The sequence below is a fragment of the Pollachius pollachius genome, assembly GCF_949987615.1.
Source record: "Pollachius pollachius genome assembly, chromosome: 4".
NCBI classification, from domain to species: Eukaryota; Metazoa; Chordata; class Actinopteri; order Gadiformes; family Gadidae; genus Pollachius; species Pollachius pollachius.
Window position 1 is genome coordinate 15,227,439 of NC_136937.1, and position 144,179 is coordinate 15,371,617.

At 45.3% G+C, this 144,179-nt stretch overlaps 4 protein-coding genes across 9 annotated transcripts in view; 1 reads left to right on the top strand and 3 right to left on the bottom strand.

The window, feature by feature from the left end:
* Positions 1 to 10,867: 10,867 nt before the first annotated feature.
* mast4 (microtubule associated serine/threonine kinase family member 4) lies at positions 10,868 to 76,544 on the bottom strand. Of its 2 annotated transcripts, none has more exons than XM_079734945.1 (29): positions 76,051 to 76,544; positions 63,402 to 63,555; positions 61,520 to 61,638; positions 51,869 to 51,900; positions 37,147 to 37,235; positions 36,390 to 36,459; positions 35,262 to 35,340; positions 34,565 to 34,704; positions 34,336 to 34,411; positions 33,216 to 33,425; positions 32,487 to 32,588; positions 31,964 to 32,096; positions 30,154 to 30,218; positions 29,467 to 29,558; positions 28,749 to 28,957; positions 28,340 to 28,478; positions 27,849 to 27,981; positions 27,490 to 27,655; positions 25,746 to 25,847; positions 23,658 to 23,780; positions 23,411 to 23,520; positions 21,574 to 21,713; positions 20,578 to 20,801; positions 20,078 to 20,308; positions 19,084 to 19,313; positions 18,344 to 18,466; positions 18,055 to 18,191; positions 17,323 to 17,507; positions 10,868 to 17,189 (listed from the first exon to the last, which is right to left on the bottom strand). In XM_079734945.1, exons 1-29 carry the CDS (start codon positions 76,261 to 76,263, stop codon positions 13,369 to 13,371), a joined length of 7,647 nt encoding a protein of 2,548 aa, XP_079591071.1. In that variant the 5' UTR covers positions 76,264 to 76,544; the 3' UTR covers positions 10,868 to 13,368. The 2 variants fall into 2 exon arrangements, with proteins under 2 accessions (XP_079591071.1, XP_079591070.1); XM_079734944.1 differs by having other exon boundaries at positions 34,565 to 34,722.
* Positions 76,545 to 83,450: 6,906 nt separating this feature from the next.
* On the top strand, positions 83,451 to 93,672 carry LOC307074552 (protein sidekick-2). Of its 2 annotated transcripts, none has more exons than XM_079734738.1 (15): positions 83,451 to 83,550; positions 83,854 to 83,886; positions 84,126 to 84,182; positions 84,276 to 84,405; positions 84,543 to 84,691; positions 84,808 to 85,441; positions 85,795 to 85,883; positions 85,964 to 86,168; positions 86,457 to 86,648; positions 86,753 to 86,884; positions 87,322 to 87,483; positions 87,830 to 87,988; positions 88,125 to 88,218; positions 92,598 to 92,679; positions 92,976 to 93,672. In XM_079734738.1, the coding sequence occupies exons 9-15, from the start codon at positions 86,603 to 86,605 to the stop codon at positions 93,297 to 93,299; spliced, it is 999 nt and encodes a 332-aa protein (XP_079590864.1). In that variant the 5' UTR covers positions 83,451 to 83,550; positions 83,854 to 83,886; positions 84,126 to 84,182; positions 84,276 to 84,405; positions 84,543 to 84,691; positions 84,808 to 85,441; positions 85,795 to 85,883; positions 85,964 to 86,168; positions 86,457 to 86,602; the 3' UTR covers positions 93,300 to 93,672. The 2 variants fall into 2 exon arrangements, with proteins under 2 accessions (XP_079590864.1, XP_079590865.1); XM_079734739.1 differs by having other exon boundaries at positions 87,830 to 87,973.
* A 191-nt stretch (positions 93,673 to 93,863) lies between these two features.
* Positions 93,864 to 103,819, bottom strand: srek1 (splicing regulatory glutamine/lysine-rich protein 1). 2 transcript variants are annotated; one of them, XM_079734736.1, is made up of 12 exons: positions 103,592 to 103,819; positions 103,301 to 103,434; positions 100,429 to 100,553; positions 99,635 to 99,778; positions 99,123 to 99,301; positions 98,655 to 98,785; positions 98,426 to 98,543; positions 97,869 to 97,970; positions 97,603 to 97,674; positions 97,143 to 97,202; positions 96,392 to 96,518; positions 93,864 to 96,150 (listed from the first exon to the last, which is right to left on the bottom strand). In XM_079734736.1, the coding sequence occupies exons 1-12, from the start codon at positions 103,717 to 103,719 to the stop codon at positions 96,037 to 96,039; spliced, it is 1,434 nt and encodes a 477-aa protein (XP_079590862.1). In that variant the 5' UTR covers positions 103,720 to 103,819; the 3' UTR covers positions 93,864 to 96,036. The 2 variants fall into 2 exon arrangements, with proteins under 2 accessions (XP_079590862.1, XP_079590863.1); XM_079734737.1 differs by having other exon boundaries at positions 93,867 to 96,150; positions 96,401 to 96,518.
* A 3,849-nt stretch (positions 103,820 to 107,668) lies between these two features.
* The window catches only part of erbin (erbb2 interacting protein), a 41,666-nt gene continuing 5,155 nt past the window's right edge, over positions 107,669 to 144,179 (bottom strand). The window contains exons 2-27 of one of the 3 annotated variants that reach the window (XM_079735361.1): positions 143,502 to 143,564; positions 132,041 to 132,300; positions 131,171 to 131,288; positions 129,744 to 129,822; positions 129,167 to 129,256; positions 127,981 to 128,037; positions 126,178 to 126,241; positions 125,839 to 125,913; positions 124,245 to 124,389; positions 123,614 to 123,686; positions 121,203 to 121,332; positions 120,542 to 120,657; positions 120,276 to 120,345; positions 119,552 to 119,651; positions 117,892 to 118,013; positions 117,029 to 117,202; positions 116,424 to 116,588; positions 115,960 to 116,077; positions 115,179 to 115,362; positions 112,994 to 114,545; positions 112,480 to 112,638; positions 111,187 to 111,243; positions 110,653 to 110,829; positions 108,781 to 108,873; positions 108,457 to 108,531; positions 107,669 to 108,013 (exon numbers count right to left, since the gene is read on the bottom strand). In XM_079735361.1, coding sequence (XP_079591487.1) covers positions 107,906 to 108,013; positions 108,457 to 108,531; positions 108,781 to 108,873; positions 110,653 to 110,829; positions 111,187 to 111,243; positions 112,480 to 112,638; positions 112,994 to 114,545; positions 115,179 to 115,362; positions 115,960 to 116,077; positions 116,424 to 116,588; positions 117,029 to 117,202; positions 117,892 to 118,013; positions 119,552 to 119,651; positions 120,276 to 120,345; positions 120,542 to 120,657; positions 121,203 to 121,332; positions 123,614 to 123,686; positions 124,245 to 124,389; positions 125,839 to 125,913; positions 126,178 to 126,241; positions 127,981 to 128,037; positions 129,167 to 129,256; positions 129,744 to 129,822; positions 131,171 to 131,288; positions 132,041 to 132,226 — 4,287 coding nt within the window. In that variant the 5' untranslated portion in view covers positions 132,227 to 132,300; positions 143,502 to 143,564 and the 3' untranslated portion in view covers positions 107,669 to 107,905. The remainder of the gene's footprint in view (positions 108,014 to 108,456; positions 108,532 to 108,780; positions 108,874 to 110,652; positions 110,830 to 111,186; positions 111,244 to 112,479; positions 112,639 to 112,993; positions 114,546 to 115,178; positions 115,363 to 115,959; positions 116,078 to 116,423; positions 116,589 to 117,028; positions 117,203 to 117,891; positions 118,014 to 119,551; positions 119,652 to 120,275; positions 120,346 to 120,541; positions 120,658 to 121,202; positions 121,333 to 123,613; positions 123,687 to 124,244; positions 124,390 to 125,838; positions 125,914 to 126,177; positions 126,242 to 127,980; positions 128,038 to 129,166; positions 129,257 to 129,743; positions 129,823 to 131,170; positions 131,289 to 132,040; positions 132,301 to 143,501; positions 143,565 to 144,179) is intronic. The other 2 variants (XM_079735362.1, XM_079735363.1) reach the window with 2 other exon arrangements.

A 144,179-nucleotide genomic window follows, 5' to 3' on the forward strand; every position in this document is an offset into this window, starting at 1 on the left:
GAAGGAGATACAGTGATGTTCTCAACAGTGACCAGTAAGTCCATGTGTGGGCAATCTTTCCCTGGTATTAGGAGGAGTTCAGTCTTGTTGAGGTTAAGCCTCAGGTGATGGGCAGTTGTCCAGGTGCTGACTTCTGCCAGACATTCAGATATGCGTGTTGCAATCAGGGCTTTGTCAGATGAGGGAAAGGAGAGAAATAGCTGAGTGTCGTCAGCATAGTAGTGATAGGAAAAGCCGTGGGATGTAATTACAGAGCCCAGAGATCTGGTGTAGAGGGAGAACAGAAGAGGCCCCAGTACCGAGCCATGAGGGACACCTGTATCAAGCGTGCAAGGTTTGAACAGGGAGCCATTCCATGTTACCTGATAAGTGCGATTCATCAGGTAGGACGTGAACCAGGAAATGGCAGATTCAGCTATGCCAAGCTCGGCGAGAGTGGCGAGGAGGATCTGGTGGTTCAGTGTCAAATGCTGCAGACAAGTCAAGGAGAATGAGAACCGATGAGAGGGACGAGGCTCTGGCCGCAAGGAGGGACTCAGTCACCGCGAGGAGAGCCGTCTCAGTGGAGTGTGCTTTTTTGAAGCCTGACGAGGCCTGGTGAGGGTCAAGCAGGTTGTTAGATGAGAGATAGGAGGACAGTTGGTTAGCGACGGCACGTTCCAATGTTTTAGAGAGGAATGAAAGAAGAGATACCGGTCTGTAATTCTGGATGTCAGTGGTATCAAGCGTTGGTTTTTTGAGGAGAGGCTTTATTCTGGCAGTCTTGAAAGACGTTGGAACAATGCCAGAAGTGAGGGAGGAGTTAATAAGTGCGGTTAGAAATGGTAGGATGTCGTTTGACACAGCCTGGAGGAGGGAGGAAGGGATAGTGTCAAGGGGGCAGGTGGTGGCATGGTTAGATGTTATAATTCTGTTGACCTCGTCTGAGGTGAGAGGGATGAATTGGGTAAAGACAGAGGTGGAGGTGGGGGGAGGGAGGATGGTGGCAGTGATAAAAGAGGAGCTAATGTCCTTTACTTTCTGGGTAAAGTAGGTAACAAAGTCATCAGCAGTGAGGCAGGAAGGAGGAGTAGGGTAGGGAGGGTTGAGGAGGGAAGAGAACAAGGAAAACAGTTTCCTGGGGTTTGAGGCGGAGGAGTTAATTTTGGTCCGGTAGAAGGCAGATTTGGCTGTTGACACAGTGGAGGTGAAACCTGAGAGAAGAAAGAGATAGTGAGATAGATCATTAGGACAGTCTGATCTCTTCCATTTCCTCTCAGCTGCCCGCAACTCTGCTCTATGGGTCCGCAGAGATTCAGACAGCCAAGGAGGGGGGTGGTGAAGATCGTGCCGGTCTGGAGTGGAAGGGACAGAGGGAGTCCAAAGAGGAGGAGAGGGAGGATAGCAGAGTGTCAGAGGATTCCTCTGTGGATAGTTGAGAGAATTGTTCAATAGAAGGTAGTGAAGACAGAACAGTTGAGGCAAACGTAGAGGGAGAGAGAGTTTTGAGGTTGCGGCGGGTGGTGACAATGTGGGGACTAGAAAGGAGGGGGGGAGAGGACTTTAAGGGGAGAGAAAAAGCAACAAAGTGATGGTCAGACACGGGGAGTGGGGTAACAGAGAGAGCAGAGGTGCCACAGGACCTTGTGAATATCAGGTCAAGCTGGTTCCCTGCCCTGTGTGTGGGAGGAGAAGGGGATAGTGTTAAGTCAAAGGTGGCAAAAAAGTTGGTTAATTCAGGTCATCCAGTTTTTTGGAATAAGAAGCGGTGACAAGACGCTGTGTTGCACTTTCAAAATAAAATAAAATATTTTTCTCCCCCTGGTATAATATTTAGGTGGGACAAATGCGCCTGTCTCCAATATTGGAGGGGACACGTCCCCTCCGTCCCCCCCGGTTCCTACGCCCTTGTGTCCAACCATAACAGATATGCCTAACCCATAACCCTCGCCCTATATCCCATATGTTCATCCCTAACCTGTAGTTCCCCATAGTTCTCAGCGTGACTCAATCATCAATAACCACCAAGCTGATCACGGGAGGAACAACACCATGGAAACCACACCCGGTGATCCTCTTGACCAAGACCCGAGGGGCCGTTGTGTAACCAGGATGGACCTGAGCCTCATGAGCTGGACCACAATGCAGCTCCACCCCATATGGTTGACATCAAGGGACGCCCGGTCACACCCGGGAAGAGCGGCAGACGGTGAGGTCATCGGTGATTTCATCGACCTCATGATCCTCTCTTTGCATTAGGTCCCTTTTTAACATAAGATTACTAGGCTAAAGATATAGACTTTGACCCCGGGTGGGGGGACAAAATGGGATGGTGATTAAAAAGATAAGGTGGTCCCATCTGCAAAATATAATACTGAACCTTGTTGTATATGAACCATAGCTCAAAGATGGGCTATATAGTGTGGATTCTCGCCATGGATGCTCTCGCTGCCAGATATGTGTAATTTTGGTTTAGGACGCAAGAAGGACAATGCGTCATCATCCTGTTTTTAACGTGTTCCCTCTGTATGAGTCAGAGTCATTTCATCCACAATATATATATATATTTTTATAAAATAAATGTTCCATTGGCATAGAGTAGCCAACATTTGGAAAGATCCTATCAAACCTAATATTGTTAGGCAGACTATTTGGCTGGAGACAAGACAAGGTGTGCTGGGAAATGGTGTGGGTTTGATACACACACACCTAACATATGGTTACGAATATATAACGACATTGTTATTTGTCAAATAGTTGACAAATAACAATTGCCTGTCTGTTGTCTATGGAACAGTGTCCATGAGATGCTTTTATGACAGTTTGCTGTGTGTGAAATGTTCCAAAAATTGCCAATAACCCAACCTGCCAAATTAACATCCTGGCCATAATGTGTGTGCCCTTCCCATAATTCTGCCCTACGACTTGCGATGGTTCTGTGAAAGGCTGGGAACCACCGAAGAAGAGAAGTGTTTTTATTAGGCGTATGCACCGTGTGAACGCGTATCACTAAATGTAATTAGCCACACAATCAAATAAGCATCGGCCTTTCCAACGGTTTGCCATCACTGGTCTTTACAATCTGATAAACATTGTACTTAATCTCCCTGGCTGTGTTTACTTTGCTGTTGTTCCAGATAGCCCTGGCCGCCGCCGCCGCCGCCGCGGTGTTTCCCTTAATCCAGGGCCAATGTCCTACAGATCCTAAACAGATACTAAAAAGGGACACATGCACAGGGACAGATAAGTGATGTTCAATTGATGTTCCGTGCATTGTATATAACCTTGGCGTTTGTAATGGCAGTGGGGTGGGGGTGGGGGGTAATTTAAACACAGTCCCTTGGGAACATTGGCCCCCATGTTCTTGTGCAGTAAGAGGTTGTGTGTCATCCATTACAGAGATGGAACACGCCGTGCCGTCGATAGAGAAAGACGCTGAAAAACAGGCTTTTGTTATTCAAAGTGGTTCCGATGTAATTTCCTGATTCAACAGGGGAAATGGCCATGCATGCATGTGTGTGAATATATTATTTTTGAAAGCAAACATAAATATTATTAGATTATCGTGCACAGGATGCAGCTAAGGATCTTTAATAAATATTTCTAATTGTATATGAATGTTGAAACTAATTATGTTTGTGTTTCAAACTAAGTTATACCCTGCCATTTCTAAAACCTGTTATAAAGTGAAATCAGAGACCTGGAGTAAGTTATGTTGAGTTGTGTCATTAATTTCCACACAGAACATTCACCGTTAAACAAAAGACACCGAAGCGTTTGAAGTCTGAGCTCCCGTGTGATAAAATCAGCTCTATGATTGGCACGGTTCCATCGGCTGTGGTTGCCCAACATATTGTTTTGCAGCTGCATGATTGAAAGCCACCTGGAACGATCTCTCCCAAGACTCGGCCACGTTATGCTTCTAAATATCGGTGACAAGTGCTCCTCTGTAGGGCTGGGCCTGGCGAGAAGGGAACATATCAGACCTATATCAAATGGTGAACCGGCTATGATAAATTTAGCAGCCGTGGACGACCTTATCAGATGGAAATCTGGCTCTCCACGATCACAGAGAAAAGACATCCATCAAAGACTTTGAACCAGCTATTGCCTGTCAGCCCCACACCTCTGTGATGGAGAGTGTGCAGGGAGCCACAACACCGCCCCTTAAAAAAAACTAAAAATGAGGACGGCTCCATTTTCTTGGGACTGGGGTTCTTTTAAAACAACTTGCGGCTGCAATCGCCGTGGACCAAAATAGGTTTTTAGTGTCCCCAGGTGAGTGTCTGAACACACTCATAACCTCATCGTCAGGACACGACTACATGAGGGTGAACTATATATAGGCTGTAAAATAACAGAGATAGAGAGATAGCTTTCACATGCCTACTATAGATGTCATCAGACGCAGCATGCATAGCTTTTAGAGTACATTGTATCATATTCAATGTATATTGTTTAGACCTGTTGGCTGTTCATATTTTGAAGCTTGTTCCAGGGCCAAATTCCAGCAGTTTTGCCAACGATCCAATCAAGTGTTGTGCTTGAGGTGCTGAGAGAGAATGAACTAAGAGGCCTCCTCAGGACAGGCTCACAGAATGAGTGAAGGATTGAGCTGGCATTGTGGGAACCAACCCAACCCACCCAGAACCTCTCGGTTCCCTGTCCATTCCCATGGAGCCTGAAGAGAGAGCCCGATGGAGCAGTACCACATTCCCCCAGCCAGGTCCCCCAAAGTCATTAACAAGCCCCGGTCAGGATCACCCAGCGACCGGCCGTTCCTCTTCTACCACAGATGTATGGCCAGAGTTAAAGGTGCTGTAGGTAATGTTCAAGAGTCGTAAAGAAGGATAGCCGGAACAGACATTCCCACAGCGCATTTCTAACAACTAAAGGATGGCTAGGCCATTGTTTTCTTTTACAAATAACACTCAAATAATCATTCTTGAACATTACCTATTGCACTTTTAAGTTTTGTCCTGTAACCTACGTCCTTGCAGAGAACCCACTGCAGATGGGAGAGTGAGAGGGGTCCAACACAAAGCTAGTCATGTGTCAGTCTGTCCTGCCATACAGTCCCTACAGCACAAGTTTTAATGATAACTCTCTTCAAGAGGGCTCTGGGCAGCTCTGTAGCGGGGAGACCAACGTACGGCATGTATTGACTCTAAAGTCACGGGTAACATTTCAGAAGTAGAGATTTCTTTACTTTGGCGAGACGAGCCGCTACACATTCCTGCCCTTTGATGGCCGCCGCCTCAGAGGTCCAGAGGAGGCGGGGCATCCCGGTTCTTCCTCTGCCCATCAGATCCGCCAGACCCATACCAGGGAGATGGCTTCACTTTCATACCCCTTGGCCGGACCTCAACAAGCCCCTATATAGACTGGACCTCAGCCTTGGATAGAGGGAGCCACCTGTTCCACCTCCATTGTCCTGAATGGACGCCGTCCCCCCCTATCCAGCCATCAGTAAAACATCAACGTTAGGGTTGGCTGAGCCGGCGTTGACCTTTACCACGCAAATAGGATGAATTTCAGGAGAGGAAAATATCTCATTATGCTGGCTTGGGGGTGCCTTGGGAGTCGTACGGAGAGCAGACGTGTCGACAAGGAGATAACACCGCTTATTTTAATCTAAATGCTAACAAGAATTGGGACAACAGCCAATGAGCGTACCTTTGTGCCAAGGATGGTGCTGGTTGTAATTTGGACCCAATGAGTTTTATCATTTGCATGATCATTATTACATGCATTAGCATATAACATATTAGCATATGTATATGCTTTGAATAATCAATATGGTTTCTCAACTATATTATTTCATCTACAGGGCATATATAACCTTTTAATGCACCACGCCCTTTTTCAGAGAATTCCCGCCCTCATTACATGTCTAAATATATAATGAATGCGCTGGTGATGACAGAGGTGTCACTATAAAGTTTATACCTTGATGTTCTATGTGGATATTCTAATCAATGAATCCACATACTTCACCGTTCAATAAAGAGCCGTGAATACAGAATATAACAACAGCCCTTACGGCTGACCACGCAGCCAGTGGTCCTTAGCGGAAGCAGACGCATGAACCTGGTTTCAATCATCTCGTGTGGAGGGGGAGAAGACGGATAGAGACCAGATCTCCTAACGTCTGCGGTTTGCATTCAGAGAATAAAACTGGTAAAAATAATTCAAACACATCTAAGCTCTCATTTGTGTCACTTCAAATGATTAATAATGTAATCTTCTGGATATGCCAGAGGGGGAATATGATGTGAAATGTGATCAAGTGGATATGTATATGCTTTGATTTAGTAAAGGGCAAGTGGGGATTACATTGGAAAAGCAAATTTCATGTTAAAGGTCTTAGTTACACCTGGCAGTACGAAGCTTTGGTTGAGTAAAATTAGAAATAATGAAACAGGGAAATCCGACACTACAGCTGAAGAAAAAGGGGGAATCATGATATTGCAAAATAATGTATGTAAATATAAATGCATTTAATATAACTTTCTATATATATTTACATAAGCTCACAAGAGCTGTAGTTTGACCTGCCAGTTAGCTTAAATTTACCTATAGATCATATAGATGAATCTACTTTACTAGCTTTAATTTGATCACCTCAATTCCATCACCACACAATGCAATGTTTGCCAAATAGCACATTTGTTAGCATCATTCTGCTGTGTTTCTATGAGATGAAGACATGAAGGATGTATCTGGAGTGTCTTTATCTATTGGAACATGGCAAGGGGTTAGGGAAGAAAGAACAAGGAACGGGAACTATTTGCACTCAACACGCAACATAATTCTGATCCTGAACAATAACTTCACTATCATTAATTATTTAGTACAAGTATTTCTATACGATCAACAAACCTTAACATGGAATACGTTTCTATGTTTCAAGTAAAATATAAACAAACAAATCCTCTGTAGGCCCTGGAGAGAGAAGCTTAATGCGTGTTCTCGGAGGCAGCGAGGTTCAGACATTCCAGGAGGTAAATCCACTGGATCCCAATTACAGCGCAGAGCCCTTTACCCCACTTAGTGACCTAACTCCATTACTCACTAATCAGCGGCCAGCTGCACTGGGCAGGCCGCGACCCTTGGCATTCAGGGTCAGCGCGCCCTGTTATCAAATACACACTCATACGCGTTTACCCCTAGACGTATTCTACTGAACAACAAACTCATCACGCTCTTGATAGTGGCTCTGAAAAAGTAAATGAAACAATGGTCTGTGTTTAAGGGAAATACTTTGAGCAATCAAAGTTGGCCTGGCATATCTGCAACGCAAACCCACAATGAGAAGGTCGATACACATTGAGATGGGTAGACTAATGGAACTGCTGAAAAACAAGTATTGTATAATATATACATATATATATATATATACATATATATTTAACCTCTCCAGCACACGGGCTCCCATTGGTGAAGAGGATCAGGAGCTTTGGTACTAGCCTATAACCTCTGGTTGAGTCTGCTGCTTGTCTCCAGCTGTACTTGTGGGAGAAACTATATGCAGCCTCTATTGTTGGAAGAAGTCTTCTTTTGTGCAATTCATGGAAAATTAAGTAAGTTTGAAACATGTAGTTTCACAATGAGCAAGGAAGGAAGCTTCTGCAACTATCAGTAGTGAATCATATTTCTATGTCGGTAATCCATACTCAGCATTCTTTGGTATTGTCCTGCTATCGGCTACTACTTGATAGTAGCCGTGTTGACATGTTGATGCTGCTTACTATGTGGGTTCTGGGTATCAGTGATGGCCATTCACTATTATAATCATTAACACACAAGTCAGGTCCCAGCAAACATACATATATGTATGTATGTACTGTATATACTGTTTGTATGTTTATGTATATGTATATGTCATGCAATAGCATGATGCTTTGTAAACTGTATATAAGTAAGTACAAGGTATCAAGGTATCAAGTTCCCAACCCAACTCAGTACTGATATAGCTCAACAAAGACAACATACTACTTTTGCCACTGCTATTCTGTATGTTGCGGAAGGGTGGGAGGGACACTTGGCAAAACTCTGTCTCTCTCCCTCCCTCTTACGAAAGCTGAGGTATCTGCAACAACCACCATAAAACAGCCCTAGCATTTGTGTTGATCATTCATTTACTGTTGAAATATTATTGAATGCCTGTGTGTGTGTGTAAACGTGTGTGTGTGTCTATACGTGTGTGTGTACGTGTGTTTGTGGTTACACAGGTCCTGATAATGACAATCCTTCATGAGCTGCTTGGAACTGGGTTAGACCACCACAGAAGAAGGAACCAAATATGTTCTCCGGTTAAACCTACTTTGTTTTGGATCCTTTTTAATGTACGCAGACGGGGATATTTAAACCATATAAACTTCCAAAAACAGAAACAGTCCAAATCTACCTCATGCTTTCCCATCAATGGCTCAATACTAACAGATAGCTGTGCTCCGGCCTCTGCTTAGATGCGGCCTCCTTTGAGGGACTCTGCAGTCACCCTGCTGCCGTTCTCCAGTGACTTTGCATTAGTCGGCGGGGGCCTACCTTAATGCTGCGCTAAGCCTCACTGGAAACAGTAGCTGGTCTGGGCTCAGGACCAGCACTAAACCCTTCTCAGACAGGGCATTAAGGCCCTCTGTCGGACCACAAGCCATTGTGTCACGGCCGCTTAGCCGTGACCCCGGCTCCTGAGGACAAGAGGGGATCCCCTCCTCAGTGGGACTAGATCGGTACTCTTCTTTTTCTCTTGGTTTGAGAGGTAGATGAAACATTACCGGTGGCCATTGTTCCAACACATTCCTTACAGTTGGGAAATCATTAGAGTGAGAGTGAAAGCAAGAACTGCAGCTTCTGGATACAGTTCGTCTACAGGTGGTGTTTCAACTGTGCCAAATAATCCCTCAAGTCCTAAATCCCAAGTTACCAGGCAGGTATCTGCACCACGTGTGCATTTTCTGTATCAATTTTGGTAACACTTTATAATAAGGTGCCATATTAAATAGCAAACTAGTCATTACCTAACCCTTTGTTAATATTTGTTAATTGTTACTAAAATATCTTTTTGGCACAAGTTAACAGTTTTTTCATCATTAATTATTAGTTGTTTGCATAACCCTAACCCAGGGTTATGTAAGGGTTTGTAACTGGGGAACCAGGACGCGTCTGAAGAAACAGAACTAGATCTTTGAGGAACTTGAAGGATCTGTGTGCTGAAAGGCGTTGTCAAATGATGCACATTCCCATCACGTTCTTACCCACCGTGACACCGGTCATCACATACTGGTCACCCTCATGGTTCAATACCTAAATGTTCATCCGGTAAAGCGATACGGTAGGGGGGCCTGGCCTTACTCAGCTTGTGGAAAAGAGGAAATAGGACTTGTTGACTTTTCGGTTGAGAGAGGGGACAAAGAGTGCTATGAGCTCAAAAGGGGCGGAGCCGCGTGCCGAATGTTCTAGAATCCAACCTCAGCCTCACTCGACCACATCTCAGAGCCAAAACGAGCCTGTGCCAGTAAATGGGTCATGGTTTTGAAAAGTAGCTTAACTCTGGGCTTGAGATGCACAAACATCAGGTGTTCCCATGTAAACGACTGACTATACGTTGGCTATAGACTCTGGTGAAGGTTGTTGAAAAGATAACATCGATGTGAAGTGTTTATACGTTGGATCCACTTCGAAGTAAGGTTTCTATAAATCATAAGGGGGAGAAAGCATATTTCTGCTGACGTCGTAATCTCATGATTAATGGGTCCCAATTACAGTGGATTATTTAATGTTATTAATAATTTGGCTTGCATTGATAACACTTCACAAAATAAGTATTGCCGTCAACTGCAATGAGCATATAAAAGTTGAACTTTTCAGTTTTTTTACACTTAAAATAGAAACCACATTCAGACACCAATAGGTCTTAACCTTAACAAAATATCTTCCTTTTATAGACATTCTAAATCCAACTTTTGACATGACAACAATGAAATCAACCACCAGCAAAACAGTGCTAGTCCACAGCTTGTGTTGCTGTGCTGCGATGGCACAGCTCACCAGCTCTGGCCGAGGCCCATTAAAACGCATTTGAACTCAAACCACGAGAAATCATATTATTTGACCATTTCCACGTAAAAAAGGGAGGGCTTTTTCCCCTTAGCCTTTCCCTGGTTGCATGAATGGCCGCCCTCTGTGGACTTGGAGCGTTCTGGCAGAAAGCTGCCATTGCAACATGAGATGTGAGGGCTGGAATGGGACTTGGCGGGTTCCCAAGTCACAGAATGTACTTGTACCGCGTCCAAGCAGCCAAGGTTCAGCCACAGAGAGCTCTTCTCTCCGGTTCCACAGAGCCCAGAGTTGAGAGCTGTGGCAAAAGACTGTGTGGGGAGGAAGCTATGTTTTCACACCAATGTTTTACTGTTGCTCGTTGTTTATAGAGGTCTAGGATAGGGGACTTTTTTTTATGAAGAGTTTTGAACTCGATGTTAACAACTTTTATCTTAGGCCTGCTTGTGGCGGTGTGGCGTGATCATGTTTATATCTGTATCCCATATGTTTGGGTTATGGTTTCTTGTTGTCAGGGTGTGGCTAAAGTATTGTCTCAAACTTAAACAAAAGAGGATGATTATCTTTAAAAAAGCGAGGACACCCCATGTCATAGTGATGGTTTGTGTGATGCATAGGAATAACCTATAGCTTGTACCTATTCAGAAAAGCAATGAGACAACTGTAGGCCTACATATTTGATAGTGATCGCTACGGTGAGCCCAATACATGCACCTTTATGAAGATTGTTATAAAGAACAGAACTACCTTGAGCTTTGGAATCTACAAGTGGACATGGAGAAAAAATTAAAGGTATTCATTATTGATCATTGCAATTTATTTGCATTATTACGCAACATTAGAAGTATAAATATCGTTTTTTTACTATACAACATCTATGACATCCATAGAGCTTTCCTTGGGCAAAATACAAAACTCAAACACTTTATTGCACAGATCCTAAAAGAAAAGAAACACACTAAGCATTTTCATCTAATACTTTATCATCACAGAAAACAAGATAACAAAACAAATACAAAGCAAAAGGACAAACGCGTCAAAAGAACAACCTGACAACATTTCTCTGTGACACGGAACATAGATTTGGCAAATGAACAATATACAAAATATACATACATGACTCTTTTGTAAACAAACATTGAATGTGCTTTGAGGATTTCGAAAGTCCAATTTGAGAGAGAACGGTGATGGTTGGGGAAGGGAGATTGCATTAAAAACTAACTTTTGAATCAATTTGAATTCATTAGGGTTTTGAAAGTGAGTGAAATTGTTTTGACAGAGGAACCTGTGATCATGTTTCTCAAACCACCTCTCATGACGTTCCCCTCTAAGACTACCGGGGGAATGCCATTAATAACATTAAGGTGCATGTGTTCTCCCAGAAGACATTAGTATACGTGTACGATACCTTACCCGAGTCAATGTCAGATTCTGACAAACCGCTCCTCTCTAAGGACACGTTTTGTGTGGTTTGAGTTTGCATTAGTGGTTATATAGTCCTTTACATAAACTCTATATTCATTCGTCAAGGATAAGGTTGTTTTTCTCATCCCCAACATATAGGTAGACAAAACTATTGGTTTTATATAGCCAGCACAACAGAGCAAATACTGCATAACATAGAGACCTAGGCTACCTTCTGGGGGACATTTAGGGTTGGTAATTTAAAGGCATCTACCGTGTATCGGATGTGTGCATGTGACTGAGTGTTGAAAGAGCTGAGAGCGGGAGATGTGGCTGCACCCCAATCGGTATAGTACCAAGCATCATGAAAGTAAGATGGCCTTTTGCTATACACCGTCTATGTTAGTTTCTAATATTTGCCTTGATGAAGCTGTAAGCCAACTGTTGCACAGTGATATACTTTTTATTAGAAACACTTAACCGATCCAGAATCCATTTTTATTAAACTGCAGCTCAAAATGTTAATCTTTTGCAAACTGGACTCTGTGTCCGTGTCTACTTTACCATGATTTCCAACACACCACACCCAAACGTGCTCGCACATAAACACCCAGTCGTAGGGAGCCACCCTGAACACTTCAAAGTATGGCAGGTTCTCCTTGCAAAGCTACTCTGCTCAGTGTCTCTGTGTTTGTTCAGCTTTGCTTCACACCTCGTGTGACGTTTTTCTACGCCACACACAAACACACACCGCTCCCTAGAAACACAGTAAGTCAGTTCACCAACATTATGGCATCATTAATAAAACACTCTTCGTTAATGTCGACCCTCACAGTTTTGCTAATTTATGCTACGTTAAGAAAAGCCCAGATGCCCGACCGCGTCACATTTCCTCACTTTTCAAGTAAAATTTTTTAAAACAAGTTCTACGTGAGGATGTCTTACGGACGGGATACGCGTTACGCTAGCTTAAGTTAGAACACCAACATGTGATCGCAAATATCTACACATCATAATAGAAACACCCACGTCCCGGTTCTTACTGTATATTTACAACATATTGCATAAAAATCAATCCCTTTCTTTACATGTACACGTGTGGGTGAGTGGAATGTAGCTAGCGCTCAACCTGCTGAGAACGCCACCGTTTTAACGTCCGTACGCCTTTGTCACAAACCGCTGTTTCTAGAAACAAAAGGAGGGCTGTTTTTTAAAAGTTCCACGCAGAAGGACGGGACATAGTGCATTTTCTTTTTTGAGTACGAACGGCCGGAAACTAACTGCCAACAGTCCGACTAGGAACTCTAAAAATAAACACTGATATACTGAGTACATTTCTCGAGTGATAATAGTGGAGTCGGTTCTGACTAACACCTCGGTTATTGTAGTGCCTTATTAGTGTCCCATCACCATTCCGGTGCCCAGAGCTGTGACATAAGAATGCAATTCAAAAATCAAATATGGCACTGATCTTACAGTACCAGCTTCATCAAGCTCCCCTGTCGTCCCTGACTTGCGGATTGCACAATGCATTCGGCTATCAAAAATAATACATCTCAAAACATTGACTGAACACATTTGTTTTTTTACTAATTCTCCCAAAAATGTGTTAGCAATCCATTGCCTACATTCAGTCTTATGGACATTTTCAGTGTTTTCATAGGTTTTCGTATCAAGTACACACTTTCTGAGCAATGCAATTGTTGTGCTCATGTTTAATCACACACACGCGCACACAATGACACACACACACACACACACACACACACACACACACACACACACACACACACACACACACAGCAACAGCTTCTCCGGTCTTCAAAACAAGAATAAAAGGCATGATAATGTAGTGGCAAAATCTTTGAAACTTTTTTTTTGTTCCTCACCAAAATTCTGCATGATGTGCTGCCAAGTAACGATTCACTTCTTCCTCGGTGAGTCTTTTCGCTGCTTGCACCTACCAGTGTCTTTATCAGCCCCCGAACCACCCTCTTCCACGACAACCGCCCCCCCTCTGGACGCCTCTTTCCTCTGCGCAGCCACACCCTCCTGACCCATCTCCTTCTTCTTCCTCTCCGCCTGCTCCTTGCGGTGATGAGAGGACGTCAGTTTGTCAGAGGGTGTGGCCCTGGAGTCCAGTGCTGCACCGGGCCTGATCCCCAGGACCGCTGTACCCTGCCGCTCCTTGTGAGCGTCCGTTTTGAGCCCACTCGTTCCTGGACCCTCCATGGAGGCCTTCTGTGCAGGCTCCGGATCGCGGCAAACCCTGCCCAAGCAGACCCCACCGTTGGGCGTCTCTTTCTTCGATGCAGGCCCTTGAGGTGATGGTGGTGGTGCTGGTTGTGGAGGAGTGGGGGATGGGGAGATGTTTGGCTGAGGCATGAGATCCTCCTTGAGATGCTGTGGAATCTTTTGTGGCACAGAAAGAGCAGGCCTGATGTCCTTTAAGCTTGCGTCCTTATCTTTGCTGACCGCAACTGGAGGTCTGATTGAGGCGTCTTTACGCCTGGCTTCTTGGCCTTGTTTGGTGGTGGTAGTCGTTGTGGTCGTGGTGGTTTGTTTCATGGTCGTGGTGGTTTGTTTCGTGATGGGACTTACAGGGGTCTTCATGGGGAAGGAGGAGCTTCCAGGTTTGGAAGGAGGAGGGCTTTTTTGTTTTGAGTCTGTGTTTTCTTTGACGTTATGACCAGAGGTTATCGGAACACTTTTGGGCGGGCTTTCTTGTAATTTCGTATACATGCTTGTTTTTGTGACAACAGAAGACGTTCTTCCGTTCATACCGGCGGTTTGTCGGACCACATCTTTGTTTCTCGAATCCGCGGAAGGTCCTGTTGACAGCCGGGAGGTTTCCTTCTTAGAAACATTGCTCGCATTAGTCGGGGAAACAGGGTGTGGGGTTTCCAGACAGCCCTTTGAGCTGCTAGTGTTGATACCATCCCTCTCGGATGTCTTTTTCTCCCTCTCCACCTTCTGGACGGTCTGAGCCAGAGGCTGACGGTCAGCTCCTTGCTTACCTCTCCGGCACAGAACCTTTTCATCTCCTGTTGCAACGTCTGTTGGTTGTCTTTGTTTCCCTGTAGTGGATATGCATGTTTCCTTGCAGTCTACCTCTGCCTTTTGTTCTTTCAGAGGGGTGCTTTCCTCGGGTGCTTTGGGTGGTGTATTTACCAGGGCAGCTTTCGAGGACGGTGTCCTCTCAGGAGCTACCTTCTCCCCATCAGAACTCCTCATACCCTTTGGTGTTGTTGGAGGATCTTTGTTCTGCTTACCTTTGCCAACCCCTACTGCACTTGATGTGCTTGGCTGGACAAAGGCCCCCTTCTTTTGATCAGTGCCTGGTGTGGATTTTGTGAGTTCAGTGAGTGATGCTAAGGAGTCGACTGCACCTTTAGGAACCACCTCTTTTAACGCAGGACGTGAGTTTGCCTCTTTGGGAGATTGAATCCTTTCCACTGGGGCTATAGGTGCGCTAGTTGTAGGCCTACCCACTTCTAGTGGTTGCCTTTGAAGCTGTAATTTCTCTTTGCTCACTCCTGACAAATTGCTGTGCTCCTCCTGGGACCTTGAACAACAGGTTTTGTCGTCTTTTTCGGAAGGGGTCGATAGCTTATGAAGGGAATCTTGCTCTTGTTTGTCTTTAGTGGGACTATGGAACAGAAGTTGCTGCAGGGAAAGGTGTTGGGAATCCTCAAGGATGTATTGAACGGTCACACGGGTGTCTTGCAGACTTCCTTGACAAACGGAAACGGTGGAGTTCTGTGGCGTGGGTCGCTTTTTGTGGCTAAGAGGCTGAGGTGTCTTCAGAACAGCACGGGCTAAAGTCGGAGCTCCGTCATCTACCTTGGAGGTGTTTTTTGTACCAGTCGATGTTGTCAGGTTCTGCTGTTCCACTTCGTCCTCTTGGTCTTCGTTGCTGACCTCTCGTATGGACGGGGATTTTCCACAGGCAGAGAAGTGTGAGCTGTGACGAGAGCTTCTGTGTTCATGGGCCAGTGATGAACTTGGCTTCGTGCCTGTTCGGCTCTCTTGTTTACAACCAACGAGCACGGCCTCCACTTTGCATGTAGGACTCTTCAAAGATTCACTGTTTAATTCCTGTGGTTGCTCTCCACAACCGCTGTATTCCGACTCTGTGGTAGTTGTTGTTGTACATGGCGGCTGCTCCACAGAGAAAGCAGGTCTATCTAGAGACAAAACAGGCCCAGGGCTGCTGGCACAAGCAAGCGGGCTCTTCGGCTTCTCTGCAAGTAGTTTCAGCTGGGGGCTGGATAGTGGCCTTTGGGAGGAGATTGTGAGACTTGAAAATTGACTTCCATTCTCGGTCAGTTTGGACAGACAGGTCTCTGTTTTGGAGAGTCTAGGGCCCGAGAGCAAGCCGATGTCCAGGGTGCCCTCCAGGGGTTTGAGGGAAGAAACAAGACGCCCTTCCAGTTTGTATTCTGAGGAGGTCTTTCTGAGCGGACCTTCTGACGAGGAGATGAGCTGGAGCTTCTCCACGGCACTTTCCCCTCGTCCACAGAAGAGCTTAGGGGCCAGGCCTTCAGGGTTGGAGTGACCCAGTCCACCCTTCAGGTGGTCATGACACATGGCAGAGTCCAGCTGAAGACTTTTGGACCGGGTCGTGGCAAAGTGTAGGCCCTCGTGCATGCCAGGGGACAGTCGACACATGCAGTCCTCACGCTCCTCAAAAGACAACCTCTTCCTGGTGAAATCTATGTTGGGCACTTTGAAGTCCAGCCTGTCTGGCTTCATCGTGTCCTTACCCTGTCGAGACGAGAGCTGCCAATCTGGGTGAATGGAGCACAGGGGTGAACGGAGGACCCCATCGTTCTCAAAACCTACCCCACCGGATGCATCTGAATTTCCCTCGCAGACGCGCGGCGTGTTGAGCTTCTTATACAGGACGTCTTTGGTGGTGCTGGCGGCTTTGGGTTCTAGCAAGCCACCGTCGGCACCTCTCTGAGACCTGATTGGACCTTTGTCACAGTCATCTCCACAAGGGGATGAGGAAGAGTCGTACTCTCGCAGGGCGTCCTGCTTTTGTAAGGACTCTCTCCTCTCCGACCAGTCCTGTCTCTTCATCACCACCTTGGCCTTGAGCTTATCTTTGTCCAGCTCCTCCACGGACTCCTGCCGGCCCACCTTTCGTCCGACGGCCCTCTTCAGGCACCCCTGCTCGGCGGGGCGGACGCGGTTGACAGCCATGGGTTCGCAGGGCGTCTCCTCGACGCTGTGCAAGCTCAGGTAATCCCTGTCACCGCAACTCAACTCCTCATCCTGCACCTCCTCCTGGGTCACCTCCAGGCTGAGCTTACGAGTGCAGAGGTGTTTCTTATCCCCCGTGTAGGACGGGGACAGCTTCTCCTCCGACTGCACCCGCTTCAGGAGTGGAGACCGCGGCGGCTCGGCACTCTTTGGGCGCACGATGTGGCGCACGATAGTCGGCGGGGAGTGGATCTTGGCGGGGTAGGCCTGGTTAGACTTGGAGATGGCCACAGGGTGCCCCCCCAGGAGGGGAGAGGTGGATCGCTGAGGGGACGTGGGCTGAGGCGTGGGCGACGGCGTTCGCGCCAGAGGAGAGAGAGGGATGCTGCCGGCTGACTTGCGGCGCCCCTGGCGGAGCCGCTGCCCAGTGATCTTGGGGGCGAGGCCGTGAAGGGAGCTGGGCCGGATGTGGCCGGAGCCTGCAGGGGAGTTGGGAGCGCTGGAGCTCGGGGAGCTACTCTGGGAGGAGTTACCAGCTGGAACACAGAAGACAACAAACCCATCAAGGGAGGGACACCTAATCCTAAGGAATCCCGTGAGGAACACATCATCATTACTGTCATCCACGGTGGTTAGATCGTGCACTAGAGTCTGACTTATGGTCTCCACCTGATTGGTTGAAATCTGGTTTGGGGTGGAGGGCCCCAGTAGGGGAGTGAGGGGACAGGCTGTGCGAGGGAGACCCCGGGAGACTCTCACCGGAGGATAGAGAGTGGTTGAGAGACGAGAAGCTGCGGCTGGTGTGCAGCAGAGGGGAGGGCTGCATGGCGAAGCGCCTGAACAGCGAACGCCGACTAGAGTCAATAAGGGAAGGGCGGACAACACAGCAGAGAAAACAGAACATTTCGTTTCGGGACAAAGAACACATGGGCAGAACCTATACCATTATACTCTTATCTACAATGCAAGCATGGGTAGTTGTATTAGAGAAACTGCTACACACTTTTTCAAGTTTGTGGTAGAATGCATTTGAAAAAGTGAGATAAATAATAAATATTTATTACACATTTTCATTAGGCAACTGAAGTTAGGTAATATGTACTAAGAAATTATTAATTAGTATAGTAGGAACCCAAAAAGCTTGGCCTTTAAAATGCTAATGTTCTTTGTTCTAAGGATTGGAAAATATATACCAAAGAATACTTACAAACAAAAGCTAAAGTTATACTAAAGTTGCACATAATATTGTTATTCAGTATTGACACATAACATAATAACACTTAGCAACACAGGGCTGAGATGGATTCATCAGCAGCTACCCCTGCTGGTTGGTATATGGCAAAACAATGGGGGAAAACACCCAGGTCTACTTTATTGATACGACTATACACTTAGACTTGCCTTTCTTGGGTCCTCTCCTTCTTGGGTTTCTTGGTGCATCGGACCATCTTGCTCTTGTAGCTGTTGCGTCTGGCAGGCCCCATTTTAATGGAGGTATTCTCAAAGGGTGTCGTGGTGATGGTTACCTTACTGCCACTCTGAAAATGTTGAACAAATAGAATAAGATATAAAGCATACAAATCTATAACGATGAACTATATATGAAATGTTTCGTCGCAAGTCTTTTAACTGAGCGTATCTATATGAATATACCATAAACATCATGTGTACAGTACAGGCTCTCTCTAACCTTCAGGAGCAGTTCCACCACGTCTGTGTGGACCAGGCCGTGGACGGCCTCTCCGTTCACATGGGTGATGAGGTCTCCAGCCTTCAGGCCGGCCTTCTGAGCAGCCCCACCGTCCTCCACGTTCTGGAGGAACAGAGATGCAGAAATAAGCTCAACATTCAATGAAGACATTATTTTGAGTTCTGCCTGAGTTTAACGTTAACGGGAGCAGGATATTAATGTGTTCAACTCAAACCCAGGTTCAATCCCTTCTGTTGGCGGGCCACAAGCAGGCATCCCTTGAGAGAGATACCTATCCTCCGACCTGGTCCAGTCCTTCATCTTACCTCTATCTGAATTCACCCTGATACGGATAAAAGCATAGGCTGAACAAGGTCTTAAGAATAGGTGAGAGAGAGAGGTCAGAGCGAGAGAGCGAGGTCAGAGCGAGAGAGAGAGAGAGAGAGAGAGGTCAGAGCGAGAGAGAGAGAGAGAGAGAGAGAGGCCAGAGCGAGAGAGAGAGAGAGAGAGGTCAGAGCGAGAGAGAGAGAGAGAGAGAGAGAGAGGTCAGAGTGGGAGATTACAGAGGTCAGAGCAAGAGATCAGAGGTCAGATCGAGAGCAAGAAAGATCAGAGAGGTCAGCTCGAGAGCGAGAGAGATCAGAGAGATCAGAGCGAGAGATCAAAGAGAGGTCAGAGCATGCGAGAGAGAAAACCTGACTAAAGACCAGGTAAAGAGGCGGTTCTAGAGGCGTCCGTACCCAGACCATGTGGTAGACGGTGTAGACGTCTCCGTCGCAGGCGTACACCCGGATGGCCCGCAGCGTGAAGCCAAACTTCTTCCCGCGGCTGTGGATGATGACGGGCTGGCGAGCGCCCAGCCCCCCCTGGAGAGAGGAGTCGCGGCTAGGGGAGGAGTCCCGGGACGAGGGGTCCGAGGACAGGGAGTAGGGGGACAGGGGGCTGGCCAGCGGAGACATCCCGAAGATGTCTGGGAGGGGGAGAGGGAGAGACAAGATGGCTGCTTAACATTCATCCCTGGAGGGGGGACTGGGACCACTGGTATTGATGAACACAACGTGTTTTAAGATCCAGCAGAGAAATATGGAACAAACAAAAAAGGTTTTTAGGGCCAAAATGATCCGTTGTTACAATATATGATACTTCTTTGGATTGTATTTGATTGTATTTTATCTGGAAAGCGCTTTGTGCCTAAGTTTGAATAGTGCTTCATAAATAAAGATCATTATTTTATTATTATAAAATTATTATCATTATATATTATTATTAATCTATTATTCTTATTATAGTTATGACAAGGAAGGATAGTAATATCTTTCGACACACGTCCCATTTCACATGAAGAGCTTTATGACCATCTGAAATACTTGAAGGTGGATGCCAGGTCCTAGATTCATGGTCCCCGTGTTCCCCCGCCCCACCTAACCAGAACGCCGTCTTTGATTTAGTGTGTGGCTCTCATCGTGACTGGAAACCAGGCCAACCCACCTGACACCACCCTCTCACCAGCCAGCACCCCATCACCCTGGGCAACACTGTTTTTAAAATAATATTTGAAATGATCGGCTGATTTATGTAAACGGTAGCCCCTGTTGCACTCATTATCATCGTGGAAGGGGGGATCCCCCCCTCTATTTTCTTGCCCTTTGGGGGTGCTAGGGTTATGGGGTGGCCTGTATATCTTCTAGGCTGGGACTGGGGTTCAGGTAGTAATGAGCTACAAGGCTGTGTTACCTCCAGGGATCAGCAGGGACAGGCCGCTGGCCGAGAGGGACTTGGTGATCTTGGGCAGCAGGGACCTCTCCCCGGAGCCGGCCGGACCCTCGGGGCGCAGGCTGGAGCCCTGCGTCTTCTGGTGGGAGGGGGTGGAGGAGGAGGAGGAGGAGGAGGTGCAGAGGTCTGAGCTGGGGCCCAGCGCCTCCCCCCTGGAGGTCGGCCGGGGGTCCAAATGCTCCGAGAAACTCCCTGAGGATGACCCCCCACACACACACACACACACACACACACAAACTTAGAAAAACGACCAAAAACGAACACATACCAAAGTATTGCAAAGAATTCCATTCCCCCCCCCCCCCACCCCCACATACCTGATATACCAGAAAACACCACTATAGAGACACCACCCTGTACAGACCCCCCCTGTAGACCCCCCCTGTAGACCCACCCTATACAGACCCCCCCCTGTAGACCCCCCCTGTAGACCCCCCCCTGTAGGTGGTCCTGATCCTCACCAGAGAGCGTGGCCCCGCTGTGGGTGCTGCCGGGCGTGGTGGCGTCGGGCCCGTCCCGGGGCAGCTCCCCTATGGAGAAGGAGGCCTTGCTGCACCCCCCCAGCCCCGAGCTCTCCTCCCCCCCACTCTCCGCCGAGATGGAGAACTTGGGCAGCGAGGTGGAGCAGCGCTTGGGGCCCGGGGTCAGGGCCTCCGCGGGGTCCATGGAGTGGGACAGGGAGGGCCTGGCAGAGGAGCGGGGAGGGGGGGTTAGTATATAAGCCAAAAGGAGGACAGGGACCTGAAGTTGAAACAATGGTAGATTAGCTAGATATGCTGGTAAAGTACCATATATATATATATATAAACGTATAACTTATTCAGAAACTTAGTGGGTGAGTCTCTATATACATGATATACACAAGATATATATACATATGACTGTACCAGATTTTTTTTTCCTGATAATAATATTACAAATGATATAGCCTTCTTAATTGCTAGTTAATTACCAGATAAGCTTTAGTATCAATTGCACGTAGAGAACACTCCCTTCGTCTTTCCAGGTGAAAGGCGTTACGTGCAATAAGCGGTCGTGGAGCCAGAGCGATTGTAATTGTACGTTTGCGGTTTAGTTATTATTTTGAGTGATGGATGGCGAAACGCCATGGAGAAAGAGTCCCATGTTTGGTTTCATTGTTGAACTTGTATAAAATGCGACTGCGCTCCAGCTCAGTGGTTCCCACCCTTTATAAACAGGGCTGGCTGCACAGCGTGAGAGGACATGACATCACCTCCTGGGGCTGCGATAATTGAGTCATTTAGCGGGCCTGGTATCAAGCCCTGCAGTATCCAGCCCTGCAGCATCCAGCCCTGCAGTATCCAGCCCTGCAGCATCCAGCCCTGCAGCATCCAGCCCTGCAGTATCCAGCCCTGCAGCATCCAGCCCTGCAGCATCCAGCCCTGCGGTGAGTTTGCGAGTGGGGGCCTTAAGGAGGGAGTGGAGGAGGGGCCTACATCTCAGTGAAGTCTGGGGTCCAGCTGAGGGAGTCCAGGGTCAGGGGGCTGTCACTCTTCTTCTCCTCCTCCTCTTCCTCGTCCCCCTCCTCGCCCTTCTCCTCCAGCTGGCCCCGGGACAGGTCCAGGCTGCTGTACACCTGGTCACCAAACACACACACACACACACACACACACACACAGACACAGACACACACACACACACACACACACACACACACACACAGACACACACACACGTTAATATACACTTTCTGGGACTATTTGATAAATAAAACAATACATAAAACTGGCTGATCATGTTCGGAAAAACCGAATGGGTATAATGCAGCAAGTATGACATACAGGTTTATGTCAATGTTTATGAACGTAGTATTGCCGTAGACAACTACTGTGTTTACTCATTCACGTATTAAGTATGATTAAGTATGATCGCTAACGCTGATTATATGTATAGTTTTGTTTTTATTTGATGAAAAAATGTACCATAATACTACAATATGCACAATAGGTTATGCATATTGTTCAGTCGGCCAAGACATTTCTTTTTGGTACAGCCATGGATTTTACCCTGGGGCTTTGACCAGCATGTATGTTAATTGCAGATGCACGAAAACTAATAAAGAAAGAACACAGTCCAGCATGTTTGATTCCTAATACCGATGTGATGCGTTCTCCTCTAGAAACAGCTAGCCGTTAATGGAGTCTCCATCTGCATACTAATCCCTCCATTAAGAATATCAAACCAATATTAATCCAATACATGTCAACCAAATGAAACTCCTATTAGTATTCATCCCATGTTGCAATACACACCAAATCTACAGGGTGGCAATAGTAATGTTTACTTTATGCATTTTAGATTTTTACAAATGAACTTCAATCATCATGTATCATGTAACATCAAGTAAACTAATGTCTCAAGTTGTCCTTGCTCTTTGGCGGGCTAGGGTCAGGGGGTGTCATGAGACGTTGGCCTGTGAAGCTGTTTGAGGCTTTGATGGGGTGCCAAACTCATAAAACGGACCTCCTTTGGGGTCGCTGCGTAACTTGCGATGGTAGAAATGGGAGCGGGGGCTACTGAGAAATGTTAGTATGCTGCTCTGCGAGTCTGTCATCGCCGTCTTCATAGAAAGCAGCGTCGAGGATTTCCTGGAAGAAGGGGGCACTGCAGTAAACAGGCATGCCCTTGTTTGGACTGTTTCTTTGCAAGCCTTATAAATATACAAAATTATTTTTGCAGAGTATCGGGGTATTTAATCATTTTGTGTCGATTGTTTGTTATTCAATGGGAGCCAGGAGAAAATGTATGCAGGGCCAAAGCCCTCCAACTGTAGGGGGGAATGAAACTTGTGAAGGGTTTGTTCATCTTTTAACCCCCATGGGGAAAGGAAGAGGACAGATGAGGTCATGATATTTGCATTAGGAAGAGCTGTTGGTGACGCACTCCTCAGGGGTGTGCGTGTGCATGTGTGTGTGAGTAATAGAGCGAGAGATTATTATTTACTCACCTATATTCCGACCATTACCTCATTATCTAATATTATAGTCCTCAGTTTTCTTTCTAAATACATACATTGAATTAAATGGATTTTAAACACATTAAAATGTGTTTTTGACGGTTCTTATTAATAATCCTTTTTATCTCGTATCTTATAATACATTTTGGCAACGTATATAAGTTCCCCATGACACTGAAGCCATTTGAAACTTGAGTGGGTGAGAGAGTGTGTGGGAGAGCGAGAGTGAGAGAGAGAGAGAAGGAGAGGGAGCGGGAGAGTGAGCGAGAGAACTAGAGAGAGTGAAGGTGGGGTGAAGGGTGATACCCTGGACAAACCTTGGAGAACCTGTGGGAACAGGAGGAAAACTGCTGAAGCTCGACATTGAAGTCTTCCTCATTGGCATCCTCCTCCTCCGTCTCCAGGTGGTGGTAGCGTTCCGAGCGGGCTGCAAACCGACACATTTTAATTCACACCAGAACGCCCCAAAGAACACACTTCTAGCTGAAAACGAGGCAAGGAACCGGAACAACATGCCATGTGTAAATGAGATGACGTGTAGATGTGGAATGAGATGACACTCACTGTCGAAGTAGCTGGTGTCGTCCTCGGACTCAAGCTGCGGGATGAACTCAGCCTTCTGCCTCAGAAGGCTGTTCCAGTCCAGGTGGTGGAAGAACTGGTGATTCTTCACCTCACTGGCACCACCTACAGGTAGAGCAGGAGCACATACACAAGGCCGTGAGGACAGGGCTTACAGACGCTGCATACACAGACAAATACATGACAATTAAACACACTAGCAATCTCTTCTTAGTCTGTTCAACCAGGACTCATAAACCGGCGCAGTATTTTATTGAAGGCTCATTTTATGTTCTTGTTGTGTTGTTCGGATTGTGGTGATTGTGGTTTTTGATTTGATTGTTTGGAAGAATAAAAGCATAACCTTGATGACGTAAAATACTTAGTTGGGCATCGACAACATAGAAGGAATAATATGGTAACATTCTAATTTCTTATCTACTGCAGTGTTCATGCTGTACATTGTGTGAAGTGCCTGCAATGAAAAAATGTATTCTGGTTGTAGGAGGGAGGCCACTAGCGTGAAAACCATGTGTGTATCCACTTACTGAATGACAGATTTTTCTCAGTAGGAATGTTGCATATATTTGGAATGAGTTGTTAACAATAATTATCAGATCGTCTGGTTGATGAAACACTCTCTGCGTGACGCAGTACTGCCCAACAGAGTTAGAGTTTAGCCACGGCAAAGTTGGACTACGACACTAAAAAGGTAACAGGTGTGCATTGTAGCCTACATTACCCATAATCCAATCGTCAAGGGCAACGTGATTTATCCAGTATTCCATCCAGTAAATAGGAGGATTAAAATTTGGCACGTTTTATTTATAGTCAAACGCCGACAGCATCGACAACGGCCAAGAAGTTGTCCGGACGAACGGACAAAAAATTCCACGGCTTCTTAAACGCGGCTAATTGGTAATTCATGGCTTTGCCTCAGAAAGTCTCACTAAAGTGTGGACGGTGTCAAACCCTCTCACTTCAATTTCCCAGGCTGATGCGTGGGGGGTCAGGGGGGGCTAATAGACCCGGGGGGGGGGGGGGGGGGGGGGACGCCCGGCATCGGACCGGTGGTGTCTCACCGTGTCGGGGACGGACGGCACTCTGTCTCTCCCCTTGGTTTACCAACACGGCCGGAGGTCAGCACCGCCGTCGTCAGGTCAAACTAAATATGCAACGCAATTTCCTGCGAGGGACCTTTATGGATAAGTAGGGCAGTCGGCTGTGAATGTCAACCCCTGGAACGCTTAAAAGAGGCGGTTCATGGCCGCTGCTGCCGCGGTGACGCCCACTGGGTGACGGAGGTGGAGTGAAGGTGGAGGAGGAAGGCGATGGGGGGGCAAGGTCAGAGCCATGGGCAGGGGTGTTAATATAATGGGAATGCAATTGCTTAAGGTGTAAAGAAAGGTGAGCAGTGTGTTGAGGTTCGTGCTGACCCTGGCCCGCCCGTTCTCTGGGACACAGCGCTATGAACGCCGACCGTCCCTCGCCGAGTGGAGGAACCCAACCACTGCTCGCTCAGCTGGAGCTCGTGTCACGTGTCGTTTGTATATGCTTTAATGTGCATCATCGTGTGTGTGTGTGTGTGTGTGTGTGTGTGTGTGTGTGTGTGTGTGTGTGTGTGTGTGCACGAATGTGTGAGTCCGAGAGTGCAAGTGGTTTTGTGTGCGTGTGGTTACACGTACTTGTGTACGTGTGTGTATATATGTGTGTGCATGTGTGTTTGTATGCGTATAGCCCAGTGGAAATGTTGAGTTTGTTTTCATGTTGTATTAACAATGCTATGATTTTTCTATTGTTCATTCTTAATAGACTTGTGAACGATATGGTTAACTTTACAAATGATACTTTTCATAACATTACCGGAAATTTTTTGAATGTTAAAATGTTCTTAAGCTTCCTATTTATGTACTCTTCTGTTGTTATTGGACATATTACATTTATTTTATGTGTGTGTATGAGGCGGCTCAGAGCTCGGTCAGGAAACCACTGCAGCAGTTACGCCTGGTTTCCCAGATTTGAGCCTGACTGCCATCGGTGAGACTAGTATGTATAGGTACATGTGTGCATGTATGTATGGAGTGTCTGTACCTGTGCCCATCCTCTCCATGGGGTTCTGCCTAAGCAGCAGGGTGATGAGTTCCTGGGAGTCGGCTGGGGGGGTGTCCTCTCCAGTGGGCCAGTTGATCTCATCTGTTAGACCAACACACAAAACACACACAGACACACACACTTTAACAACATTGATCAATATTCAACTGAATAATTCATATCCTATTAAGACAACCAACTACCTTGATGCGATTCGTTTTTGCATTATTCAGTGTTTTATCTTCTAAAGTCTATTGTTAGTTTCCAGATTTGCATTTGAAATTCGATGTCGCACCAGGGTCCATCTTAAGACCGGAGCGATTCATTAGGGGCTGGGAAATAAGAGAAATCCAGAGATCCATGCAATAAGTATTGGTGCATTTGCATTAAGGTTGTTTGTCTATGATAATAAAACGTAGAAGGTGTTGGACAATCAACAGATTGTCAGGAGGAATTCATTATGCAGCCCATCTAATCATGTTTACCGGTTTCCAAACTACCTGGCTCCCTCATTTAAATACAATTTGTGTTTCGCCGGTAGGCCTAGCAGAATGTGTGTGGTGCGCGTGTTCAATGTGTTTCATTAGTTAGTCCCAGTCCCACTGGTTTGCAGAAGCCTCTTTCACACATAGTTCCCGGTAAATCACTGAAATAACCTCCCAGGCAACGCTAGTGATTTTCACTATCCACACATGCAGCTACGTCCTGGATCATTTCCATCTTGCGCTCTTTATTTTTTTATTTGAAGGTTTTATCCTTTTTATTGTAGAGTAAGACAGGAAGGCATGGGAGAGAGGGGAAGACATGCAGCAAAAAAGGACCACGGGCAGGAATCAAACCCGGTCGCTGCGGTAAGCACTGGGTCTAATGGTACGCACTCTTCCCGGTGAACCACCGGGGGGACCCCCTTCTTGCGCTGTTTCACACACTGCATAGCAATGCCAGACTAGCTTGGCCAATGGACAGCCCAGCAGAGGGCGGTAATGCAACACTTGTGGATGCCGACCGCCTTACAAATCGCTGACTGAGAGGACCCTTATTTCGGAATCCTTCCAGTTTCCACACATTCGTGAAAACAGGAGCTTGTTTGCGAACAAAAGAAGCTGTTTTGATATTGTTATCGAATCACAGGAAAAACATTGTCACGTTGAGTCTTGTGATTGGTTCCCTCGCTCCACATGAAAGAGTCTTCCTGGAGACGATGCAACCCTAAATGTGTCTCTTTCGTCCATGTCCCTTTATGTGTCTCTGTGATGTCCCTGCTTCCATCCACAACACAGCCCTACCCCCAGAGATCTGGAAATGTTACTCTGTCTTGAGCTGACATATTGATGGTGCAGATTCACCTGGAACATTAATTGCTGTTCCATCACACATGACCCCGGGCAGGAAATGTTGCTGAAAATTGCAGGAAAAGACTGCATGTGTGGCGGGGGCTTTAGAGAGCAGGAATACTGGTTTGTTCTGTTGTGAGGACATTTCTAAAAGACTGATATGGATCATATGCATATGAAATCTCTTGCACATGTTATTATATTTTATAGCTAAAGCGTTTACAGGTAAGAAAATGCATTCCTTTTTTTGGAATTACAGGACCAGTCCTGTAGTTTTTGACTACAGCACAGTAACTCATTTGCTAATAATAGCCTCTATGATATTTCTAAATATGACGTACCACCCTATTTTGTCATTTTGATTGAGAAACCAAATAACCAAAGTTTAGCAGACAAACTGTTGAACCCACCGCTGATGACCTGTCCGAAGAGCTCCTCGGGGGTGTCCCCGAAGAAGGGCACGCAGCCCACCAGGAACTCGTACAGAATGATGCCCATGGCCCACCAGTCCACCGGCTTCCCATAGCCCTGTCTCAGGATCACCTCTGGGGCGATGTACTCTGGGGTCCCACACACCTGACGCACGCACACACAGAGACACACGCACACACAGACACACACACACACACAAAGACACGCGTATGCACGCAGACACACAACGAAACGTCAACAGAATGCAAGCTTAAAGCTATGAACAACAATAACAAAGTGGGTCGACAAGGTACAGATTTCGCCGACATCCCATATCCCGAGAGAACATAAAGGTTACCTGCTTGTCTGAGAATTCCCTGGCGTCCTTCTCGATGTGTCCTTCGTACAGGTTGGTGGTCATGTTCATCAGGCCCACCTTAGACAGGCCAAAGTCGGTCAGCTTGATGTGGCCCATCGAGGTCACCAGCAGGCTGTGGGTCAGGAGATGTACCAGGGGAAACGCAGGTGAGGAAATTATGAACGAAAAAAAACAGAAAATGGCAAACCGCTATTTCTAATTTACCATTCACAAATTCATCGGCATCATGCAGATTATTTGATCAAACTTCAAATTATTATTTTTCTCTCATAAATAAGCAGGTCAGGTGGAGGCATCTGGTATCTTGGGTCAAGGGTGCCTACAGGTAGACTGCAGACATTCAGGGTTTGAACCTGGGAGCCAAACATCACAATCTGTGTGTGTAGGTGTGTGTGTAGGGATGTGTGTGTGTGTGTGTGTGTGTGTGTAGGATGTGTGTGTGTGTGTGTGCGTGTGTGTGTGTTCCTCACTTGTCTGGTTTGAGGTCTCGGTGCACGATGCCGTAGTTGTGAAGGTACTCCAGGGCGAGCACCGTCTCGGCAAAGTACATCCTTGCCATGTCCACCGGCAGGGGCCCCATGTTCTTCAGCAGCGTGGCGCAGTCGCCTCCTGTTAGCACCACACACACACACACACACACACACACACACACACACACACACACACACACACACACACACACACACACACACACACACACACAGACATAACGGCACGCGCACACATGCAAAAAAGACACACAGGCAAAAGGACAAACACACACAGAACATGTAAATGCCAGCAGCATAATGTCACAAACAAGAGGTCCTTGGTGGTTGGGGGCAGTAGAATTAAAACAGGAAGTAGAACCATCCAGAGGCAGCGTGGAGCGGGACTGACCTTCCACGTACTCCATCACCATGCAGAGGTGGCGGCGGGTCTGAAAGGAGCAGAACATGGACACAACGAAGGGGTTCTCGGCGAAGGTCAGGATGTCCCGCTCCACGAAAGCCTGCTGGATCTGGTTCCTCAGGATCAGGTTCTGCTTGTTTATCTTCTTCATGGCGAAGCGCTGCTTGGTCTCCTTGTGGCGGACCAGGTAGACGGCGCTGAGGGGGAAGACGGCAGCGCTTAGAGACAAGCGGCCATCTTGACCTTTGTCTCTAACCTTACTGATGCATCAATTTATGCTAACGTCTAAAAAAAACGTTTTCCTCAAAGTGAATGCTACAGTTATTTACAATGCAGCTGAAATCAGAGTTTAGGCCTACTAAGAGTTTAGGCCTACTAAGATCTCACTTAATCAAATTATTAGTCTTTCAATAACTAAACCCAAATTAGGAAATTCAAGTTGTCACCTATTCTTTTGGCCTTACAGATTAGGGGAGGTCAGGGGAACTATAGTTTTTCCAATGGTGCATTCTTTTTTGGAGATATGTTCACATTTGAAATATAATTTGAAATGGCAATTGGCCTTAATAAGTTAACAAAGATAAGGGTAATAAGTGAATGACCCTTCACTCGTTAACATTTCCAACGATCTCCTGAACCCCAGCTTAGTTTGGGACAGTGAGCGAGCGCCACTGGGGTCACATGACCCAAAGAGAGCGGTTCTCACCCATAGGCCCCGTTGCTGATCAGCTTCATCATCTCAAAGTCCACCTCGCAGGGCTTACGCCTCGACCGCAGTGCCGCACTGATGCTCTGGGACTGTGAGCGAGACGTCATGGAAACACTCCAGTCATCCACCACACACATAGCGGACACACATAACATCGAATGGAAGAGAGGACTGCTTCACATCGAGCTGTTAAAAAAAGGCCTGCAACATGAACTCTGTTAACCGGCCTGATTTACACTAACGTAAGTCAATGAACCAAAGTTTCCGCAGTTTAGAGTTGTTGACGCAGGCCGCATATAAAGCCATACTCTCTTAGATCAGACAGTAAAGCGCAGAGTGGGCAGTTCCACTTTAATGTTGACTTATTATACCACCAAGTGTGACTGATTAGCCATTACAAGCCGTTTTGAAAATCCGCCTCTTCTGACATCACAAGTGGACGTGTCAACCTAGATGTACGCTGGATAGATCAGTCCACCGGCCTACCCAGTGGACTGTACGTGGACAAACGTTTCTCATCTATCTGTCATATATCTAGGTGGACATGCCCACTTATGATGTCAGAAGAGGCAGATTTTCCAAACGGCTTGTAATTGCTAACCCCACTCACAACTGGTGGTATAATATGTCACCTTTAAATTGTCACTGGACTCATCAACCTCATCCACAGTTCAGTGGACTCACCTGGGACTCGTCGGACTCCGGCGTGTCTGCAATGCCGCTGTCGCAGCCTGTCATCTGAGCGATCTCTACAGCAGAACCAGAACAAAACCCCTGTCAGAGCATTACCAAGGGGGGGGGGGGGGGGGGGTCTCACTGGAAGCCCCTCTGAGCAGCGGTGTCTGAGGGCAGAGCGACCTGCTGCCAGACGCCTTGCTAACATTTCTCTCCTCGCAGAGTCTTTAAGACGTTTATAGAACACGCTGCCACACGGGTCAGACACGCTCCTCTGTTTCTCTGAGCACGTTTTGAAATTATTATTTTTTATAATTATTATATATCTATTTTTGACGATATTGGATCATTTGATGATAGGGTGAGTCCAAAAAGATTGAACACTTGGCACATGCTCTCCACCAAGATGGCAAGATATGTTCATTGAAGAAAAAAAAGAATAAAGGATGAATTAAGGCCTGGGGACTTTGAACGATGCCGTTCACCAGATGACTCCATTGTGCTGACTCCAAACCTCACTCGGAATTGAGAGTAAATGGAGTGGAAACGGGGAAATGGAAACATTAACACATGTTCAGTGGCCATTAAGAAAACCTCCCAGTCCAGAACAAATAACTCATTATGAAATGTCAAGACGCACGCACGCACGCACGCACGCACGCACGCACGCACGCACGCACGCACGCACGCACGCACGCACGCACGCACGCACGCACACGCACACGCACACGCACACACACACACACACACACACGTGAGTGGGTGTGTGTGACCGCTAAAGTCTCCACGCCGACGTAAACCGGCGGTAGCGTTAGGGGTTTATCTGGTCCCCTGATGGATGTTAAAGCTATTTTCTAATGGTGCCTAACATCTGTTCCTCTCCGTCTACGTCTGCTTCAGACCCTTTGAGACATCAGGCCGATGAGCCACGGGACGGCTTCTGGGGGGGGGGACACGCAGAGGAACGGGCTGATATTGTGGATCGGGTCTACAGGGACGCCATCTTCCTTCTAATTAGTCATAACGATGCTTGGCCCCTGGGTCTAGGTAGATGGTGGGACGATTAGACAGTCTGTTCAGTACAAGACATTAGTCAAAGATTTGCTTAGTTAACACCTCATTCGATTTACTTGTTGCAGTTGTGTTATTTTTCTCCTACAGTTGCAGGAATTTAATTAAGACGTTTGGGTTTCCTTGGTTTACTTCAAGAACAGTTACTTATGGGACAAATCGAATTTCCTTTATAACAGCCAGGCCGAAACATCTTCGCCAGCAATTAACTAACGGTTAAAATGAGTATGTTTTTACACTTCTCATCCTATAAAATAAAATAAAATAATGAAAATTATTTTTTTTATTCGGAAATACACCCACCGAATAAAGCACACACATATTAAAGCACTAGCTCTCGTTGGAGGGCTGACAGCCCCTAGCCAACTATCGTAGTTTGCCAGGCTAATGGCTTCTATCTCCGACGTGGAGTGATACTGAATTGAGAAAAGGAATTAAATTTCATAACTTACTGTTCCACAGATATTAACCAATCAGATTGCTTGATTTGAGCTACCCGTTTTATAAAAAGAGGTAAAGAGATACAGTATATATACATATATATTCTCACACACACACACACACACACACACACACACACACACACACACACACACACACACACACACACACACACACACACACACACACACACACACAGACACACACAGACACACACACACACACACACTTTATTGCAGCTTTGTGACTTTATATTAGTTTGGACCAAGTGGAGATGGTTCCACTGATTATGACTCCAGCGTCATACCTTCCAGGGGGTCTCGCGTGAGGCCCAGCTGGCTGATGATGTAGCGGGGGATGTCGGTCTTGATGCCCTGGCCCTCCTTGGCGTGGCCCTCGGCCGCCTCCAGCAGGTGGTAGAACTCCTCCGGGTCGAACTCCTGCAGAAACAAGCGCACCCAAACATGGTCAGCGGTACCATGGTGACACGTACATGGAGAGGCTGTGGCATTGTGTCATTGGTTGAGGGGCACATATACGATGGAATGACCAGAGGGGACTTTAATTAGCTGTACACGTCCGAAAACTGCTTTATTATAATTGAACATGAAAATGTATTTATTGTGAGCGATTCTGTTGAATGTTATGAATTACTGTTAAATACATGTCACTGCACTTTTCCTATTTCAAATAACTTTAGGAATGTGATTCTGGATATCATCTGATGAACCACTGAAAGAGGCGGACTCTTTGCATAGCAGACGATCACAGAGAAACACCGTCTCATTCTCCCGGGCGTGGCGGGAGACAGGAGTCACGTAGTAACGTACCAGGCATTCCAGGAGTCGCGCAGGCCGGGCGATGATGATGAGGAGCTTCTTCACCAGCTCTTTGATGAAGTTCACCTCCTCGCTGTCAGAGCGCTCCGTGGACTGCATAGAGGGAGACGAAACATGGACATGCTCGGTTCAAACATGAGCGAGCCGGTCTGACTGGACTGCGAAACAGACAATAGAGAACCCAGGCACACTCTTCATCTTACTTCAATCCAACCAGAAAATAACATCACACCCAATTATCTGGTGCTTCTCTAGTACTGGAGACCAACATTGTGAGTAAAAGCCGTCTTGCAGAAATGCAGGCGTTGGCCTGCATTTTAGATTCCTAAGAGTAATGTTTTTCTCTTTCTGGTCTTCGCTTTTCTAATGTTGGTATGGTTCTGCCCTCATTGTTGAAAAGAGATGGTTTGCCCTAGTAAAAATGTGAAAGCACTTCCTAAAACGTGAGACCCTTACACAAGGCATTGGAGTGAATAACCTTCCCATTCTAACATAATTATATCCATTATAAGCCGTGGTGCCGTCTGCTTATGGCTGCACATTCAAATAGGGCAACTTATAACAACACCAACCGCAACAGATTTCACTGCAAAACAAACCCACTCAATACGTCCAGACTGTGCCTGTGAAGACGAATACAACCCATGATGCCAAGAGCCCACGGATGAAAGCCCTCAATGATCAATACCTAAACGGTGAGCATCCAGACGGGCGCCTCACCTCCTGGAAGAGCCGCTCCAGCTTGTCGGTGAGCTCGCAGAAGTAGCTGGAGGTGATGTGGCCCAGCCGGCTCTTCTCCAGGCAGTCCCGGGCCAACTCTATGATCTGGTGGTGGGCGAACCCCAGCACCCCGTCCGCCAGGGGGAGCACGCTCTCCGGGGAGCTGCTGCGGATCACCTCCAGGATGCGCTCCTCCATCTGGGCCGTGGCCTGGGGAGGGAGGAGGAGAGGGGGAGACGGGGGTTAGGTGATTGAAGGGCAGCAGTGCTATGCTTTTCGAAACAAACGTTAGCCACGAATGCATAGAAGATGTACAGATGGCCAGAACCCCCTCGATCAAATTGGCTTCTGTTTTAATAATACGTTCTCACGATCAATGTTGAATTTTTACAGTGTGTTCCGTTTTCCGATTGATTTTCCCTTTTAGGTGAGTAGCATTGTAAGGGGAACGAGGTACACTTCAGCTGGAAATGATAAATGAGGTCCCACTGCAGTGATTCCAAAATCCAAAGAAGCCTCTTCAGATAGTTCTCTGTTGGGTTTGGCTTATTTTAAAACAGATAAAAAACAGTCCCGGCCCTTGATTCTGATTGGCTCGAAGCTGTTAATATACTCTGTAAATACTCTGTAAACATCCATTTTAAGTATTAATGCGCTGCCATCTCAAAGTTTGCTCGCCTATTCAGCAACCATTTTGCTGTCTTGATGAACAATATTGCTTGGCGGAAGAATGATGATTTGTCATCAATAAATAATGGCATTTTTTGTTGCTGTGTGTTTATTTTGTGAAACCGCACTAGGCAGTCTATAGAAACCATTGCAGTGACGGTTTCAAAAAAATCAATAAGCTACTTGAGGCGTCATGATATCATGATGGGATGTCGGTGATTCTTCAGTGATTTAAGAACAGCTAGGAGGCAGGTTGAACACAGGTTGATTTTTACTTTATGAAGGGGTCCATTTCATTCGTTCCACATGGTATATGGCCATGAAACCTTTCAACAACCTGCTCGCCCCATCTGTAGTGTACTGCTGGATGTTTGTTTTTGGTCCGGGCTCCTACTGAATGACATCGTTACGCTTTACGCTTCATGGAGGACAATAAACAGTGTGTGCTCACCTTAGGGAAGCGTTCCTTGTACACATGATTCATCATTACGATCTCATGGTCGTAGCAAGACGGGGACCTTCCAGGGCTGCCAAACAGAATGACACTAATTAATATCGACAACATTTTGCCACTTAAATCACACATCTATATACTTTGCGGTCATGCATACTTTCATCCGGAGCGTCTTCAGCGCAGACACACGATATCATGGTGTTATTATGGGATGTCGGCGGCGTACCTGAGGCTGCGGGAGCGCGGCCGCATGGGCGCGGCGCGGCGGCACTCGTCCGCCCCCCCGATGCTCTCGGTGCAGAAGTGCTTGGACAGGAAGTGCAGCTCGTCGGGGGTGGGCTGGAAGGGCAGCTGGTGCAGCTTCTCCTGTGATGAACAGGACGACTGCAAATGAAATGAGCATACATTGGACCGGACCAGAGGGACACAGAACCCCGGGGCTTTCACCGCAAACTCGTCGGTTGCCGGGTCGTTCTTGGGAAACTGCCGGTCGGAGCACTAGCCGTCGCCAGGGGTGACGTAGGCCGGGCAGAGCGGGGACTTTGATATCCGTTCCGCAGGGCTCCATCTTTGTATTGTGTTGTTGCGTGCATTACCAGTAGGTTTGCACGACGATGAGGTGCTTCCCTGTGTCCGTAGTGAGTTTCGTCGAGTGATGGTGAGGTCGGTTGTGTGGGGTGGGGAAGTGCAGGCTGTGTTTTACTCTCCCTGAATTAATTAAGCAGATCGTTTTAACTACAGGACGGTGGATACAGCTCTTTCTGATGGATTTCTCCTAGTGTTTGCTGTAAAAACACCCGTGAGGTCTCTCTCTCCATCGACGCCTCTGCTAACATGAGGAATTGACTTCAGTCGTCCTATAAAACGGTTTCTACTCTGCTCCCCGGTTCTCTTGGAGGGGGGGGGGGGGGGAGGCGTCTCACCGAGACCGTGGAGCTGGGGGTGTTGGTTCCATAGCCCGACGAGGGCAGGGAGGCCAGGGACCAGCGGCGCCCGTCGGACCTGGTAGGCGACGACATCATCATATCGGTTACTCAACTCAAATAAATCAAACGAACGCTGCCTCAATGAATGGCATGGAGACGCTCCAACAATAATAGACCTTCTTCAGAGCGGTTCATCTCAGGACAGCCCCAGCTGTCGCTCATCATACTAATTAAGGGTCTGCTCCTTTGATGTTCCAGGGCACTGGTGGCAGACTTTTTAATTAGTGTTATGAGGGACAGCTGTGTTGGTCCTATGACGACGACACTGGGAAAACGGTCTGCCACAGCGCCAGGTATGGACGTCCCCATTAAAGACGCTTCCATTCCATGTAGGCGTAGCCGTCTACAATCCTAGAACTAGAGTTATGATAACTTACTATCGTTCTTTCTTTAAAGATCCAGCACTCCCCAAATATAATGGGTAACACATAACTTGGAGAATAACGTGATGTACTTGATGAAAAAAAAAACATCCATCAATCACTTATACTGTAGCTCAGGACTAATTAAATCCTGGCCAATGAAATCGGAGGTACAGTGATCAACACATTGATTGGATGACATGGTAGAACAGTTAAACATGTTGTAGATCACCACGACAATGGGGTTCAAAATGAGTGCCATCACGGGGGGAGAAGATGCGATGTACGGGGGGTTTATGGATGATAACCTAGCGTGGGTTTACCTGTCTGCTCTGTGGAAATGACTGTAGTTCGTCATGAAGATAAAGGAAACAGAAAAGTAAATAGAGCATAAAGACTATGTAGGAAATAAAGAGGTTTTAATTTGTAAAGAACAGATAGTATTTCTTTGTTGGGGAGTGGGGAGCTCTTTATCAGTCACACACTGGAGTGTTTGTAGCTATGTTGTAGCATCATGATTTTATTGGAATTTGACCGCCGCAGAAACTTTAGAGGTTTATTTTAAACACACACAGAGCGGTGTGGAACGACGGATGAAACATAAGCCAATTCCAGAACATTCAAAGTTTTAAGATTTGTATATATATATTTTTACTTTATCTGTTGCACTTTTCCAGACCATAATATGCAGGAGAGTTCTTACCTTCGGGCGAAGGAAAAGTGAGCAGAGGCACTGGGAGAGAAGTTCCTCGGACTGTCTTGAGGGCTCGACCCTAAGAGGAGGGATGATATTTCATGCAAACATATTACCACCCAATACAGTACGGTTCATACGCAAGTCCACCAACTCAGTTATATTAATCAGGGCCAACTTGTGAAAATGAATAAATCCCTATATAATATACTTCAATTTGTCATTGTCATTCATAAAAACACATAACAAAAAGTTAATTAATAACGGTTGGTTGATTAAATAAATAATTTCAATTACAAGGTACAAATTATTAAAAAAAATGTTTTTTTAATCATGAATCTCTTTTATTCAAAGCAGCTTAAAGTGAAATGAGATACATTTCATCAAGGAGCAGTTAGCTAATCTTCTTGAAGCTCTTTTAGAATGTCTAAAAGGTTGATTGCAGATACTGGGCATCAAACACGCAACCTTTCGTCTGCCAATCGAACAGGACAAGCCACACTAGCCACCGGAACCTCAATGTGATATAACATGAAGATAATGGGAATAAATACGTTTATCCATGGGGAGCATTGTTGGAGTGTGCATGGGTGTGTGAGTGTATGTGTCCTTGTGCTTATATGTTTGGTATTATGTTTAGCATTCACTTTTTATTATGTTTGCATTGTTTGTAAGAACGCCCTCGAAAATGAGATGGTACGTCTCAAGGGGCTATCCTTGAAATAAAGAGTAAGCCAGTCAGTCAGTCAGTGTGTGTGGTTCCTACCTGTGAGTGATGAGAGAGGGGAGTGTGGTCGGGGTAACGCTGACGACTGCCCACTTCCTATCAGGCTCTTCCTGTTGCTGGTTCGGCAGCTGTCCACACCAAACACAGACGTAAACAAATCAGACGCAGTGCTCCACCTCAAGTACTCTTCTGTCCAGATACATATTATCCTCCCTCCCCTATCAGCACAAAATGGACAAAGCCTGGTTTCCAGAGAGACACAGAGAACCAGGAATAATAATAAAGTTCCTGTAGAGGCTAAAAACTCAAAGCCCAGAGAGTACGAATTTTCGCCTCATATTTGTAGTGCCACCCAAAAAACAAATACAATCATATTGTTGTTCTGGGAGAAACGCGTAGGGAACATAGAATGTAAAGCAGGGCTGTTTTCAAACTGTCCCGACGTGGCCGTGTGCTTTGGGCTGGAAGGAAACAACATCTTCTACACCGAGCCAGAGGAATCCAACACAACGCCATTAATGATTATAGTAAAACCAACACCCACAGTACGTTGGTCTCAAACATATCATATTATTATCCATGTGGTTCAAAGCAATCAAAATAAAACTCACATGGTTAGCATGGTTGGTGCTTTTAAGTGTACCACCAAGCCATGAATGATTCTTGAGTCATCTCATTAAAGATGAGGGAAGTGGCTCAGAGAGAGACAGAGACACTTTACCTCTGTCTTGTTTCATTTATGTCTACATTTCATAGTGTGTGTGTGTGTGTGTGTGTGTGTGTCTTGACATTTCATAATGAGTTATTTGTTGGGTGTGTGTACTGAGCATCACAGCAGATGAGGTTTGGATGCAAACCAAGAGATCTGATGTCTGGATCCTAGATGTCTTTATATTGAACGGCTCCATACCGTCATAGGAGAGGTTCCAGTCCCTCTGTGTCTTTATATTGAACGGCTCCATACCGTCATAGGAGAGGTTCCAGTCCCTCTGTGTCTTTATATTGAAAGGCTCCATACCGTCATAGGAGAGGTTCCAGTCCCTCTGTGTCTTTATATTGAACGGCTCCATACCGTCATAGGAGAGGTTCCAGTCCCTCTGTGTCTTTATATTGAACGGCTCCATACCGTCATAGGAGAGGTTCCAGTCCCTCGATGTCTTCATAATGGATGGCTCCCTACCATTCGTTCCCGGTTCATATTGCACACACCAATGAGCGTTTTGTTTCTTTTGTTCTTCGGCGAACCAAAGAGAGAAACAGTACGTTTGCGTCACGCTGGATTTGGCAATAGAGAAACACCCAGCTGGTCTGACGATCAAACCAAGTTGAAATCGGTGTGAAAGTCACTGGCACCGCCGTGGTGTGAAACAGCGTTTCAGAATCAGAGTACAGCGCGAGACGTTCAGCAAACTCACAGTTTTTTTTTAATTAGGTGACCTCTCAAAAATGGTGTGCGCCCCACTTTGTTATTTGCGTTTGACCTTAAGCGAGATTTCCCAGGTTTGCTCTAGATCCAAGGTGGTACAGACCGAGCAACAGCAGGGTAAGCAGTAATAGGTCAACTACAAGGTCAAATATAGATCATGAATCACCAGAGTGAGGGAGGATATTTTTTGTGGTTAATCTTGTTTTTTTTGCCTCTGAAATATAGCAGAATGGTTGTTTGCTCGCAATATGCCACAGGAAAAATGCTTAAGACTTAAATAGGGCTTCAGACTTAAGCCATTAGTATGGTGGGAAGATGCATGGTATCACGGTGCAGAGAGCTAGAGGTAGAGAAATAGAGAGAAAGAGAAAGCCTATGTTCAGGTGACAAACTGTGCTCAGATTCTCTCATACATTGCTAAAAGACAAGTATGCACACATATGCATCCCAACAATTCACACTCAAATGACATATGCCTTCATCTTTCTAAGGCAAAGCTGAACAACCACAAGACAAAAAGAATGGTAACACTTTACAATAAGGGTACATTAAGAAACCATGAATCAACATTAATTCATTTTTATATTGCTTTAGGGCTATGGAGAGTCATCAAAGCATTTATAAATGAATACCTTACATAAAGACCACTACCCTAGGTAACATGAACACCATTTGTCAATTATTACTAGACCCTTAGTTCACTGTCAATTAACCGTTAGTTAATACTTATTACCGCATTAACTAGTGTTATTTAACCTCTACTGAATGCACCCCTATTGTAAAGTGAAATCATGTGAGGACTGCGGAGCCTTTCCAGGATTACCTCAGACATGACGAGCAGCCAGGGAGCGATGCCCCCACCGGATGTACACAGAGCCCCATTGACTATTCATTAGAGGTGATCAGGCGGATTTTGCGACAAGGTCGACTTTATATACCTTCAGTGACTTGTGACGCCTCACTGCCTCATGATACAGAGAAGAGGAGCAGCAGAGAACATAACGTTTTGAAGATGGATTCAGGAGGATATTTGACTTTTTTTGCATTGCCACAAATTTTGTAAAAGTAATAAATAAATGACATAAGTGTACTGTTCTGTTCAGTCACTTTTTAACATAAAGTAGTTGCATTGCTAATCAAAGTTCCACTTGACTTCCAGCCAAAGTTGGAAGTCCAATCCCTGTCCAAAAGACAAAAATGCCAAGAGCCTTACGCAACCCAGTTGATCGGTTTACCATCGATGCAACGTAGCAACAGAGCTAATCTCATACCACAGGTACTTAGATTTCACAAAACATACACCTTGAAAAGCAGCCAGCAAATAACACCAAGGGTAGACAGGTGTCCAGTCAAACAGGATCAGATTTAATATACTCTATTTATACCTCCTCACTGGATTACATCCAGACCCCCCGAAACACACACACACACGCACGCACGCACGCACGCACGCACACACACACACTTGGGATTGGTCATCACAACGTCACATTGCAATGACGCCTCCATTTTGGAAGCAAAGGAGCATTCAAATCTCTGTTATTATTATTTTTGTTTTAATGTCGTTTTTCGTAATTGGTTATTTATCTTGCAAGTATTTGTCGATAAGGGAAGACAGTTGTTTTTTAAACTTCCACAGCGTTTGTCATGCAAGACGTGGCAAAACAATGTTTTAATTTGCCTAGCTTACAGTATTTTTATGTTGGCTAAAGACTACAACTCTCTTGAGACCTCTCAATATGGCGGAGCATCGCCAACAAACAACAAAATCCATGCGGCATTCTCATGGATTCAAAACACTGTGGCTTTGACTTGAATACAAAAACACCTTTCATTACAGAGCGCTTAAAGGCCACTTCCAAAGGAACCACATTCCATAGGAAAGACACCAAGCAGAGACTTTTGGAACAGAACTTAAACACAAAAGACACAAATACTGGATAATGCACCGCTTCAGATGACAACTGTGGAGTGTGTTTGGATGATGGCTGTTGTACATTTTGCACAGGTTAAACCACACATCACCCCACACCCCCACAGAGATCTCCTACCCTGCTCTGTATTGTTATCATCTCACCCTGTGTCCATGGGCTATAGGAACCCAATAAAAGCCCCCTAGGTGACGTGTAGCAACTGACAGTGTTGTTACACTGACCAATCAACAGCTTATGATGTGCTATATGGCTTGTACGTGCATTTTCAAATGAATCATTGGATTTTTGGTTGCCACATTGGACTCAATGGTTGTGGTACTGAAAATCACAAATCAACACATAAATACAGCAACCTAGGGTAACAAAAAGGTTGTTTGGCCAAATCTCAAATGAGAATCACAGTGGCACTTTCAAACACACCAACGTCTCCCCATAATGACGAACCATTTCACTATGAATCACTGAACAATAACCACAGAACCATTTGCTCATTGTTCATTATGATGGGACGTGTTCCCGCGCTATAGGCTGAGCTCTGAGCAGACAGCAGCTCAGCCAGTGTAGGTGCTGATGTGAGGGAAGGGATCGTCTCACACAGCTTAAGGCCGATGAAGGAGCCGCGGGCGGAGATGATAAGGCAGAGGAAAGTAGGCCATGTTCTACTGCGGACATGTGAGACTCCTGCTTTAAATAATCTTTTAGAAAAGGACTGTTTTAAACCAGACAACACAATAGCACAGGTGATTAAGGACTGTCGTGTTCTGTCAGTGCATTATTTAGCAAAACAAAGCCAAACTAATTCATTCATTTATTCATTAATTTCCCGCTATTTAGAGACTGAAGATTTTGAAGAGTGACTATGTTAAATTAAAATGTGTGAAAGTTAAAGTGAAAGGGCTTTGCATTGATTCTGTTCTGAATTCATCAACCTTTCTTGTGTCCTCCCTGTGGGAAAGCGAGGCGAGCATTTCTTCATCATTGCTTAACCTTCCAGAGTATTGCTTTGAGAGGTTTAAGGTCACATGACAAGGAACGACATAGCATTACTAAGCGTATTATGAAAATGGTCCCACACCCCATTAAGTTAATCTTCTTCCTTTAAATCTATTCTAGATTCTCTCACTCATTAGGTTTGGAAGGAAAATATTTAAATGTTATTTTTTTATATTTAACTGAGACCCATTATGTTTATACAATTATTGCATTACATTTATTATATATTAAAGTGCTTCACCTGAAAGCAGATTTCTTTTAACAACTCATCCTTCATAGACATCTTTTCAATGTCTTAAGAAAATGAATCACTTCATAACTGTGGGTTACCAAACAGATCCAGTAATGGTACATAATGTCCTAAAAAGACTCAATGTATGCTAAGCTCTTTTGTACTAAAAAATAGGTCAGGCCATGGATTAAAATAATGTGCAGTGAGCAGCACTGTAAACAGTATCCACTGATCATGAAAGTATTTAATAAACCGGTTCAGCAACACTACTCTTCAATCCAATAACACTCATCATTTCTGGAACACGGTCCCCGGTAAAAAAACAAATCATCACGTATCGTCTGATATCAGAAATGTGACGATATAAACATCCATTACTGCTGCAGACTTAGTGTTCATCTTGTAGAAACTGGATAGAAACAACCGTTTTTCCTCCCGTCTTAAACACACAAATTTGAACCGTCTGCATGGAGTGCGCCCCAGCCCCTCCGACCCAGCCGTCCCAGCCGAGGAGCGGACCGGAGACCACCTCCCCCGAGGAGATCGACCCTCCTCCAGGTTACCTCTTGGAGCGCCGCAGCCTCGCGCCGCTGAAGAACTGGGGCATGTTGAAGTTGGACAGCAGCGTCCACAAACCGGGGTCGGACATCGCCTGGTCTGCGTCGTCACGGTGACCGCGGGACGACAGAGCCAGACTCCCAGGAGGTCCTGACAGACCGGGTGAGGGGAAGTCCGCCGCGGGGCTCCTTGGGGGGCTGGTCAGGTCCCGCCAGAAACGGGGAGGAGGACGACGCCTCTGCTCGGGATGGGACGGGGTCGGCGCTGGGGGGGTCTACGGCCAGATGGACCCATTCAAAAATGAAACCAGCAGGGAAGAGGGCGCTCCGTCCTCTGCTCTCCCGTCCTCCTCGCTTCAGAGGGAAAAAGTAAATCCGTGGGGGAGGAGGGGTCTCAGAGAAGCGCGCGGCCGACGTGAGCGAGCCGTCTCCGGTGTTGCTGAGGATAGGACCCCCTCCTCTAGCTTCTCACGTTGTGTTGCCGTCCCGCGCCGTGGGACTGAAGCCCCAAACTCTTTTGACATCGCGGCTACCTCTGCTGCCCCACATGCTCTGTATCATGTAACAGGCATCTTCCATTTCACATCCAGGGAGGGGGGGGGACGGTGAGTCAGAATGCTGCTGCATCATCAGCAGACACAGCCTTCCTACAGTCTGGCACCCCTGCATACAACGCTTAGGTCTGGAGTATTAAGCAGCTCTTATATTTGAAATGGGCTTTTCCATGAGTGTGTGAGTGAGTGTGTGTGTTTGTGAATAAGCTATGACACAGAATCGCAGATGTATTGCAAAATAAAACAACTGTAATAGCTTGGATGTGTGTGTGTGTGTGTGTGTGTGAGAATAAGTTATGACACAGAAGTATTGCAAAATAATCCAAGAGTAATAGCTTAGACATGTGTGTGTGTGTGTGAATAAGTTATGAGACAGAATCACAGATGTATTGCAAAATAAATCCATTTAATATCTTAGAGTGAGTGAGTGTGAGTGTGTGTGTGTACAATTCACACCAAACAATGTATTGAAAACCCAACAAACCTCGACTGATGAGCCTAACAAGGCACTATACTCCCCCTGTGAAACGGTGACAATAGTTGAAACCCCACAAAGTGGGCCATCGATCGCGTGAGTTGAATACGCCAAACAGAAGAAGGAGAGACAACATGTTCATTGTTGTTTAAGCTGGCGTCTGGGGAGCCAGAGGAGCACTGTGATGATAAAACAGGATGGGTCGTAACTAGATAAGTGGTCAACTTGTAAAGTTTTTACAATGGCCATGTTGGGGCTGGGGGGCAAAGCCAGTCCACACCATCAGGGAAGAGAAGGAGTCATACATGTACGGTAAATAAAACTATTCTATTGCAGACTGTCTCAGCAACAACTCTTCAAACTGAATTTTTGGAATACATTTTGTGCGGTCTGTACTTACACTACACACGCTACCAATACATGAAGAAATCAATTGCTCGCATTCAGGATTTAGGATCACATCATATGATCCTCAACGTTGTGTCAATGTTTCAGACAATTGGTGCAATGTTACAATTTTAATCTTAGAATAGGACTGATTAAAACAATTGCGATAAGTTAACCAGCTGCTCCTGATGCAGCAGGTTAACTGATGCACCAGACCTCCTGAAACGGTACACCAGCAAAACAACCCTGACACCAACATGTTCCACTACCACCTCAGCCAAGACTATAAAATATAATTAACAAGCATGTCAGGGCACAAGGCCTGCTACCATATCAGGGTGTCCACCAAGCTCTCTCCACCAGACATCATCTCTCTGCAACAGCGAAGAGGACTCTAAATAATATAGACTCTGAACCGGTCACAGCTTTCCTTATTTTAAGACCTTTCCACCTCAAAAGGGATGAATTAATAAATGAAAGAAGCATGACCTTGACTGTATAAATTATAACTGCTCCACTTTTCGCTGGATCATAATCTTTATATCTTCTTCTTCATATATTCACCAGCAGAGGGAAACTGTTTTGTTGTTTTCAGTGAAATCTAGGTTGGCTGCCTTTTGGGCACAATTTGTGACATCACATCTGTGGAACCAATCTGGGTCCAGTACAAATGTATGCAAATTGAAGATTGCGATCTGGTGAGCTGAAAGGATGAGTGGAAAATAATAGACGACTCGGCGTTAGTTATAGAAGACTGATTTAATGTAGACAACCAAATGTGGACTCCCTCCATGCATTCATACTTGTTAATGTATTCTAGGTCTTAACAAGGTATAGAGGAAAATATTCATTAAACTAATTAGATGATAGTAAATATGGCTTTAATCCAGAGAGAAGATGTGACTGGACAGCTTTGCATCAGGACTATTCATATGAAGCCTATAGAATACATTTAAAAAAATATCCATCCATCCATCCCTCCTTCCATTCATTTCAAATGCATAGGTACTTGATATGCTGGCATTTGACATAGGATACTTAGTGCGTACCAAACCGAGTTAGGCTGGAGTTGCGATATTTCATCATCTATTAATGATCAAACTGGAGTGGCCTATTAGTATTTTAATTATTTTTGTACATAATGAGGATACAAACCTTTAACCACGGATGCACTCACAAATCATCTAATAAGAAGGTATGAATAATAAAATAAACAGCGCCCATGTATTGAATCTGAAGGCATTAATTCAGTCATGCAGTCATTTACCACTATATCACTACAAATTTTAAAATAAATCCTCGAAAGCATCTTCTCTGGTAAAGAAGGCAGTTCTTGCATAAAGTGCATATGCTACCGCAATAACACAATTTTTTTTTAGGTAGATACATATTCCTAGTGTCCGTTTTATTTCATCAAGATAAAGTACTGTGAGGCTTGAGATAAGAAACCCTGTGCTTCTTCCCAAGTAATCCATCATGACCAAGTACACTGTCCAAACAACTGGAAACTAAAGTCATTCTCACAGATTGCCAAAAAGGTGAAGAGTACTGTACCGCTTTGCTTCTAAAAATACTGAAGGGACCTTTTGCTTCGCGGTCCGCAACGATAGCCCCATAGCTGCATCATCACCCTCACAGTGTCTGCTTCTTAGAAGTCATGACGCAGATGCATTGCAAAATGAAACTAGTGTAATAGCTCAGACAGGCAGGAACACACCTGGGTCGGACAGACGGGTACAGCAGCAGACGGGTACCCCCCTCACCCCTGGACACACACACACACACACGCACACACACACACACAAGTTCAAGGTCACCGAGTAAGCCATTTGGCTGGTGAAAGTGTGTGTTAACAGCAAGGGAAAACTGCAAAACAAGCACCAAGGACTTAAGAACAATGCAAAAGATAGCTGCATATGCTACAAAGAAAGTAAGTGAAACAACCACTGCAAGGGTACAGAACAACAGGAACCAGGAATGAACAAACACTGAATGGTGCAATTACATCTGCTTAGACCACGGCCAGGGAACAATGTACCCAGTCCAATGGCGACTCCACACCAAATTCAGGATTATCGCTTAAATTGCAGACTTGATGCTTTGAGAAAATCAGTGAAAAAGAATGTGATGAAAGGAATCTCAGACCATGGAAATACTTCTTGGTTGCACCAAAGATTGACCAAAAGCCTAAATCTGAAATTGGGCTTGAAAAAAAGGTCTTTTTATCTATTATTTCAATATCAGATCAGGTCAACGTAAGACTAACTATTAGAAATCATGTATTAAGAGAGGACATTTCTTTTAGCAGATTGATCATAGATACTAAATATATGAATAAATATATGCCATTTGGCAATACTTTTATCTAAAGCACATAATCATGTTCTTATGGATTGCCCGTGGATCATGGGGCCCCTCCCCCCGTGTTCTTCACGCCATGCTGTAACAGTGGAGCCAGACCGGACAACGTGACTCTGTGACACAACGTGATTCACCCATGGGGGGGAATTAGCGGGAACGTCCCACTCCCCAGTAGCTGGTGGTTTCAGTCATTCAGCTCTTTCACAAGAGCTCCCACCGCGTCACGCGTCATGTAGCGACGGCGAAAGCCATGAAATTAAGAACCGCGTCCCCCCAATTATACATCAGCCCTCGTTAAGACACGGCAGATAACGAGGAGCAGACGTAAGACCATTTATTTCTGATGGACTTTTAATCAAATCAAGTCCATTTTATCCTCTCCGTATTCAAACAGATTTGGTGAGCATTGGCCACTTTGATGTGTTGGAAATCCTACTTAACACATGAAAGAGGAGCGTAAGCCCAAATCACAGATGGGGGTTGGGTGGTTTGTGTGTGTGTGTGTGTGTGTGTGTGTGTGTGTGTGTGTGTGTGTGTGTGTGTGTGTGTGTGTGTGTGTGTGTGTGTGTGAGTGTGTGTGTTGGGGGGGGGGGGCGGCAGAGGATTATATAAGCCTCAGTGTGTCCTCTTTCCTCCAAACTCAATTTCAATGCCAGCAACCAATTTGGGGACGATCACAGCTATAGCAAATAAAAAAAGTAAATGGAAGGATTCCACCGAAGTGGTTGACTTTATTTTTTCCCAGAACAGACAAATTAAAGACCAACACATCAAGCAAAACAAACCCGTTATCTGCCAGGTCTGTACCTCTCCCACAACCCAGGAGCACTTCACACACACACAAAACAGAGCAGGTGGACGACAACACTTTGATCAACAACGAACCCCCCCCCCCCCCCCCCCCCCCCCCCCACCGGAGGGCTTGTGGTGGGCTTACCTCCAGAAGTGGAACGCGTGGAGGGGACTGCACGGGCTGCAGGGGCTAGTGGGGGTGGGGCTCAAGCTCCGGGGGGTCAGGCTGGAAGTTAAACGGTAAAGTGCTGGTAAATAGCCATCCCTTTACGTATGGCGTACATAAACCGTACGCCCGACCACCGCGTGCAGAAGGCTGGGTGTTATTATCAGGGCTGTTTCTGTCTACTACAGCAGGGTTGTTTCGTGTAGAGGTTCGGCTGAAAGACTTTCTAATGATTCATCAAATCGATATATCGATTGATGAATCGCTGAAAGGTCGTCCGTACACACGGCCCACTTCAAACTGAAAGTACGATGCTAAATGTATTTGAATGATAGCTATGCTTTTTTTTTTTTACATCAATTTCAATTCTCCTTGTGTGAAAACGTCAACAACTTTCAATGGATTTGGTTTCTATTGTTTAAGCTGCGTCTGCTCTGAATTTTTTTAATTATTCAAACACAAAACGAAAATGATAACCATAACAAAATCTCCATGATCGGACACAAATGAATTCATTAGAATACATTTCAGTCGTCACGGTTACCCCATATTGTAATCAACATACACACATGAGGCTCCTCCTTCTACGGGCTACAGACTAATACTTGTTTATGTCTGAAATAAAAACAGGCTAAATAAACTAAAAACTAGTTCTAAACAGAGGCCAGCATCGCCATTCGTGTGCCAATCCAGGCAAAGGGTATTCCACAGCAGAGGAGCTCTAATGCGTTGTGGAACACGTTTCATGTGCGTGCCTGCTGTCAGCCCCTACCAAAACAAACATGTCAGTCATGCATCTGCTGCATGCATTTCCATATAAGCAGATAATCACCTCGGCTCCCTCTTCTATCTTTATCTAGTATTCACATTTTTTGTAAACATACACACACAAACGCATGCGATCATGCATAATGGACACTGTCATCCCAGTCTTGGGAAGCAGGGTACAAAGGATTCCTAAAATCATCAAGACTTCCCTCCGCTAGAAAGGGATGCTACGGCTAATGCTAACACTGCGCTGAGCTCTGAGGATGGGAGAAATGAAAACAGCAGAGGGACAGAGAGAGAGAGAGAGAGAGAGAGACGGAGAGAGAGAGGAGAGATGCTACCGCAGAGGATTCACCGTTCAACACCACCTGCTTCCCATTAAGAGAGAGAGAGCCAAACACAAATACTCACTCTAGCGTCAGCCCTGGGATTCTCAGCCTCTCACGCTGGGCTTTCATGGCTTCACTGCGCTGTTGGTTTCCCCCGCCGCAGACATGCTATACGTCTCAGTCTACCCGCCGCTGACAAAGAGCCGAGCCCAGCCACCACAGAGCACTGAGGCAAGCACGCTCCTCTCTCTCTCTCTCTCTCTCTCTATCTCTCTCTCTCTCTCCGTGTCTCCCCCACCCCCCACCAGCAGAAAGAAATGGGAGGAGAGGATAAAGGGGTGAGGAGGAGGAGGAGGAGGAAGAGCAAGATGGGGGGGGGGGGGGGGGAAATCTTGTTTTGGTGCTTTGAGCGTACCACCTTGGGGCTGTCAGATGAGATTGTCGGTTGCCCGCAGAGTGCGAAAGAGAGAAAAAGACAGACAAGTGAAAGAGAGAGAGACACAGACAGAGACTGGCAGACAGACAGACAGACAGACAGACAGACAGACAGACAGACAGACAGACAGACAGACAGACAGACAGACAGACAGACAGACTGAGGCTGGCAGACTGACAGACAGACAATGACCCGAGAGAGACAGAGACAGGACCACAGTGCCCCCCCCCCCCCCCCCGTCATTCCCCAACACGTGCCCCCCAGTCTGCTTTATAAACACATGCTGCATGTGTCATTCATCCCAACCCACCCCTCGTCTCCAGGCTGCTGATTGGCTACCGGAGGGAGTGTGGCGTGCTAGAATTAATGCATTGGATCCTTCATCTCACCCTGTCATTCCCGCCGCTGTCACCTTGACGGATCGCTAGCGTGAGCTCAGTGATGCCGCTGTTACTACGGAGATGATGTCATCGCAAAGGGTAAAAAAAATTAAATCATAATGCGCCACAGCACCTGTCACTCACACACACACACAGACACACACACACACACACACACACACAGACACACAGACACACACACACACACAGGGCTGATTCCTCTGCGTGTGTGTCCTCCTTCAATCAATAGCCACGTCTCAGCGGAGCAATGCAGATCTTTTCGTAATTCCACTGAGTTTGAACACCGACGGTGTCTGCTGTTCTTTTAACTGGATCAAACTGGAACCAACACCAAAAGGGGGTGTGTATAGTGTGTGTTTTGGTGCAGTTAAAAAGAGGGCGTTGCCACGCAGAGCCGAAGGGCTTCATGACGTCGCTCGCGGAGCCCGGGGCCACACCCCCCCATGCAGCACGGTCCGCGACCACACCGGATACCTCCACTCAAGGAAAGCACTGTGTCCCTACCACCGCTGTTCTGACAAACTACTGGGCACAAACAAACAATCAATGGTCAATCTCATCTGAAGTCACTGCCGAATTAAGATAGTATTAGAAAAATTATCAAAAATATTGGAATACTTAAATGGAATGTATACAGATAGTAATCAAAGCTTCTTAAGGAACAAATAGGAAATGAGCTGAATCGTACCAAATGGAATTGAAACAGGACAGCAGCCCACTGCCTTACTCTTGGCACCTATTCACTGCTCAGCACCATGTACAAGTTGACAAGAGAGCCGGGGACACTTAAAGACTATAACAGAACCTCATCACTGTACCATAAGTCGAGATGGTTGAAAGTGTGAAACTAGGGCAAAGCGGATCAAGTGAGAAAGACACAGAGAAACAGAGACAGATAGAGTGATATGGCGCATTTCGTTTATATTCCTTCAATAAAGCTTTGTTTATTGAAGGAAATGTCGCGCAAAAGTTTGCTGTCCTTCTTGGACGTGCTACATTGTTGCTTTTTGATATGGCTTAAACCCCGCCCTGCCATAAGGGTACTGTCGGCGATGGAAACACGAGCCGTAACTGAGCTGGGCTATACCACACCCTCACTACTGGGCTGAGGTGTACTGGGTCTGAAGTGCACCCACCGGTGGGAAAGGGTCAGAGACAGAGAGAGAGACAGAGAAAAACAGATGGAGAGAGACGGAGCTAAAAATACATAAAGACAGCAATAGAGAAAGAGAGACAGAAAGAGAGACAGGGAAAGACAGAGAGAGAAAGAGAGAGAGAAAACGAGAAACAGATAGAGACAGACAGAGAGGGACACAGATAGGAGAGAGAGAGAGAGAGAGAGAGAGAGAGAGAGAGAGAGAGAGAGAGAGAGAGAGAGCATGAGAAGGTGGATATGGAGCAGGTCAGCCAAGAGGCCCCTCGGTGACCAGGTGCCAAGCGGCGGAGATCGGCCCTAGTTCTTGACACCACCCAGCCGTCACACAGGGCTGAGAGCAGTCTGCTGCTCGTTACTTTGTTTTTTTGTTATTGGCGAGCACGACCGATGAAGCGCAACTTGGCAAAGTAAGAACAATGGTGATAAAAGTACTAGTTTTGTATAATGCCCTTGCTAATAACCCTTCCTTCCTCCTTCTTAATTCCAGTCAGGAAGTGTGGGGTCAGAGCCACACTTCCTGACTGGAATTAGGAGTTTTGGTCATTGTTTGTCATTAATTGTGAAAATATTCATCATCATTGGGAGACATTGTTGTGTTGAATCTGCAACAGTGTTTGAAACTGAAACAGTGTTTCTCATGAAAGACGTGGCAAAACAAACTGTAAATTTTACAGTACTCATTTGGGTCCTCTCAACATCTCAGAAAAGCCATGATTATTTCTGGTGCACATGGACACTGCTCGTAAACGTATTATTACTACTTTAGTCTACCATGAACCCTGGTACATCAGAGTAGCAGACCCCTATTTAGAGTTGTGAGCGACAACTGTGTTTGTCCAAAGCCGTCGCCTGTGTAAAGGTCTTTAATGAGGTTTGCTGCCGTGAACACCTTTGCTAATGTCATTAGCCTGCAGGTATTAACTGGGTCAAGCATCAAACGATGACCCACTGCCGTGTTCCATGCATGCTTTCTAAAACATCTTCAAAACCTGACACACTTTCACGCTAATGTCTTCTTGATTCATCCTGCTTATGTCATCTTAAGAGCAGCATTGGTTATTTATTTCCTCGTAGAAATGTTCTTGAAGACTGACAACAAGTAGTGACGGATCCTAGTGGCACGGCTTCAGCATCCCACGAGAGGTCACAACAACCTTAATGGTGTTTGATTGTTGGTACGTCAGGCCTTCAAAGCACAACGCCTGCAAGATTTCCTTGAAAAGGGGCGCAGGGAGGCCTCGGTAACGCGGTTAGCTCTTGACTTCAGTGATTGCGTTACGCTTTGATGACACTGCTGGTGGTGGTGACAACAACCGGCCAGCGGGTTAAGGGGTCTTCACGTGGGGGTGACCTTGTTCCCAGTTGTTCTCCACTCACGTCCAGAACAGGGGGCTTAAAATGAGCGTTGACGACGAGAGGGGGGGGGGGGGGGGGGGGGAATTCCGGGCAGGTTCCGGAGCGGGCGATACCCCTTTCCGTATTTGTTTCTGTTGTCAGTACATTTCGGATATTTCATAGTCAACTTCTTTGTCCAAAAAAAAAAAAGTTGTATTCTTATTGTCCAGTTGTTATTCTGTCCTCTCCAGGGACTGTTTGCTGGCGTGGACAGCTGATAGGATGCAAGAGAAAGGAAATTGCATTGCGGTCGACCGGGATTACCCCAAAGTTCATGGCCCTCTCCCAGCCCTTGTGTGGGAGGGACAGCCTTGGCCGAATGACAGCTTTACCCATCGTGTTAGAAAGAGTGTAGAAACAAAACCAGCCAACAGGTGTACGACAATCGGAGGTACTTACAGACTGCCTCTTCGTGGAAGACTCAGCTCTTTCTGTGAATGAAAAGAAGAACAAGAGAAGAAATGAACTGAACAGCCACAACTGAATCAACTGCCAACCTTTGAGACATTTAGGACAAGCCTGGCCTTGGGTGTGGCCCCTCGGATCTTTGTCTGAAAATCGGTTGCTAAAATGTGATGAATGGTCCGTATTTGTTATTTTTGTCAGCAGAAATGTTAATATTTGGCCTCTTCTTTAATATAAACAGGCTCAAGGGCGGTGTGTGTGTTTCCTTGGGAGACTTGCCTTCAGTTTATGCAGTGCTAATTATCAAGGCTGAAACGCTTCTAATGAACCCCAGGGAGGGAACATGGCCTACAAACTCTAGAGAAACGCCGGACTAAAATAACATATCTATATTTTCAGAATAAACTGATAAACTAATACATTTTGTAAATATAACTGATATATATTCAGCTTTCTGCACATCAACCTTCTGTTGATGTGTATTTAACACCATTTATGAATGTCAAACAATAGGTGGTTTCAAATAAAATGAGAAGATTACATATTTATGTAATATCTATAATGCGTATGAAACATAAGGTCAGTTGAACTGAATTAAGCGTTTAATGACGCTGTCATTCAATCTGGTAGTGAACACTGCCCTCTCCTGTGATCCCCTCATTTGGTTCCCCTGCCACAAGCCCCTCATTCCCAGCAGTGTTTCTGCCATTTAGATCAGTTCTGTCTTCGTGGTTCATTCCTGGGTCTTTGAGGAGCCAGATCGAACTTAATAGATTCATTATAAAACAATAATAATAATTGGAATTGTACAAAGCTGAAGGCAATTAAGTTGGGGTTAAACCTCGATCAGGTTTTGAGGGTGTAGTCATAGAAATGTGTTCATATTTGGTTTTCCTGACATTTCAACATCAAAAGCATGCTTGAAATGACAGAGTTGGGCGAGTTGGTGAACTTCAAACACCTCAATTTCCGTGCCAAACTAAAGTTCATACAGTTATTATCACAATAACCCCCAACCCTATTTCTATTCCTTCTTTCAACTGACTTTTCATCACACTTCCAGCTCCACTCAAGGGTTTTTTATTTGACATGCCAAATTAAATGTGTCTCTTTGATCTACGGGATCCATTGGAACAATTGGCAGCACCATCGTTATATTGTTATTAAAAAGTCATTGTTGGGCGACAACAAGAAAAAGCAAGCAGACAATGCACATCTGCAGGGGTCACAATTTTACGCAGAAGAGATGTTATATTTCCTCATTTTGTCGCCTTTGTACAGCACTTGAAGTCTACATCTGCTGCTCTTCTGATTGGAGTCTTTATGAACTGTGTTAGCCAATTAACCTTCTCTAAGGTGCAATGCAGACCCTCTTCTTTCGGTCAGCTCTCTTTATAATGCTTTCTTTCCATCGATGGTTGTGTAAAAGCTATTTGCATTAAGACACTAGATATAAAGCAGTCTGAAAAAAGGACACTCAAATTTCAATGATAAGCCTTCATGACGAGGCTATAAACAAGGATGGCTATAAACAAGGCTGATAAACAAGGATGGGCATAGTCAAAACATGAATTCAAAAGAACAGAAAGACAAATTCAGAACCAGAAGCTATTGAGGTGAAATAAGCTGCCCTTGTCCTCCACCAGAGGAGGCTAACGCGCACGCTAAGCTAGCCAGGTTCTTCCTTCTCAATGGAGACGATGGTTATGTAAAGGCTTTCTATTGAACATCTCCTGAAAGACTTTAAGGCAGAGAACCAGCCAGTGTTCAAAGCCTCTGCAAGGCTCAGGGTGGTCTTATGCCGCACACGCACACACACACACGCACACACACACACACTTTGTTGACAAGTTATCATTTTATAATTGCACAGTCTCTGGGAATTGTTTGCTCTCGCTGAGAGAAACTGATTTCCCTCTTCTTCTTTATCCACTTTTAAAGAAGGCAGACTCTGTTCTGTTGCCAGACTTGTATACTCTTCAAAATTGCTTACCATTTGCTTTAAAGATATATAATTTAGGGGTATTGTTTGGTTGAAAAACACACAACTAAATATCAAATATATTAATTACTATGATACATTAGAACTACATAATTTTTTTTCATTTTAGCTGAACATATACAAATGTAGATTTGCTCAATGCCAAAATCCTAGAGGCTGATAAAAAGAAGAAAATATTTGACATGTATTTAGACCTTGGATGAAGCAGTAGAATGAAGTGTGGCATCACTGCGTAGCGTTCATTTCTCCATCTGTCAGACCCTCATATAACAGGGGGATGGTGAAGCACCTGTTATTAACAAGAAGGTGATAAATGTGATGTAATCACTACAGAGACTGGCAAGGTAGCCGTCAAGTCTGCCATCTAGCTTTGATAGGAGTCGAACAATATGATTGCCGAACGTCTAGGTCAAGGTGCCAACCAACATACTGTGTTCATTTTACATCCAAATTTAATAACAAGGATTTTTGAAAACAACGTTCACAAGCCAATCAAAATCGAAAGATTAAAATCATTTGACCCCTCTTAAAGTTTAAAACTGATGAATTTAACGCGGATGCCAAGAATGTTTTTCAAAAATAGAATGTTCCTTTCAATAAAGACCCAATTCTTTGGTAATTTGACCTACAGTATCCTTCCAGCTAAATTGTGCTATATGTTAACCAACAGCTAGGATCACTCTGCTGCCACTATATGACCCAGACAGAGTCCCCTTCACATCCAGACATAGGATCAACACCTCAACCTGTTCTTGCACACATTATTTCAGAAATTTAAACTTAAACAATATGTATAAATATACATATATATATATTGTGTATAGAATAGTTTAGAATAAAATCATGTTTTGAGTAGACATTCAACTCCTATACGATCTCCTGTAATCAACAAAATAATCAAAAGTTACTCCATGCAAACAGCATCATACACAATCCTCCATTCACTGTATTTCACTGAAAGTCACATAATCTGCATCAGTCGGGGTTCCCAACTTCATTCCTCCGGCGCGTATGAACGCACGCTACACATGTGCAACACGCACACACACGGCCACTGCAGCCCCCCCCCCCCCCAACCCTCTGCTCACTCACAAGTGTCCCCCCCCCCCCTGTCCACAGGCACACCACAAACTACCGCTACCAAGCACAAAGCACCTACTGTTTTACCGCATGACTTTCGAGTCTCGCTCCACACAGCGGAACAAGCTCTGCAGCTCCAGGGATTGATGTGAGAAAAGATAAGACGCATTCTGTTTTTTTTTCCCTTCCCCTCTCTCCCTCTCCCTACCTGTAGCCCTCTCCTCCTCAGGATGCTCGACTCGTCCATCGGAGAGTGAGGGAGACTGTGCGACTCCTCACCGGCGTCTGGCTACACCGCGCCGCTCTTCCGACAGCCTACGGACCTCCCGTCTCACCAATCGCACGCACATCCCTTCTCCGGGCTACATCGCAGCTCAGCGGCCGCTTCTAAAAACACCTCCACCCTGAACTTCTGTGATTGGAGGACGGCAGTCAGCTGATGCCTCTTTTTTTTTCCGTTGCTGCCTTGTCTCCTTGTTTCACTCCTCTACCAACTTCCCAGGAGGGAGAGCAGAGGAGAGGGGAGGGGAGGGGGAGAGAGAGAGTGTGAGAGACCGAGAGAAAGAGAGAGAGAGAGAGCAAGACAGAGAGAGTGGCATAGAGAGAGGGAGAGAGAATGACAGAGTGGAGAGGAGGGACATGGGGAGGAGAGAGTTGAGAGATGAGGTAGAGAGAGGGTGAGCGAGACTGTAAAATAGAGAGAGAGCAAAGGGTGAGAGAGATGGGGAGGATACTGAAGAGGGGGGGAAGCCGGACAGAGTGCGAGAGCGAGAGAGCAAGAGGAGAGTGAGTGAGAGAAAGAAAGTGAGAGAGCGAGATCAACCTGGGTAACCACTACGAAAGAGAGGGGGGGGGGTGTGCTCCCTGAAGAATAGAAAGAATAGCGACGCCTGCAACAGAAGGGTATGCAGCCACTGGTAAGCAGGGGGGAAGCGGATATCCTCGCCTGAGCATTGTTCTGCCTGAACCTATACAGAGACCCCCGGCATCCTGCAGCCAGAGGGGACTTCAATGGTGGTGGTACAGGGCCGTGAGCCACTTCGCACGGCTGGGAACCAGAGCGCGCACCTGAAGGTCAGGGGGTGAGAGACCCACTCGACCAACGCCATGCAGGGCACCTGAAGCCCTACCGGAGAGTGAAAGAGGAAGGGAGGCATCTGCCAAAGTGGGAATTGTGTGAACCCCTGAAGTGTTCTGCAAGCAAAGCGTCATGCCGGGCAGATAAATGCACGTGTGAATCGGCCTCTCGGCTCATAAGAACAACACTGTGATAAATGGGATCAGCGGGCTGAACCGGTTTGACGTCCTACCGTACGTTTACGGTAACTCATTTAGACCTAGATTTTGTTTTCCTCCGAAGAAGAAGCTGTCGTTTCAGGAACTGTTGCGTGATATTCCCAACCGGACGGTAATTCCCAAGAAAACTAAGAGTTTGAGTTGTACTTGGAAGAACAGAGTCATGTTTATTATTATTAATACAATTTATTCATCATTGATTTTCCCCCTAGAACTGCGTATCACTTCCTTATCGCAAAGCTTTCAAGTCATTCCAAAGGGCCACCACCAACTTCACACTGACGTTATTTCACAAGCCGTTTCCATTTGTGGGTCTTTCTCCATCCCCCCCCCCCCCACCCATCCATTCTCTATTCCCTTCTCCGTCATTCACTTTCATTCAGTGGTGGAAGTTGTGCTCTGTGAATATTAAGTGGTCCCTCCTCCTTTCCCTCTATTCAACCTCATCTCCAGCCAAGCTCAAATGATTTCTGTTACCCAAGCTGTGGTCGGGAATAGCAGCGATCCACCCCACTGGCAGGGGAGCAGGAAAATAGATGGGCTGGTGAGGGGGGACTGCAATGTCAGACAGGTGACCACTACAGCCGGCCTCTAGCTTGAGTGAAGCACTACACCAAACCCCTCGGTGTGTGTCGTTTTGTGTGTTTGTGTGTCTGTCGTGGTGTTTGTATGCGTCGTTTTATGGCATGTATGTATGTATGTATGTATGTATGTATGTATGTGTGTATGTGTGTGTGTGTGTGTGTGTGTGTGTGTGTGTGTGTGTGTGTGTGTGTGTGTGTGTGTGTGTGTGTGTGTGTGTGTATGTATGTGTGTATGTAGGTGTGTGTCATTGTCTGTGGCGTGTCTGTGTCGTTTTGTAGAGTGTGGTATCGTCTTGTGGTGTGTGTGGTGTCGTTTTGTGGTGTGAGGTGTCGTTTTGTGTATATGTATGTGTCGTTTTGTGTATGTGTATTCCTGCTTGAGACGAAAGTGGGAATACTTGGCTAATCAGGCTGGGTTTTATTCTGAATATGTTCAGCAGAACCTCAGTGGAGCTTGAGGATTAAACTTGTGTTTGTGTTCCCAAGGATGGTCTGGGGCATTGTGTTGTTCAAGCATCCTGTTAAACGCACCACACTCAACCCTCTGGGTGATTCTGCTATTCCGCCTATATAAAAGAAACAATAACAACAGAGAATCGAAATAGGACAACTCGCCAAAGAGGCGTGTGAACACACTGACCTCACTGCAGTGTGACACCTACACCAACATGGGGGGAGAACTAGCATTCAGACAGCTGTTTTATACCAGCAATGCTCCTGGCTCATAGATGTCAAGCTGCATCGCTGTACTTATTTTTCTTTTCAACACAAGTGGATGAATTCAGCGATATGGATTCCAGATTAGAAAAAGTGTACTGTTCCGTTTCAGTTAATCCGTAGATTGCTCTGGCCTCGAGCCCGCTGAAAGCACCTTCATGTTACAATGATCGGACCAATCTGCGCTAGGGGGCGGGAGTTTAAGTTATTGATGGACAAGGAGCGCCGCAGTTCGCAGAATCTCCAAAGCGATGCCGGGGCCTGAGGAAAGCCTAGAAACAGACGGGGCATCAAACCTGTTTTATCCGAGATAGACTCAATAATGCTGGTGAAAGATCAACACATATTTGCACAGAATGGCCGGCATTTATCAGGGGATAATATTCTTTTGCTTCACTACTTCCAACTGGATTCGGCAGGAGCGAAGAGAGGAACAGCGTCACCCTGATTGGTTGGAGTTCTCTGGACAAGTCAAGGCCTCGCCCATATGTGGAAAGCAATGGCTGCCCAGCCAAGGCCAGACTGATAAGTCATTGGGAAACTTTAATATCTGGAGGGTCTCTTAGAGGCTATTGCTGACTGGCTCCAGCCCCTGAAACTCTAGCCACACTCACGCCGAAAAGCAACCGTTACCAGACCCTGAATCATTTGCCACCATACAGTGAGTGGCTGACTTACTCTACACACAAGGCACACGCTGTTCAGACAACATTGTGTTCAACAGAGCTATCAGAAAAGGACATCACTGCTTTCAAAGGAGGAATTAGGAGACAGGGAGGACACAACATACGGATTATGGCTTATCTCTACATCATGCCAGGAGCAAAAGTATTGATCTTCTGTCAAAGGGCATTTGGGTATGCGGGAGAACACACACACACACACACACACACACACAGTATTTACATTGGATGCTTGGACAAGGAATCAATGCGCAATATTCAGAAATCCCATTTCCGTCCGTTTTCCTGGTTTCATTTTGAATATCTTGAGATAGAAAGTACCTGGTAATAAATTGCATTTTCTTGCATAGGTCTTTATATAAGCATTACATTTGAATACATCTCAAAGCAAACAGGTGATTTTCCCTGGTTTGAGGAGAGTATAGAAGGTTATTTTTAAAAATACTTTCTTTTCACAGGATCATTACAAGAAGGAGCATATTTTGCCTTAAGGAAAAAAACAAAACCAAACTGAACCGATGTGAGAGTGTGTCTTCTGAAAGAAGTGTTTGTCCTTCCCAAGGTCAAACGATCCCTCCTCTCGCACGTAGACTTGTCGATACAGCCCTCGACGCCACTTCACTCCTCGTGGATAACATCTGGATGCGCGTGTGTGCGCGTGTGTGCGCGTGTGTGTCTGTGGCGGGGGTGACATCAGTGATTCTCCTCAAGTCCACACTGATCTCCTGAGCCTTGGTCACGTCATTGCCTCAAGGCCGCTGGGCCAAAGAGGCACGCGGCAAGAGATTGAGACGCAGGGCCATTCCTCACACACCGTCGTGTGGTGGAGCATACGGTCGAAGATAGGGGAGCAACTACTTCGCAAACCACTGCAACGTTTACACACACTGATCACGCAGTCGTTGAGTTTCGTCATTGTGGATGAAAAAAGCACGGATGTGTGCGCTTTATTTATTGACCGTTCACATTGATCGGCTGCAAATCAGGCTCCTTCCAAAGGGTATGAGGTTTTAGTTGTTGTTATTTTTCTGGTCGGTATCTACAGACAATCTGGGGGCCCCTGGGAGCCACAACAATGACATCACCCCTGAGATAAGAGATTTTAATGAAATCCCTTCAAACCTTTGTTTTGTGTCTCCCGACAAATCAATAATAATAAAAACTGTATTCTGCCCAAAAGTATGACTTCCAGGATTGGGGCAGAACAGCTAGTAGACCATCCTGATTCCTGATCCTTTCATGCAACCTTGAACAATATAAAAGCGGTTGAGAAATATTAGTAAGTAAGTAAAACGCAATTCATCCAGCAATCACGACCTGTTCTACATGTTTCAATGTTCATTGCATAGGCTGGTGAACACAATGGACATAGATGTGTACTCAAAAAGAGCATATCGATTCAAAGCCGTTTTCTGCTCATTTTGACGATGGCAGCCCTGTGAAAAGTCTCCTTTTAGATTTAGTTCCCAAGATATACATTTTCCACTAAAGGGGTTCAAGCGTTTGTGATGGAATATGGTGCCCTTTATCATCCAACTCTATGGCTTTTATGGCATCATGAGATTTAGTGACGTAATGTTTTTTAAGCATTTAATTTAACCATACTTTTCCCCCCATATGGTTTAGTATTCACATTTTCAGAAAGTTGTATTCTTTGTTTTATTGTATTTAAGGCTTGGTTACTGTTCTATAATTGAGTATCATTACCATTAGTTCTATGCTGTTAGTTTTAGTAATGACCTTGGGGTGGGGGGGTACCCCCTGCCTGTAGACCAGAAGACATGAGGCTTAGCGGCAGGTGATGTCATTTACTAACCACCCGTCTCCCCCTAAATCCACACAGCAGCCCGACCCGCAGGGAGATAGAGCCATGGGAGAGCAGTCCACCAGTACCCAGAGCCACAGAGCAGCACGGCCCATCGGTCTTCAGGCTTTAATAAACGCTTCCTCTCAGGCTGCCCATCGTGGAACACCACTGAGACTCTTTAACAACCCTATTAAATAAGATGCAGTCTTTTACTCCCTGAAACTGTGTTCAATATGTGGAGAATAAGAGTACCACACCAGAGCATTTCTCTGTTCTGGTCCGAATTATTAAATATACTTCCCGTCTTTAATGTTCCATTATGACAACATAACCAGAACATAAATTCCATATTCAAATAAGTGTTTCATAGTGTAATGATGAATTATGAAACATTCCCGCCTACATATCATTCAATTCTTGGCTTCAGTTATCATTTTCCATTTCCATGTTATGACTGAAATGCTTGAGCGCCATCTGCTGGATAGTTACCACAAATAAATAATTTATTTATAAATGGTCTTCATATGTGGAGGTACAATCTATTAAAATATATATTATACTATATTGGTACAGATTTAAGTCTGGTTTCTATAATGGATGCAGTCGTGACTAGGGACATTTTGGAAACATCTAAATACGTTCAGGAAGAATAAGTGGAATATTTATAAATGTTTTAATGGGATTTACGTGCACAAGCTCAGACCCCTCCCTGACTTTGTGCTTTGATGGGGGGGGGGGGGATTATCTAGCATGTGCAATACTTGATCTTCAAAGACATTTCAGCAGAAAACATCAGTGTCAAGGTATTATTTTTTAAGAGATAGCTCTCGGATTTCCAATTATGCCAAGAAGTCATGCAAAAAGCGTCCAAAAATTTTTTTGCAGGTTAAAGTGTTACTCGGTTGAACTAATATCTTGTGGATCTTGTTTGAGAATCAGTAGTCGATATCAGAGCCTGGGAAAACGGCAGCAGTGCTTTGATGTCCACAGATCTGGGGCAGAACCCCTGCATACTGCACCTCCTCTCCTCCTCCTCCTCCTCCTCCTCCGTCTCCCGCTCTAGTTCAGAGTTCGGGTCGGAGCAGGTCAGAGGAGTCGTATAACAGGAGGCCTATGTTTCAGTTAACCACACACTCACTAGCCCTCCTCAAAACAACACCATACAAAATCCCTAGCGGTTTCTTCTTCAAAATGGAAACTTCTTCAAAATAAACGTGTGTGCATGGTTCATAATAGAAGATATAACCCAAGCAATGGGTTGTGTTCGATTCATCGATTCATCGGTTGTGTTCGATTCATCGTTGTGTTCGATTCATCGAACACAACGTGAGTGTTATTTCTGTACTTCTGCAGTACTAATGCAACACAGTGCTTTTTTTCCGTACTCCTGCAGTACCGACAACACTATATGAAGGTTATTTCTGTAATTCTGCAGTACGGTCACAACACGACGTGGTGTACTCCTGCAGTACTGACCAGTGTGGAGGAGGTCAGAGAGGGGTCTGACTTGCCCAGGGTCTGGGAGCGGATCCGGACCAGGTTGGAGAGGTCCGAGCTGGGCTGCTGGGGGCTGGCGTAGGGCAGCAGGTACTTCCCTGTGGATCCACAACACAAGACGGTTATATTGTTAACAAGGTCAAAGTGTCAGTATATAAATGTTAAGACATTTTAAATGAATATCATTATGCACCAAATGTGTACTCAATGTGTAATTCAAATTCCTCCCATGAGACAGTTCTCACCAATTCTTCCTGTATAACTGTATTTACTTATGACAACTCCAGCAGCAAATGGGCTTCAAAATAATGCAAAACTCCCATTTGACAGCTTATTAAAATAATTAAATACATATCATTATATGGTGGTGGCAGAGGTGGGAATACTAAGTAAAGTAAGCCCATTGAGAAAAACATGTCCAAGCAGAGTTTAACAAAACTGTGATCACAGCAAGCCAGTGGCTATGAGAGATGGACTAGAGTGGATTTCTGTCAGGATTATTGTTAAAAACAGAAACACTGATATTGGCTTTAGAAGCTAGGTGGCAGCAGGATCTTAAATTACAAATTGATAGCATCCATCTGCTGCAAGATACGACCTTGTGCGAACACATTTCACATAAATCAGGCCCATTTCAATAATATCACAATCAATCATATTCAAAATATTATGACTTTGATAGTACGGAAAAGCCTCAAAGGTAAGCGGTAGTTCTGCAGATCCTTCTCCCTGAATGAAAATTATTTCTATATGACAGACCTGAGAAGCCCCCTGCATGTATACATTACCGCTTCCTGTGGAAAGAGACACCAAGAGAAGCCGGAAGAGTCACAACTCATCTCACTTCTCTCGCTGTCAATTTAATTTGAGTAGAAGGGCTGAGGAGAGGAAGAGGAAGAGGAAGACTTGCTCAACAACTCGACAGCTCTGAGTCGGTGACTGTCTGTATGTCTGTCTGTATTGACTGAAGGTTGGAGACTATTTTGAGCTTGTAGCAATCTGGGCTAGGCTAGCGTTCATCCTCCCGTCTTCTGCTACTCTTAAGTGTGTATAAAACGTCCCAATAAGGATTTAATATAAAAAAACTAAAAAAATGTAATAAATAAAAAAAGTGTTGTGTTTAGGAGTTATAAGTTAGCCCTGAATATTTTATAAGTTCAGTATAAAACCTGGGGTCACAACCCTTTATTTTTAATATAGACCAAATCAAAAGAGAAACTTGTTTTTAAGCTGCCAGAAGAGAGCGAATGTTTTTGATTGGCCCACATAAGTAAGGTCAACGTTATTTATCAGTCCAAAGTCCTCCACACGAACCAGTCAAGGAAACACTAACAGGGATTTAACAGCTGATAAAATCTAGCAGCCTTGGAGGTTTACGTTTAACATCCTTAATCATGACAAATAAAAACCAAGTTACCAATTGCTTGTTCTCCCCCTCTACTTGATAATGCAATGTGAAGAATCTTGTGAGGACGACTTGTACTGTTACTTTATGCAGTTCAATTTGAAACCTCTTCATTATTAAGAAAATCATCTTTAAAAGTAGTAAGAACTTCCATAATTTTATAAATCAGGGCCTAAAATATACACCTGCCTCGAACCAACGGCGGATATATTGGACCATTAGGCAGGTAAAGAAAAGGCAGGGTTACATGTGAAAACCAAGGCTAGATCATTCCCCTCTGGCAAGAAAAAAAACTAAACTGTATACCTTTAAACCAGTATGTAATTTAAAAAAAGGGTCAAAGATCAAGCTTCAACACATGTGTGGATCCTGTTTCCCCGGCGCCCTTTCACCCAGATCCCCCCCTCCAGAGGTAGGCAGCCCCTGCGGCCCCAGATACGGTGTGCTGGCGAGTACCTGTGAGAGCTCCGCCCAGGCTGCCCCTCCTGAAGCAGCAGCCGTCCTCGCTGAGCTGCCTCTTCAGCTTGAGGGAGAGGCTGGAGGCCCCGCTCAGCTCCGGGTTGCTGGTCTTCCTGAACAGCGCCGCCGGAGGGTACAGGACGTTGTCCGACTAGAGGAGGGAGGAGAGCACAACATGGCTGTTCAACAAAGGCAGAGTAGGGAGGCAAACAAAGAACGTATAGTATGGTGATACTGTACTTATGTACAGGTTTCAGGTATGTGTATTTTACTTGGGTATTTATTTTTCTGACGACTTTTTTACTTTTACTCCCTACATTTGACACAAATATCTGAACTTTCTACTCACTACATTTTCAAAACAGGTTACTTTAGTTTTAAAGCATTTGAGGGCACCATCGATTTTTATTGCACGCCTTGCCAATATCAGGATAGAAAAGACGAAAATGATGTAAAAGACAGAGACGTGGGGAGACTTCACCACCGAGAAATGGGGTCTATGGGAGAACTAGTAGCGCAGCGAGTGAGGAATGATGAAAGTGAACCAGCAGACATTGCTGACGGAGCAGATTCAGAGCAGCAACAAGACATTCCCCACCCATGGCCTGATTTAAGAGAAATGTTTGAAGTTGTCAGCTCTGGCAATGGCAAATGCGTTGTGTTTTGAGCCAACCTAAAAAGTCTTTGGTAGTCCTGTAAAGTTGAGGGTAATTCTAACAAAAGAGTTTAAGGCTTTATCAGACAAGAAGTGTGTTCTGGATTTGATCATAATGTTTTGACTTCTGTTGCTGACATTGTAAACTGCTTCGCACATTGGAGTTAAGGTTCATTATTTTCAGTTTAATAAAAAACGAAAAATGTAATTAATAAATCTCAAATAATTTTGAATGTTTCACAACGGCTAAATCGTATAAAGATGTATTCAAATGATATTTTACAACCAGAACACAAAATATCCAGAAAGAGAACAGAAAAGCGTCAATGGTGTCGTCATTAAAAAAACAACAACTGCATATGCTTGGTTTCCTTCATCGTATGTTTATTTCCCAATCAACAGGCCAGGCCCATGGTGTACTATTCCATGCTAAAGATGCGTAGGTATAGAGAGGTCACACGCGTCAGTACGGTGAACAAAGGCCAGGCAAATAGTAATCAGACCTCAATATTCAACACAGCTTCCTCAGAGCCGACCACAAGGAGCGGTGAATCATATGCACGTCATTGGTCTGTGGTTCAAACCGTGGTTCAATCATGGTTCTTGTAGCGCTTCATTCTAGTAATCATTTCAGGAGTGTGACAATGTTGTAATCCATTTCAGAAGCTGTTTGACATATGTTCTACCAGTGGGCCGTAATCCGCGCGGTCCTCCGTGCGAGGCCTACACCACAGAGTCACAGATCAGGTCACAGATAATATGAAGAACAGCGTTCAGCCTTCCAGACGTCACAGTACATCACATTCATCTGCAGGCTGATGGTAACAGACTCGGAATCTCACGAAACTGGAGGGGAACACGATGAGAATCCCCTGGCACTGAAACACTACGAAAGGGCCCCCGTTTTTCCCCTGGGGTTTAAAATCAATCCCTCTCTGCCATCACAGTGTGGGGCTGGCTGTCTTCTGGAAGTATCTGTTGGGTGGACTGTGCCGAACGGTATAGGCCGGAGTTTGTTGTGATGACTTTGGGTTGTGATGTCACAAAGGGTTGGATGTTTGAAACGCCTTGTAATGGCTTGTCAACATGACACCTGGTTCAAACTCTCTCCCTCTGTGACATCGCTATCTGGGAGTGTCCACCTTCTGTCAGGAGTTTGATCCATTGGACTCCATCCACTGCAGTAGGCCGGTGTTTGTTGTGACGAGTTTGAGTTGTGCAGTCACAAAGAGACAGCCTTTGAAATGCCTCGTAACAGCTCGTCAACATGACACCTGCCAGGGTGTCCTTTAAAACCTTGAAACAGAAAACCAAATAGTTGTTCTACTTGCTGACAAACCCAGCCGTCGCAGCAGCAGTCACCCTTGTGCAGCTCGGTACGTTTGACACCGATTTATTTATTCAGCTCAGGCGCTGTGGGAATATGTAAATACAGGGTGCTCGGTGAAACCAGGTTGTGGTTCCGCTGCTAGAGCACATCCAGCAACGGTTTAGACAAAACAAACCCTGCCCAAGGTCATGTGGTACGCCGTGTTTAAAAACCGGCTTGTGATATACCTTACGCAACACAAGGGTTATATAGTCATCGCAAAAACGAAGCAGACGCCACGGGCCCCAACACAGCACTAGACGTGTGGGGAAAAAAAGCAAAATAACAACAGTGTAGTGAAACACTTATGACACCTTTCGTGGAAAAAACATGCAAAAAACTACGACCACACAACGATGAACTTGATATAATCCAGCAGACATTTATCCAAAATAATACCCTGTTGTCCCTGGAGGACAACAGACTTCCCAGAAGCTGGAGGAATAAAATAACAATGCCCAGTGGTGGGAATGGCTCAGAGAAAACAAATAGACGGCTTAGAGACAGAGGGAGGCGGAGAGAGACCGACGCTGTACAAAGGAGGGAAACACCCTACATTATACAATGCAATGATTCATAATTTAGGGGAAAACGGTGTGCAGGGGTTCTACACACAAACAGGAGAGAACCACAAGACTCTGCAGCAGAAATTTAACGGGAGACTTGGATTGAAAGTCATATTCCCAGGTGTGTGATACATATCCCAGGACTCTATTCCATGTGGCAAGTGGCAAGTTAAGGCGGTTGTAGCTTTGTATACCTATGGAAAACCCAGCAGCACAACATCGCTCATGATAATTTAGGTTTCAAAGAATGGATGGTACTCTGTTATGGCTTGACGATTATGTCATGTCTTGAAGGGAAGGAGGAAGGTAACTTCTCAGCCATACCCTTGCAGAGAGACCGATTCATGTTTAGATTATATATATTGTGGGGATAGAGAAAGGGAGTTTGATGGGGTTGTGCAATTAAGTTGTGTTGTATTTCGGTAAATTGGGATGCAAAGGCTGGAAAGGATTTACAGTAGTTTCTAATTTTCATTCAGAGAATCTTTAATGTTGAAACAAAGATTAAATGAAAGCAAGTTTAAAGGGTGCAGGAAGAAAAACAATGAAAGAATTAGTTAGGTCCAAAATAACAGAACAGGAGTCTCTAAAAACACAGGGCAAGGCCCTCGGCTATCTTCCACTGACCATAGTGGAAGGTGAAAAGCTGCTTCGTCAGCATGGGTTTATGGCCTTGCTGCTAATAATGAAACTATCTATCCAAAAACAATGTGGAGCATTCTGTACCGTTTCTTTTTCTATGGCTCTTTAACCTCTACATGCTGAAGAACTGAAAGTACAGCATAATAATGCAATAGTCTTGACAAATAACTTCCCCATACATCCTCCCATCGGTACGAATGCCAGGAAGTGGTCGAGTCAAGTTTGTCCCCCCTCGTGAGCAATAGGTTCAGCTCGTACGGCGTGGTCTACATCGGTGACACATCGGTGCCATACACATTGGTATCATTATGTCCCGGAAACCGTATGCGAGAAGGGAATGAGACAAGAAAGAAAACCACACACAAGATATAATACAATGCAATGCATTTATAAGCTACTCAAACATCGTCATGTGTTTGGGGTCTTTAGTCGCAGGGCGTACAGAGAGTAAGCGATACAGTGTGTTCCACATGCGACAGTCACACACCCGCCAATACAAAGGAAGCCAGTTCGGATTCATGCAAGCGGGTCAAGACGAGGATGTGACGGTGAATACTGTTACGTGTCACTGTGTTGACGTAGTGAATGCAGCTGAAGCATGAAAACTACAGCTTCTCCAGACCAACATGACAAAGATAAACGCACACTTCAATCCTATATTTAACTTTTATGCAAACTAATTTTGTTTCCTGTAAATCTTGCCGAGGAGATACGGGACAAAATCTGTCCAGACGTGTATAGTGTACGGCAATGGACATTAAAGACAAACCCTTGCCATTTTCTCTTAAACAGCATGCCCTGTTCCTCTTACAGACAGGAAAACATAAACACCCAGTGTTTGCAGCCCCTACAGCGGCCTCACCATGTCCCCAAACAAACGCTGCCACAGTCTGAAGGTCCTTCGCTCGTCCTCCACACCTCTCTCCCCCTCTCTCCCCCTCTCCCCCTCTCTCCCCCTCTCTCCCCCTCTCGCACTGTTTCACACGGTGACACCAGCAACACGCTCTTGTTGTGACAGCAAAGAGGAAGGAGCTGATAGACTGGGATGGGCAATAGACATGCGGTATAAAATAAAGATGGAGATAACACTGACAAGTATCCACCATCATTATCATCATCATCAATTAGAATATTTTAGCTTTAGATAAACACATGGAACGGAATCTGATTTAGAGCCAATGAAGGTTGGGGGTGGAAGTCAAGACTAGACGCAAAGAAGCTGTCAAAACAAAGAAGATGGGTTATGAACATGCAATGATGGCCACCGCATTATAATGATGACCAGTCATTACTGGTGTTAGCAGTCAGATTGAGATACCATAATAGACATCCAATCCTTATTTAAACAACCGTCAACATTCAGCTTAGCCTTTTACAACTGTACACTGACTAAGCAGCATTCAGCATCTTATTATTTAAATGGTCACAAACATTAATAACAGAGTAAGAGCCCTAATCTCAACCCTGACCCTGGATTCATATGTGGACGTGACACTGAGTTGACCATGACAAATGGCTTTGTGTTTGCAGAGACAATATGCACTATGACCAGGTAAAGCGCCTATACAAATAAGATAACAACCAAACCCTTGTAATTTCTGATTTCAAAAAATAACATTGTCAAACTATCAAAACATCTTCAGAATTACATTAGAAAATATATTCGGGTAAAACAGAGAAATTACAAGGGATGGAAATGTTTTGATGGTGGAAAACTGCTAAGCTTACACCAGCCAACGGCTATGCGATAGCATGCTGCCACTTCCCACCATCATAAGGGCTTCAGTCTAAAGCGCTTTTCCTTTGGCATATCACGAGCAAACAAACATCACTCTCCTGCTATATTTCAGAGGCTGACATCCAAGGAGTTAAACCAAACAAGACTTTCCCATGACGTAAAATAAAAAAAGATCTCTCTCTCTCTCTCTCTCTCTCTCATGCCTGGCTTGTGGACAGCATTCTGTATGTCTGTCTGTCTGTGGACACGTGTTCCCACAATGGTTTTCAGCTCTGGCCCAATCGAAGGCCAGAGACGACTGTAGCCTTCTATGTGGAACTGGACAGTCCCTGATATCCTATTGGACTAAACCAGGGATCACAGTTGGCCTAAAACATGCATCCATCGCACAAAACAGAGCCACTCACCCCTTACACGATAATAGGCCATTATTACCCTGTTTTGGTTGTTTTGATATACGGAAATGGGATTCCATAATTAGTAAGTTGACGTGTTTGATGTCTTACAGTTAGGAGTTAACATTAACAACCTCAAAAAGTCACATGGTTTTATTATAATATTACACATTTAATATATATTATTATCATATATATTTAATAATATACGTACATGTTATGTAAAACCCTTTTGATCAGGACGCATCAATACGAGAGGGATCAGACTGAGGCCAAAGGCAGGTGAGCTCATGTGACTCCTCCCCCACGCCTCTAGAAGCCTGCTCCAGAGTTCAGAGGTCCAGGATTGTTTGGCTGATACTGTGTTTTGTTGACAGGTCACGTCAGCGGTCTACTGCCCCTGCTGCTGATCAAAGCAACGAGGTGGAGTTCATTACAGTGAAACGATAACAGAGGCACGTAAACAGAGTTTCTACAATCTATTGATAAAATAGGAAATCCTTAACCTGACGCTGAGCACGACGACATCATCAACCCTTAGAATCGCAAAAACCTAGGCATCCGGGTTGGGTGAGTCCGAACAGAATGGGTTTGTTAAGAATCAGTCGTTTCATTTTCAAGAATTGGAGATTTTTTTTAGGCCTAGATTTTCTCTCTGGATGACAAATGTGATTTCGCCTCAGAGGGAGATATGGGTTTGGATTAAATCAGATAATCAAGTCCAATTTGTGTTCAACAACCCACACAATGACTTATTCACCTTGAAGAGACATTACAAATACAATATCCAAGAACTCAATTTTCAATATTGCAATACTGACATGAGGACTTTAAACACAATATTAAAGCTTGAATAAAGTGTAAATGGTGCTGTGTTGCTTAGATGAACACAATGACAATTTGCCCCTCTATGCTTCCCAGATAATACATGGTTCATTAGCATTTCCTGAATCGCCTCGAGCTCAATGCAATGCAGCTATTTACATTGTAAAGCTTTCTGATGAACCCGATTGTATAGGAAGGATCCCTCCCATTAAACCTGGTTCAACGTTTGAATGTAAATGAGAGAATTAGATCACTGTCTGATTACACCTAACCTCGTTCAAAGGTCATAGATGGCCAGTCTCAAGCCTCATCTTTATATTCTTTTATGATTCACTGTGATCCACTGAGGCCATGTTGTTAAGTGCCTTGGTCATAATTGTAAGCCATAGGCGTCTGTGTCAATGTCCCTCCATGGTGTCATGCATCCTTGCGTGCTCCCTGTTGATGTGTTGGTGTTGGGAGCTGAGTGGAAGATAAGTTCATTTGGAGTTTGGGTTAATGTGTGTGTGAGGCCCCTGATGAGCGGAGAGCCAGTTGGCAGGTGAAGCTCAGAAGTGGACCACACCCTTCTGGCCTCTTCCTGCTCAGCCACAAGGCTGGTGAGTTCATGGGTGTTTTGGTCCTCCTAAGTTTAGTTTTGGTTCAGTTAAATGCCAAATAAAGGACTTGTCTTGTACATGACTTACACCTGTTCAGAGGTCTATATTTGTGGATGGCTGAATTTCCCTATGCAGGCCGTGATACGGTGTACATTGACCCATTTATAAACATCAATGTGTTTGCAGAGCCAAATGACGTTTGGCTGTGTTTTTGCGATCTTCTGAATGTAATTAAAATCAAAAAGCAGTTTTTTCTTTATGACCAAACTGTCAATATTGTTATTTAATAGGTCAATACAATTCCAAAAATATATAATTCCATACAGTGGAACTAGAAGTGCACATACAGTACATACATACATACTGTCAAATAAGCACATTCTATAGTTATAGACACAACATGTGTTGCCCACTCAGATGTACACACCAATGGAAACAATCATGCAGACAGCAGCAGGGCTGAGATGGGGCTACTCTTTCAAACCCCAGAATAGCTACCGTGCATTCAAGCAGTGGTAATATGAGAGAGAGAGGGCGAGAGACCACCAGCACCACCAAGAAGTCACGTAGCCTGGTCACTTTAGTGGGGCTGACCTTTACGCTAAAAAGCTGCTTGGTAAGTAAACAAAAACACACTCAAGTCATAGACTAATGAGTGTGGAATGTGGATATCTAATGTTGTTGGTAGACAGAAGGCTACTTTACATCCGCAATCAATATCAGGCATTGAATCATTAAAAAATAAAGTGCACAAATAAAAATAAAGAAATAACTTCTGAAGACTGAATTACCTAAATACGTTTGCCCCTCTACAATATAAGAAAAAGAATAAAAGAAAAAGGCTCCATAGATAAGATAAGACATCAAAAAGTGATGCAAAGTCCAGCTACTCATCTGTCCACCTTAATGGACAGATTCACACATTAATAATTATTTCTCCTAACCTAACGATGCATCTAAACGTTTTTAAAAGACAGAAACAACGATCGATAATCAACCAGAGCTCACTGTACTGGGAAGGCTACTGAGCTGAATGGAACATAGTACAGTGAGGTGGTCCGGCTATAAGCTTTAACATCATAGTTCACTTCATAAATGCCAGACCTCCCGCTTATCACAGATTAAACCCTTCTGTAAACCAACGGTTTCTCTGGTCAGAAATATCTGTGGGTCCATAAGCTCAGATCTGAGGAATGCTGTCCAGAGAGAAAGCGTTAATTTGAGGAGGTCAGCCGGGAAAAAGAGCAGGTCAAAAGTTTGAATCATAACAGGAAGCTGGGCAGGACAGGAAGTAATGATCCAACAATTAGCCTTGTGCACCAGGAATGATTTTCGTATGATAGAGAAGGAAACCCTCAGGGAAACAGAGAGCTACAAAAGGTTTCCCGTCCTCTGGGTTCTTTTCAGTTGGACGGGGGCATGGTGATATGAATCAGGAGAGCAATATCAACTGAAAAATAGGTCACTTAACACTCCCACTTATATATAAAAAGTGTAATTAAGAACTACTTATTTGTGTTGTTTGTAAACTAAACACCAATGCCTGCCCCCTTCAGTTATATTTTGAGCAGAGTTAACAATGGGGTCAGACAACATCTGACTAACCTAAATGTTTCACAAAATAAGTGTAGTTTATTGCAGTGAAAAGCCTGCATTGAACAAAACAAACGTAGAACTTTAAATAACCTCACAATACAAGAGAGAGAAACCACGCTCATACCTACAGTCAAGTAGCACAACATGGTTCATAACCATGGTTCATGTCATCAAACTTGAAAAACAGAAATGTGCTCACACTGAAGATTCATTATACCACTCCCTTGTTTTGCCTTGCCTTTGGCATGTTTATTCCTGCAAAATACAATATTAATCAAGAAAGGAAGGAACCAATATGGTCTGCTACAGATATACAAGTCAATGAAACTTGTGCGGCTCCTTTCCAACATCTGATGGAAAAACTACATATCACAGTGAGTGCAAACCACAGATCTAGTGGGGACACGGATGTTATGTTAACATTGCTGTGCCTGGAATGGAGAAGTAATACAATAAAATGGTGGAGGCATTTCAATCCTGCAAACATTACCTATAAACAACGCTACCATTTTAAAATGACATGCAGCGAAGTGCAGGCCGAAACTTGCACTTCAAACATGCACTGGCCAAATAAATGACACATAAAGTATACATAATATATGACACAATAGTGTTACGTATTCTGAATCATGCCTTTGCTCGAGTTGGCATATAAACCAGTTTTGAGCATGCTTGAAAGTCTAGATCATTGTAATTCGGACAAAACAAAAAACATTTGAAAAATATTCTTTATTTTAGCAGTTATTAAAAAAGTTACTCTGTGTAAGAATCTGAAATGCCGCTTCACTACTGGCCCCTTTGGCCGCTAACTGAACTGCAGCCTCCAGCACTTGAGCACTAGCTCCGTGGGTTGAGACAATAACAGATATAAACAATCATTAGACATCCACCTTCCTTTAAATTAAAACCTGTTGATATGTCAATTTAAAGTGATTTATGCATGTAGAGACCCTATACGTAGTACACTTGAAATATGATTTGTTATGCAGCTGGTGGGATACAACAAATTGTGGGGGAAATGTTTCATATGACTATTTAAAGCTGGGTCTCTTTCAACATGCAAGGGGATCTGATCCAGAGCGGATGAAGGTCTTAAATATCTTCAGCGTTCAGCTCCTGAACTCTGACCTTCACAAGCATACAGAAACGGTTCCCTCGCTCTCTCTCGCTCGCCCTCTCCCAGGGTCAACTGCACTGGGGCCAAACCAGTTTAAGTCATGACCTTGTCCCCCAACATCTGTGTGCTCTAACCCTCCCCAAATTCCAGTCCCCACTCTATCTCACTGCCCTTGAGAGAGACACAAATACTGCATCCAAATTCTGTGTGATTGAAAACTTTTCTTCGACCAGCACAACCAGGTGGTAAAGCTCATCCCTATTACACTGTTATCTTCATGATAACATAAGGATGTGTTGCCACTCTTAATGACAATGTTGTGACTCAGCAGTAGCTACCCATAGAGACACTGCATAACACCGATGTCGTTCTCAAAGGGGAATTAGGCTTCCAGTGTCGACTCGATCTAATGATGGATAAGCAACTTCACCATTTTCTCGTTCCTAAAAAGACTTTATTTTCTTTCAAATAGATGTGTGTTGCACTTATCTGTTATGCATGGCTGTAACTGTCATTACAACTGCATTACTGAGAGCTGCTGTTGGTTAAAGCAAAGAACCCAGGCAGGCCAAAGCCTGAGATGGATAGGTTAGTACCTTTTAGTATTCTTATAGCTTTTCCGCCCTTTTAGTTCTCTGTAATATATCTGTTATTCAGATATTAATAGTTTTCTTTTCTCCTTGTTATTCTCACTGTACAAAGTTGGTCTCAAATAATGGTTGGTTCTTATATCTAATCAAACTGTATATTTGCACTTTTCATGTAAACATGCAAGAATACAGTTTGATTTGATATAAGAACCAACCAAGAAAGGTCATTGAAACACACACACACACACGCCCACACAACACAGCGTCTCACACACACACACACACACACACACACACACACACACACTAAGTCAGAAGTCAACATTAGCTCCTTGGATGCATGGGCCGACCGTGGGAGTGAGAAGAGCCTTAATAACCAGATTCTGGTAATCCTCTTAACCCGAAAGCCCCGTGCTGACACAGTTTGTCTATTTAGTCCGCTTCACTCACCCTTAACACTAATTGAGTCTTAACCAAAGGAGCAGTTTTGGGACATTTGAATACTGACAGTTAAACATTATCAAAGGGAAAAACACATTGATATCCAAGGGGCCGGATGCAAAATGTCAGTGGGTTCGGGTTAGACTTTCCTAAAGTGTTGCCACACTGAATCGATTGGCAGAACCCCAACTGGTGCCAGCCAGGTATGGATTGCCAGCTTTGGTGGTTTAAGCAGGAAGGAAGGATGTAATGCTGGTCAGTGACCGGACCCCAGCAGCTCCGCCCACACCTGTTCGATCCCCTGGTCACTGAACTCTGGGAGCGACGGTCCGAGTATCTGTGCACTGTCACACAGGACGGCTGCAACCACTGCCATCACTCATAATGTTGGTGTGTTTTATGGGCAATCATCTCCTGGGAGGGTAGGCGGTGTGCCACATCAGCTGGGCAGGCATATTTACATTACAAATCAGAAACAAACATGAACGACTACTTTCACGTAGGGCTGGGCGATTAATCGAATTTTGATCTTTTCCATAATCTAGCAGCAGTACTTCCACGTTCATCATCTATCGCTTTTTCCGAATTCCAATTATCAGATGTGGCTTATTTTTTTAACTGCTTTTTTTTTTTATTACTAAGGGAATAGAGAAATGAGCATACAGTACTGTGATCAATCTCCTTCAGCAGGGGAATTATTTAAAATCAAAGTAATCTATTGACATTTTATGGTCACTCAAAAACAGTGCATGATAGATACCCACTGCACATGCACGCAATAAACTAGTTTGATAAGAAATATCTATGATGTTGGTCTACTGTGTTTGTTTGCTGTAATACTGGTTTTGTGACGGTGTAATCCATCAGCATTGAAATCAAAAAGGCACATAGTATATGCAGTATAAAGTACTTACATAGTATATACATAGCACTTATACGGAAGTGTATCTCTGAGTTCTGCAGTGAAGACACACAGACAGACTCTCCCATAAGGACTCTCTCCCACAGACTAAAAACACACACACACACACACACACACACACACACACACACACACACACACAGCTAAGTCAGTGCCTTGTAACTGAGCTCTTCAATACTAGATGGTGATGTCAGAGATAAGTCTTGCCTTGTTCGGCCAATAGTATTTAGAATAACATTGAGGGGCCTTGTCAGGCCTCCTGCGATGGGAGGATTGTGTTTAGCTTACTTTACCGTCTGGTCCCCTGGAGACTAGGATAGCAGGTAATTTCAATTCTACTACTTACTTGAACCAGGATTTAATTGGTTTTAAAGTAATTTGAATCAATGTGGCGGGATTCATCAACCAAGAGCAGGGTTAGCCTTAGTGAAATTAAGTTTCCTAAGTGAGGCAAAGCCTAATATAACAGTAAGATATTTTGTGTGTGTGTCCCTATCCTGTTTAAACCTACATTTCGAGCAGAGACACAGCAAAAGGTGGGACATATGCAGACTTGAACAGAAAGAGTTCCAGATTTATTCTGTTCTCTATGGAGTTCAAACTTAATAGTGGATGTTATGTTTACACTTTTGGTTTGTTTTTTACGCAAGACTTTACGCAAGATTAACTAAAGGAAAGAAGTTGTAACATCAGTGCTGGCAAATAAGTCATTTAATGATAGCTAATAAGTAAGCACCAAAATCCAACCACAACAGTTTTCTCCAAACCACAACAGTTTGCCCCAATGTGTTCCACCGATAAAGACCAAACACATCCAAGGTGACTCACACCATTGCTTTTGCCAAAACACATTCATTTGTTTACCCACACACAGGCACCATACAGTTATTAGGAAGATTCCACAACTATGCAACACACCATCACCCACCCACCCACAACCACACACACACACACACACACACACACACACACACACACACACACACACACACACACACACTTTTGGCAGTGTACTATATGTCTTCGATGTAAAATAAGGAAGAAAATAAATAGAGCTGAGAATATGATGTTTTTTCTAGATACTTCAGGCATTTCAGTCTAGACCATACACCACACACACACACGTTACTCATGGAGACATGCTTCGTCGAGTAAAGCAATGCTGGTGCAATTTCTTAAGGCGATAGCTACCTTCTCGCCTTCATCTTCTTCATCTCTGCTGTATAATTCTTCGTTTTCTTCCGTTTCATCTGAATCGCTTCCTCCCCTAGTCCGGGTCGAGCGTCGGCTCTCACAGTACGAGGAGTACTGGTACACTTTGCTGGTGCTTTCCCCCTCTGACATGGTGTCGGACCCCGAGGAAGTCGGACTGATACGGACGCCGATGCCCCCAAAAAGTTCCATAATATTATAACATAAGGCCGGAGTAAGGTAGAAAACTAATAAAGCAAAAGTGTGTCGGAAGATTTGGTGTACAGATATACATTCAATTGAGGTGTACTGCACCTGTCCTGAAAAGGCATCATGTTAAACGCGGATATGAACAGTTCTGGTTTTTCGTCAAGCAAAAGTCCTTCATAGCAGTACGTCTCCGTAAATTGATGCGTAAAGGTTACATTTTATCGTCGTTTGTTGTACGGGACAGCAAACACATGATGTTGGCCGGTGCGCCCCAGAGCCTCTGGTTCAATTGAGCGCAAGTGTCATTTGCCTGGAAGTTCAGACTGCTTTATGTACTCACTGGAAACACGCGCACGCTGTGACCACGCCCACACAACAAGAGGCTGACCATACAAGAGGAAGACAGTTTGGGTGTAAACTGAGGGAGGGTCCTGATTTGTAGCGTTATCCCGGTCTAAAGCAATGCATTATTTCCGGTCTTTAATTTCGTATAAAGGTTGTACACCAGTTCACAAAACCCCGGATTGAGAAGCATGAGAATATGACAAGAATAACGGCAATGAAAAAGATAATGAATATGAAGTTTTGATGAACAATTTGACAAAGCAATATCCAAAAAATGTAACGGAAACAAAGGATTCAAACGAATATCCGTCTAGTGAAAGTCCCGCCCTCCCTCGACCCTATTTAACTGAAATTCTCTCTCTCTCTCTCTCTCTCTCTCTCTCTCTCCATAACGCGACTTTCAGCATTACGTTCCATACTTTCATTCCAGAGACGAGAACGCTAGGAACAAGTAAAGCAGTGGGGGATTGGCCCAAGCCTACTCCGTGAAATAGGTACAAATATGAATACATGTAAATATTGCATTGCAATTGACTGTGGTAGACTATTTACTCAGAACATGTGAATAATTGAAATGTATTGAGTTGGAAGTTATAGGAGCATAATATGCATACAATAATTATAATGTGCCTGCTATTCAAAATAAACATAGGAATTGATTTTTATATTATGTGTTAATTATTCACTTTATATATGTTCCTTCCACATTTTAACTTGTTTTAATGAAGGCTTATAATGTATGCAGGTCCACTGATATAGTGTCGTGGACAGTTCCATGGGGGTAGTTTGAATGGATGGATGTCATTTGAATAAAGCATTAAGTAATAATACAGGTAAGATGACTCTTGACCAACCACTCTTTAGTTAATGGTCTGCTCTCCTACTGGTTGTGATAGATGATGTTCATATGAATGCATTACATTATTTATGAGTACGTTAAACTCAATAAAAGTCTCAATGTCATTCAAAATGTTGACGCCTGGATAATAGATGAGCCTGCCCAGTGTTTGCAGTCAGCCATGTGGATTTGCCAATTGGCAAAACGCAGAGGTGCCAACATTCACTGGCTGAGTGCAGGGGTGGGCCAAAGAACACAGAACCAGGAGTTCTGATATGTTCATAAATGAAAGGCAATGTGAGCTGGCATGCAGAGCGCATATGTCTTTCCTCTTTCCATGCAAAACATTGCATGAAATATAGCATTGGAGGAATAGATGGATTTGAGTAGATTTTGCAAAGTGAATGTATCAATAAATCGTGTTCAAAATGACTGTGGGCAGAGAGACATTACTTGTTCTTAAATCACGACCAATCACTGAAAATCAGACCCGTGTCGAACCAAAAGTGATTGAAAATGGGATTTAAAATTGCCCAGTGATCTTAAATGTAAGAATAATGATGAATAATTACAAATAATGATTCAACCCCAAACTTGTACTGTGAGACACTATGCTGGCAGCCAATGAGAATCATGGCTTGAGGTTCTTCACGATGCTGCTCCAGTATCGGTCTATTCAATTACAATTATGGTTAGTCCAACCAAATTGTGGCCATTTTTTGTGTTTCTATAAATATTGTGTGTGTGTGTGTGTGTGTGTGTGTGTGTGTGTGTGTGTGTGTGTGTGTGTGTGTGTGTGTGTGTGTGTGTGTGTGTGTGGTGTGTGTTCCATGCCCAGGGGCGCTCTCTTTAAGAGATGGTTAACCCTCTGTTAAATAGACAAATCTACAATAGAGCTCTCTATCCTATGACCCTCACCTAGAGGATATTCAGATAGAACCGGAAATGCTATTCTGGTGGAAATCTGGGCTATTTCTAAATCCAACCTAACCTTGTAAAACACTAGCTCCACTTATAACGAAAAGCCTGTGGTACATGTATTCACAGTGTGAGGCGTGGGTTTGCTTGGCGGTCAACAGGCCATGTGGTTTGATTTCTCGATCTTCTCTTTATTACCCAAATATTTATGTACGCACAGGAATTTGACCTTGTTAAGGCGAACAAATTGAACACATTTACTATTTGACAGTGGTAATAATTTATAGACAGGACAATTTACAACCAACGGACACAAATGTGGAAACATCCCTCGAGTGCGGTCTTTTGCGGTCTGGTCTGCCTGTGAATCTTCGGCGGCCGGAGGTGTTTAAAGGAACATGATGTCAGATGGAGACGTGTTGGCTGAGTGCCCGCAGGCTTTTCTCTTCCTGCTATTCTTAGTGTCAGCGCAGGGTTGACTTAGTATCGACATTGACTCTACGGTGTCGTCTTGAACCCTGGCCCTTTCTTGTGTCATTGAGTGGACAAGGACAGGGTCACACAGGGGCTCGCCGTGTTGACCGCAGTGCATTTCCTTTCTAAGAGGCTACTTCACCTTGAATTACAGCTGACATCCCTTTGGGGAACATGGTCATTTTCTGCATGATCTTTGTCTGCCCACTCTGACAATGATGCCCATAGAAACTAAAAATCGACAAAAAAACTGATATTTAAGTGGTGGTGCCGGTGAGTATTTTAAGTGTAAAGTCAGACGTCACTTGGCGCAAAACAACGCAAACTCAAGTTTTCCTTGAGTTGACGCAGGCTGACTGTTGGGATTCTGGCACAGAACAGAGGCCTGTTCCAGAAAGTCCAATTTCAGAGATGTCTGAAAGAATCGTAGCGTAATTTACGATTAATGTTTTGTTACTGGGACAGCTCTTACGCACAGCCCGCTAGAAGGCGGGATATGTTTGTGAGTATGAGTGCATACAAGGCGACTATGCTTCTTGACCCATTTGCTTATCAGATAATGAGGGTATTGTTCTCCGGAGACAGACGCTCCCCCTGCCACCCCTATCCTGTACCCGGTTCTTGGGAAGAAACCGGCTACAAGGAGCTTGTCGAGACCGGAGCCGCTGTGGAAACGGCTCTAGCAGACGCTCAGGGAGCGTTTCCAGAAGTTGTGTAATGAGTGTGTGGGGCTGCATGACATTTGTACAATAGGATCGGAGGGAAGAGTGCCCTTCTGCCAAAGTAGGGAAAGAGGATGGACCTCACCCTCACCTTCCTGACGGACCAAATGTGTGTGTGTGGGGAGGCGGACATGTTTTAACCGTTTGAACGGAGTGCGACGACACAATGTTTTATTTGTTGTTTAACCTTTTTGCATTGCATGTTCCGGTGCATTATTTTGTCCTATTATTAAGTCCTACGAAGATTCCTGTGGGGAACTGTGTCATGCTAATATGAGAAGCTACTATTAGTTGGTGCTACAGTGGCGACATTTCTGAAGAGATTTAGCTAAATGAACATGGCACATGGTATATCTCCAGGTCCCATTTTAGTGTTTCTGGAGATGTGGAGTGAAGTCCTGTAGACGCGGATGAACATCCCACTTCAGGGTGAACCAGGCTAAAACTGGCTCCTGATTGGCTAGCTCCTTACTCTCATTTCTGTTCAACCTTAAAAGACTGCATTCACATATCAGGCCGTTCGGTCAATGCATGTTAGAAGAAGGCATTGTTTGCTTCTCTGCTATGGCCAAAAATGTTAAAATAAATAAAAATAAACCGGCCAAAAAATTGGACAATGGTGTATGAGACAGACACATATATAATACTAATATATATATAATCCCGAATAAAAACACTTGAACTGTTTACATTTTGTTTAAGGTAACCATTGGAACATAGCACATCAGACTGGTCTAGGACTGGACTGGCCTGTTTCATACCCCATTTCAATTTTTTTTAAACGTTTGGATAATAAATAAATGTCGCAAATGGAGAATAAAAACTGTCTTTGAGTGATTTATTGTGACAGGCACGTTTAAATTGGAGCAAAAGGTTCAAGGATCTAAAAAAACAGACCGACCACAAGATGGCAATGTTTGTTTAAATAATTAATGCGGCCTACTTGATATTCATTTAGTTTGAACAAGTAGCAAAGCATTGCTGAGAAAAAGCTAAATCACTACCGCCTACTGGAAGATGTCTTCACTCATGCGCCGGGGATGTTAATGCAAATCTCACTGGGTCAGATGCATTTGCATGTAGAACGAAAACAAAATGTGAGTATCTCAGCATTTCTCTGCGTCTTCTCTATTCACCGACCTCAGTCCACGCACGTCCATGGCGGTCAGCGTTTGGCCTACATGCACGTAAACGCGCAGTTGCACTCTCTGTGCGGCCGTGACGTCATTTCTCGTTCAGAATCTATAAATGAGGCTGCATGGAGTCCATGACCGACCTATAGCGTTAACCTCAATCATCCAACACATGACTGACCTTATTCATGGCAATTGTAGTTGACATGAAGTCGACCTATAATTGTCACAGAGAGGTCAACTGCTTAGTTTTAATTGCTGGTACAAGTAGGCCTACTGTTCGTCTGTTGAATTATTGTTGAACCAACATAGGTTTTGTCTTGCCGTTATTAAAGATTATGATCAATCGAACAAAGGAATGAACCACCCCGTTTTTACTTTGAACTGCATGAAAACCAAAATGCAATCTAGCACAACCCCGATCTCAGAGAAAGATAAACACGAAGGTAAGCACGTGCAAAGATGGCAAAAATCCCCATTTCCGTCCGTTATTACTCAGCACCGTCATCATTTCTATGATATATATATAATATCAGAAGTTATATTAGATGTAGTCAAAATTGTATTCACTACGGCACACATGTATTGTTTCTATTTGTTTTTAGGAGAGGTTAGGTTGTCAACATGTTTTATTTATGTTATATACATTTTATTTTGATTATATATATATATATATATATATACATATATACATATATATATAACAAAATCTGTTATATATATAAAACACAAACATATATATATATATATATATATATATATATATATATATATATATATATATATAAAATTGAAATTATTATAATATATGTATATATTTAATAATATAATCATAATATTGGATTTATGCGAGGAGCTATATACCTATATATTATATATATTTATATTTAGCTCCTCGCATAAATCTATCTATTAATGGGGAGGATCTGTTGGAAACAGTTTAGTAAGTTGAGTAGGCCTACTGAAGTCCCTGAAGTGTGAAGGCTTCTTCCTGTGTGCTGACGGTCAGCCGTGTCCCCCGCCGCGTGTTCCTGGCAGCAACACACCAGGGGAATTAAATTAACCAAGCACAGGCTATGTTGGGCTCGCAAAAAAAAGAACCTCTGAAGTTCCACCCTATAGGACTAACTTTCGAGGAAGTCCTTGATTAAAGGGATGTCCCCTCGGTTATTATGCGGTTGAGAACAAGTCAAATCGCGATGTTTTTGTAAATGCTAACATTGAGCGTTGAGTTGGTGCCTCTTCTTCACCAGCTGGTGAATGTTTCCATTATATTAGGGCTGAGGACTCAGTCACTCAGTGCACTTGTCAATATTATGCATTAAACAAGTGGTTCTCAACCTTTTTTGAGCAATCGCCCCCCCTGACCTTACACTGATCCTCTGGCTCCTCCCCCCCCCCCCCCCCCCAATAAAAAAAAATACATTAACGAACGACCCCACACACACTTGTGTTTTATTGCTTTTTGCGGTGGTCACCAATAGCAATGAATGCCCTCTAAGTCGGTTTTGGTGAAAAATATATAAATAAATATTGATGAATATTCATGACATCCACTGTCCATCACTGTAATAAACCCAATTAAACTTCCAGAGAGACACAGGAGAGGGAGAGAGAGAGAGACACACACACACAGGAGAGACAGAGAGACACAGGAGACAGACAGACAGACAGACAGACAGACAGACAGACAGACAGACAGACAGACAGACAGACGATTGAACATTCATTCACCGGCACTCCCGCCGTGCCCCGTGAACGAATGAATGAATGGCCCGGGAACCGTGGGCCCCGCGGCCCGGGAACCACGGGCACCGTGAGCCCGGCCACGGCACTCCCACGTCTCCCGCCGTGCCCCATGAATGGCCCGGGAACTGCGGGCACCGTGACAGCGGCCCGGGAAACGCGGGCACGGCACTCCCGCGTCTCCCGCAACCCCCGCCGTGCCCCGTCGATGAATGAATGGCCCGGGAACCACGGGGACCGTGACAGCGGCCCGGGTAACGCGGACACCGCAGCCCGGGAACCACGGGCACCGCGGCCCGGGCAACGCGGGCACCGCGAAATCAGATCACGCCCAGAGGCCAAATTAGGCCTATATATTTTCTATTTGAAATGCAACGGTCTTTTCGAGGAGACTACGCCCAGAACACCTGTAACTTAACAACAGCGAGAGGAAGGAGGAAAACGGGCTGAAACAAAATGTGTTATTTTTTTCTTTCTATCGGCCATGTTTGATTGTGTTGTGTTGGCTATTGAACTGTTAACCAGAGAACTTGGGTTATGTTTATCAGCGTTACTATAGAGATCATGACGATAGCTGATGTAAAAGGAGTCCGGGCGTGTGCAAGACTGTCTGTATGACCACTGTTACACTGCGCATAGACAGTAAAAAGTAGCTGAGACGGTAGAGGGGTTAGAAACCAATAAATGGAAATAGGCAATTTATTTCAGGTAGCCTATTTTTTCACCCAAAAATTTTGAAAACCATGAAAGTTTAAAATCCCCCCCCAAAAAGGAAAAAATAATCACGTTCCCAGCACCCCCCTAGGTTGTGCGAACGGCCCCGTTGAGAAACCATGCATTAAACCATGACCCAGCAGAGACCCAGCCTCCTTTTGTAGACTGACAGGCGACAACTCCTTTTCCGTCAAGCATAATGATAAATGTCATTGACGTCGTAGGAGTAGTCATTCATCTTTGATTTACTCAGAGGGGTTTTTATCAGTATGATCTTATGTTTTTGCCAGTGCGTTTCCGGTTAAATAAGAGCAAACCCATTGACGGAGATTATGACTTTTGTTTAAACGACTGAAGGGAACAATGAGTTTGGGCCGTCAATTGTTTTATTTCATGTTTGGTAAGTTGCTTTGACATTTTTATCACTACTGCATACATGTTGTTTCCTATTTGTTTTTATTTGTAGGCTTTTGTTTTTAGTAGAGGTTATCAATAGGTTGTAAACATGTTTTATATTTGTGTATATATATATATATATATATATATATGTGTGTGTGTGTGTGTGTGTGTGTGTGTGTGTGTGTGTGTGTGTGTGTGTGTGTGTGTGTGTGTGTGTGTCAATATTTGCATTATAATTTGAAATGTTAATAAGTTACGTTTACTAGTAGAATTTCCGAACCAATATCACATTTTTTTTATTAAGGCATGGCTATTATCTACTTTCCACAAACTCAAGGTAAGCTTCTTAAACTATGTACTCATGACCTTTATATTTTTGACTTTTTCCTTTTCACTGAACAGTTCAACATCCCACTTCTGAGTTACTCGTCATTTAGAATCATCCAAAATCACATCTGTTAATGCATAGGCCTTCATCTTGTAAAGTGAAACAGATTGAATGAATCATTATTCATTCATTATATTAAAGGAGTCTTGACTTGTGGGGTTAACACAATGCATGTACCTTTAAATTAGGGGACTTTTCATTAAAGCATCAACCTTCCAGTTATGAACTCGGTGTGACTAATCAGGGTAATGTATAGCCTATGTTTATCTATATCCCTTGAGCACAAAGGCCCAACAGTTCACAACCACGTGTGCTACAGCGATGCGTGTCTGTTTCAGATGGACTCAAATTCGAGTGCTTTGGTAAAAACGTTAAAAGACATTTTTTTGAATGGTATTGCCCGTTGACATCTCTGAAGAATTCATCAGAAAAATCATATGATGGAAAAGTTGTCATCAAACAAGACAAGTGAGTATAAAGTATAACAATTTATAAACACATTCATACCATTAGAATGCTCAATGAACATGCAATAGAGCCTTTTTTACCATAGGTGTCTCTGAGGCTCATCTAAGCAACAGCTTGTGTATCTATGACCTAAACAGGATTACAAATTGGCAAAAGTACAACAAAGATGACAAGCAGATTTATCTCAAAGTTGAAAATATATTCAAAAAGAAAAACATCACCGTTGATGTTTTGGATGAGAACAACCGTACAAGGGCTTCGTTTAGAGGTGTTCCGATACAACTGAGTAAGTTCACGCCAAACGTTGTGCTTATTGTTGATGGACTTTGTATAAATCTTTCTATTTGGTTGCATGAAAATACATATTTGAAAATCCGTCTTTTCACATTTTGTCAATTGTAGTTCTTTGTAATCCACCTAAGAATGTAAGCTTTCTTCGTCTTTCGGGAAGACTCATGGTGAATTTGACGTGGAGGACGGAGGATGAGAGACATATTAAAAAATATGATCTGAGATATAGAGTGCTCAACAGTGTGTTTTGGAACGAGGTAGGTAACACACATTAGTGTATACGAGTCACATTAGTACACAATTTTTACTTACCAATTTCTGCTAAACATTTTCTGCTAGTGATTTAGCTGATGCAGGGCCTTTGTGAGACATGTCATTGGTGAGCAGGTAGGCATCTCGTCATCTGAAAACCGTTTAAAAAATAATTGGTGCCTTCCTTCGGGAACCCCCAGACATTTCCTTCTACAGATGGGAATCATCATATAACCGTTGTGTATGCTGAGCTAAATGTCAGTAAAACAAGCCACACAGTGACATTCTCTTTGAATTGCATTATCATGGTGTTGATCTGACCTCGTGACTTCTCCCTGCCTCCCACATTGTGTGTAGTCCCAGTCTACCGAAAGGAACAAGGGTTCAGTGGAGCATCTCGACCCCTCGCTCTCCTACGAGGTGAAGATACGGTGCAGCCCAATCGACGGCTGCCCAAAGTGCTCCTGGAGTCCCTCCTACCGCCTCCCACCAGGTGAGTGGTGCAGTCCGTCCGTGGTGGAATACCGGATTCTGATTGGTCAATGAAGTTCCAAGGGTGTGCATTCTTTTGACTATTTCATAATCAATGTGCTGACAACCAAATCCGGCATTAACCACAAAGGACAAGTAGAACCATTAACTAGATGTTTCCAAGGCAACGTAAAAACAATACGGCCCGACACGTAAATGAAAGGAGCAGACTCATGGAAAAGTACACCAGCAAAACTGGTGTACATCTGACTGGACCAACACCATAATTACCATAATGGACACAGTGAAAGGTGCATTGTGCATGTCATTCACAAAGAAGGTATGAAACAACAAACCAGATGTTTTCTCTTTCAGAATTAACCGTCCCGCCCGTGATTCTGAACGTAGAAGACGTCGATGTTGCAGGACAAAATGGCTGCCGTCTTCTCCTTATACGTTGGAATGTTAGTGATCGTTATTAAAAACAATGTAACCATGACGATGATACTACGATGTGACAATAAAGGGTGCGTGCCTTGGTCAGTATCCCTCCAGAGAGCTGGTGAAAGGCTACAGCGTGAAGGTGGAGAAGGCCTCTGGCGAGCGTCCCAGCGAGTGTATCCTCACCGACCAACATGAGTTGAGGCTGATTGTGTCTTACTCCGCCTTCCAGCTGCAAATCACCGCCTCTAACGAGGCTAGCACATCCCCCGCAGCCCACCGGACTGTACACGCACGCAGAAACAGGGGTAGGAGGGACTTGCCAGCTGTGCTGTATGAATACATTGTAATCATATTAAGATTTTTTTTAAGATTAGATAGATTAGTAGTTTGTAGATTAGTCCCGGTTAGATTAGTAGTAAGGGTCGTGGCCCCGACACGGCCAGGGCGCTCACAACCCCCAGCCAAAGGGCTCCGGGTCCACTCCCCAGCCTACCTGTAGTAGACACCCTTGGGCAAGACACCTAGCTGCTCCTTAATGACTTCAAAGTGACAGTATCCAATGACATTTTAAATTTTGGTGTTTTCTTTCCCAGTGTCGGACGGTGCAGGCGGGAGGCTGAACATCACATTCCACAGTAGCACGTCCTTCACTCTGTCCTGGAGTGACTCGGAGGCTCTGAACCAAACCGTCTGCTACTCCATCGAACTGAGCAGCCGTGGGCATAAAACACAGAATTGCATGTTTTACGAACAAAAAAAATCCCACAAATGCAAAGATTTAAAGGGTTTGTAAAAAAACAAAAAAAAACAAAATTATATATATATTTGAATATTATATATGCATTTCTCTGTTGTGTTGAACCATCCATGTGTCCGTTTGAAAACGTAGAGCCGTTGGAGCCCTATCAGATGTATGACATCCTGCTGCATACCAGGCCTAACAAAGACACCTGCAACATTGTACACATCAACAACAGTGAGAGCACCTACGGGAGCCTGCAGGCCTACTTCAGAGAGGGAAGTCAGTGCACTTATGTTACTTCTACAAATATGGTCACCCTTACTTTGATGTTGACGATGACAAAATCAATAGATCACATGTCCTTTATCCATGAATTGTCTGTTCCTATATCTCCACAAATCATCTTCAAGATGTGAGATGTAAGATTTAAGAGATACTTTTTGAGTGTAATTTGTTTGAAATGGCGCATCCATCCGTCAGCTATGAGTGAAAGAAATGCTCTGTCAGATGATCTGTTTCTGGCTGACTGTCGCTGCTCTCGGCTCATTTTTGAACAATCAGGGCTTCTCTTCCCTGATTGCCTAGATGAATACATCTTCACACACACACACACACACACACACACACACACACACACACACACACACACACACACACACACACACACACACACACACACACACTTTTAAGTGACTAAATTCTTGGGGGTCTCTCAGCTCCTGCCAGCGCTCCGACCAACATCTTTAGCTCCAACGTGACCCTGACTTCCATGGTCCTTACCTGGAGGCCCGTCCCAGTGGAGGATCTCAAGGGACACCTCCTGGGGTACACCCTCCACTACAAGGAGACTGGTGAACCACACACCAGCCCACCCAGAAGTAAACACGCATCCTCATCACCTGACCAATTAACTCTAACATTTGCATGACGACATGGCTTGTTATGGAGAATAAACATTGACAATTTGGTATATCCAAGTAAACCCGGTACACTTATACAGTCTTGCCACTGAACGAAAAAGCACAGTACAAACAGTTTTTAGACGGCCCACGGCAGTTGGAAACCCACTTTGAACCAACCGTCCTCTCTGGATCTAGAGGTCTCCACCTTGTATTTTTAGCAGCGTTTCAGTTCCTCATTCGGGGGGGGTGTTAATTTGTATGTGTCGCACAATGTTCCACTTGGGTTTTTTGTACACATTGTATGCATTTGTTTGTTTTACAGACACAACGGTGGATCCCACAGTAGTCTCACATGAGCTGGTGGATCTTAAAAGTGGTACAATGTACATGGTTCAAATAGCAGCATTCACCTCCGCAGGAGCGGGGGTGAAAAGTATTGAAAGCTACTTTGATACCAGTTTTCAAGGTACCAATGCAAAACGTACGCACCAAACTAAGAGATTTATCAATTACCACAAACGTATTAGATCCAATCTTTATGTGCATGGAGAAATCGAGATTAATGTGTCCCAATAGCCAACAGAATCAGTAAAATAACACTTCTATCCCCTCTCTAGGCCTCCCTTCTCTTCATGAAGCCGTCAAGAACTCCCTGATAACGTGTTCTGTGTTGATATGCATCATCCTGTTAGGCTTGCCACTGTTACAAAGGTACAAGAAGCATCACAACAATCCGGCTAAGAAAGGAGTGTAGTTATCCTCTGGTTGCTGTAGGCAAGATTCAAGACGGTTATTTGAACCAAAAGGCATAGCTATCCGTCAATAATTTTTAGTGAGTGAAAAGTGCTGAGAATATCTGTCCTGGTTTACTGTGCTCCACTGTCTCACGCTGCTGGTATGAAATTCTTGCCCTGGTTGCAGCTTTCACTACACAGCAGCAGAAGTTGGTTGGGCTTGAAGTGCCGAGACAGCTTGTACACAACCCAAACCCTGTCTGGGCTCATGTGGTATGAGACTGTAACCCATTACCTGGAAGACAAAAGGATAGGGAAGAGGACTAACAAACCAACTCCAAAACTCCAGAAACCAGAAATGGTGGAAGGTTGGGCTTGCAAAACTCGCAAAATCCTACATGCTACAGAAACGTAGATGAAAACTAAAAAAATCCCAAAGTCCTGGAAAGGAAGACTCTTCAGCGTCCCAAGCTAAAGAAAAAATGACGACGAAAACCGCAAGGAGACCGTGCGTCCGAAGCTTCTTCTGACCCCTAGACGACCAACCACCATAGCAACATGGAACATCAGGACCATGTATGCAGGAGGAACAGCAGTGATAGCGGAGGAGATGAGGAGGTACAATCTATCTCTCCTTGGTCTGGGTGAAACCAGACGGCTTCAGACAGGGCACGTCAAGCGGGCGAGCGGAGAGTCCATACTGTACCCCGGGCACCCAGATGACTCTGCACCACCTACAGAGGGAGTAGCATTCATGCTTTCCAAAGAAGCACAGAGGGCCCTTATCACCTGGGAACCCATCAACTCAAGGATCATCACAGCCAGATTCCATACTACACACAAGAAAATAAACCTCCAGGTAGTACAATGCTACGCCCCCACCAACGACGCAGCCGATGAAACCAAGGATTACTTTTACAACCGACGATACCACATACTCCAGGCCAAGAAAGAAAAGGACATAATAATCCTGATGGGAGACATGAATGCCAAGATAGGAGGATACAAAAATGGCTACAAACTGGCTATGGGAAGACATGGACTAGGATCCATCAACGAAAATGGAGAAACATGTGGAGCGGCTTGTGCAGACAATAACTTGTTCATCGGTGGGTCCATTTTCCCATACAAGGATATCCATAAAGCAACTTGGGTTTCTGCTGACCATACCACATTGGTGGATTACAAACCGCATTCATTGCTGGATGTCAGAGTTAGAAGAGGAGCTGATGCTGGATCTGACCATCACCTGGTTACAGCAAGGATCCAGCTGAAACTGAAACGCATGAAATCCAGCCAAGGAAGAGTCAAATTCAATGCACAGCAATTTCAGGATATAGGCATATCGGAACTCTACCAAGTCACATTACACAACCGGTTCCAAGCACTACAATTACTACAACACCAGGAAGCAGAAACCCCAACATCACTGGAGGAAACGTGGAAAAGTCTGAAAAGCATTTGGAAAGAGATAAGCAAAGAAGCGGTAGGGAGAAGGAAAACAAAAATCAAACCCTGGCTATCCACCGAAACGATTGTGAATGTGAGCGAGAGAAGGAGGAAGGACGAGGTACTAAACAGAAGTGAAACAAGAGCAACAAAGGCAACAGCGCAGAAGGAATATCTAGCAGCAAACAAGTGAAAAAAAGTGTCAGAAGAGACAAAAATAAGTACATTGAGGATCTAGCACAACAGGCAGAGGACGCAGCAGGAAAGAACAACTTCAAGGAACACTACCTTACAACAAAAAAGCTCACAGGCAAGTTCAAACAAACTCAACCACACATTAAAAACACTCCTCACAACCAAGGAAGACCAACTAAAGAGGTGGATGGATCACTTTAGAGTACTGCTTAACAGACACCCCCCTCAAATAACAGCAGAGATTCCACCAGCCGCAAACCTGTTGGAGATAAACTGCAACCCCCTGTGGCAACCCCAGTGGTCGGGGGCTGGGTTTCCCAATAAAGGACGGACTGCTCAGGGGAATAAGGAAAATCAAAAATCAACTAAGGTGACTTCCGCTATGGAGAAAAGGGGGCGGGTAGGGTCTCCGGCCAGGCCCGTCTTGGTGTCCGGCGTGGATGCTGCTTCCGGCGTCCTTCCGCTATTCCTGGGGGAAAGTATTCCATGAGTTAGGGCAACAGCATGTCGGTCTCACCTCTGCGTCTCTCTCCCTTGACTGCCGTGTGCTCGGCCTTTAATACCCTCCTGCCGCCGCCTTCCCCCAGGTGATCTCACTCCCCCTGATCGTCTGTGCCTGCTTGATTGCTGGGCGGTTACAGCCGTGTTGAAAGGGATGTATCTCCCTTGCACTACTTGTCCATGGAGGGGGCGCTGTTCCGTGCGTTGACTATTTTCCTCCCAGTCCGCCGGCGTGGGGTTGCCACACCCCCCACCAAGACTGAAATCAAGTAGGCCATCAAGGCCCTGAGAGGAGGCGAGGCAGAGGGGCCGGATGAGATACCAGCCGAAGCCCTCAAGGAAGACATCGAAACCTCCACCAACATGCTTCACCATCTCATGCAAATCATCTGGGAGGAAGAAAATGTCCCGCCAGATTGGAGAGATGGCAACATTATAAAGATTCCAAAGAAAGGGGACCTCACGGAGTGTAAACACTACAGAGGAATAATGCTGCTTTCAACACCAAAGAAGGTGCTCTACCGCATTATACTCGAGAGAATCCAGAAGGCTGTGGATGAGAAACTGAGGGAAAACCAGGTCGGCTTCAGGAACAATAGATCCTGTGGAGACCAAATAGTCACCCTCAGGATTATCATCGAACAATCCATCGACTGGAACTCCCCTGTCTTAGTAAATTTCATAGACTTTGAAACGGCTTTTGACAGTGTGGATCGGGAGATGCTGTGGAAATTTATGGGGCACTATGGCATCCCACCAAAGTTCATCAGCATCATCAAGAACACTTACCATGGGATGCAATGTCAAGTTCTCCATAAAGGATGCGTATCAGAGGCCTTTGAGGTCCTGACTGGGGTGTGGCAGGGATGCTTGCTTTCACCTTCCTCTTCCTCCTCTGCATAGACTGGACTATGAAACAGGTAACCAACAACAGCCGAACCGGCATACAGTGGAGCCTGACCGAACAGCTAGAGGATATGGATTTTGCTGATGATTTGGCACTACTTGCACGCACCCACCAACAGATGCAGGAGAAATCACACAAACTAGAGATAACTGCTGCTTCGCTCTGGCTCACAATCAACTCATCAAAAACCAAAGTAATGCGAATCAACAACAAGAAGAACACACAAATAACCATGGATCACAACCAGCTAGAGGATGTAAACAGTTGCACATACCTTGGGAGTGTAATTAATATAGAAGTTGGATCGGAGGAGGATGCCAAAGCCAAAATTGGGAAAGTGAGGACAACATTTAACATCCTAAATAAAATCTGGAAAACAGAAAACATATCACTCAAGACCAAACTAAAAATCTTCAACTCAAATGTCAAATCCACTCTACTTTACGGATCCAAAACCTGGAAGACAACCACCAACATACTCAACAAACAACAGACATTTAGCAACCGCTGTCTACGACGCCTCCTGGGAATCTACTGGCCCAACACCATCGCAAATGCCAACCTTTGGGAACTCACCAAACAAGAACCAATAGAGACCCAAATCAGGAGGAGAAAATGGAAATGGATAGGCCACACACTCAGAAGAAAAAACAAATCAATTATAAAGCAGGCCCTAAAATGGAACCTACAAGGAAGAGGGGAAGACCTAGAGCCACCTGGAGAAGAACAACAGAGCAGGAGATGAAGACGAAAGGGCTGACATGGCAACAACTGGATTGGAAGGTACAAGACCGAAGAGGATGGAGGGGTTTCATCGATGGCCTATTTTCCCTAGGGAACTTAAAGGCCTAACTAACTAACTTACTGTGCTCCGGCTCCTCAATGAGCCAATTAAGATTTAAAACAACTCCTGGCTAATTTCTGACCAATCATTGAAGCGATGCCCTGATTGGTCAGAAATTAGCCAAGAGTGGTCTTAATTCTTAATTGGCTCATACAGACACCGGAGTACAGTGAACCAGAACAGATTATCTGCACATTCTCAGCCCATTACAGAGCATCGCTTCAAAGATTGGTTCGGGGAATCCTTTTAAATGAACTGTAGGGAGGAGCAGCAGAGAGGGAGGCGATGGTTGGTTTCAAAGTTCAGCCCTCTTCCCCATTGTTCTGCCTGCTATGAAACTCCAGATTCTTACCTATAGCACCTTTGAATCTTTAACAAATGTAAGTGTAGCATCAACATGTGTTCAGAAAAAGTAGGTGAATTTAAAACAAAACTTTGAAATATAACTTTTTTTTTTCAGGGCAAAGAGGTCGTTTTGGCCAAATGTACCAAACCCAGGTACCAGCTATGCAATCCAGAGAATGGTTAGGTCCTATGACCTGGTAAGCTGTTATTTGGTCAAAAAATAGCAGATTTGACAAGACTCACCTGTCAAATAACACTGCATTGGTTTCAGCTTATAGTTTTAAGACGGACAACACCTTCCATTTGTTAATATCATGAATTGGAGATTATTTTGGGGTTTTGTCAAAAACATGAATTACATGAACTTGACACTTTGCTAAAGAACAACTTGATGTTCTTATTTCCTACACACTAATTCACAAAAACCTAAAGCAGACCCTTTATACGTTCAGTGCCCTTAATGAATGGGTCATCATGTGGTTTGGTCCCTCAGGTGCCGCTGAAGCTGACCAGCCTCCGGGAGGAATGTGACACGTGTACCCTCCACCTGCACCTCCCGGATCCGCCGCTGGGCCTTCAGTACACCGGGCTCCAGGGCAGCGGACAGCCACTCGGGAACCCCCCCCGCTGTGAGGAACCGCCACGACGAGACGCCAGTGACGACTCGACCGCCGACACATTATCCGACGACGAGAGAACCACGACCCCGGACGCGCTCCAGAGTGACCTGGAGAGCGCTCCCGGTAAGGGGCCCAGCGACTACACCACCATGGAGCTGTTTCAGCAGGGCATGCCTCCACCACCACCGGCCACGTAGGCCTTCGCGGAGAGGAGATGAACAAGACTGTACATGGGAACGGATCGGACTACGCCCGGTAATCTAGCCAGTGTCCGATGGAGATCGACGCTCTGTAGACTGGATCGATTGTTCTAGTGTTTTGAACCACAAACAAATGGGTAAAATCGATTTCATAGCTGAGATCTAGCATAGTAGGGTGACAATGGAAGCACTGGGGATTTGACCTTTTTCTATCGTTCAAATAAACGTAGGCCAATCATCTGCAAAGAGCATGACTTTCACACCAATACATTTGCAACCTGGCCGCTAATGGCACCGATAGGAGGACCACAAACTGAAACGGCAAAATTCCAATTCTGGAAGGATTGAGCGTGTGGATGGGTATAATTCTTTAAGACGCTAAAAATAAAGTAGACACTTCAATAATAGTAGAAGAGGAACCAGCATACAGAAGAGCTTGAGCACATTTGTTTCCTTAAGATATTAGCCAGGGGATGTGTCAAGGAGACGCTGTGTGTTCAGCAGATTATCTGAATGAAAAAGCCTGTATTTTTTATTTTTATTGGGGTGGACATTTGAACAAGACACAACCAGGGAGGATCAACAGCATACATCCAAGCTTTTCATAAACATCATAAAAAACCTCCCCGCTTGAATCAGGAAGTGTAATTCTTCATCTTAGGAATTAGCCAAGATTGTTTTTAAATACTTGAATACAACATTATAAAAAAATACAATTTGTATTATGTTCATTTGTTTTGTATTTCAGATATCTTACACCAAACATTTGTCTGTTTGGCAAACCTCTGGTATGTTACCAACGTTTAGATGTTTCATTCCTTAAATTGTTTCGCAAACCTATACTTTTAACCGACATTAAGCTTTGAACTTTGTTGTTAGACAATAGCAGAAACCTTTCACCGTTAAATTTCTCAACACTGGATTTATTCACACAAATAATCCGCACTAGCACAAACATTTGAACCTGCAAAAAACACAACAAAATATTCACAATCAGCTATATTCTTTTTTATGTCGAAGACAATTTTACTCACAAATGTATTGTAACTTCAACACCTAATTTACGAATCTTAGTTTGCCAAAATAAATTGAGTATGGACTTTTAGGTAATTATTCAGTGTTTTGTACAATCTTAGTCTAGGCACTTTTCAGTTGTCTTTGCTTGCAATACGTTTTTTCCAATTTTACTACAGCCAATGTTTGACCCAATGTCCATAGCACTGGTTTTAATGTACAAACTGCCAAGTGATATTTTATGCCGCCTACGTCAACCAATTTACGTGTGGAAAATTATAGAAATGTTGACATAACATTTAGTTTCACACCTCCTGATATGCACATTTCCGAAATATGAATATAGCACCAAAGTAAACAGCAACAAAATAGGAAAAGTCAAATATATATGCAATATATGTTTTACTAGGGAGTGAAAAATACATTTGACCACATATATAACAACATACATAAGAATGTTCTTTATCTGATGTTGTGGAGCTTTAAGAAACAAACCAAATTGGCAAAATAAGTCAAACATTTCTTCTGATTGCTTATAATTAAAGTAATATATATCAACCCGTTTGCTGCATCACAAAAAGGTGAGCGACACAAAAATAAAGGGCATACTGTACAGATCCTGTGGCTGTGATAGACTGCACGAGGCATGTGATGAATGTATCCTTCACACAACAGACAGGGCTAATTCCCCCGGGCACCATAAAAAGCATCTGTGTCCTCCTGATGTTGTACCTCATACATTATTAAACCTGGCCCATACATAAACACTACCTAGTCACTGTACACGAAATGGTCAGAATAATACAATCCAAGTAATAAAAAATAAAAAAAGGACCTATTTATTTCCTATGAGACAACATCGGAAGCAAAATGAGATGCGTTGCCAAGATCGTTCATTTCTACTCCTCAGTGGTCTCTGAATATCGTGTTTATTTTTAGATTCAAACATTTGTTTTATTGCTTAAGAGGATTATCAGTATGTGCCAGTTACATACAGGGTGGGCTGTTCTTTTTAAAATCAAGTCAATACAGGCTCTGTATGTTAGCGAGGTAAGCATGGCATGTCCCATCCCTAGTGGTGAAGCAAGGGGTTCTACACAGTTGCACAAAAGGGGGGAGCTTTTGGACGATTATTCAGATTTCTCTTCTATGACTCCCTTTTTTTCTTTCTTTTGTTAGTTAGTAGACTTGTAATTAAAAATTATTAAATATAAATCTTTGTTTACGGTTAACTCACTAAATCTGACCATTTGTCCCAAATGGATGGTACGATAGCTGGATTCATAAAGGTTCCACGTTCTGTCAACTGATTCTGATATCAAAATACTGTTCAGTAAAATAAAATCGACAATAAAGATTGATTTCCTTTCAGTTAAATAACTAAATTGCTTGTCACTGACAGATGGACACATCTATGAAATCGATATCCTTGTTTGGTGACATCGGTACCACAAAACTGTATTTGTGTAGTGCCAGTACGAAATTGAATAAAAAACTAAAAGCAAACAACCAGATGATGATTCAACTAATACAACGCTGCGTCTTAAAAATGGGCGACTGACATGTGTGACACTACCACAACTACGTGTGAGTTTTGTCGTGTGCGAATACGAATCTCAACACACTTTTATTTAATATAGCCACTGTTAACCAAAAAGAAGAACTCTGGTCTCCTACTTGGTGCTGAACCTACGGATGCGCGCTCCTCGCCCAGAGTCTCTCAGCGGCCATTTTGTTGAGTACAGGGGGAGGCCATGTCCTCGCTGGCTGATCCGGAGCCTTCTCTGTCACTCTCACAGTCTTCCTTTGCTTCCCGTTCAACGTCCTTTTGCACCTTCAATGTCAAATTAAATCAAAACAAGTAAGCGAGCGGACGAATATATTTTACAGAAGACATGACTTATTACGCCCCTTTATTTATTTATTTTCCATATTCTGTCTTCATTTTAAGTATTCATTTGAATATATTTTTGTTCCCGAGTACTTTTCGACGAAGGCTGGACATTTTGGCGTAGACTATAACTAGCTTAATGTTACAGATGCTTAAAGTGTAACAACTGGAGCTCTGGGACCACCTTGGTTACCTTGACGGGCCTGGCCTTTCGGTTCCGGTCTTGGTCCTTGTGACTCCTCTTACGGGACAAAGAGCGCTCCTTCCGCTCCCTGCTGCGCTCCCTCCTCCGCCCTCCCCTCTTCACCCTGCTGGAGTTAGAGGAGAAACGGTCACTGAGAGCCGGCCATCTTTTCCTTCCTCACAAAAGCCGATGATGGGAGACATCGTCATCATACAGCAACATAAGCTTTTTGTTCCATAACAGTCTACAGGGATATTTGAAAATGACTAGCAATGTTAGATTGATGAAGACTAGAGTTTGAATTATATTGTATTTACATATATGAAGGGATATATGATTATTGTACCTATGGCTTATTGTAGCTATGTACAATAATATTTACAGTCATATTATATATATATATATATATATATATATATATTTATGGTCATTTCTTTCAATTAATTAATTAATTTTTTAGATGAATTGATTTAGAGTAATATTGACAAAGTCATTATATATTTGTGTTGTTGATCTATATTATGCATTGATCTCTTGAAATCAGCCAAACAGGGAACCCTCTCTTTATAATAAATATTTTCCACAAACTTTACAACACTTTTGCATATACTATTCCTTTAATCAAAAATGAGGTACAAAGCCCTGGTCATTGCATCACATTGGTTTCTATGATTAATAAATTGACTCAAAGGGTTTGAGCCCAGCTCCACGGCTGTCTGTACATGAGCCTTCAGACCCCTGCTAAGCTTACCTCGGCTTCTGTTGGAAAGTTTGATGACTGTTGGCGCCTCTATGGGAGGCTGCAGTGTTTCTGCATGAGTGAAACAAATTGTCATTCCTCCACTCTAGATCCCTAACACAGTTGCTACATTTGGGGCTTTTGAGACTAATACCGCACTACGCACAGCCTCCACCAGTCTTCTCAGTAGGAACATTTTGTTTATGATGACATAAGATTATCAGCATTTTGCATTTTTGGACCTGAAAGAGGAAGCTGCCGTTTCCCAATGACTAAGGGACTAATCAGGACCAGTGGAGGGTGGATTGATGGATTGATTTAAAAGAGGACCCGCTATAGGACCCCTACAGGCAGTTGCTGACTTTGGGTTTGAAGCCAGAACCCTGTGGCTGGGAGTCATACTGACCCCCTGACTACTGGCTGCCCCCCAGCGGTATGCTCTAGGCAGGGGGCAGTGAGGTGCTGGGCTCACCTCTGGGGGGAGGGAGACCTGGCCGTCCTCCTGGGGCTCCTGCAGCGCTCCCTACTGCGTCTCCTGTGGCCCCTGGAGGGGATCATACGTGTTATTATACGTCACATGTTGCCATAGGAATCATACGCTTTATTACACGTTAGCAGTGTAAGAAATGGCATTTTCTTTCCGTTGTTTATGATATACGAATTTGCAACATTTAACAAAGAAAAACAGACATGGCTGAGTGGTAGTCATCGTGAGCACATACACACAGCCACACACACCTGGAGTGGCTTCGGCTCCGTCGTTTGTCCCGGGAGCGTGAGCGCCTCTTGTGGACGCCGCGAGGACTGCCCCTTGGCATGGGCGCCTGAGAGGGCTTGGTCCTGCAACCCAGAGAGACGCCGTTATTTAACCGTCACAACACACTAGGGGTTAAAGCTGCTTTAGGTACAATTCAATGGTTTTAAAAAGGGAACAGGAAGAGAGCAAGATTCTGTAACCAAACCACCAATGACAGCCCCACCCTCTCTGCACCCTCCCTCCATACGTTCTCCACCAGTAAAACGTTTTACATTTTATGCACCTATGATTGACAGGCCGGATGGACTCCCCGAACCAATCAGGGACGAGATGCCTTGTTTGTTCAGAAATGAGCCAGCAGGGGCAGTCAACTAATGACGGATATTCTCGCAGCACAGTTCACTCACCAATAGCTGACAAGGTTTATAACAAGCTAAATCTCAAAAAATATGGCCCCTTTAACATAACGCGGAGGATGAAGCCTTACGAGGTGGCCGAGGCCAAACGAGGAGGCCGAGGCCTAACCACTTGTTCCCACCTGTGTCTCGAGCGCGACCTCTTCTTGTGCGTCTTCGAGCGTGAGGGAGAGCGCGTCCGCGAGCGGGAACGCCGCGGCCGTCGGGACCGACTGGCAGAGCGCGGCTTTTCCTCCTCTCCTACAGAAAACAACAAAGGAAGCCCACACATTGAGTGGAAGAAGACTAACGAAGAATGGGCAGGGATGCACGGTTGAGCCAATGGGACTAGGGCTTGGGGGGAGTGCGTACCGGGCTCTATGGCGAGGGCAATGGTGGACTGGGCCTCCCTCACGCGCTTCATCACGCTCTCCAGCTCCTTGGCGGCGGCCTGGGCCGTCAGCTCCGGGGGCTTCACGATGGCGTTGTTGGAATGGTTGATCCTGGAAGACAAAGGATGAAGAGAACCATGCTAGTTAAACGTTTAGTGTTCACGCTGCAAACGAAGGCAAACCATTTGGGTCCACATAAATCATCGTAGCATTAATATAAAACAGAATGACGATTCTATTTGTTTCATAAATGTTGCATTGCTAACTGAACTAAATTAGACTGATAATTCAGCATCAGCGTAGCATTTTTCCTCCATACAAACATATTAGTAAAACCATTAATCCTTTAGAAAGAAATGAAGAAAGCCTGTTCATGATTAAATACAATTTGTTATTACTGTTGCCGATAAGCGATAATGATAATTATATGTTAATAAAGATCCCATACTTGAGCGGTCTGTCTCCGAACATGACGCCGTTGAAGGTGAGCGCTCTGGACACAGAGTTCTGGTCCAGGAACTCCACGAAGGCGAAGCGTGTGGGCTGGGTCTCGTCCCCCGCCATGCGCACAAACTTCACGTCTCCCACTTGCTTGAAGAACTCCAAGAGCTGGTCAGCCGTGGTGGTCTGTAGCACACCAAAACAACACGTTACATAAAAAAATGCATGGCATGTTAAGTCAAATCTCTGTGGTCTACCCACAGACAAACTGTAAATCAGTGTAAATATAGTTAACATGAATGACCTAAAGGTAATTAAGAGTTCGAATAACCTGTATTGACTTGACCCACCTTCGGAGATACTATTGGCTGTTGTGCATATTTAGACGACCCTTGCCTTGTTGTACGCACTTCAATGCACAAAATGGCAGACAGCTATGTATATTCCATAAAACAAACGGACCCTGAGCTCAGGAGTGAAATCCCTGAGGAATCGGGACACGGTGTCTGAAGGCCCCACCTGTGAGTTGAGGTTGCCCACGTAGACAGTCCTGCGGATCTCGTCGATCTTGGAGGGGTCCACGTTCCCCATGAGCGGGGGGGGCTGGGTGCTCAGCGAGGGGGAGAGCTCCGCAGGGGGCCGGCTCAGCACCGGGAGGTTCAGCTGCAGTAGCCCAGGGAAACACAAGCGTATACACGCTGCTATATACATACACACGTCTTGAATATGAGCCATTAGAAGCCCTTCATCACCCAGGATGTATGCTTGGAGAAGGTCCGTTTTTAGTATTTATCCGGTCTACAGAAACTAATTTCCGTTCTCTTCCTATGAGCTGTGAAATTGATCAATCCCCGGTGGATAACAATACATTTTCTTGTGGAGTATTTCATTAGCCAATCAGGACATAAAGTAACACGGACAGATATCCCTCCATCAGAAGTCTCTCTCTCTCTCTCTCTCTCTCTCTCTCTCTCTCTCTCTCTCTCTCTCTCTCTCTCTCTCTCTCTCTCTCTCTCTCTCTCTCTCTCTCTCTCTCTCTCTCTCTCTCTCTCTCTCTCTCTCTCTCTCTCTCTCTCTCTCTCTCTCTCTCTCAAACCCATGTAAACCCTCCATTTGAAGCACGCCGGGAAGTCCCCGCCCTGCATCTCCCCCAGAAGCCACGTTTTGTGCATCCACTTTAGCGGTTGTAATACCATTTACAAAATAGAAATACAGATCCAACTTAAAACACACAGACGCATGCAAGCCAAGAGCATTTGTGAAACTATTTTACAAATATGAATCACAAAAAAGTAAATAAGTTGGGAGCTTACGCTGTGAACGGGCGAGGGCGTGGGGATGGGGATGGGCAGCAGGCCTGCGCCCGGGAGGATGGCGGACGCCGGGGGGGCGGCCGGGGCCAGTAGGGACAAGGCCTTGGCCTCTTCCGGGATCCTCCCTGTCAAGGGGCAGAGGCAGCGGTTAGCGGGGGTCCCTGGAGTGGGGGGGGACTGTTGTCTGCTCTATCATCCACACTACCCACCCAACACTGTGCTCTAGAGCGAAAGGGAGCGTTAAAAACAAAATGTCCTCTTTATCTCATCCGTCTAAAGCCTGTCCTAGTGTCTTACGAGTGAAGACGGAGCATCGTAGCTCAATCGCTGTGGTGGACTAGACTTTAAAACAAGCAATCTGCTCAGGCAGTCATAAATATGATCGTGAATGTCAACAATCTAAACAGATTTTTTTCTCACAAAATGAAAAAAGAAACAGATTATCTTTTTTGTTGTTTCTTTTCATAGACTGAAAAAACGAAGGAGAAAATAATATGCAGATAATGAGTCAACACTTTGATGTATGGGGTCACCTGTACTGGAAACATATTGGTCATGAACCGTACGATATCAAGCATGGATGCGTTTCCTGGGGGGCGTTCGTTTTCGCAGTGTCGGAAAGTTGTGCAAGACACAAGACAACCCCATTGGCTGCGTCACTAATAGCACACAGGACATCAAATACAGAGAAGAACAACAACTTTAAGAATTGTATGAGACGTTAGCCAAGACTTTTTTCTGCCAAAGAACATCGGATTAGAAATTCTTCTCAAATCAAATGGTTAATATTGCTGTTATCGTTTTCCCCGCTCAGTAGAGCTGGAGGACGCAAGGCCACGTTTTTAGTTATTGTGGCCATTACCGTTAATAAAAACTACTAATCGTTACTGAGAGAAAAATAAAAAAAAAGGCTACACTTGGATTTAAAGACACAGCGTACGATAAGAGTCACCGGTACTAAACACAAACGCCATGTCTAAACACAACAGCTACCTGAGTCTTTCCAGTATAGGGAAATATCCTCAATAAACAATACAAACCAACAATGAATGCCTGTGACACGTCTATACTCGTATGTATATATATATATATATATATATATATATATATATATATATATATATATATATATATATATATATATATATATATATATATATATATATATATATATATATATATATATATATATATATATATATAGAGAGAGAGAGAGAGATATAGTAAATATATATGTGAGAAGAATAGTGTTTAAGTAGCTTCTGAACAGCGACACTTGATAAAGCTATATCAAACGTGGCTGCGTTGAAACACACAAACAGCAGATATGTTTACGGAGCAGTTTAAAACAAAATCCAACAACAAAGTGCAACAGTACGTTCTATAGGTTGTAGTTGGGTCTCTGTCATTTACCCTGACTACACCTACAACTACATCGGCAAGGAGGAGAGAGAAAAGAGTGTTAAGTGACAGCCATCTTCGGGGGAATGGGGGCCCGCATCGCTGCGCTGAACCCAGCTCAACCACACACAAGTTGCAGCTGTAGAGGTGGAGAGAAGGGGTATGGGGGGAGGGGGGATGGACGGAAATGAAAAAACAAAATAAACCAAAAAATACCAATTATATATATAGATATATATTTATAGAAAAAGTAAAAAACAAAGCTAGAGGTTCTTGGTAGAGACAGCAGAGTGGACAACATGGGAATAGAATGAAAGGAAGGAAATAAAAAAATAAAGAAAATAAAAACAAAAAAGAGACAAGGTGTCCATCTTGGAATGCTCAGCGGCCTTGTCTCCTGGTCACATTTTCCCCCATGAAGGCTTGGTTGGCCCACTCGGGGATTGTGGCTTGGAAAACAATGCCTGATTCAGGCTAGTGAAGTGTACCAGCCGGGGCCACTCTAGTCATCTGATATGCACACATAATCACACAGAAAAAAACATACAAAACCAAATTAATAAACTCAGTAGCCATCGGGCCACCAAGTCAGGATGACAAAGAGCAATTTGCGTTGCGCTACTATCATGACGCTACGGTAACACACGGGAGGAACAGCGGCACCACAGGGGGTTGGGGGGGGGGGGGGATTACATCAAAAAAGGAAGAAAGGATCAGGAGTTAGGCTATCCGAGTTGCCGTCCTGATGGTTTTATATTTTTTTGTTTTTTGACTGATCACCGTGCAAAAAACAGAAGTCACGATGAAAAGGCATAAGTACACTCTGATCAAAAAAAGGAAAGCAGATTTTATCCCCAAAAAAGATTTCATAAAACCAGTGCCACGTTGCTACGTCTCGATTGCCCAATTCTAAGTAGGAAATACCTATATGTCAGATGCTGTGTAAAACCTTGGAGAAGCAAATACCTTGGAAAGTGCACTACTCATGAAAACACATGCAAATAGCCATTTGTGTCAGTACAATCCAGTGCATAATTGTGATTTACATTGATTTTCATGATAGTATAGGTGTGTGTGTGTGTGTGATTGTTTGTGTTTGCGTGTGTGATTGTTAGTGTCAATATGTTAGTATAGACAAGTGTATGATTGTGAGTGTGTTGGTGAGTGAAAATGTAAGAATATACTAGCTTGTGTGTGTCTGTTTGCATAGACTAGTGTGTGTGTGTGTGTTTGTGTGTGTTTGTGTGTGTGTGTGTGTGTGTGTGTAAGGAGAGGGTGGGGGGGGGGGGGGGGGGCTGAGGGGAGCAGCGAGAAAGACAGCAAGAGAATTAACCAGAATTTGTAAACGACCGTTTGTAAACGATTTGCATGTCTGGACTGAGGTAAAAAAAAAAAAAAAACACAAACCACATAATCTATTTAGACCCAATCTTATGACACAGTGTGGGAGCGAAAGATGATCCGCACTCACCTTCCGCACACGGGACCACTATGAGCGCCCTGTCAATGAGGACGGTGTTGGTGAGATGCTGCGCCACGCCGACACTGGACGGCTCCCGGTACTTGATGTAACACACTTTGGACGAGAACGCGATCGGCGCGTTGCTGTAAATGAAACAAGACACACACACACACACGTTTAAAAGCCCCTTCACGGTCATCCCTATGTTTTGTTTGTAAGCATTATGGACGACTTTAAAAAAGGCCCCAGATAGATCCCCGCCGTTGCTGTGGCTGGCGAGCCCGCGTCGGGTGCACTTACTCCGGGGGGTAGAGCCGCAGCTCCTCGATGTCCCCCAGGAAGCCGAACAGAGTGGCCATCTGCTCGCTGCTCACGGCCGACGACAGGTTGGTGACCTGGACAACGGTAGTTCCCGGTATTCCGTTCATTCTGGCGGTGTTCAAATATAATACCCGTGTTTATTTATACGCGGTATTCGTGCAGGGAATACCTCAGGGTAACCACCATAGTCAGTAGTGTACTATTGACTTCTGGATCAGTAGGAGGAAGTGGACAAGTTGAACAGCGCCACCGTGTGTTGTGGGGGTCCAGAACAAAAGGGGCTGAAGACACCTAAAGCGATGGGAATAATCTGTAAAGTATGCATATTTATGGTATTATCTCTAGACTATTCTTTAATAGTTCAGTCCTAAAAATATTTTTTTGTGAGCTTGCTCTTTTTTATTTTCGTAAACGTTTTTATTTTTGGGATGGGTAGTTTACTCACAATATACCTTGTTGGTATTTTTGATAAGATTCAGATATACTATTAATTCATTTGGGATTATGTAATAAAATAATGCAAATTATAAAATCGTATTAAATCCATGTGGGGCCCGTTTAGACCAAAATGTCACATAACATTTCAATTACAAAACAAACCCTCAGTGGTTTGTTTATAACCAATTAAATACAACAATCTGGATACTTTGTTGATATCCAGTCGGTTTTGACCAATACTTCCAGAGTGCGGCCATCTTAGGAGTTCTCTGTTCAAAACCAAGGACGTAAACAACCATGGATGTGTTGGTGAGAACTGACGAGCCGACACAAGAAGTGGATCTTAATGTTTAAGTTTTGCAGTGAATCATTCATTTCATGAGGAAATTTGCACCTGCACGGGGAGCACTTAATAAAGGATTCGATAGTGGATAAAGGGCCCCTATTTTACCACCAGGTTTAAGAGGGATCAGCCATTACAAGCCACTTCAAAATCTGCCCTGACTTGAGCACAACACAAGGAGTGTTCCACCTACATGTATGCTGGATAGATCAGTCTACCTGCTTACCCAGTGGACCATGCCAACTGGTAGGCTTATCTATCCATCATACACAGATTCGAAGGGCTAATCACATCACAACCTTTGGTAAAATAGGGGCCCTTTAAAAAGACCAGTGTTTGGTGTCACCAGCAGCCATCCTCAGTAGTGTGTGACTCCAGTGTTCATACAGAAGGCATAAATGGGGCCAATAATACCCAAAAAATATTTCAGAATATCATATCAAAAAAGTTCTTTATGGTACAAAAACGTTGAAGATGACATGAAGCAGACATGAGAAGACCAAACAATGAAGAGCATTAGTTTATTTTCCACAGGTTACTTCATAAACAGGGTGTTTATATACAAAATCTGGAATGTTGGATAAATGCATATTGATAATTTTTCTGTTGCCTTTTTCCAGAGATTCTTCTGGAAGGCTAACTGCTTAACATCAAAAGGGTTGCCTGTCTGCATGGAGATTTTATTGCTGGTTTTACAAACTCGAACCACTAATGCCATGATTATTTTCTCTTCAAGTTTTTCTATAGGTATTTACATGAAGTAATCGGTTGGATAATAATGTCTACAAATCACTGAGACTGCAAAATAAATTAGAACTACTTGGAAAAAAAGTGATGACTCAGATTCTCAGGTTCGATTGTCTACATGATTGGACTGTCAATTCCTCATCAATAGAGAAGTACTATCAATTCAGGAACAAATCATTTGTTAAAGAAAATCCAATATAGAATCCAATAACAGAAATTATAAAATCTCATTAAAATCTACTTGGGGCACTTTTAGGAGGGAATGTCACTTGGACAAAATATTTTAACAAAAAAAACATTGAATAGTTGGTTTGTAACCACGAAAAATCAACTATCGTTAAAAAAAAAGGAAAAATATTCATTCACCCAATTATCAAATGTCGCGATCATAAAGGGGTCAAACCTTTTTTGAATTAACAGTGTCATTTTCTTTTTGTTTAGACAGCGTCTCTTTATGAGCATAAGTCATTGTGCATGTCAAAATGATTTACATACAGGTACAGTGCATGACACAAATGCTGAAAATATGCAGGAATGGCTTTCACTGAATTAGTGTGAGGGGGATATACATTACTATATAAATATTGTACATATAATTTGGTGGTCACATACATATTCAAAAAATGTGTGAAGCCAATACTGTGTAATCATTTCCACCACTTTTGGAAACACGTCTCATCAAATAATCTTTTACCACTGGAGTCGGTCTATTTCATGCAGACAGCTGGTATACTGATCCAACGAGTGACCGTTACTGATGAAAAGGCATGTGATTTAAAACTTGCTTGAATACAAAGTTTAAACATTGGGATTTCTGCATTGATTAGAATTGGGTATGTTCAATTAGTAATTTGATGACCAAAAAAGAAACCAAAAAAGAAAAAAACAGCTGTTTATATTAACAATGCCGTTTTATTACAAAACATTTTTTCCACAATATAAAATGTATGTAAAACCAGTGATTACTAAAAGTCTTTCTTTAAAAATGCTGATCTTTTTAAGAATAAAAAATAAAGTTGTCTGTATTTTTTCTCTCTTCACTATTGCTAAGCCATAATGCAAAAACCAACAAAAAACAAAAAATGAATATACTCAACGATGAGTTGCTGTTTTTTGTCCGTTATGAATAAGTGAATATTGCTTGGGTCCCGGAAGTGAAACTGTCCTCCCGTATTCAAACAGTTCAAGGTCTATGGCACTTGACACCTTGCTTCTCTCTTTCACTCACTTTCTCACACAAACATTTTCTCACATGAACAACTTCTCTCACACACACACCAAAATCTTCTGCAGAACGAACAGAACCAAGACTGTCGCATACACACAGGAATTAAGTGAGAAGCTTGAAAGGATGGAGACATTTTGTACAAATAGGAAGGCAAACTGTGATCTTTTCCCCTCACGCAAACAGGTCAGACACTGAAACTCTTGCCCTATTAGTCGGCCCTCTTCAAACCCAATGTCAGCTCCTTATGAAAGGGAATAAAAGCCCTAAATTAAAAAAAGGAGCAGCGGAGAAAGTGTAGACTGATTAATTTAAAACCCTATTGTCTCTTCGTGCATCCAGCCCCTCTCCACTCTCCAAACATGCTTTGGATACCTAGCGAAGCCACACCCCCTCTGGTCTGCGAAAATCCTGCTCCGGTTGCATCCCAAATGGACGCCGCCCCTTTAAAAGATATGCACTACATCTATAATCTCATGGCTCTCCCAAAAAGGCCAGAACCTTCTCCGGCCCAATTCTCTCCATTCCTCGTCCCAAATTATCACATGCAGAAAAGCATCTTGTCGTGGTTTGTGTTTCAGCACCGAGGTTGTGTTGATATCAAGTCATATTGCGATGGTTGGTCCATAAAGGTGCTTGGTTGTTATTGTTGGCGTAAGCCCTGGCAGTGGTTTCCTTCCAGGTGTAAATGATAAAGCAGGTGTGGCTCGTCGACCCAGTAGGTGTGCAGTTGGAGTACCCCGATGTCAGTATTGCCCGAAAATATCACAGGATGAAACAAAGCTCTATGGTGGGACGTCTGTCGCCCTCCACGCCACACGAGGACATCAGTTTCACTGTCCCCTCTACACCCCACCCATAAACTACATTCATGTTCACACACACACAAAAAAGAAACTTACCATAACATTATCCCCCATTCCAGACCACACAGCCAACCTATAAGTGGTTTCAACGTACATGTTTTTTTAAATACAAAAAATCACGATAAAAGACCAGCAAAAAAAAATCAAGGCAAACTGAATGTTAAAAACGCTGGAGCGGTGCCCCCTAGTGGTCGGCGATAGTCTTACGGAAACCAAAGCACACCGATGGCTGATGAGTGATGAGGACGAATGAGTGGAATAAACTTAATGTTCTGTACAAAGAGAGCCCAACAGTGGCGTTGAGAACATTAACCCCTCCCACCCCACACACACAGGTTTCCTTTTTCATATAAAAATACTCCATTCCACAGTGATGGCCTCTTCCCGACGCATGCGTCCCGATGTTCCCCCCCCCCCCCCCCCCCCGATTTCCCCTTCTCACTGCGTGGGGCGTTATCACCCCTCTATGTTTCGTGGGACAAAAGGTTCTGCCGAGGTCTTCATCATAAATAGTTCACGTCATGAAAGACCAACGGATCTGTGTATAAAAATACAAATAAGAGTCGCCATCGATCTGTCTGCTGGTTCTTCTCCCGGATCACCTGGCCCTGTCTTTATTTCTGTCTGTCCTCGTTAAGTGTTCGGGTGGTGGGCGGGGGTCGCGCCCGGCGACCCTATGACAGCATGTCTCTCAGGATGATCAGGTCCACAGTGCTGGGGAACGTCTTCAGGAGGGAGACTGCGTACCCGTGATCGATGTTCACAAAGCTGTAGCCGTTCGCCTGTGGACAACAGATATGTATCCATGGTTACCCCCAGGGAGAATTAACTTCACACCTCAGTCGTGGGTCTCAACTCCAAGATCTTCATTCATTTTTTTTAGTTTAACAACTGTTACTATTCGGGATTCCTTTTTGCAGAGCCGGTATTGTAGGATCAACACAGCTGTCGCTCATAACACTGATTATGGGTCTGCTCCATTGATGAACCAGGTAGTACTAGACTAAACTAGCGAAGATATAGCTGTTGTTAGTATATGCTACACGTGAACCCTCCTAAGATGGTGCAATTTGATTGGTTCGCTATCTCGGGATATTGGGCAATATCCCATGATTGAGATTTCAAACTCGGGATATTGCATGTTCACGTCAGGCTCCTCAGATTCCGTGACGAGCTCCGTGACTAGTTCCTATTCCCCACTATTCTACCTTCTGCGAATCATTACCTGGAGAATCTTATCGCCAGGTTGAAGGACCTTGGATGCCGGCCCCTCTGTCTGGACCCTCGTCACGAAGATCCCCTGAGGGAACCACACACACCGAAAAAAGCATTTTTACAAACCACACACCTACATTTTATAATAGGATAAGATGTAAATATGGACTAAAAGGTGTCAACCACAGGTTGGCGAGAAAGCATTGTAAAACATTTGATAGTTGGCAGGGACCAGCTCATACAACTGGTTTGGCATCCGTTTCCAATGCATCCAAAATTTTGTGGTTTGTAACTAGTTCAATGAGAAGATCAATAGTCCAGAGTGTAGGCTTACGTTATCCTCCGGTCTGAAGGGGTTTCCCCGCCCGCCCACGCCACCCGATATGCTGAAGCCCAGCTCCGGACTCTTCTCCACCTTCACACACATCTGGAACAACAGCAGCAGAGCCACGAGTTAGTCACTCACAGTGAAACCATATCATCTTCAACACTTATTTGAACAGGGAGGCTCAGTCGAGTCCCATTACTCTACTTCAACCAGTCCCTGCACAGGCAATATGCAGCAGCAAGCAAACACATACTGATATGTAACCCTAAAGAGAGTGATATACAGTCAAATAAATAAATACACAAATTATTGAACACGTAGAGCAGGGGTCTCAAACTCGCGGCCCGGGGGCCAATTGAGGCCCGCGGGATGATATTTTGTGGCCCCCTACTTGACATCAAAGTTTAGTGTTAGTGCGGCCCGCACGTTGTCAAACACACATTTTTGATAAGTGGCTTGCCACGCTTTTTTATCACTTGTGATAAGGTGACCAGACAGTCCCAGTTTTGAGTTGCGTGTGTGATGCCCATGAGAGATCACATTGATTTCAAATATATTTGAATGAATTGAGGTTGGAAAACCGGTTCATGGTGTTGCAAGCACAGTAGTAATTTAGCGTTACGAGCAGCAGGGGGCAGTATGAGGCGGGGCGCCGGTTGCCGACCGAAAGTTTGCGACGGAGTGGGTTGCGTTGCGGTCGTCCTCTTTCCACGTGCTGTCGGAGAGGAAGGAAGTGATGTGCCCGTGTCTCTGTTTGTTATATGTATTTCAGGTTGGTATCGGTGCTTTTGAGCTTCGTGTGTTGATGTGTTGTTGTCCTCGAGTGTGTGTTGGTGTTGAGAGAGTTTGTGTGTGCGTGTCGGGACCTGTGTGTGTCGACGTTGGCTGCTAACGGCAGTGGCCCGGCAGCGGCGGGTGCTCATGTCCTCGTCCGTGTCTGAATGCGAGTGTGTGTTTGTCGCGTCGGTACGAATGCGTGTGTGTTTGTTGCGTCAGTGCGAATGTGTGGCTTCCTGTACATTTGGTTAAAGTTCATGTTTTTATCATTGTTGAGAGTTGTGATTTGTGTGTCTGTTTGCTCCGGGTTTGCAGGGAAGAGGAAACACAGTTAGTAAACTGTTTTGTGGCAAGGTTTAAACCTAAGAAAATACTAAATAATATTGTGTTATGTGAAGAGTGCATATATGAGAATATGTATAGTGGATTAATGAAGATTGAGTAGATCTCAAATTGTGTTCAAGTGTGAACTGTACAATAAATCTACTCTTTCCACGTGCTGTCGGAGAGGAAGGAAGTGATGTGCCCGTGTCTCTGTTTGTTATATGTATTTCAGGACGGTACAACACTGAAAGAGCACCATTTACACCCTGCTACGCGGCCCGGTTCACGGGACCCATAACACGTGTCCTGAGTCCCGACAAAAGCCAAAGGACGCTAAAATGTCCCGGTTACCACCAACCACTATGAAATGTCCCCTGCTGTCAGCGATCACATAGCCAACGTGATCTAATGATAGCCCGATCATTATCTTAGATTGGGTCAGTTGTGCTCATTTTTTCTGTGGAATAATTGATGCGGCCCAGCCCGACCCAGACTCTACCTCCGGCGGCCCCCAGGTAAGTTGAGTTTGAAACCCCTGACGTAGGGAAATGAATAAAAGAGTAACACATCAGGGAAAAATGAAATATTTCAGAGCAAATATTCAAATAAACAATTATTATTGCCAAGACCAAGTTAAGGGAGAACCTCAAAACAATGGACCCCACACGCCCCCACCAACAGCACCCAACCGTGGTCTTTCCCACCCATCTCCACCGCCAACCCTGTGCTCCCCCTAGGGGTGGTTCTAACACGCCCCCCACAGGGGACGGGGCTTACCTCCTGGAGGGCCTCCTGGGGCATGCGCGGGGGGCCGTGCTGTCCGGGCTGCTGGGACACCTTGAGCATCAGGTAGTCGATGAGCTGCTCGCGGGACGGGTGGCGCGCCATGGAGTTCTGGCTCATGGTGGGACGCAGGGCCGGGCCCGGGCCCAGCTGGCCGTTCACTAGAGGCACCTGGGGAGGGGGGGGACGACATGTGGTTATAAGTTGGGGGACACCCTAATGGGATATGAATCTGTGTGTTTGGGATCGTTGCTTGCTGGTGTTCAGTTTAGGTGGGTTGTTGGAGGAGCTTTGCCATGCAATGGACATAGCACTATTGGCCTTTCATCCTCTTTTATATAAGCAACATTATGCTGCTATAGCAACCTCCAACTTTTAGCTTAATACAAATTGTGCTCGCTCCTGCATTCCTACGTCCTTGAGTTCGGCCTGGAGCAGAAACGAGCAGGACGGATGAAAAACACACAATTCAGTTCATAGTTGTCGACTCATTGAGCCGAGGTCAAAAGCCCGACCTCTCCTGCTTACGTTTCTGTGAGGGTCCAGGGTGTAACTCTGCTGGCCCGGGATGCTGAACACGTCGTCCTAAACAGAGAGAGCGCAACCCCTATGTTAACATCCTGTGTCAATACATGGGCAGAAAAAAGCAGTTTGGTGGAATATTAAGAGGGTGATTAGGATTAACGCCAAAATGAAGGGTACATTAGGAATGGAGATTAAGAACTAGGGACAAAACCTAGGAAGGCCGATGCCAAAGTGTTGATATATTGATAATAAATCAGAAATATCCATCATTAATTTGGACCCGTCTCTACCACTCATTGTAAAACACGTGGAGGTTTATGAGAGCAGCATTTACAGGAAACATATCAACATGCCATCAATGGTCTTCCTAGGTCTTGCCAAATACATTAATTTCCCACAATTCAAACACGTCCTTCCTTAAAGGCTCTACTTCCTGCCACTTACCTCCGACAGACACAGTACTCATCTTCACACAGGTGGGGAAAGGTCATAGGAGGACTGATGTGAGCGACATGAGGCAGCGAGAGGAGGATGAAAGGGCATGAGAATGATTTGAAAGGGTCTGTTTAGTAGGTGGAGCAGGGGAGGGAGATCACGGTGGTGATAATCACAAGGGTTCACACGCCCACAGGTGACAACAGTGTCTTTCGACACCTGCAGGTTAGAGAGGGGAGGAAACGCTAAGGGGTCCCGAATCCTGTTCTAGTTTGAAAGGGGGCATTTCCTGCTGTGATGTTCCGAAAATGTAAAAAACTCCCTTTATCATCCCATGTTTTGTGATGTAAACACAAACAGTTATACCCAAGTGTATGTAAGTGCTTAAGTAAGTGTGACTGTGTAAGTTGGCCTTCCCAATATATATTCTGATAATATGTATATTTATTCATTAAATGTACATTATTAAGGCCTCTCACAACCCAGTTGGGAGGCCCATCCACACATGATTATCGAGAGTGATACTAAAGTACTAAAAATGCCCCTTTTAAAACAAGAGCTATTCTAAAATCACATTAGAGAACCGTATTAACCCCAGGAGTCAGTCCATCTTTCCGTCTGAGAAGACATCACAAGTCGGCAAACGTTTTCACTTAAAAGGCCAAATCTAAACTAGCCCAAGAATACATTTCCTTTCAAGCCAGATCAGTGATGACTCCTCAGTTCAAAGCGAAGGACCCAGGGAACAGAGAGAGAGAGACTGGAACACAGGATGATCTCCTGCTCTTGAGAGGAAGCAGCCTAAGGACTACTGGGAGTGGAGGTCCACGCTAGCCGGCTCGCTGACGACACCGTACTCACGCAGAAACCCGAGGGTCCGAGGGACAGGCCGTCCCGCGGACTACTGAGCAGAGAGCCCTGGCTGGCATGCATGGCCCTACGACCCCCGCCCGGGTGGTGGTGGTGGTGAGACCAGCCCAGCGGGGCGTGAGCGGAATTATAGGACCGAGACAGCGAGCTCTGAGGTGGAGAGGGGATGACATGGACACGGAGAAGCCCACACAGACCCCACTGTTCAGAGCGAGGCCTTACGACGGTGACCACCACTTAATAGAAGCTCATCAACAACAGGGTTAGTGTAGAGGCAGTCTGCTGAAACCTGTTAGTAGCATTTATGTTCTGGTGCGTCTTGTGCCACTCAAAACGGCATTTAAAGAGGCGGTGTGTGTGCGCGCGGGCGTGTGTATGCCAAGAAAATCATTGGTTCGAACTTGCGGCGTCCTTTAACATGACAACACTACAACAACAACAACGACGACAGCAACGACAACAACAACACGAGACACTTTTCTCCTTATTTTTTGTCATCCTTTACCTTTTCCATCTTCTTGGCCTCGATGTGCCTCATCACCTGGTCCCTCCAGTCGGTGGGCACGGGCCCCCGAGACCCGGGCCCCAGCAGGGGCCCGTCCAGCAGCGAGTGCTCCGAGCGCACCCGGCCCCCGGGCCTCTTGCTGGGGCTGAGGTGCTGGTAGTTGAAGTCGCTGACCGACATGGTCCGCTCGGGCAGCAGGTGGTCCTGGGGCAGGGGCCGACCGCCCAGGGGCCGCGTCGAGGCCGGCGCGTCCATGCTGTAGGTGCGCGCGGACAGGGGCCGCTGCAGGGCGTGGCTCATGGCCAGCGGACCCCGGCCCAGCGTGTGGATGTCCCGGTAGGTCATGTACTCGCCCTCGGGCAGCTGGTAGCGCCCCATGGAGACGGCCGAGGAGCCGCTGCTCTGCCGCTGCAGGGTGCTGCTGCGGCCGGGCCCCTGGGGGCCCCCCGAGGAGGGGACGGAGGGCTGCAGCCGGTCCTTGGCCCACATGTCGCCGGGGGCCCGCGCGGGGTAGCCGGGCGGCAGCGCCTGGTTGCGGTTGGAGTAGTTGGTGTTGGCCAGGGAGTTCTGCTGCTGCGGCAGCGGGGGGCCGGGGGGGTAGCCCTGGAGCTCGGGGGGGACGGCGGTCCGCTGGGTCCAGAGGCCGTCCTTGGGGCCCGCGGGGGGGGGCTGGCCGCCGCTGGAGTACTGGATGTTGTACTGGGGGGGGTGCAGGCCCAGGGCCATGCTGGAGGCCACGGGGTACCGGCTGCTGCTGGCGGCGGGCTTGTTGGCGGCGAGGAGGTCCGAGGAGGAGGACGAGGAGCCCGGGTACACCTGGAGGTTCTGCTCGTTGAGCAGCGAGGCCGACTTGCTCCGGACGATGCTCTGGCCCTGAGCCGCCGCCGCCGCCGCCGCCGCCGCCTCCGCATCCATCATCATCGCCCGGCCGGCCGCCTGCCCGTCGCAGGCGTCGTCACGGACACCGGCGTCGATGGAGTACAGCCTCATCCCCACGCCGCCGCTGCTCTCCATGTTGCCGATGCTCTGCGCCTTCGCCACCGTGGGCGGGGCCAGGAGCCGCTTCTCGGGGGACAGCTCCTCCGTGCTGCGCGAGAGGGACGCGTCCACGCCGCCCTGCTTGCTCCCCACTCCGTTCAGACGCTCGCCGACGCCACGCCGGCCGCTGTTCTCCAGGTGCTCCCCGTTGTTGTTGTTGTTGCCGTAGTGACCGCGCCCCTCGTCCGCCTGGGTCTGGCCGCGGGTGTACCTGGCCGGGTTGTCCGGCCGCCCCAGGTTGTCGGTGGCGGGCGGCGGTGGCAGCGGCTGGGAGACGTTCATGTTGATCTGGTCCCAGCGCGTGTAGCCGTCCACCGCCCCGTTGTTCACCTCCTCCACGCCCCTCTTCAGGAAGGAGAGGCGGGCCTCCACCGACAGGTCGTAGTCGCCCAGCGGCCCGGGGGGCAGGGCGCGCTGGGAGCGCAGTGCCGCCTGCAGGGACGAGGCCGAGCCATTGCCGTTGTGGAGGAAGGGCGTCGTCTCCTTGGCCGGGTTCATGTTCTCGTCCTCCAGCCTGCGGGAGAAGCGACACGGAGGTGGTGAGGGGGACTCAACAGCACAGGGGTGAGGCTGAGGGAGACACACTAACTAACGGACGGACCAGCAACATGGAGTCACAAAGAACTTTAGATCACACTCCAGTTTGGAGACTCCTCGTTTGGTTACGTTTGAAGGTGTTCACTTAGGCCTTAAGGTTTTAACCTATAATGTAGCTTTGTTTGTTTTTTCCATTTATTTGTCTATTTTGATGAGCATTTTACTTTCAAAGTGTGATCTTTGGGGGCTGCGGAGAAGAGGTGGGTAAGGTGGGGGGATGGGGATGAATGCCCTGTTTGATACTTTCATTTGTTGTCTGAACAAAAGAAACAACCAAAAAGAAGAACCGAGCATCCTAGCATCATTGCTTGTCAAAATCCCAACTGCAGATCATTGATCAAGCGAGCAGCGTTCTCACACAAAGCTAACCTTACTACTACAAAAAGTTCCTTAAAACGCTTTCATATGACTATTTCATGGAGATTCCGTCAAAGACAACTTTCCATCGCCGTGATAAAAGTGATGCAATATAATCTGATCTGAGATCAGTTTCCAAGAGGAGGCGACATTGAGAGCGTCATCTACGGGACGACTGGTGCACGACTCCCACCTGCTCTTGGGCAAGAAGGGCATCTTGGCCTCCTTCTCGGGGGTGCAGAGAGAGTTCTCCTGGCTGCTGTCCGTCGTCAAGGAGACCGAGTCCGACATGCGCGACGGCGACGAGCAGTTGCTGTTGTTCTGGTTGCTGTTGGCAACCGTGTCGTCCAGGAGGGAGTCGGCGTCCTTCCCGTCATCTGATGTGCAGAAACAGAGAGCTCTTTGTTAGGGTCATTGTAGCTAGAGAGTCTTAAAGCTTCAAGGTAAACCAAACCCAGAGGCAACTTGTTTTAGATGAGGGTAGATGTGGTACGTCATACAGTAGTGCTATGAGTGATCCATGTTCAAATCTCAATTTAAACTCACAACGTTTTCAAAATGGTCTCTGGCTTGAGATTTCTGTAGTGTCATTGATATAACACAATACCTTATCGCACTACACCGCTTTGTTGAACGCTTAATTCTGATCAATTGGTCACTGGACAATTAGGGCAATTACTCGTCGCTTATTCCTAAACAACAGATTGTTGCTATGAATAACGACTCTTTTTCCAACCTTTAAAGGATCTTTTTTGGAATTGAAAAAAAACAATACTATGTAATTTCTTGACAGAAATACGTGACAGAGGGGTCTAGTATGGAGGAGCTGTACATCATACCTTAGCATGATCAAAGCACATCCCTAACATACTGATGACAATGAATACCGGCACAGCGTCTGCCACATGATGGGACAGAAGCCGCTGAAGAGACACCAAAGGACATGAATGTAAGTAGGACGTATAGTTAAGCACCTTTCTTGTCCTTGCTGAGGGTCACCACTTTGGGCTGGTTGATGGAGATCTCAATGAGGGGTGGCCTCATCTCCGCCACCTTCATCTCCTCCTCTTCATCAGACAGATCCTCAGAGTCCTGCAGACAGCCGCAGTTGGTTCATTATGTGATCGATAAACAAGCACGCGCACACACACACACACACACACACACACACACACACACACACAGTGTAGTTCCGGCTTTTTGGGGTTGCCTCTATGCACAGCACATGTCAGGGATAACAGATGCAATGGATGTGTGAGAAGACACCACTTTACTGACATCAAACAGAATATGCATCACTATAGAATTCCATGTGATCCATTATGTAAATCGAATGTTAATGAATCAAAAGCATTTCGCCGGGCACATGGCTCCATGGTCCCCGTTGTCATGGTGACACTGTGAGGTTGCGAGCCAATGAGATCGCTGCAAGCAGTACCTCCAGCGTGTCCTCGTGTCTCATCATGGAGGGGTCCGAGGACTTGTAGGGGGTCTTCTGGGAGCTGTAAGACTCGGAGCTGTCCTTGGGGGCAGTGGAGTCGTCGGCGTGGGAGATGGGCTCCGCGTCCACGGCCTGGCCGTTGGCGCTGGGGGCCTCAATCACCTGGGGGGGGGGGGGCGGGGCAGAGAGCGTGGGGTTGGGTCATGAACTCACGTCGTTATGACAGCATGTCAATCAAATATAGGTTACAAAAAAACAGGGACAATTTCTACAAACTCAAGTAATCCATTACATTGCTGTACTTTGTGTTACTTTAACCAGCTAGTAAGACGATACCAATAACAGCAGAAGTGGCATTATTTTAGGTAGCCGTCATTAAAGAGGGGTTAGGCATCGAGCTAAAGGACTAAGGCCTTAGGGAAGTGTGCGAGATCCCCGAGCCAAAGTGGACACAGTCCGGTATTAGGATTCCTCTAGACCCTGGTCTAAAGGACGGACCTACCCTCCCATCTCTGGATGACTAACTGTGATCGCAGCTCGCCCTTTAGAGGAGGAGCCCTCCACAGAGGGGTATAAAGGCGGGACATCGCTCCGCTACACACCTTGACGCCCACGTCCTGGATGCCGATGTGGTTCCTCTCCTGGGGGCGGCCGTCCCTGCCGGACCCCTCTCCGGCCTCGTCCTCCTTGAGGCGGTGGGCCACGGACTGGGCCGTCTTCACCATGTTCTTCAGCTCGTCAGGGTACGGGGTGGGGTACCGCTTCAGGTTCCCCTCCTAGCAGGACACACAAACACACACACAAACACTCTGAGTCAGCTCTTTGTGGGGACATGGAGGGCAGAAGGCCCGCCTATGGGCTGCTCTTATGAAGTTCAGTTTAGTGCACACACCACACACACACACACACACACACACACACACAGGAACGCACAACACACACACTATAAATGAATCATTTCCGTGGGGACGGTAAGGGAACACTGCTAACGGCCAGGTATTCAAAAGGTTATTCACAGGTTAAAAAGTCAGGTTAAAAAGTCTTAAAACCGCACAGTATTACAGTTCAATTATTTAACTGCATTACCCTGCCGTCAAATAAATGAAGACATTACATATACAAATACACATATTATGAATATTTTGTTCCACTTTTCTTCCTCTGTACCGTCAGCACAAAGCCTAAAGCACAAGGCCATGTCGCGACAAAGAGAGACAGAATATTTTATTTTGAAGACTATAAAATAGACCTTGTGATAAAGTGTCCTTGACGATAGCGAGCAGAAACAAACACTGCGGCGCTCCATCCATGCGCCGCTTGTTCAGCTCTGCTCAAACCGTACTGGTTTGGGGACCCTACTGGTTCTACGGGCTGCCCTACAAACATGAACCGGGCTTGGGGCTGCGTGTGGGCAGGGCTTAAGTGTCCGGGCAGCGAGCGCGAGGGGGAGGGGAGAATAACTCACCCTGGGGGGCGTCTCCCTCTCGTCCTTGTCCTCGTCACACTCGAAGGCCACCTGGGCTCTCTGCTTCCTTTGTTCCTCCCACAGCGACGGGTTGAAGCTCTCCGTGTCGGAGTTGGGGGTGTCTGATGACGTACACACACACACACACACACACACACACACACACACACACACACACACACACACACACACAAAAATAGAAACACATGCAGAGACACACACACACACACACGCAGAGAAAGGCCCACACACACACACACACACACCAAGTCAGTAAACATGCATAACATTACATGAAAACATCTGGCACTTTATCCTCTTTTTAACCAATTATTAAATATGTATGATTGCTAATATTGATCCCATTAAAAACAACCTTCCACCTATGTTATTCTCTGAGGTTAACTCATTTCTAACAGAAAGCCATGTTCTGTTGAAAATGTCTGAAAGCAATTCTACAAAACAAACAGCAGATGGCGCCCAGCACAAACAAGTATCTTATCACATGTAGTGGATGTGAAGGGAATTTAACCCTATGGCGGCACAGAAAATGTCCACATCAATATAGTCATTAACAACACTTGGGTAATATTGCTATCAAATAAAATTCTATATTTTTTCATCCAACTATTAAAATGAAAGTGATCACCCTTTTCCAAAATGCTTTGCTATAAAAACTAACTTGAAAAAGCAACTGTCCTCAGCTTTAAAGGTTACATTTTTCACTATAAAGACTGAATAAAGCAATTCTGAGATGTTAAACACACCAGTCTTCCTGCTGTTCTATTGTATGTGATCCGATCAGAGCTCCAGCATTAAAGAGCCCTTTATAAAACATACATGTCGGATTTGCTCAGTCAGAACACTCCCGGCGTGGCTCTGAAATGGACCGGGACAATAAGGAACTCCCAGGGAACACTGGCGAGCTCAGGGAGAATGTACCGCTGGCTGGAGATTACAGCTATCCTCAGAACAACACGGCACACCCTCGACGTTTATCTTGACATTCGAGCTCAACCGTATTGTATGGGCTTTGTCGTTGCGTAATCTCATCGCTGAAGCTTAGCAAACGACGCCACACGCACATTGCAATCTTGGCCCCTTCTTGCGGTCGGACACAGAGAATTACAATTCGAACGCGACTCAGATCGTTATGGGGGAAATGGACGGGCTGCAGACCGCTAAGCAGTGAATGGTTTGATAGACGGCTGTCTGTGTCTCCTGTATTGAAGTCTACTCAGGATGTGCATTCACCTCCTCTTAAACGCCTGGGGCGATACGCATGTCGCTAAGCGGACTCTGATACGATCCAGGAACCGTAATCTCAGTTAGAAATGACCCAGTGCGATTTAGTTTGATAAGTGATCACTTCCGTCTGTTCAACTCATCCATATCCCATTCTGATTCCAAGTCAGCCTCATAAACTCGTGTTGAATATCCTTCAGCCATCGGTTTCCTAAACCACCACGGGAATAAATGCGCGTAATGCTTTTGGTAATTACTATGAAGTAAGAAAAGGTATATTAAAAAAGATATTGCGACCGGAGTCGGGGGTCGAGATAATGATGGGCCATTGCGGTCGGCCATCTTGCTGGAGGAGGCCCAGAGGAGGGCAGAGGAAATAATGAGAGCCAGGAGGAACAAAGAGACAGGAACTCACACTCCTCGGCCCGGGTCTGCTGGGGGAACATGTAGTTGGTGAGCACCGTGTGATGGGTTTCAGGGTCCTCCTCCTTCTGAAGGGGAATCAGGGGCTTGGACTGAGGGTGGGAGACCCCACAGCCAGGGTGGGGAGAGGGGGAGAGGGGGAGTTAGCTATGATCGCTCTGCAATCACCGGCACCTCGCACAAATTTCAAACCCAACCGTGTGATGCTGGTCTATGCTGTGCTGAGGCAGAATGTGTGTGTCTGTGTGTATGAGTGAACATGTGAGTATCGACTAGCGTTTGTGGTATGTGTGTGTGTGTGTGTGAGAGTATACGAGTATCGACTAGTGTGTGTGTTTGTGTGAATATACGAGTATAGACTAGCGTGTGTTTGCGTGTGAATATCTGAGTGTAGACTGGCATGCGTGTGTGTGCGTGTGTGAATATGTTAGTAAAGAAGTGTGTGTGTGTGTGAGGGGAGCATCTGGCGGTATGCTAGGCTACATTAGTCAATATTCATCGTGGTGATTTCACATGAATATGTTCATGTGTTTGTGCCAAATAACAAATATGCTAAAGTATGGTATGGCCTGCTGGACCAGAATGTTTTAATCATGAATTTAAGTGTTAAATATTGGCATCATGTGGCATGCTTTTAATCGTGATCTGTGCAGATTCAAAAGGTTTTGTGTGTCAGTGTATGCAAGTGCTTGTGTGTGTACGGTGAGATGGCTCACCTGGTTTTCCGAGAGCCACATAGCAGTCATCTGGTTGAGCTTGGTGAAGCTATAAGGTAGATTCTTCAACCTGGGATGTCAAAAGTAGACAAGTCAAGACTAGTCAATCATAATAATAACAAAAATCGATCAAATGCCTTCAGATCCCAAAACCAGAACAAGCATCCATCATAATGTGGGCTAAAAATAGCACGACAAACGTTAGGCATAGGGGAGGATTTATGTATATAATCCTGAGGGGAGGTGGGGTAGGGGACAGCACTGACTTGTTATCGCTGAGGTTGACCACACGGAGGCGCTGCATGTTGCCCATCTCCTCCGGCAGACACTCCAGCTTGTTGGAGTGCAGGAAGAGCACAGTGATATTCTTCCAGCTGCCAATCTGGAGAAGAGATGTTTAAGGTCAAGCGATGAAAAACGGTCTGAGACATCCCGAGATTAACACATCTTCAAACCCCCACCCCCGCTCCATCTCTCTCTCTCCTTCTCCCCTTTTCTCTCCCTCCGTCCCCATCTCCATCTATCCTTTCCTCTTCCCTCTAAAACCTTCTCTCCATCTTTTCCTCTCACCTTCTCTCCATCTTTTCCTCTTCCCTTCCCTCTATAACATTCTCTCCATCCTTTCCTCTTTCCTCTCATGTTCTCTCCATCCTTTCCTCTCACCTTCACTCCCATCCTTTCCTCGTCCCTTCCCTCTCACTTTCTCTCCATCCCTTCCTCTGCTCCTTTCCTCCATCCTCTCCTCAGCTACCCTCCTTCCCTCTCACCATCCTTTTTACTGCTCCTTTCCTCCATCCTCTCCTCCTTTCCTCTGGCCCTATCCTTCCCTCTCTCACCTTCTCTCCATCCTTTCCTCTTCCTCCCCCCCTCCCCTCTACCCTCTAGCGTGCGGGGCCATGGCTCAACACCCCCCCCGCCCGTGCTCACCTCAGAGGGGAGCTGGGTGAGGAAGTTGTGGTCGGCGGCGAAGGTCCGGATGTGGACGCAGTTCCCGATGGTGGCGGGCAGCGCCTCGATCTCGTTGAAGCTGCAGTCCAGCTCGTCCAGGGAGCTGAGCCTGCAGAGCAGAGACTGTGATTAAAGACACGTTCCCGGGGATGCAGACACACAGACAATGCCTTCCGGGAGGTGCAGGAAAAACAATCAAACAGTCTTAGAATGGCGGGTGTTTGCTATGGTGACATCGTACAGAATGGAATAAATATTAAATGCAATTATTTTGTGTCTATTATTTTATGTCATTATTTGAGTAATGTATGTCTTCTACCGTTACTGTTTGCAGTATTTTCTGCCTGCCTCACCAAATATTACCGTCCTGCTCTCATCCACTGATATCATATTAATTAGCTAAATAAGTGCCTGTAGCAGCAACCCAACAACCAGTTGGTCAGTGGTATTGAATGGGTTATGGCCAGGCAGGCCTACTCAACTCCCAGCTGTTCAGTGTTAAAGAACAGGGTTACAGTCAGCAGGTAGGCCTACCCAGCAACCAGCTGTTCAGTGTTAAAGAACAGGGTTACGGTCAGCAGGTAGGCCCACCCAGCAACCAGCTGTTCAGTGTTAAAGAACAGGGTTACGGTCAGCAGGTAGGCCTACCCATCAACCAGCTGTTCAGAGGTAGGGCTTAGGGCTACGGTCACTCTCTGACGAGTCGTCCTCCCACCCTCGATGTGTTCGCCTTGCGGCTGCAGAAGGAGCTGCTTGGCGAGCTACGTCAACACATTGGCTCCGCACGGCTGGCCGGCGGTAAACAGAGACCGCCATTGTTGGTTTGCTAGATTGTTTCCCTGCGGCCACCCTCATGAGGAGAGCGGACTACCCCCGCCCCCCCTCCCTGGGACAGAGTGTGTTGTGTCCGGTCACCGAACACTGGTCGCACTGTTCCTCCCGACCCGGCCTGGTCGGGGATATTGACGGGGGAAACATGAAATGGACACCTGGGTGAAGTTTACCATCACAGCATACACCCTGTGGGGGGGGGTCCACTTTAGCCGCTGTTACATCGGACCACTCTCTGATGTGTACTTTTATTCTGAAGCCCGAAGCCCGTTTTTGACTTTTTGAAATCCAAAATAGACTTGAGTCCCGGAAGAGGAGAGTGAAAAGATAAAGCCTGAGTACAGTCCCGCTCCGTGTGCTTCACTCCGTCACAACAATACCAGTCCATCTCTGCTTTTGGTCGCTTTACAAAAAGGACCCGGACCCTTTGGGCTCTATCCTTAAAAGCAACACGGGTGGTCCAAGAGTTCACCAACGGCCCGAGGCATAGTTGAACCAGCTCAGGCCGGTCAGGCCCAGAGCGCCACGCTCCCTTCTGAAGGGAGTGGGAGCTCTCGGACCGCTGCCATGCGACGCCGCTCCTAATGGCATTACCATCCATATTCTCGATTGCCAAAGAATTAACGGGGGAGATTTGCGTCCTTCCTCGTAAAACCCGACCTACAACCGGACACAACGGACTACCGATACGGAGCGTCCGACCCCCGCGGGTGAATGAATGAAAAAAAAAAAAGATTAGATATTTAATCAGTATGCTTGAACTGCAATCCTTACTCGTGATTATGTTAAAACCATGGGTGGGTTATTTTAAAACCTAATCTGTGTGAAAGTGCACTGGGGGAGACAAACGCAGCATACGGAATAAATAACCGTGTTTGGATGTGTAATCCAGAACAAACAGTCACAGATGCTATTGATTGCTGACAAATAAATAATAATAATAAGGAATGAATTTTGCAATCAAAATGGAGGACGATTGAAATCGTCTTGGGGATTAAATCTTCAATGTAGAGCCAATCCGTTTGGCCGGACCATAGTCGTGGGCTTGATCTTTTGCCCTTGGGCAGGTCTCTGCCAGCAGAACTGCTGACTGCCACCATCTTAGGCCTAGCCCTGCTGCCACTGTTGGTGTGACAACAAGACCAGCACGTTTACTGTGTCAATACTCGGTCATCGTCATCTGTGTTAGCCTTCAGAGGCGTACGACTGCTACTGTCCCTAAGTCAGGGGGCACTCTGAAACCATGTTTATGTTTGACTTTACTTTGAACGACAAGTGTGCGTTTTGTCACTGAAACAAAAGCTTTTTAGTGGGCTATAGAAAAATATTTGAAACTAATACACAAAAATCAAAACCAAGGACTCTCAGACGGAATCATACTTAATGCCTTTAATTGGGTCTTTGATCTGCTCTAAATGCGTGTGTGTTTGAATGGCAGCAGAGGAAGCCAATGAGACAGGGAGAAGGATTAATAGCCATCATGCTAATCCCCCCCTCCTCCCTCACCGAGATGAGTGGATTATATCGCGGACGTTGACTGTAATGCTGTTAGCACTCACCCTCCGATGGAGTCTGGCAAATACATCAACTGGTTCTCATCCACCTTGAGAGCTGTGAGTTTCTTAAGGGAGCCTGGTAGAGACACCGAGACAGAGAGAGAGCATGAGCGATAAAGTTTGAGTGATTGATTTCTTGCACTACATTAAATGAATATCTATTGCAGCTATTCATTTCATTGACAAAAAGCCACTGTGCATTATGTTAAAGGATGTACACATCGATTGGGTCAGCCGGACATATCTCGTGTTACAGTCCTGCAGTCAGGACTGTGTGTGTGTGTGTGCGTGTGTGTGTGCATGTGTTTCTGTGTGCTCTGGTGAGAGCACACAGTGCGCGTGTGCTCCTGAGTGTGAGTGTGTGTTCCTGTGTGTGCCCCTGTGTGTGTGCTTCTGTGTCTGTGAGTGTGTGCTCCTGTGAGTGTGTGTGCGCGCTCCTGTGAGTGTGCTCCTGTGTGTGCGTGTGTGCTCCTGTGATTGTGTGTGCTCCTGTGTGTGTGTGTGTGTGTGTGTGCGCTCTCCGGTGAGTGTGCGTGGGTGTTCCTGTGTGTGTGCTCCTGTGTGTGTGCATGTGTGCTCCTGTGTGTGTGTGTGTGTGTGTGCTCCTGTGGGTGCTCTGTGTGTGCGTGTTCACCTATGGAGCCGGGCAGCGTTGTGAGGGCGTTGTTTGACAGCAGGAGGTCCTGCAGGCTCTCACAGCCACAGATCTGCTCGTCCACCATCTCCAAGTTGTTCTTGGACACGTCCAGGTAGGCCAGCTGCTTCAGCATGCCAATCATCTGAACACACAGTCACACCACATTAGCCTACATACTAAGGAGCCACATGCTAAGACCATCATCTGGACACAAGTCACACACATCAGGCTACATGCTAATAAGCTTCAGTAGCCCATCATCTCGACACAAGTCATACACATCAGGCTACATGCTAACCAGCTTCAGTAGCCCATCATCTGGACAAAAGTCACACATCAGGCTACATGCTTCAGTAGCCCATCATCTCGACACAAGTCATACACATCAGGCTACATGCTAACCAGCTTCAGTAGCCCATCATCTGGACAAAAGTCACACATCAGGCTACATGCTAAGAAGCTACATGCTATCTAGCTTCAGTAGCCCATCATCTGGAAACACAGTCACACACACATCAGCCTACATACTAAGAAGCTACATGCTAACAAGCTTCAGTAGCCCGTCATCTAGAGTCTAGATGATGGGCTACTGAAGCTTCTTAGCAAGTAGCCTGATGTGGTGTGACTGTTTCTAGATTCTAGACACAATCAAACCAAATCAAGCTACATGCTAACAGGCTTCAGTAGCCCATCATCTGGACACAGTCACACACATCAAGCAACATGCTAAGAAGGCAGTAGGAAATGTGACGACCCTGGTTCCCGTTGGCTTCAGATTTGTTTACGGTTACATTTAAAATTCTTCATTTCCATTTCTGAAAAGAAAAACTATTTTCTGCAAACGCATTACAATTTCCTGTAGGTGCAACTTTAGTGCTGTTTTTTTTACTAGTTCTACCAGTGATAACATTTTGAGACATGTATAGAAAAAATTACATCGAATCAAAATAGTGTGAAAAAGCTGACCCTGAATGACATTTTGTCCCAGGACTGGCCTCATGCTCCGGGCAGCTTCACCCCCATAACAACCCTGTTTACGGCCCGCGTCTGGAGCGCTTCCCAGAGCCGGCCTCACGCCGCCCTCGCCTCATCGTATGACGTAACGCTTCACACACATGTCAGCGCTCACGCTGGTTGTAAATCAGGTGCTTGATTCGACACCACGGCCATATGACTCAGGCTCGTAGGTCGCCGGCCAACCAGAGAGCACGAGGGGGCTGATGTCGACATAGAACCACCACAAACGAGGCTCCAGAAAACGATAACAGCGCTCCACGCGAAGCCCTGGTTAGCCATGCCCCCACGCGGGCGCTCATATGAGGAACACCTTCCAACACAGCCAGCATTCGTCCCCGACCACGTCACAACGCACACGCAGGTATGAAGAGAACCATGATAATACTTAAATGTATGATAATAATAAATACATTGAATAAATTCATACAATTGAAATAATTGCATTAATAAATATTCATAGTAGTTATACTTGTATAAAGAGAAACACAAATAGGATTCAAACAGACAAAGCACAATAACAAACGTCAACAACAACAAAAAGGTGTGTTAGTGAGCGGTGGCAGTGAGGACGTACCCCAGGTAGGAAGGTGAGCCGGTTACAGTCCATCCACAGCTCCTTTATCCCACTCAGCTGCTCCAGCACCTCAGGCTGCACACACACACACACACTGTTAGCTACACGTGTGTGTGTGGGTGGGCGTCTTTCTGTTCGTGTTTCTTTCTCTGTGCGTTTCTTTCTCTGTGCGTTTCTTTCCGTCTCCCTCTGTGTGTGTGTGTGTGTGTGTGTGTGTGTGTGTGTGTGTGTGTGTGTGTGTGTGTGTGTGTGTGTGTGTGTGTGTGTGTGTGTGTGTGTGTGTGTGTGTGTGTGTGTGTGTGTGTGTGTCAAAGCCATCTTTGAGTGACAGCGACTCACCACTTCAGTAAACTCGTTGCTCCCTAGGTCCAGTCTCTCCAGCTGGGTGAGTTTGTGCATGCTTCTACAGCGGGGCACAGAGGGAGAAGGAAGGTTAACAGGACGCATCCAAAGTACTGCATTGAGGGCGCCCCATTCAACATGTCATAGGTTTCACATCAAATAAATACATACATACGTAGGTCAATGGGAAAGCTGTGTGGAATATTGGGTTGTAAACATCTGTTCTAAACATTGCTTGCTTGTCAATCCCGCATGGGACCTAAGTGCTTTTCTGGCTGGTATACATTGTATATATTGTATATATATTTTTCCTCAGAACCAGTAGTTCAAAGCGGTCCGCCCCGTGGCATGTGCTTCAAATAATGGAACTAGTGGATGAGTGACGCATGTTGGAGTCAACATATAGGACTCAAATATAGTCTGACCCACAACCTTTCTAAATTGTTGGTTTAACCCCAATGTCCACCGTCCGCCAATAGCCATGCCTGAGCAAGAGGCCCAACCTGTACCCTCCATCACCTCCTCACGTCTTTTTTCATAAAAGTGCCAGCCAAATGACATAAAGCTTGTCGACAGGGCTGTGAAACCTGGAGCTGTAACCAAATTCGGGGTTAGAGGACTATACTCTGGACCCGCCAGTGCACAAGTACGTAATCAAGGACGTGTCGGTAATGCTCGGAGCGGCTGAGTGGGAGTTCACAGCAGATTAGCAGTGTGGCTGAGTAGATCTGGAGCAGTCTCACAGCGCGGTTTGAGAGTGATCAATATTATAATCCGTTTGGAAGACGTCAAACCCCACCAGTGGCTCACCCCTGAAACATTAACAGAGAAACACAACTGAACAGGAACTAACAACTCAAGGGTTTAGAAAGTAATTCTAATAATACAGATATTCAAAAGTGATCTTAATCTCGAAAGAAGGAAGAAAGACAAAAGTGAATGCTTTGCATGCTAATTCTGGGAAATCCATTCTTTGTCTGATTACAGAAGGCGTGTTTCCGTCTATAAAACGTGTCTGGTTCACACCTGTATGTCCGTGCTCAAGTATTTGTTTATCACACCCCTGGGTTGTTTTCTCACGGGTCTCAGTTTCGGTCGATATTCTTTGCCCAAAAGTCCTAAGTCTGTCTGGCCTTCTGGGGACATAAACACTACCGAGAAGGATCTGTTGTGTTTTCAAACACAACACTACCCCCTCACTTAAGATAAGATGGGCCGTATTAATCCCAGACAGCAGGAACCGTGTGGGCGGCACAGCAAGAGACGCACACAGCAGTAAATACAAAATAAAGACAAAAAAACATCTATACAAAATACGAGCAGCAGAGAGGAAAAGGTGTCCTTGCAAAACGTAAACGCTATTGCCCGTTTAATACATTGTCAGACCGCGACAGATGAGCGGTCTGAGAAGGTTCATCTGCAGAAGAGGAAGGCAGCGCACATCTAAAGACGAACGCCCTGGCGTTGACTTGTTCAAGTGAACGAATGAGCCAAAGAAAAGTACTTTTCCATAAATGCAGGCGATCAATGCATTTATCCAAAGGTGAGATAACCTGGCAAAAAAGCTTGGTTGAAGATTATAAAACCTGTCTGTGCAGGCAGCCAAGTCAACACAGAGGTGAGGGAGTGGGGAGTGGGGGCAGGGGGTGGCAGGGCTTATGCAAGACTTGAATTCACTATTCACTGCTACAGTCAAATGTGTCGAGAGCAGGCTGTGTGTGGATCAGATAGATAGAGAGAGGAGGGGGAGGGGGAGAAGGGGAGAAAGGGAGAGTGAGAGGGGGGAAGAGGGAGACTCACTTTGGCAACATCTTTAACTGGTTCTCTCGCAGCTCCAAGATCTGCAGTTTCGTCAGCCTGGGGAGGAGAAGGCAATATTTCAGTGATTCGAATAGCAATATTCCTTGAATCAAAATGGAAAATGACCATTAAAAATGGCCGGAATATCACACCAGCATTGATCTTTCAGCAGCGCATTGGACAACTGAAATCGGTACACCAACATACCCTGCATGCACTTGCACAATCCAATATTTGTAATACAAGATTAGCTCTCAATGTGTGCACGTTTGTTTGTGAACTCCACTGACGAAATAAGTTTCATAGTAGTTACTAGTTTCATCGTTTCTACTTTACAATGGACATTGTGGTCATGATTAATAACGTTGCATTTCCTAATAAGGATTGTGCCTAATACAGCATGTTGTACTACCCTTGGATTTTAAATATACTAAATATAGTAACGTGTATTGTTTCTGTGTCGCATTGCAGCAAGGATTCTTTCTGCCTGTCTACTTTGCTACCTGCACCAAGCTATGGCACCCTGCGGTGTTTTATGAATGAACTTTAGTTTAAAGAAAGGGCATTAACTGTGGCAATGTCATAGCTGGCGTTTAAAACTCTGATGTTTTGCTCGCTTGCCTCAAGTCTATTATGGACGCAGAAATTCCCAAACATAATTATGCTTGTTTGTGCTTTGGAGTTAATACCAAAAGAGAAGTGCAACAATTTACGAAAATCGATTGACTTGCTACAATTAAAAGGGCTGAAAGAAGGTAAATAAGCCTGGTAGTTTAGTATGAATGACATCACCTTTGGGGGAATTCAAGCAACAATTATTATCTACGCTACCATGCATGGGCAAAATATATATTTATTTTTTTACAGAATTGGGTGCATTGAACAAATGTAATGAACACGTTTGCCATGTTCAAGTTGAGAGTGGGTCACTTTGTTAATTTTCTTTATAAAAAGGAAAATGCACGTGTCTGCAGGTTAATTCCGGAGTGAATTTCATTATTCCAGTACAGGCGAACAAAACCTAGTGAACACTTTCTGTATAGCCGTGCTCATCATAATTGAGAGTGGGTCACCATTTAAAAAAAAGCTCCAAAACACAACGGCAGAACATGCACCGGTCCGCAGCTTAACCCCGGAGCTGGCGTCTCATTCCCGCTGCCTTGGCGGAGGAGGGAGAGAAACTGACCTGCCGAAGCTGGCTGGCAGGAACTCCAGGAAGGCATCATTTAGGTAGAGCTGGGTCAGGCTCAGGAGCTGGGTGAAGCCATCTGGCAGCCTGTTTAAACACAACACACACATCCCGGTGAGACACAACATACACACACACTGCAGTGAAACAACATACACACACACAGACCCCGGTGAGACAATACACACACACATCCGGTGAGACAACGCACACATCGCGGTGAGACAACCCACACATCGCAGTGAGACACAACACACACACACACACACACACACATCCCAGTGACACACGCACACACACATCCCAGTGACACACACACACACACACACACACCCCCAGTCACACACACACCCCAGTCACACACACACACACACACACACACACACACACACACACACACCCCAGTCACACACACACCCCAGTCACACACACACGGCTCCCTGACCGTAAACGCGGGGCTCAGCCGGCACAAACGTGAGGCCATAACACACCGAGGGGAAGGTTAATTGAAATGGATGCTGACGGATGGCCGCCTGCATGCGTCCTGATACTCTCACTTGCTCTACACACTCACTTGGATATGGGATTCACGCTGGCCTCCACGATGGTCAAGACCTTGCAGTTCTTGATGTTCTCTGGAAACTCTTGGATATCTAATAAATCACATCAGGAAATAAATACGTCAAGTGCTTCAGAGGCGGCGCCACCGTCATACTGCTGAAGACACGCGGACCACCCCTCGCTTGGAAAAGCGCCTTCCCAGTGTAAATAAACGAGGGTCAATAACAAGTTGGATAAGCAGGTTTTTAGTGTGGCGTCCGGGAGGGTTTGCAGATGGCGGTGCACACAGGTGAGTCGCTAAGTAGCTGAAACTAGTCAAACAGGAAGCGGGTCTGTCTACAAGCTCCGAGGCCGGGGTGTGGGATAGTACCTTCTGCAGAGAGCCCCCCCCCCCCCCCCCCCCCCCCGTCTTTCTGTACAATCTCAGGGAGAGCAGCACTCGAGGTGAAGGGCCGAGAGAGAGAGATTGAGAGATAGAGAGAGATACAGCCAGAGAGATAAAGAGAGCGAGAGAGACGGAGGAACATGAAACATGACCACCGAGCAGCAAGGCTGCAGCTTCTCAGAGGACACGCTCGCTGCAGGTCAGGCTGACAGAGGGGGGCGGGGCCTGGCGTCCCCCCACGCTGTCTCACACGCCCGCCGTGTTTGGTTTGAGACGGTTGACCCTCCTGTTGCAGGCATTCAAACAGGCTGGGGGGACCAGCGGGATACCCAGACCCCCTGGGGAGGCCTGGGGCATGTACCTGGACTTGTTTAAACACACTTTTACCTAGGTATTCCCTCATACAAACTGACAAACTGCATAAGGGCAGTTAAGTAAGGATTACCGTGATAGTGATAGTATTTCTGCTCTTATTGATCAACTGAAAAGAAAATACTGAACAAAGTAGTGCTTCGTTCAGCTATTCCTTTGAAATTCTTTTATGAGAGGTCTTTTATTCAAAACATGGCGCAGGTCTGGACCAGTCAGAGCCGTTTAATCAAGGTCCATCCATCGAGGCGTTTCAAACACGCATATATTCAAATAAAAAAAAAAAACTGAATATTAAACTGCTTCATTATTGTTTAATCTGTTTGACAGCGTGGCCATTCAAATAATTGTGTCTAGGGGCTTCTCGCACAGATCTGTGGATGAAACGGTCACGTCTGTAGCTGAACCCCAAAGTCGGACCCACCAACGCCAACATCAGAACAGACACCATGAGCTCTCAGCAGCCTAATGATGGATTGAGCAAGGTTTGGAAAATGATCTCCACAACCGTTTTCTATGTGGGATGTCCTAGTTTTTAGTTGCATAGTAACATAAACTAACGCAAATATAACAAACTCCGCTCTTCCTTGAGCAAACCCTGTTTTTCAAACAATAACAGAGTGAACTTAAACTTGAACCTCCACTCTGGGCTTTGTCTCAGCTCCCGCCCCCTGGCCCCTGCTTACTGTTTTTGCTGACGTCTAGCTCCCTGAGATTGATGAGGTTAGCGATGGCCGACGGCAACACCGTCACGTCATTATCTGGCATGCTCAGCCGCTGCAGCAACTGGCAGTTGAACAGTTGCTATGAGAGGGGGAGAAAGAAAACACAGGGAGGACAAGATGTATAGTTAGAGACAGGGAGAGACGGTGGATGTACATGGAGAACCGTTTAGTCATGAAACTGGGAATTCATCCTGTATTTCTTACGTGCCGTTTAATGAGCAGGTCAGGGGTTTTGGCCCCTTGCTCAAGTCTGTCTGCCTACAAACAGACTTCGGACATCGGGGTTTGAACCCTGACTATTTCGGCTGGGACCGCTCGACTGTAACGCTCCCGCTGATATTAAATGATATTTACAGCAGTTCACACACACACACACAGACACACACACACACAAACACACACACACACACACACACATCTCCCCGGTTATTTCCCAGGATTGGTACAATCCAGGACGTGAAGCCTACTGGCACGTTTCAACGGAGCAAAGGTCAGAGCAAAGTCCAGGTCAGAGGGCCTTCCCTAGTCCGGCTAGATGCGACTTTGATTAAATCAGTCTCCGTTTCTGACTGCCCTCATTGTGGTCCCGGTGTGGGTGTCCAGCACCCTGAGCACCCTGTAATGTACACTGTACAATGTAGGGGATCTGTGTGTTTGTGTTTTATTTGTGTGTTTCTGAGTTTTGCGGGTGTGCGTGCGTCTGACTTTTGGCAGCTCCTCGATCCGGTTGTAGGGTACAATGTAGGGTATCAGCGTGTGTCTGTGTGGGGGTGTGTGCCTAGACTGTGTATTTGTGTGTGCGCGTTGTCCGTGCGTGTGTCGCTGTCTCACTTTGGGCAGCTCCTCGATCTGGTTGGCATCGAGGTGGAGCTCCTGCAGGCTCTTCTCGAAGCCGAAGATCTCCTTGGGCACCGTCTCCAGGCTGCAGTGGGAGTAGTCCAGCGAGGTGACCGGCTCCTCCTCGCCGCGCAGGCATCGGCACGGCACCAGGCGGACAAACAGGTTCCGCTTGGACATCCTGGGGCGCGGGGGCGGGGGGAGGGCGGGGGGCACGGAGACGGCGTCAGGGGGGGCACAGCACCGGGGACCACCTGCGGAAAGATAAACCAGATAAGAGTTAGAGGACGGTCACGTCGTTGGTTGTGTCCATGAACAGGTCGGGGTCGGCTAATGCCTTGATGAATCCTGGGGGATTACGATGTCCCAGGATTCTGATAGATGACAAAATGTATCCACATGACAAAATGTATCCTCATCTTTGTCACCGAAAATAATGAATAAATGAATGAATAAAAAATATTGGGGGGAAAAAATGGGAAGCTCACACACAATGGTATGCTTACGTTTAAGACGGTGGATACATTGGTTTGAAAGAGAAATAGAACGCCCCGCTGGAATTAAAATGGTGGATGAATCAGGGGAATACATCCAAGAACATGCCATTATTATCCCTAACGTCTTCATTATCATTTATATACAAAGAAACAAGGAAAAACTGGCACAAATCACGTATGCACCCTTGCATTGTGTCTCGTGCAAGTGAAGGGGTTTGAAATTTACATATAAATTAAAGTTGACCAGTAAGCTGAAAACCAGACACCTGGAACCGACACCGAGGCGGTCATTTATTCATCCGTCCATCCATCCCTGAGCAGCAGGTGTTCTTTTTCACATTTCAATTATAGAGGCAGCCTGCTAAGTCCCCAACATGTCAAGTACCCGCACTGACATGCCAAGTGTAATAAAGTGACAAGTGTCCTACATGTCAAGTAACCGGACATGTCAAGTGCCCTCACATTCAAAGTCCCCTAAAATGCCAAGTGTCCTAAAATGACAAGTGTCTTGCATTGCAAGTACCCTAACGTGCCAAGTTCCTGGTGTCCTAACATGCCAAGTTTCCTAACATGCAAAGTGTCCTACATGTCAAATACCCTAACATGTCAAGTTTCCTAACATGCGAAATATCCTGAATGTCAAGTACTGCACTGCAAGTACCCTAACATGTCAAGTAATCTAACAAGCCATGTGTCCTGAACGTCAAGTACCCAAACGTCAAGTACCTTAACATGTCAAGTGTCCTGAATGTCAAGTACCCCAACGTTCCTAACGTATTCATTCATTCCGACCCAGAAGCCTTTGCTGTTGCTGTGTGGTGGTCAGTGGCTGCAGCTCGCTGGGTTGGAGCGCGGTGAGTAAGTGGGCCACGGGAGATTGTTCCCAGTCCTGAACCTCCACACACATCTTTGAGTGAGTCACTGCTGTAAAAACCCGGCTTGTGAGTGACGCTATCCCAAACATAGAGTCACCTTGTGGATGACAGACCGCAGAGGGGATTTCACCTCCATCCTGGGCATGGCGGTAGTCTCAGTCTCTGGATTAAAAACCGAGCCTGTGAACCGGTTCTGTTTTACATTCAGACGTTGTTGGTTTACTTTGTTCAAGGAAAGGACACAGTGTGAGTGAGTGAGTGAGTGAGTGAGTGAGTGTGTGTGTGTTTCCCCCCCCACAGGTCAGTATAGGTTAATAGATTATGACAGTCCACTACACAGCAGGGAATGTGCTCCCGTCAACAGCTGCTTTGTTCTTCCGAGCATGAGGAGAAAGTGGGCCGTTGTCTCCCCTCCACGCACCTACGCCTCTTTCTCTGGGACTCGTTTATATATTTTCTCTTCAGCTCTGTGGTCTGTGTTTACAACACAAGCGCCATGAGTTGCTTTGCGTCAGTCTTTACCCACGCTGTCACAGAGCTGCAAGCCAGGGTCCATGCGTGATATGCAGTGAGTTCACTCACTGCCTGTGTGTGAAACCATGTCTACTTGTCTGCAAAACACATCGGAAATCACCTTGCATTTCCGCAGCAGGAAACATGTTTTTTTTTTTTAAGTTGATAAAACCACTTAGAATAATAGTTGGATGTACCACAGCATGCTTATCGCACACACGCCATTCCCGCCAAAGTTGAGTATGTCTTAGTTTGTTACTCCGTCACTTCTAATGGGAGTGGGTTGTGTTAAGGTAGCGTCAATGTATTTTTAACCTTGATGTAGTGGCAACCTATTTGCTATGAGTATGGTTTGAGGCGAGGATTTACACACACACACACACACACACACACACACACACGCCAAGTTAATCCTAACAAGAAATATGCTAATCGACAAACGCTTTGTAAATCAAAGTAAATTTTCTGACACCATACAAAATACATTAGATATTATGTTAAGGTGTATTCTGGCAAAGTTTTGGTGACAGATACATCATTAAATAGCCCAAAGACTGCCGGCATGCCGTCATGTATTTTGTTGAGAGGCTGTTTATGATAGGTTTGTTACCCAACGCTTAGTAGCTGGCCGGGGAGGCGAAGTTTCCAACACGTCTGAAAAGTTTTACAATAACAAATGCTGGCTAGAAACATCCACACAGCAGAGGTGAAAGTGAAACGTCTAGCAGGACAGCGCTGCGGTGACGTATCAAGTCTGTTTTTCAATGTTAACCTTTGTATAAACTCTCCTTGCACCTGGAGGAATCGCTCCACTTCTCTCCAAATCAAAAGGTGTCTCATTAGATCACACTTTCATCGCAAAAGCAGCCAAGTACAGTCAATGCAGCAGCCTCCCGGTTCTGACAGGGAGAAGCCTTTCTGGTGTGCGTGTCTTTGATGCATCGGTGTTTGTTCCTACAGTGCGACTATAAAAGCTGTGAAGTGAACCGTCGTCTCATTGAGACGATGTGTGAATGCTCCCAGTGTGTCTTCCCGTGATCATGCGCCATTAAATCAAATACTTTTGTCCCACAAGAAATCCTCTTTCATCCACTGTACGGCTGACGGGCGTGTATATAAGACCCTTCGCCATCGAGTGACGGCGTCTATAGGAAGGGGATGCGTAGGAGGGAGAGAGGGTTTGCTGCCAGGCATCGCTGTGCCTGAGGGGAGAGAGGGCCGTCTGCAGAGGACACTGCAAAGACCAGGAAGAAAAAAGTAGTGAAATAATTCATATTTTGAGTAGTATATATATTTCGTAGTACAGTCGTTTTAAAAAGGGGGCTGGCAAGGCAGAAGCAGGTGTGACACACACACACACACTCTCTAAGGCGGAACATGGTCACTGTGTCCTCTCCTTGAACAATTGGAATCATTGTACTTCAGAACGTCTTCATGATCTAGGGTGGGGGATGATAGACTGCACGGGGGGGGGGGGGTCGGCTTTAAGAGAGTCATGTGATAGATGATTTATTCAGAACACCACCACAGCCCCCGCTTCAACCAGTGGCAGACATCACGCATGACCTGAAGAAGTGTGAGGCTGTACAATTTACAGATCGATTTTTTCCCCCTCTCATTGGTGTGTGTGTTCAAGTTAGCATGAAGCTCTACTTAGTCCGATCGCACTGTTTGTAGCCGTTAGCCCAGGAGACAGATTTACACGTATGGTTGTAAAGCTTGGGCTGGGGGGGGGGGGGGGCGTAAAGACCAACAGAGGGCTCTGCGACTCCGGCTGGGCTACCAGTGCCCCCCTACCCCCTACCCCAACCATCCCCCAGACTGGCAGCGATGATAAGGGCGCGCTTTATTCTCCACCACCACAGTGAATGAAATGGACCATAAGGCAGTGGTCCCACAGATCTCCGCCAGCCTCTCTCAGTCAAGGGCCAGAAGGGGAGGGGGGAGAAGGGAAAAAAACATCTTTCTGGGTCAACACAGTCCCCCCCCGAACCAAATGCCTCATGGCTTGTTGCTAAAGAGACGGTGGCCCACACTATCCGGCACTAGGGACAAACAATAACGCGAGAGGCTGAAAAGTCCAGGTCGAATGTGGTTCAAGCTGGTCTGAGAGTGATTCACCCCCAGAAACAGGTACCGCAGGTGTAACGGATAAATATCCCTCGTAGATCATGTGGGTGTCTTGAACAAGGAAGGGATCTGGAAAAAACTGAGGGATCACGGCCTTTCCACCAGTACACATGCCACGCACCAGTCTCATAGTGATGAACCCGCACATGATGGTGAATCACAGCGGAAGCTGAAAGCGATTTTGTAAATGTCTATGCAAGAATTCACGAAGCAAATCCACCAAAAACAAGGAAGGCAGCAGAGACAAAGACTTCGTCAAAACGGAATTGGTTTGTTTAATTAATTAACAATTCCAAGAATAACTGCCTCCAAAGGATATCAGCACATGCATGTTCCTCGATTTTAATGAGAGAGAGAGAGAGAATATGAGACTAATTATATTTATTTATATATACATACATTATATAAATATAATGGCAATTAGGAGTGCTGTAAATGGATTTCCCTAAAGCGGTTGAGTTCACCGTGGCCATATGGGACTGAGCTGACCTGTTGGCACTCTGTGTTTTGGAAGAGGAAAGAGAGAGAAAAGCTACTTCCTCGATACCAGGCAAGGGACCAGAAATAATGAGGGACTAACTAAAAAACTAAAATCACACCTTCGAATGAGATTAAGAGATTAGAGAGTCATTAATCTTAGTTCAGGAGGCATCTTTCAAATGGGGAAAAAGTAAACAATAAGTAAAGATAAGTACTAGAATTTAAGAGAAAACTGACTTTTTTGAAACTAGACTAGTAAATGACTTGTGCACTTCAGAACATGCATGAAGTTGTAGCTGCAAAAGTAATAGGATTTAGTTTCGCGTAAGGATTTAATATCACATCACTCGAAATTCACATGCATTGCTCATGCTATGGGTGTGTATTAAGAAATCCCCTTTCATTGCGTTGTTAAAACCTGATTCCATGGACACTATTGCACATCATGCTTCAAATATGTGCTCATGAATGCAGATAGTCTACATAAGCGCCCTAACAGAGGCATCACAATATAATTGTTTTAATTGGGGTTTAAGCAAGAACAAGATCTATGAGTAGCATATACCAGGAAACAAAGCACTTGTTCAGCCTAAAATAGAGCTACATCAGACCCTTCACGGTGACAATGACACATCACAATGTGCGGTCTCATTCTTACAGTAGACTAACCTGATGTGTCATTGTCACATGTTTCTCAAAAGTGTCTAGCTGCCAGCGTAATATTGCGCGTAATAAGTCTATCAATGGAAATAAAACCCTTCTAGTACGGCTTGTAATTTTAAATGAAGTGAATAACAAGGGGTACGAACTGGTTGGTTAAAATACCAACTGTTAAACAACCGACATCACCGTTTAAATGTATGATATTGCATAGCCAGGAATCACAGTTCCAAAACACATTTAATCCGACAACCTTTAAGAACGAAATGATCCGTAAAATGATCATTTCAAAAAGAGAAACGTAAAACAAGTATGTATGGCCAACTTACATGCTATACGGTCAAAGAAGCAGCGCTGTCTGCTGTGGAGGAACTGCTAAAGGCCAACGTGTCTCGGTGATGAGCTATGAGCTAATTGCCAGGCTCACATTCCAGCGGCAGCGGCGGCGGTGCAGGAGCCCTGCTGCTTCCAAAGCGCTGTGGGCTAGCACGACTAAGCTCCATACAACACAGGTGACCGACAACACACACAGTGGTGTGGGGGGGGGGGGTGGACAACGACTCCTCAATAAACAAAAAAAACACCCCGCACCTTTAAGAATAGAAGTTCTCAAAGTTCATAGAACTTTGAGAACTTCTATTCTTAAAGGTGCGGGGTGTTATTTTGGGCGTGTTGTACTGGTCTGTGACCACCAGTGTGGTTACACATCCACACATGTCGACCTTCAACCTCAGATTAAAAAGTTGGGAGTGAAAAGGGCGAGGGCGGGGGTGGGGGACCGCGGCGATGGGTAGAAAGATGACCCTTAGACCCGGGAGGGCGGCGGCGGTCGGAGCGGTGGCAGGGAGGAAAAAGTGGAACCTGCTGTTCCAGTTCCCTCTTGCGGGTTCGGTTCCCAGCAGTGTTCCTCTGCCTGAATGGTCTTACGTGACAGGGGAAACAAAACCGTGATTGTTTTCTTAGAGCCAATCCTGAAATGAGGGCTGGTAATCTGATCCCCGGGACAAGCAGACATTCTCTCTCCCTCAGTTTTTCTTTTTTGTTCAACGCTGCTCTTCCCAGTTCCTTACTGGGCGGGAATGAAGAACGTGCCGGACATAGAACCTGCGGTACCGCACACATCAGATGGGATACACTCCCAATATTAATAACAGAGATACAGCACACCCTGTTCCTGAAAGAAGAAAATCCATTGTGGAGCCAATTATTAGCATTTCCTCCCAAGTCCTGACGACGCATACTAAACTCAGTGCAGCTTCAGCTGCGTCTCCCCGGAGACGGGCATACCATAATTACCCTGATGAATAATTCTCAAACTATTTTCACACGCAACGCTCAGGAAAAGGAATAATAGGAATGCAGCTCGAGGTTACAGAGGAGTCAGGAATCCCCTAGGAGTGTTACGTGGCTGATAAGGGACAGTTATTAACCTTCATAAAAAGGAACGAACGCAGCACGCAAACAAAAGAACACTGCATGCCAGGATGCTCAGTGTGCCATATTGAGAGTCAATAGTTTGCATAGGAGACACACAATACGTTTATAACCGACTGTCAGAGCGGTACATTCGTTTTACAGAACAACAGACTCATTGACTTCTGAGTATGATGTCGCGGCGGTACTCATCACCGTCCTGATGCGGCATAATGAGCCCTATTCTTCACATCGTGACACGATGGGGACGGGTTGATTCAAATGAAGCGCCAGCGCTGAATGGACTTCCTGTTCCCGGTATGCCTGGAATTGATCTTATGCAAACATGCAATTGCCTCTGTTCCATTTCTACAACCCACATTAAACATGGACCAGTTTTGCAATTCAAGATGACCATCATCACTGTCATAATAATTAACGTATGAAAACCTCATGTGAAGAAAAGAAGCATTTCATTTCACGAGTGGTTGGAATATGAGATGAATTCAACAGCCCAGATCAAACCAGTATAGCTGAATGCACTGGTAAACTAAGGGGTCTCACTCCCTCTGATCTTACTGTAAGACGGTCTCTCTCTCTCTTTTCTTATTCTAAGGCTGTTTCTCTGAACTTACTATAAGGCAGTCTTACTCCCTCTGATATTACTATAAGTCGGTCTCTCTGATCTTACTATAAGGCGGTCTTACTCTCTCCGATATTAATATAAGCCGGTCTCTCTGACCTTACTGTTAGGCGGTCTCTTGCTCTGATATTACTATAATTCGGTCTCTCTGATCTTACTATAAGGCGGTCTCTCTGATCTTACTATAAGGCGGTCTTACTCTCTCTGATATTAATATAAGCCGGTCTCTCTGACCTTACTGTAAGGCCATACTATAAGTCGCTCTCTCTGATATTACTATAAGGCGGTCTCTCTCTCTGATCTAACTATAAGGCGGTCTTACTCTCTCTGATTGTACTGTCAGTAAAAGACTGTTTATTAACATATGTGTACAGCGTCTTGTTGTCTGGGCAACATGTCGCTGTTTTATCATGATGACCGCCGCCACCACGCCGCCGCCTCGGCTTCTTGTTTCAGAACCACATCTCACCGAGGGAGGAAGCCAAAACAAAACGACACATCCTGAGCTCCACCATGTTACCTACAGTCTACAACGTAGCCGTCATACTCTCTTCTGCTCTTCCTCTTGAGGAGCAGAGCCTGACCTACCTCCCCTTCGGAGATTCGATGCGTGTTCCATTCCAAAGTTGGACAAGATGACGTTTGCCTAAGCAAAAGCAGATGGCCGTCCTAGGTAGAGCTCAGAATGGGAAACACAAGCCAATGCAGTAGTGCAAACGCATGTGCATCAATACAGAACGATCTAAAATAGGTTTCCCCTCAACCATCCAAAGTTTCACAAAAAGGTTAATTTCAGTTGAGGTGTAGGTATGGATGTGGGCTGTGTACAGGTTATAGGCCGTATCAGGGTATCAGTTCATTGTTTTTACCTAGACTATAGGCCTCCACTTCCCCTGTGAGGCCCAGGGGACATCCACAGGAGGCTGGTTAGTGCTAGCGTTACAGGAGCTCACCAGAGTAAGCCATCCTCTATCAAACTCACTGAGCCTGGGCAGACCAGGAGGGCTGTCTGTTTAGCATCAGATACTCCAACGCACGGCAGAGAGAGGAAAGGGGAAAGGGTGGCCTGTAAAACAGGCAGGGACACAATATAAAGTCACAATAAACCACAATGCCAAATATGGACGGTTGTGTTAAAGTCTAATAATAATTGAGTTTTAAGAGTGTCTTGGTCCTTGACTGGTTTTGACTTTTAGTTTTTGTCCAATACAACAACACTCCTCTTAAAACAGAGTAATCTGACTATAAGAAGCTTCTTCCACAGCAACATCTGAACAAAACACCGGAACCGGCACTCAGGATCTGCAAATGGTGAAATTCAGTCCAGTGTAATTATTGGGACTCTGGGCACAATGAAAAAAGAGAGCGAAGCGGAGACACGCGACAAGGCCTGGTCTCAGTGTCCGGGGTCGGTTACACCCGGGTCAGAGTATCAGTATCGAGTCCGCCGGACCCTTGTATCACTGCTGACCGTCTTGTCTACAGAGTAACAATCCACTAATGCCATGTTAAACCAAAGCCGCATAGAACAAAATGATTCAAGTGTTTAACCCCGACACCAAATGCTGCCGCCAGACAACATGAGTTCAGTGATGGATTAAGGCATTGCTGAAAAAGGGCTTTTCACTTTTCTTAGGGAGGGGGTTTGTTGTTTCTATGCACGGCAGTGTGCGCAGATTAATTTCAAATGCAACCACTACCATCGTCCAGCTTTGTGTGCCTCAAGCAGCGGAAAAAAGCAATAAAAAGTACAAGGCTCTGGTATGTGCTGAGTCCTCACCGTGTCTTCAGATTCAGCTTCACTGCAGTGAACCTTGGAGTTCACTGCAGTGAACTCCAAGTTCATTGCAGTCACCGAGTCACATGACTCCCGGCTCAACTAGGCTGAGTGCTCATTGCAGTCCTTAGCATGAGAGTGGTGTGAATGTCCCCCTCTTCACAGCTCACACCCCTCTAGAGCAGCCAGCAACTAAACGCAACCGATATCCATTGTGAGGGGCCAATAGGGTACAAAGGTATACGCTCTCTTAAACACCCTGGCTTCATAAGTATACATATTCCATCTGCAGAGCTCAAATATACAAAGAAGTACACACTCATGGACGATCTATGTGGAGACACGGTTGGAATTTTAAATCTGTATGTTTGAGGGGGAATAAACTACGGTTTTAGTAGAGGAAAAACCCCAGGGTGAGACTTCCATTTGACTGCATCAGCTGAAAAAAGAAAACGCATGGATAGAATAAAATCCATGCGCATACCATGCAGAAAGAGAGCTTCTCTGGCCTGCTAAGAGAGAGCTAGGGGGCGTGCTACTTCTTTTTATACCTTAAGAAATCTGGAGGCAACCATTTACTGGGCAAGGAACTGCGCTCACAAAGGGTGCAGAGGCAGCTTCCTCATTGAAAGAAAGGTTTCAAACGACCCAGACGACTCCCAGTGCTCTCAGTGGGAGGGGGGGTGAGGGTAAGTCTGGTTAATCGGTTACCAGAGGGAACCTTTCCGAAGGCGGCCATTCTAGGAAGATGTGTGGAGCGGAACAATGTGGCAGGTAATCTGGGAGGACTCAGGAAAAGGCCTGCTGCTCCACGGAGAAGAAGGTGGCAGAGCTTAAGGACATCTTTAGAGCCACTGTTTAATGTTTCTGATAAACAACACGCGTGTCTGATTATTCTTCACTGCTTGGCCAGTTCAGCGTTTTCCTTTGAAACACAGGTCCAAAAATGTGTACTACATAACGTCAGTGGCTCTCTAACGGCCTAGCTTCAGGCCACGCATATTAGTCATGAGCGAGGAGCCAAAAACATCCAAAGTATTTACCATTCGTGCAGTAATCTAGTATGCCTTCATGTACTGTTAAAAACATGCAGCCAACGAAAGGCTGCAACGAACTGAATCCAACTAAACAGTCGGCCATTGAAACATGAACAGACATTGAAACTACAGCAAAGAAAGTTAGCAAAGTCATGGTATTCCTCCTAAAGACGCGTTTGGCGTATGCCCTGACCCACCAGTTAAGAAGCACTGAATAGCGTCATATTCTCCCAAATCAGCCATTTAAAAAATGGCCCCCAAATGTATTAAATGATGAAGCAAATAATGCTACAATATGGCATGCTTCTAAAAGTTAATTAAACCAACTATAAACAAAGACTGTTGTCACATACTATAACTTTAAAGCAGGTAAACAAATACACATTTCCAATGCAGAGCAGACGGCACAAAAGACTTGAACACTGGGCCTTGTACCCGGGCCATCGTGAAAGAACCCACGTGGAAACACCACAGCAACCCGAGCAGGTAAGGTTTCACCAAGGTTCGACAAAGGTTTTCTTGGCTATCACTCGGTTATGACGAGAAGGAAATCTCTATAATGGGCTAGTGTTTTTCTATCCTTGTCAACAAGGAAATGGTGAAGGGTCCTTCGGCGTTTGAGCAATCCCGGCTCCAGCAGTCCTACCACTTTAAAGAAGAACTTCTGGTTGGAAAGCAAAGATGGCAAACAATGGTCCAACGTAAAGACAAACAGAAACACATCTCCATAGTGGAGGTTGCTTGAGACTCATGCCTACCTGTGGTTGTCAGATAGGAGAGAGGTCGTATAAATGACCACTTCCAGGTCATTTGTTTAGCTGTATGTCATTAATGAGCAGGTAAGCGCTAGGCCTCTTGCCAATGTAATGTCTGTCTCTGTCTGTCTGCATGAATGATCTTTTTTTAATCATTGTGAAAAAAAATGTAAAACATTACATTTCTCATCAATCTCATAAGCAGTACCCCCTTACCTTCCGCTATACCATATCCGTGAGTTGTTAAATAGTTAAGCTCACAATCTAGGGGTTTAAAAATAATAATAAAAAAGGGCCCTAAAAGACTTGTGGCATTAAAAGATGTTCAATCAATGCAGTCTTGTTGCTGACAAAATAATTTTTCTGTTGTGGCATTAAAAAGGATTCATTTCAAAACAGTCGTCTTGCTGACAAGAAACAACAGGAGCGTCACACCCCATTTACCTGGAGGCCAGGCGCACACACTACAACACCCACCCAACCAGATCTGCACACGTCACCATTCATCAGCATCCCGTTGCCACTTGATAGATCCCAGTATGACCACCTTGGACTTTGAGTTGCCACAATTAAAAAAATAGATTTATCAAAGTATGAAAGAAATCTGACAGGCGCCCATTCGTGTTAGTCACTGAAGTGAACGAGGAGCATAGTTTTACGTAATACTTCACATACCGTGTCATTTATGGTTTAAGCCCCTGGATCCCAAAGTATGGCAGGCGAGACAAGTGTGGTAATCTACAAAAAAAGACGAGAAACAATTGTAATGGAAGCAAATTAACAGTGGTTCTCAACCAGCTCATTTGGTCTGATGAAACACCTGGGCTCCAATTTCAATGGCCTCTCAGGGTGATAAGAGACTCCGTTCTGCTCTACTTCCTCCCGTGTCAAAGTGTCACGAGTTGGAAAGCGAATTCAAGTTCACGAAAATAGAGTTTCACAGAAATAGAGTTTAAATACAGCCAGTCGAAATTAAATCCATCATAGTCGCCAGATGTAACGCTGCCTTTAAAATCAAAAGCCTTCCGCTTCTGAGCAGTATTGAAGAATAGAATTGATGTCGTCAGAGGCACTGGTGCCGGTAAAAGACAAGGCAAGTTATCAGACTTGCGTGCTTGCAATGCTACCCACATCCTAACCCAAATCAAAAAGAGATCTAATCGAGTACATAACCTTCTTGCCCTTCATAGCTATCTTAACCATTTTACACATAGTACTCAAAATTAGTTTTCAGGGTTTTCACTAACTTGTTGAAAGTAAAGTCACTTAGCTGTCATTTTTTACCTCCTGTTAAAAACATGTCAGCATACCTCATGTTTAAAGTGACATCACGTAGTAGAGTCAACAGAAAAC

Excerpts from the sequence above, each read along its gene's own strand:
- LOC307074552 (XM_079734738.1), top strand. The coding sequence starts at position 86,603 with ATGTTTTACGAACAAAAAAAATCCCACAAATGCAAAGATTTAAAGG. Across the intron at positions 87,989-88,124 it reads TCAAGGTACCAATGCAAAAC|GCCTCCCTTCTCTTCATGAA; the intron begins GTACGCACCAAA and ends TCCCCTCTCTAG. Across the intron at positions 92,680-92,975 it reads TGGTTAGGTCCTATGACCTG|GTGCCGCTGAAGCTGACCAG; the intron begins GTAAGCTGTTAT and ends TTGGTCCCTCAG.
- mast4 (XM_079734944.1), bottom strand. The coding sequence starts at position 76,263 with ATGGAACTTTTTGGGGGCATCGGCGTCCGTATCAGTCCGACTTCCTCG. Across the intron at positions 32,097-32,486 it reads CGCGACTCCTGGAATGCCTG|GAGTTCGACCCGGAGGAGTT; the intron begins GTACGTTACTAC and ends TTGTTTCTGCAG. Across the intron at positions 21,714-23,410 it reads GTTCCCACAGGTTCTCCAAG|GTGTACAGCAGCCTGGACCT; the intron begins GTTTGTCCAGGG and ends TTTGGTGACCAG.
- srek1 (XM_079734736.1), bottom strand. The coding sequence starts at position 103,719 with ATGAACGGAATACCGGGAACTACCGTTGTCCAGGTCACCAACCTGTCG. Across the intron at positions 97,675-97,868 it reads CGGAGCCGAAGCCACTCCAG|GGGCCACAGGAGACGCAGTA; the intron begins GTGTGTGTGGCT and ends GATCCCCTCCAG. Across the intron at positions 96,151-96,391 it reads GGCCCGTCAAGGTAACCAAG|GTGCAAAAGGACGTTGAACG; the intron begins GTGGTCCCAGAG and ends TTGACATTGAAG.